Source organism: Telmatherina bonti (genome assembly GCF_933228915.1).
Source record: "Telmatherina bonti genome assembly, chromosome: 11".
Taxonomy (NCBI): Eukaryota; Metazoa; Chordata; class Actinopteri; order Atheriniformes; family Telmatherinidae; genus Telmatherina; species Telmatherina bonti.
Window position 1 is genome coordinate 17042482 of NC_136629.1, and position 144179 is coordinate 17186660.

General features: G+C 39.4%; 1 protein-coding gene across 1 annotated transcript; it reads left to right on the forward strand.

Moving 5' to 3' along the window:
* Positions 1 to 14621: 14621 nt before the first annotated feature.
* On the forward strand, positions 14622 to 94342 carry LOC306762177 (gamma-aminobutyric acid receptor subunit pi; the record flags this gene model as incomplete). Its single annotated transcript, XM_079248591.1, has 9 exons — positions 14622 to 14674; positions 68312 to 68424; positions 71837 to 71904; positions 74572 to 74789; positions 82648 to 82730; positions 88916 to 89053; positions 89183 to 89335; positions 93566 to 93756; positions 93977 to 94342. 9 exons carry the CDS (start codon positions 14622 to 14624, stop codon positions 94340 to 94342), a joined length of 1383 nt encoding a protein of 460 aa, XP_079104717.1.
* Positions 94343 to 144179: the final 49837 nt, after the last annotated feature.

Consider the following 144179-nt stretch of genomic DNA (forward strand, 5'->3'; position numbering starts at 1 on the left):
TCACCTTCCTCAATCTTTTTGGTATCTTTTCAGTTTCAAAATACTGGTGCACAGCTGTTGTTCTTGTCGCGCCTGATTTTCTTTGTGTCGCCTGTTGTCTTCTGTGCGCATCAGCGCATCTCTGGATGGAGCGTGCCGTCTAATAATATTCCGCGCAGACAAACTTTGATGTGCAGAGAGCTCTTATTTTCCTACATATCTTCTTCGGTGTTGCTTCACCAATTGTGTTGATTCTTTCTGTATATGTGTCTGTGCGCGTGCCTTTGTTGTGCGTGTGCGATTCACATCCCAAATTCTGGTGCTTCCATTTAATTCTGCCCGTGTAACCGAGTGCACCAGTGCGTGTAATTCTCCTCCTTGATGTGAATGAGGGTTAGGAGGTTAACAAGTTTTTTGCTTGACCAGCAAGCCCCTTAATCGTTGATTGATTTTTATGATCAGTTTATGTATTTTTCCTCCAAGAGATTTTTTTTTTTTTTTTTACATGATGCATTGCCTCTTTGTTTCAAATTTCTTACAGCTGTGATTGAGCTCATGAACAAAGCTGCCCTAAATGGGCTTAGGGCTGATTTTAAGTATGACACTTATTTCAGTGACTACAAGGTTGGGGTCAGGAATTAATTTAATACAGACCCTAAAGGAAATGTAGTATAAGAACATATGAAGTGGGTGTAACTGATAATATGGGCTACAGACATGAGAAATTTATCAAAGCATATCCTTTGGACACTCAAGAGCATCTAACCATGTCTGTTAGACAGTTTATATCAATGTAGATATATGTCTATGTCTTTGATATATGTGTAATTTAGTCAGTCTCTCTCCCAAGTGTTACATCACATATATAAAAAAAAAAAAAATGCTCGCAGCAATGCTTGGATCTTATTGCGATTAAAACTGTAATTAAAATTGTGCAAATGCCCCATGAAGCCTTATGCTGAGTTTCCCTAAGCCGTCCTCTAATTTCTATAATTATATTTAGTTATCACAATGATAATGCATGTAATCACCAGAACAAGCACAGATTGTGCGGCACATTTAACTAGTGGAGATGGGTTTTTTTTTCTTTTCTTTCCCTGTTCATTTATCGGGTATAGACGGCAAGCTTCCGTTCAGATTCAGCTCTTCACTTTAAGAACAGCCATCACGAGAATGAAGGGTGGGGAAAGAGATTTACATAAGTACAGTTGTGTGCAGACAATGGAAAGGCTCACAACCTGGGAGGGTTGTATTTTATTTCAATATAAATGCACAAAATATAAAATTTTCATTTCTTTCTTTCTTTCAAGAAGAAATACAGTTTCCTTCACAGAAAAAAGAAAGAAGAGAATACACAGTATCCTTTTTAAACTACAGGCTTGAGGTGTTTTAGTCTCTTTTATTGCCTGTCTTTTTTTCTTTTCTTTCTCCTTGATGATCTTATATTTCTCTGTCAGCTTACATGTTTTTCTGCTCATTGACAGTTAAATGGATTGCTGCCATGTGCCACTGGAAATCATCTCACATGTCTATGTCATATGTGCACGTCTTGTTAATAAATTCTGGATACATTTATATACGTACCTAATTGATTTTGGCATTGAATTTGAAGAAACACTTTAGGCTGCACAGGTTCATTTGGAGCACAGGTGCGTCATGGTAGCATCTGTGTCACGTTCTGGTTCCTATCCTCTGGGACCTTACTTTGACTCGGTGTCATATGTCATCATTAATGTAATCTGATGGCAGAAGTACTTCTGGTGCCGTCCATTCATGTGCTGTCACATTCTCCTCGTGTGTCTTCAGATCAACTCCTTTCCCTACAGCTACTCTTATTAAGCTTTACATTTGACAGAAATATGGCCAAAGACCAGAGGTGTGGTCTGGAGGGGCAAGAAGCTCTCAAGCGATCACATGCAGCACATTTTTGTAGTTTTTATTTGACAGTATTTTTTAAATTTACACCATCCTTGTCTCATCTGTTTAACATCAACTGAATCGTATGTGATAGCATCTGCTTCCTGTAATATTGGCTTATTCTCAGAACAATTTATCCTTGAAAAACATATCTATAGTGACTTTTAAGGGGGTTGAGGTGCAATGAAGTGTAATGGATGACATGGTAGCTGGCAACATATATTCCTCAAAACACAACTTTGTGCTTTTAGTATAGTTTTTAGGGTTCACTGCCAGAATGAAGACCAGAAGTATACATAATTCTGTGTATTTTAACATGTATAGTTGAAATTTTTAATGGCATATAATCTGGATAAAATAGATTATAAGCATAAAAGGAAAATAGGCGCATAATTATTTATGTTTGTGGATGTGATATTGTTATTTAGTAATTTACCCCATTTAAATTTAAGGAAAATGCTTATCCGTTACTGGTGGGAAGCTATCTTAAACCCTTTCAAACATACTATCCAGGGTGGTGGGTTCTTATAGATGCAAGAACAACTGCATTTGAAGGATAAAAATAGTGTCTGATAGTGCAAAGTAAAACAAATACAATTTAGTCTTCTTTTTTTTTAAATTCCAACATTGATGGAGGAACTGGGTTTTATCGTGTTTGTTGTTGAGGCATGGCAGACAATAAATAAGGCTTTAATGAAATTCACCCTTTTAGGAATAAGATTCATTTTTTAGTGAAAACCAAAACAGGTTTCCAACTTAACTGAAGTAAAATTTTCCACCAAATTAAACATATGATCTTGAAGTTGTTTCACCACTGATGTGCCTTTCAGCAGGCAAGCAAAGCAGATCTGTCTTGTCTGTAGTGAGACAGAGCCTGCATCACAGAACTCGCCCCTCCAACCAACAGTGCTGTAATTCATATGATTTCATGACTTCTTTTAAGGGCATAGTCATGTAATGCTGAATTGCCTCTGTTGTCATATGTAAAAGATGAGAACAATGATGGATTGAAGAGGATGACTTTTTTTGCATAGAAAAGGCACATGAAAGATGTGAAAATGCCTTTAAAATGCAGCCATTTGTAGATGAATGCAGTAAATAAATTGATACTCTCCTTTGGTCCGATTTGCTTTTACACTGCACTTCACTTAAGCAGACAAAACTGCCTGAACAAGTAGTAGTAACAATGTAGTTACAACAACTGCTTGCTCGAAGGGCTATAACCAAAATGGTCACTGACCAACACCTGGTCATCACGTCCACATATGTATCATGACTCCCAGCTTTATCTTACGTTCGGCATGTTGGCCATATGTGCATTGACTCAAGGTAGCGTGCCGCATGTGCGAGGTGCAGTATTGACTTGAAAGCTATAAGTGGTCATGCGAAGAAGAGTATGATCATGAGATCAGAGGTAAACAAAATGGCAGATAGTTTTGAAGAGCGCCTCTTGAACCCTGTTGGCAAATAACAGCATTGTTATAATTGTTCTCCGCCATAGCACATTGGCAAACACCTAATATTTAGCAGCAGACTGGTAGAATGTTGGCTACTGAAATGCCACAGAAAAACATTATCGGCAGATTGACCTTTTCGTAACTCAGAGTCCTAGGACTGTGTGTTTCCACCTAGTGATGACCTCCAGTACTGACTGGTTTGGCCACACCATGCTGGCATTGTTTTGCAACAAGTATCTACACACACACTACTGAACACTGCTGTGTACACGAGCATGCACAGCAAGTATGTCCCCGCCAGATGAAGGAAAAAAAAGCAGAATGATATTAAAAACCTGGCCCATCAACTGGCTAGGACTAACAATGAATATCCTTTCCTCTCCTCAGCCTCGTTCATAACAAATAAGCAAAAATAGTAACACCAACATCATGTAATCTTGAGATTTCTGCTTTTACTTGGCTGATAAAACTGGAAAAATACAGATTTCACAAGAATCTGTCCAGTTTTACCAGCAGGCGAGAGCTATCTAAGTTGTTGTGCAATGAATGTTTCATACTGTAAATGAACCACATTAGAGTACCCTTGGAAATAAACCAAGACTTTCAAGGTATTTTAGAGTTCACTTATTTGGTCCATATGAGTTTAAATGAGCCTTTCCATCACTCCAAATAAACTGTAGAAACAATGAAAGCAGACCAGGATTCATTTAAATCAACAGCATTTTGAATACACCCGCAGTCAAGGAAGGTACTCACACTTTGCACCAAGAGCTGCTTTAAACTGGTCGACCAGCATCCATCCATCCATCCATCGTCTGGTTTAAACTGGAGCTTGTCCTTATGGCTATCAAGAAGCAACGGTAGTCTGGACAGGACACAGAGACAAACAACCTTTCACACTTGGGGGCAAATTTACTAAGATCCTAATTTGTAACTAGCAATTTAAATGTAAAATCTAGTATTTTGTGTGTGGGGTTGAATTACACTTTGCGGGTGATTTATTAGGAGCGATTGCGTAAATTGGCGGCAGGTGCCAGTGTGTTTAAGACTTCATTTTTAAACGAGGGTTTTGTGTGTGACGTGGTTTGCAGCATGGCGAGTTTGGTGAGAAAACATAACCTACAGCAAAACATCCTGACTGTCATACAAAGAAAGGCTGCACAGGAGCAAATTTATGAAAAAGTTAATGCTGTCTGTAAAACGGAACAGCAAGGTTCTCATTTTTTGTGACTTTTTGTGATGTCATGATTTTGTTCTTGCATGCAGAAGGCGCTGCCTTGGTCTCATTCTATGGTAATCAAAGCATTTTCTGTTTTTATTAATATAACACATCGTTTTTCCACTTGTTTGCCATTCCTTTATGTTTTTCTTTTCACCATGACATGACTCATCCCCTCCTTTCAGTTTGTATAATTTCCTCTTCCTCCTTCATGCTGCCTCATCATCTTCACCAATGCCATTGCTGCTGTATTAGCAACCCCTAGATACATCCTCCGCTGTGGCGTATCCGTAAGTAGCAATGTTGCCGGCTCAGCCTAATAGTAATGCAAAGTGATGGACACTGGAGACCTGTCTGGTATGATGAGAAAGTTAAAGTCAGTCAGATTTGAATTCAAAGTTTCTAATCCTCACGATAAAACAGGGGAGGAGAGGTCTCCACCCAGATGAAGATCTCCGACCCCCTGGTGTCTCTCTGAGACACCGCCTTGGTGTATCTGAAGGAGAGAGACAGAACGAAAGTGTGAATCACAGCATGTCTGTTGGGAGGTGAGTTCACTTGTGCCTTTCATGCATGAGATGTTGCTTAGACTCTGGCAAGGGCCTTAAAGACCATACAGTGACACAATCACTGAGACAGCGATGACAGGGATGAAGCTATTCTACCAACAATATCAGCAATGTGCCCCATTATTTTGTTCTATCACTTCACATTAGTGATTCTTTTAGAGCTATTTTTGTTTCAGTTTACTTGTGGAATCTGAAGAAATCTTAAAGATCTGAAGAAACTGAGCGATGGACTGAAGTCTGAGAACCACTAAGGCTAGAATTCACAAAGAAACGGCACAAATCTTAACCTTACTTTTGCATTCTTTTTGCCGGGTTTATATACACATTTGACTCTGTATGTTTTGCTTTTAGCATTTTGCCTTACTGCACTTTACTGCCTAAAAAACAGCTTGCAATTCTGTTCGTATAAAAAAAAAAAAAACATGTTTATCTCAAAGTCAAGTTGTGGCCTAAAACTGATGACGGCAAGCTGGTTATATCTAAAAGTTTCAGATCTGTTGGTTTTTGTATCAATCTTTGTCATTTTGAGTTCTTGCTTTCTTGTTTTTAATATATTGGGTTTATTCCCTTTTATTCTGTTGGCTTTACTTGCATCCAGGTCGGTTTGCCACACCTACTTCTTGTTTTTATGTTTCCTCAGTGTTTAAGCTCCCAGTTGTCCTTTGCTCTCTATAAGTTCTTTGTCTGTAATTGTGGGTGTTAGTCTGCTCAGGTCCTTAGTTGTGTTAGTTATATGATCCTCTGCTATCTTTGCTTGGATGTTTGTTGAAGAAACCATCTTTAAATCATTCCAACTTCCAGTTGTGTCCACAAGTGTAGAATCAAGGTGCCATAAAATAAAAGTACTGCCATGTTTTGGGATCTACCTGTGCATTTAGAGCAGGTGTTTTCACTAATAGGCTAATATATATCTTGCCTGGTCAAGCAGCTCTCTGGATGCTCAGCACCCCTACACCTCTGAACCTAAAATTGTCCCTACTTCTGCTGCTGGAGCCCATCTGCAGCAAGGTTCAACGTGTTGTGCATTAAGAGATGGTTTCTACAAACCTCTGATATCAACAAGGTGATCTACACAGTTTCCAAAATATTCAGACAAAGAACCATGCCTCGTTCAAAGCCAAGTAACTCTAAATATTGTGTCAGGTCTAAATATGACCCATTTTGAAGTTAAGCCAAGTAAAACATGTTTTTGTTTTTGTTTTTGTTTTATTGCAAGATCAACAAGATATAAGATAGAAGAAGATATCCTCAGAAACACTTATTTTGATAATAAGTACAATAGTACAATAAATTATCACAATTTTAGCAAATTAGTATCCTTTACAAGTAGTATCCTTGTAAAATCAACCAAGTGTACACAACAATATTCTAGTGTAATTCATGCAGTTAATGAGACAGATCATACATTCAATTTTTAATTTATCATTTAATTTTCCATTTTCAGTTTTTCAATTTTTATGTCACTTTGGACAAAAAGTGTTTTGTAAATGACTGTAGAATAGAAAATAGAATAATAGAAAAAATTTGAATTAGTCATATTTAAACTCATTACACCACAGTTGTCAAAAATACAGTTTGAGAAAAATAAAGATTTTTCAGTTGTACTCCACTTATGGTCTATTGAACTTTGAAAATAATCTTACCTGTTGTCAACCCCCTAGCATATGAGCACATTTAATTTTCAATTTAAAGTGAGAAGTATATTATGAGATAAAATTGTCTTTGTGGCTAAAATACATGTTTAAAACTATCTGTAGATGCATAAATGCTGACTATGTTTGCTATGAGATGAAAAACAATATTCAAGTTCAAGTTCAAGTTTATTTATATAGCACATTTCTACAGCAGCAGCTGCCCTTATTGCATAAAAAGACATAAAATCAGAGACAGAATGAGCACCTCTGATGTGAAGGGGAAGGCTATTCCAAATTTTAGGAGCAGCAACAGAAAAGGCTCTATCACCCCTGGATTTTAATCTGGCCAATGGGACCTTAAGTAATAATTGAGAAGAGGACCTATAGTCCTGGCTGGATCATGTTGATGTAACAACTCTGACAAATACGGGGTGCCAAACCATTCAAGACTTTAAAAATAATCAATATTGTTATGATATATTGGATTATAGCTGTTGTTTTTAGTATTTTGGGTAAAGTTCAGTTATTGGCCAAATTTCACCCACAAGCACAAAAGATGTTGAAAGGGTTAAATCTCTTTTCAGCTTTATATCGATGCTCAGCTTGAGCATCAGCAGGTTGTGTTGACCATGTGTATATTCCTAAATGCACTGAATTGCTCCAGTTCATTGCCTGGGCAGCTATTTGTGTTGACAATAAACTAAGCCAGTGTACCTAACCAAGTTACTGATAAATGTTTAAGTTGGTTTAACAATTAACTATCACAGCAAGACTGTGATAGCTTATTAAGAATGGACTTCTATTCCCAATGGCTTAATTAATCACTTTGGTGATTTTCTAAACTGTCTTTGTCATGATGAGCTGAACACTACAAGAGCTGTCTTGTAAAAATAATCCCAATACCATTAAGGTATTGAGGTTTTAAATCTGACAGAAAGACAGCACCGGATTTGTGCTTTGCATCAAAGGCCGTGGGAGTTAGGTTATTGGGGTCAATGAGTATATATAAAAAAAAAAAAAATTTATGAGTGCCAAGAGAATGTAAAGCAGGACACAGAAGATGAAAAATAAAAAATATATACTATCACTAGTAATCTCTGATACAAATCATGCAATATTTTATGTACATATTTGGTGGATTGTTCAGACATTTCTTTTATAATTTTGTGCTTAATGTTATGCAGAAATATACTAAACATTTTAATTCAGAAAATTCACCTATAAAGCTTTTAATGCATTTTAGATGCATTTCAGGTACATTCTGACATCACATAAAACACCAAATGTCCCTTACTTTTTTCAAGTCATGTATATATTTGCACAGGAAAGCCTCCTCAAGGTAAACCCAATTTAGCTGCAGCACTATGAAAAAACAGTAACTAATGGAACGGGGGAGATGTGGACCAGCAGCTTGAAGGCCACATGCCATTGATGTGACTCATCCAGCATGCCCAGGATAAGAACAACAAAGGGGAGAAAAGCTAAAGAATTAAATGAAGTGACTCAGTAATGCCTGACATATCTTTTGATATTTGTTGGTGCCCTTTTCAAGTCAGCTTAAAATCAAATTGCCAACATTTGGAGTTGCAGCTGACTTTCGAGAACTGTTTCCCATCCTTGAGTATTAAGTCTGACCCTTCAACGGGGTGGCCTCTGGACTTAGATAAATACCAAGGAAAAAAATCTCAATTCCAGAAATGTTTGGAAATACTTCTACTATATGCCTTAATAAATAAATAAAAAAATCAAATAAAATAATGACAATTTGGTGAAACAAAGAGAGATTCTTGAAGATTCAGCCACTGGAATACCAAACCAACTATGATCTAATTACTTTTTCCCAATATAATTTTTGAGAATCTGTACATTTTATATGAAAACAAACCAAAAACATGCTATATTAACACTAAGACTTTCTTCACTGGTGAATCATCAAGAAGGCAGTGACTCACAATCAGTGTTGCAAAGACAAGATTTCTTTTTTTTTTTCTAGTTTCCCTGTAAAAATATAGTCTGAAGATTTTCAGTCTGGTAAACATTAATTTTAAAGTTTGATGCTCAAAATCTACTGAAAATCTGCAGCTTCCAAAATGCTTTGGTTTACAGTGCCTCATTCTCACGGCATCCAGTACTGCTGAAGTCTAAGTTACTAATGTATGCACGCAGAGGGCCTTGACATATGTGCCCCAATGCACCATAAGTGGAAACATCAACTTTAGATGTTTACTTATGAATACGCATTAAGATCTTGAAGAGGCGACAGGATGTGAGTTGGAAGGAAAAGCAAAAGATTTAAAAATGTGAAACCTAAGTGCAACGCTCAGCTTTTATTTTTCCTTCTGCCTTTTCCCCGCTTTTAGTTACTAATTCTCCTTATCATTATGTGGTTGGGTTTTGACCACAAAACCATTAGATTTAGAAGCCAGAAATGCAATGGCATAAAGGAAGAGGTTACAATCAGGTTTAAAATACACTATATTTGTGAATTAAGCTGAATCTGATGGTTTTTTTTTGAGTATTCAAAGACAAGTATTTCTCTGCATGCACTTTATGAACTGACATCTAAGGTTTCCTACTTTTGTTTTGTTACACCATGAAGTCTTGTGAAACTGGAAAGACATACTTATACATAATAGGTCCTGTGAGTTTCCACAGTGTACCAGAATTATAACAACTTCACATCTGTGTGTTTTGGTCTGAGTTCATATCGGGTTTGTGTAAGTGCAATGAGGTCAGAAAAGCTTTTTTGAGAGTTTTGTGTGATTTTATAATCATCTGCCAAAAGATCAAAGACAGATGAGACAGATGTATTCAATTCCAGCTGGTGGGAAACAAAAGATAAATTATTTGCTCTATTATCTATCACATTCATTCTCTGAGTTTTTATGATGAAAGTCAGAAACTTTGTCATGTTGGATACATTACTTTGACATGTTTTAGTCTTTTTGTCTTCTCTGCTTATGGAGGGATTACAGGAGCTTAAGCAATAGACAGATTACATGGGCACAAAAACACAAAGTGAAAATGGAAAGCCAAGATGAGTTTTTATGGAGAATTAATTTTAATTTTTTTTTTATTTGACAATTTTTTATTGTTACTGTTTTTGGCTTATACAGCCATATTATCTGCAATTTATCATTAACAAACAGCAGCTTTAATGCATTTTCAGTAACTTTTTATTGTCAAGTTGTTGTGCTGCAGGTAGTTGCAGCTATACATAATGACAATGTATAAATTAGGCTGCTCTAAATGAACTCTTCCTGTCAATTTGTAGACCCAGTTAATAAATTGATCTACTTTATTGTTATTTTTTAACATTTATTTTATTGGGACAAAGAAACTCAATCAACATCCATACAAAAAGCATGATGTAAACATGCTGGGTTATACAGTAGATAAAATGCTCATTTTCATCAGTAGTGATGGCACATACGAAGAAAACAGTTTTTTACTTGTTAATTTCTTTGTTTCATTAATAAGATTCAAATATTTCAGACTGGTGTTCCTGAAATTGTGAGTATCCCAATTTTACACTGACGCAGCTTTTTTTCTTTTTTGACTGAACTTGTAGGACACTAAAAAACACAATCCATTGTATCCACTTAGAATAAAGAAATGAGGGGAGAAATCAGATTGGTGTACATATGAGCAACATGAATGACTGATTTAGAGCTGAATAGAAAGTTGTCTAGTCTCCTACAAAGCAATGTATTATTGAGTTATTCAGCTTAGCTTTTTTTAACACGAGACTTTAGTGCAAAACAAAGCAGATTCACTGTAGATTTTTCAGTTTTGTGCCTTGTTTACCTTAATTGATCATGACTCTACATTTTGTATTCTATAAATCTTTCATGACACAAATAATACAAATGCATGAGTAATGCAGGATGTAAAAGGAGTCTATACCTGGTGGTATAGACTTATGCTTGAATATTACTGACCAAGTTTTACTTAAATTTAGGAGTGAAATCTAAACTGATTGCAATAACAAACAAATTTATTTTTTATATTTTCCACATAAATACCAATCTGTGTTGTATTATACATTTTTGGAAAGCCCCATTAGTCATTTTTACAAAGGAACATCCATTTGTGGAATGAACCACTCTGGTAAATGCATTGGTTTTACCCTCCCCTCAAAATGCTCCAAAATTCCCAGTATGATTCTCCTTATTCATTCTTGTTTTGAGATTTAAGGTCTGTCAGGTCTCTGTGCTAGCCACAGATGTACATCTGACTGATTGTCACTTACCTGATTGAAAATTCAGAATGAACTTCTGCAACCAGTGGTGTTCCCATATCTACAGAATCTGGTACCTAACTTCATCGCCCAAGATGACAATTCCCTCTCCTGCAAGGCCATAATCATCAGGCTACCACAGACATCAACACAAATGAACACTTGTGGGATCAGCTTGGGTGTGTTGTACTTGTCAGTGACCAACACAACCCCAATGGTTGAGCTTCAACCACTCCTGGTTTAGGTATTTGATGCTGTTCCACAGCAAAATGTGAATAGGCTGGTGACCAGCATGAGGAGGCGGTGCCATGATGTTGTGGCTGTGTATGACTATACCAGGGCTGCTCGATTATGGTAAAAATATTTTGACTGAAATTGAGATCTTGATTATTTAACACAATAATCCATTATCTTTAACAACATTAATGAATTTAACATTAAACAGTGGCTTTTAAACAATATCTTTAGGATTCTACAAACTTTAGAAAACAAACAAATAACATGAAGCTTTGTCTTGACAAAGTGCAAATACTGAAGAAATGAACTAGTAAAAAGTAAGTAAAGTAAACTGAATAGATAAACTATGTTGTAGTGAAGTTCCACAAGCTACTGCGATTATTCTACATTGCACCTGCAGCCGGAGCCAACAGGGAGACTGACCATCTGTGAGTGCTTTAGGAAGGGGGGGAGAGGCTCCCGCTGCCTGTTCGTGACAGTAACTGCAGAACAATATGTGCCTTCAAGTCAGTCTCCAAAACACCAGGAAAGTTTTTAATAACTCCAACTAGATTTGTCGCTAGTCGCTTTTAACAAAAAAGAGACTAGCTTGGTTTTGAAAGTGAGAAAAGAATGGACTATTTTTATGATAGCTGAAAACCCAGATTGTTATTTATTTAAAATTGCCCAGCCCCACTCTACACTACTAGGCTCCCTGACAGTGTAAAATGAATAAATTGAAAATTCACGCTGTTAATGAGGAATACCTGGAATTAGTAAAGGGGGAAATGATAAAACTATGTAAAATTTCTTTACTTGTAATTGTAAGTTAGGGATATCGACCTGTAACCTCCCTCAAGCCACAAAACACTGTAGCAATATTAAACAGTTTCCACCTGTGACACTCACAAAAAAATCAAACTTTTTGTAACTTTGGCACAGTTCATATCATTAACTATTTATTATGACATCATGTAATGTCCCTAGAAGCCATTAGGCTATAGGACATTACAGTAATACTGCTTACTATTGAACAGCGTATGAACACTAAAAAACTAAATCAGGCCAGTTGCTAATCGTTGTGTTACTACTTTGATATTTACATTACTGACCATAATTTTTAGGCTGCAATGTCTTCTTCAACAGCCACATTAACCACCTTTAACTTAAAGGTTGCATGATATGCATTTCTTTGTGTGTTTTCTATGGTGACTTGTTAGACATTAAAAATCCATACATACAAAAGTAACAGGTTACAGCCTGGAAATTACTATAACATTCTGTCGCCACTTCATATTCACATGCATCATTAGGAATACATTTATTGCATGTAAGCCAGTCCAACTTGCACAGAACATCATGTTAGCTTTGGTCTGTGGCCCTTTGACTTCAACCAGCTGCATTTAGATTCTACTGAACAGCAAAATAAAGACATGGATATATATAGCAACATTCTACAATTCATCAGGCACGTACTGCCATCGTCTTGATTAATTGCTGCCTGAAAGATGGGAAAAAGTACATCACATTTTGGTACATTTGCACAAAAAGCAACGGGCTAACTGGTAATCTAACTAATAATACGGAGGCAAACAAAGTGAGTTTTACATCCACAGTGTCCTCTCCTCCAATGAGAACATTTTTTGCCATAATTGGCTTTGTCTTTCCTTTAGAGTTTTCTATTTCCCAAGCTCTCTTTCTGGCCTCCTCAGACATAATTTTTTACCATCTTACTTTATATAGCCATGACAAACTTTCATTCGTAGAGGAGGAAAAGTAGCACAGTACAGATCCCTCTGTTTATAGAAGTGTCACCATAAAGCGAAGCACTGCAGGTCACATCTAAGAAAGCTGGATCTGCTCCTGCAAAGTCACAATGCCTGATTTCTGAAAAGGGCAGCCCCGTTGAAGTGCCAACATGTGTCAAACACCCAGAAATTATCTATTATTACTCAAATTAGGTAAATGTTTGTGTCAAAAGTTACATGGCGTTCATTTTAACAGTATTGAAATAATGCATGTCAAAATATTATTAAGGGGACAAAACACAGTTTTAGCTTAAATGCTATTTAAGGAAAGTCTACATCTCAAGGTAATGCTTAATGAACGTTCAGCTAACAGACAAACAGATAGACATGGGCAGATAAACATAACATCCATGGTGGAGGTAATATTCGATCTGCAAAGCCTTGTAGCATAGCTGTGTTGTCCTGGTGACACCTTTTAGTACTGGAATGCTTTCTTGAAGGCAAGCTTTTCCCAAGAGCAACGGTTGTCATGCCGAACATTAATGCTCCCAGAAAGAACAGACTCTTGGCAGCATTGCAGACTCATTTAATTTCCTCAGGCACCTGAGGTTATACAAGCCAATGGCCTTCCCCACAAGGGTGGAAATGTCTGTGGGCCATCATGGGTCTTTAGAGACTTTCAATCCAAGTAGCTTCTCCCTGTAAAACAGGTTCCTTAAACTTTTGAGTAGTGACTACTAGTAGTTTTTGTTACACCTTTTTTTCCAGGCCAGTTTGACTGTTTTATATGGTTGCTTTGCAAATGTCAATCATTTTGTCAGTGAAATTTACACATTTACCTGCTAGAGACTCATGCATTGTGTAAGTAAATCAACCAAACGCTTTATAATACAATATTTGAGTCTTACCAAATGCAAAGCCTACACCCCAATGAAAGTCAGTATAAGACCTTCGGACAAAAGTTTTCTTTCTACTTAACATTAAAAGTTTCCTTTAGCTAATCTTGCCATCCATGGCTGTTGGGTCACTGCTTAAGTCATCCTGGCCTCTAAGGGTTTCTGTCTGTTAGTGCTTTCATCTGTAGAGGTAGAGAGGTGCAGGGGGGGATAGAAGAAGTGAGCAGACTCTCAGAAGGAAACTGCTTTATTGCTTTTCACCCAAGTCTCAAGCTCAGCACCAGAGCTGGAGTCGGGGTGAAGTCATTAACGAGAGGTCATTATGCTGCTGAGAGAACATCCCTGAGGCAAATCAATGCTGTAACTTACTGCTGTGTGATTTTTACAGATGTCAGGATGAGTGTCCCACATTTTAGGAGTGTTTGAAAGACACACAGAGAGACACCTGTTACCTGGAAGATGGGGATACAAGTAGAAAATATTAATTCAACTATAAACCATTGAGATGTAAAAATAGGGCAATGGGACACAGACCATCTTTGATGCCTGCTAGCTAAAGGGGAAGATCTTGAAGAGACTAGTATGGGCCAATAATATCTAGCATCACTGTTGACATACATACAAATATTTGGGTTGTAAGGGAAAATGACCATTTCTTGATGTTAAATGGGCAACCCCCTCATTTACTTTCTTCCGTGCACTTTTATTGCAGATAAACTCTACCAGGCAATCTCTCTCCTTCAGCCATGGCTCACTCTGTCACTGGAGGAACCGTGTTCACCATCCTCCTCATTAGCAGGTAAGACATAGAACTTCTTAGATGTGCAACCACCACACTTTCCTAAGAGTCATGGAGCTTTATCATGCATTGTTTGATTTCAACTTGTAATGATGCCAGACTGGTTTGCAGTAGAAGAAATGAAGGGACTGAGTTGTATCATTTTCTTTTGAACCATCAATACTCCAATAACAACTCCTCATGCATCACGCAAGAAGCATTGAAATGTCATTGCCACATTTATGATGCTGCTGAGCAGAACTGATGAGGCAAGACCCAGCACTGCATGCATCTGTCATTGCATACAATTGGTGTTATCATCCCTGCTGAGGTCAATATGGAGAGAGTGATGGGGGGCTTTGGTGCACATTTGCCTGTATCTGTGAGAAGGCTCTCTTCTTACATTTTTTTCTTCAAAGTACAGAAAGCACTTTGCACATTATTGATAAGGCCAAGCATCTGGGCCTCAATGATTTCTGCTGTAAGATATTCTCTGTATAATGTAGTGCTTCGTTCCTCTCTCGTACCTCTTCGTACCTCTCTCACATCCATCTCCAGTTTCACAGATTTATGACATTTATGCCTCAATAGTCTAGATGTTATATATATATATATATATATATATATATATATATATATATATATATATATATATATATATATATATATATATATATATATACATATATACATAGACATATATATATACATATATATATAGACATATATATATATATATATATATATATATATATATATATATAGACATATATATATATATATATATATATATATATATATATATATATATATATATATACATATATATATACATATATATAGTATATATATATATATATATATATATATATATATATACTATATATATATATACTATATATATATATATATATATATATATATATATATATATATATATATATATATATATATATATATATATACTATATATATATATATATATATATATATATATATATATATATATATATATATATATATATAACATCTGGACTATTGAGGCATAAATGTCATAAATCTGTGAAACTGGAGATGGATGTGAGAGAGGTATGGGTCCATTTGGTTCCTGGTAATTGAGACTCGATCAAGTATTGTACAGCATGGACAAAATTGTTTGTAGTCTTCAGTCAATGAAAGTAAAAAACTCACAATGATCACAGAAATAAGTAAAATTTTACAAAAGTAATAATAAATAAAAATTCTGTAAAATTCATCCAATGAAAGTGAGATATTGCTTTTCAACCATGCTTCAACAGAATTATATATATAAAAAATATAAACTCATGAAACCGACCTGGACAAAAATGATGGTTCCCTTAACTTGATATTCTTTTGCACAACCTTTTGAGGCGATCACTGCAGTCAAACATTTCCTGTAACTGTCACTGAGACTTCTGCACATCTCAGCAGGTATTTTGACCCAGTCTTTATGAACATACTGCTCCAGTTGTCTAGGTTTGAGGGGTGCATTTTCCAAACACCATGTTTCAGCTCCTTCCAAAAGTGCTCAATAGGATTTAGGTCAGAGCTCATAGAAGGCCACTTTAGAATAGTCCAATGTTTTCCTCTGAGCCATTCTTGGGTATTTTGAGCTGTGTTTCGGATCATTGTCTTGTTCCAAGACCCATAATCTGCAACTGAGAACAAACTTTTTGACATTGCGAAGCACATTTCTCCCTACAATCTTTTGATAGTCTTGGGGTTTCATTGTACCTGCATAGATTCAAGACACCCTGTGTCAGATGCAGCAAAGCCGCCCCAAAACATAACAGAGCTTCATTCATGTTTCACAGTAGGGGCCGTGTTCTTTTCTTGATATGCTTCATTTCTCCTTCTGTGAACATAGAGCTGATGTGGCTTGGCAAAAAGTTCCATTTTTGTCTCATCTGTCCATAAGGCATTCACCAAGAAGCTTTGTGGCTTGTCAACATGTAGTTTGGCAAAATCCAATCTGGCTTTTTTATGATTTGTTTTCAACAAAAGTGTCCTCCTTGGTCATCTGCCATTAAGTCCACTTTGGCTCAAACAACGATGGATGGTGCAATCTGACACTGATGTTACTTGAGCTTAAAGTTTACCTTTAATCTCTTTAGAAGTCTTTCTGGGCTCTTTTGTTACAGTTCGTATTATCCGTCTCTTTGATTTGTCATCAATTTTCCTCATGCAGCCACCTCCAGGGAGGTTGGCAGCAGTCCCATGGATCTTAAATTTCAGAATAATATGTGCGTCTGTAGTCACAGGAACATCAAGCTGCTTGGAGATTGTCTTCTAGACTTTACCTTTAATATTCTTGTCTACAATTTACTTTCAATTCTCCTGAGACAACTCTTTCCTTTGCTTCCTCCATGTTGCATCCTCCATGGTCCATGCTGAGTGTGGTACACCCCATGTCAGCAAACAGCACAGTCCATACCTGAAGCCCTATATATAGACCCACTGACTGATCACAAGGTTGTATACACGTGTGATGCTAAATAGTGGACACACCTTGGATTAACCCTTTGGTAATATTATTTTCAATCTTTTCTTGGGGTACCATTATTTTTGTCCAGGCCTGTTTCATGAGTTTATTTTTATAAAGTTCTTTTAAAGCATTGTTCAAAAGCGACATCTGACTTTGCTTGGTTAAATTTCCTAGAATTTATATTTATTATTATATTTTTCAGATTTGAAGTAATTTCTGTGACGATTGTGAGTTCTTCTTTCATTGACCAAAGGGTCCTAACAATTTTGTCTGCGCCTGTAGATGTGGAAGAAAAATGTTTGACCTACAGGGCACTGATCCTTTTTAAACAGCAGCTGACTTGTGAGTTCTTAGATCTTTATACCTTCTTTCTCTACTTGACTATGGTGGCAGCTTTCTTTCGTTTAACCAGGGTTTCCAGCCACCTATCTAATTAGCCATGCTGGTAGCATAAAGAAGAGAGCTAAACTAACACTATGAATGTGGAACATCATTATGTAACGTAAATATCCCAGTGCCAGCTTTAGCTTGAAGCTTCACATTAGTGAAATATAACCTCACTGAACCCTGGATGGTGTTAGACTCTTACAGTAGCATTAACAAGAACAGCAAATGCAGAAAAGCGGTCAATTCAGATGAGCCTGTCTTGTGGAGTTTTTAAGATTAAAACATAACAAAATGGTTACAACGATCAGTTATCATCTACTTTTATTCAATACTGAACAAGAAAAGACATTAGTCATCACCTTTACAGCATTTTTTTTTTAACCCTGCAATGCCTTGTTTGCTTTAAATCATTGTCCTGGTGATACAATATACTGTAGATCCCTGATTTTCCATTACATCTGCAGTCATCATGTTAGTTATACTTTCAGATAACTTCTGATGTCAACAAACTGAAACAGAGTTGTATATAAGGGGAAACAGCCATGGGTACACTAACGCTAAATACAGAAAATATTTTCGTTGCCTTTAAGCATTATAATCATTAGTTTTAACCCCTACTGAGCCAAAATACTACCTTACTGAGGCTAACCTCTCTTAAGACGTGTACTGTAACATGGAATTGCAGTGAGAATTGCAAGCAGAAACAAGTTGCTGCAGAACAATCTTTCTTGGAGAGCTTTAAGTCAGTTGTCAGAAGCAAAGTGAAAAAGCACCATGTGACTTTGTCTTGTGCTTCTTTGACAACGTTTGGCTGTTTCTGATGTAAAAAAGAAAATCATAGATGCTTGTTTCTGTTCACATAAGTAGTGCCTTATTACACTTATAATGTTCACAGAGAAGATACATTTCTATCTCATACCTAGGTTTTAACACACAACTAGAGACATCACCTCACAACTCAACTGGGATTTCATTAATTGATAAATACAAGTAAGCATTACAATATCTTAACTCATAATCATCTTGCCTATCCCCATGTTCGGAGCAGCTGTCGACTTTTCTCAAACAATGAGGTGTTTGTCCAGAGGATCTCATCACTTTATATTGTCAGCTGCAAGGTCTTTATAGGATGCGGTGGTCATGCCTCTCTTGCCTCCCCATAGTGTTGCCATCAACAACCAATGATTCTTCTAAGAAATGAGCTTGACAAGCATCACCCTGTTGGCACCGTCTACGCTGTCTCAGCAAAGTAAATATCCAGGGGTGGTTGGTGCAAGATATGACAATAACATAAAGAAACAATGCAAGCAGACACAGATGAGGGTTAGGATATAAAGTTGTAACCATGGTAAGAGATGTTCAAGTTAACTAAATTTTAAAGGAAGCTCTTCCAGTTTAGGATCTTCTTTAGCATAAGATATGTATGCCATCCTTTATATAAGGGAGATATTTTCATTAATTTTCAAGTCAGTGCTCAATTATGTTTATTCAGCTGTCCTACCTGCAAAAGACACAAAATCCCTGAATACATTTAGCTGACCAAGTGTCAGTCAGGCAGAGTAGCACCCAGAAACTAGGAACTATTCATGCTGAGTATAACACTACTAACAAAAGCTGATGTAGTAAATTGTAAAAAACCACCTGTGTGGCAAAAACAGAAACCCATATGGCATGCCTACACACTCCCGTACAAATCAAACCATGCTCAGATTTAGCTTGTCATAAATAATCATAAATATTACTTTGTTTTCTCGGATTCATAGAATGTTAAATGCGTGTGTTTTCAAGTTGGTTACACACTTATTGCATTGCAGAAAGTTATTACAATATTAGTATTTAACGAAATCATTGTTGAAATTATTCAAAATAGACAGTGAAAGGTTGATGGAGGCTTCATGCTGTTAACCTAAACATATGACTCATTGTTTTTATTAATTTTATGTCTGTCAGTTGCTTATTAAGATAACAATGGTTAATTTGTAACTCAGGAGTAAACCTACATTTTATAACATCGTGATTAAATATCCTACGATGTTCCAGTGTTGTCTTTGCTGACTCTGGTACACTCTTAGAAAGAGATTCCCAAATCACAAGATGTGCTTCTCGCATTACAGCTTGATTGTTTAGAAGGATTTCAGCAGAAGTAATGCTTTAGATTTTGCTTTTGCACACTTAGCTATGCTAAAATTGTGAGTATAACATGTCATGGTGCATGTAAACATCCTAATGCAGTTGCCAAAACCTTCACTAGGATAAATACTACATTGCTTCAGGAACTTCATGTAATGAAGCACAAATACAAACAATAGTGAAACAAAATAGAAAACCATATGTCATGTTTTTGCCACCCTGATCCCCTGGCGCGCATCATTGATTACTCGGTCCACCTGCTGGCTTCCTAATTGCCTCTGCTACCTCATTCAGTTCACCTGGTTTCCTTTTCTCTCACTGCCTACTTAAGCTCCCTCCAATCCCTCCTTCTCTGCCAGATAATAATCAGACCTATGTCTAGTTTTGTTCCAGCGTTCTACGGATTGATCCTCAGTTGCCGACCTTCTGCTTTATGCCCCTGGATTACCCTCCTTGCCTTGCCCTCGACGGACACCGCAACTTTTCAGATCTTCTGGTTACCGACCCTGCCTGTCTTTGGATCTCTGAGCCTTGTCGTTGCCTGGATGAGTATTTTGCCATCCTGTTTACCTCCCAGGTGTTGCCTGGTTTCTTCTGCAGACCATTCCCCCGGACTGATCTTCTGTTCATACTCCTCCACCAATAAACTGGTCATTTGTCCAGAACTCCCTGTGTGTGGCTGTATTAAGGATCCTCAGGGTAACTCATTACAGTATTATTTGGCCAACATGGATCCATCGTCCACACAGGAGTGGCGCTCATGTGTTGAGAAGTCCATCACCAAACTGGAATCAAGCATGCAGGACATGATGACTATGTTATCTAACCTCTCCTCAGTTGCAGCTCCACTGGAAGGTGCCTCTGTCCAAGCTACTGGATCATCGTCTCTTTGCCAAGTCTCACCTCGCCATGAACCATGTCTGACTCCTCCAGAGGTATTTTCAGGTGAGCGGAGTCAGTGTCGGCCCTTCATAACCCAGTGTGAGATCCATTTTGAATTGCAGGCCTCTTCCTTCCTGTCAGAACGGGCTAGGATTGCCTATATGATTTCACTTTTTTCAGGGAAAGCCAAGCTGTGGGGAACGGCCGAATGGCAGAGAGACTCGCTCATCTGCTATGATTACAAGGACTTCACAAGGGAGCTCATCAGAGTCTTTGACCCAGTCCCACCTGAGAGAGAAGCTGCCCGGGGTCTGTTAGCTCTAAAGCAAGGCAAGAGACGGGTTACTGACTATATAATAGATTTTCATACTCTCTCAGCAGAAAGCCGCTGGAATGATGAGGCGTTATGTGACGCTTTCTATCAAGGACTTAATGAGGAGATTAAGGACGAACTGGCTACCCGGGAAGCTCCGAGATGTCTGAACCAGCTGGAGACTCTCTCCTCCAGGATCGATCAGAGGCTTCACGAACGCAGAGTGGAGAGGAGCCAAACCTCTAACAGCCTTCGCACTGAACCAAGGCCCGTGTCACAATGTAATCCCCTGGCACAATCTCCTGTATTCCCAGCTCCAGTAGGGGACCCTGTGGTTCCCATGCAGATTGGACGGACCCGCTTGACACCACAAGAGAGGGCACGACGTTCAAAGGAGGGATTGTGCTTCTATTGCGGAGAGAGCGGTCACCTGGTTCACCGGTGTCCATTAAAAGACCAGGCTCAGTAGGAGATAGGAGGTTCCTACTGAGTCAGAGGTTGGTGAAATCCTCTTTAGTCTCGTTACAGGCACAACTCCTCATAAATGGTCTTCCTAAGCAGGTTATGGCATGTATCGATTCTGGGGCTGATACGGAATTCATTGATGCAGGCTTGGCAAGATCTCTTAACATTCCATTACTACCCACCTCTAAAAAGCAGAAAGTATTTGCACTTGATGGTCATGTGTTGCACCAGATCACGGAAGAGACTGCGCCTCTCAAGTTCATTGTAGGAGGAAATCACCAGGAGATGGTATCCTTCCTTGTCATCCATTCCCCTGAGCTACCCATTATTCTTGGTGCTTCATGGCTGCTTCACCACAATCCGCACATTGATTGGAGGACAAGTGAGGTCCTGAGCTGGTCATCCTCTTGTTATTCCACATGTCTTCTAACGGCTAATTCACTCTCCGCTGAACCAGTTTGTCAAGAGACCTACCCAGATCTTTCTAAGGTTCCTCCTGAGTATCACGATCTCAAGCAGGTATTCAACAAGCACTTGGCAACTTCTCTTCCTCCACATCGTCCCTATGACTGCTCCATTGATCTTTTACCCGGTACCTTCCCTCCCAAGGGCCGTTTATACTCGTCAGGACCTGAGACTCATGCCATGAAGGAGTACATTGAAGGGGCACTTAAGACTGGAATAATACGCCCCTCTTCATCTCCTGCTGCTGCAGGGTTTTTTTTTTTGTAGGAAAGAAGGATGGAACTCTAAGACCATGCATTGACTACAGAGGACTAAATGACATAACTATAAAGAACCGTTATCCTCTTCCCCTTATGAACGCTGCTTTTGATCTCATTCAAGGTGCCACCATCTTCACCAAGCTGGATCTCAGGAATGCCTATCACCTCATCCGCATCAAAGAGGGAGATGAGTGGAAGACGGCATTCAATACACCCACAGGGCACTACGAGTACCTTGTCATGCCTTTTGGCCTAACCAATGCCCCTGCAGTTTTTCAGTCCCTAATTAATGATCTCAGAGATATGGTTGGACTATATGTTTTTGTTTATCTTGATGACATTTTGATTTTTTCCAAAGACCTCCCCACGCACCAGAGCCATGTCCGCACTGTCCTTCTCCGTCTCTTACAGAATAACCTTTTTGTAAAAGCAGAGAAGTGAGTTCCACCGAAGTTCTATATCGTTTCTGGGCTATGTCATCTCGCCCAACAGAATGTCCATGGATCTCAGCAAAGTTTCAGCGGTGAAGGAATGGCCGGTTCCCCAGTCTCGCAAGCAACTTCAGAGATTCCTCGGCTTTGCCAATTTCTATCGCAGGTTCATAAGAAATTACAGTTCCATCGCCTCACCTTTGCATGCTCTTACTTCATCTAAGAACAGGTTTATTTGGAATACAGCGGCGGACCGTGCCTTCTCTCGCTTAACGGACTTGTTCACCTCGGCACCTGTCCTCCACGCACTGGATTCTGATTGGCAGTTTATTGTTGAAGTGGATGCCTCTGACTCAGGAGTGGGGGCTATTCTAAGTCAAAGGTTTTCTGATGGCAAGACTCATCCATGTGCCTTCTTTTCAAGAGGTCTCTCCACAACCGAGAGGAATTATGATGTGGGAGATCGCGAGCTCCTGGCGGTTAAACTGGCACTCGAGGAGTGGAGGCACTGGCTGGAGGGGGCTAAGCACCCATTCATTGTGTGGACGGATCATAAGAACCTTGAGTACCTACGATCTGCTAAGAGACTCAATCCCAGACAGGCTAGATGGTCCCTGTTCTTCAGCAGATTTAACTTCTCCCTATCCTACAGACCAGGAACTAAGAACACCAAGCCAGATTCTCTCTCGGCTTCACGAGGTTCCGGAGGAGGGACAGTCCGATGGTCAGAATGACTACATCCTTCCCCATTCTGTCCGGCTGGGGGTCGTCAGACTCGGTTTGGAGAGAGAGATAAGGGAGGCCCAACAACAACACCAGATTCCTGAGAACTGTCCCCAGGGTCGCCTCTTTGTTCCAGTGCACCTTGTCCCAGAGGTACTGTCATTTTGTCATTGTTCTCGTTTATTTTGTCACCCAGGTGTGACCAAGACTCTGTCAGTGGTACAGAGTCGCTTCTGGTGGGAGACCTTGGTCCAGGACGTCAAGGAATTTATTGCTGCTTGCCGTGTCTGTTCCCAAGCTAAGTCTTCTCATCGACCGCCAGCTGGTTTTCTGCGGCCGCTCCCAATTCCACGTCGTCCTTGGTCTCATTTGTCAATGGATTTCATCACAGGTCTGCCCAATTCCAAGAATCATTCAGTACTACTTACCATAGTTGACCGTTTCTCCAAAATGACTCATTTGATTCCTCTTGCCAAGTTGCCGTCTTCTAAGGAATTAGGGGAGATCCTTGCCAGGGAGGTATTTCGTTTACATGGACTTCCGGATGACATCGTCTCTGACAGAGGTCCCCAATTTGTTTCTCGATTTTGGAAGGAGTTTTGTAACCTTCTTGGGATCCAAGTGAGCCTCTCCTCTGGGTATCATCCACAGACAGATGGACAGACGGAGCGGGTCAACCAGGAGGTGGAGACTAAGCTACGTATGTTGTGTGAACGGGATCCCTCCATGTGGTCACAGAACATTCCTTGGGTGGAATATTCCCTTAACTCGCTCCCCTCCAGCTCCACAGGGCTCTCTCCGTTCTACACTGTTTATGGATACCAGCCGCCAGTCTTTGATTTACAGGAGCTTGCCATCACAGTCCCCTCGGCTCACTCAGCAGCACTGAGATGTCAGCGTGTATGGCGGAGGGCTCGTTGTGCCCTGTTGAAGACGTCTGCAGTGTATTCACGGGCTGCTAATCGTCGGCGGATTGCTGCACCGGAGTATCAAGTGGGGCAGGAGGTGTGGTTGTCAACCAAGGACCTTCCCCTTCGGGTTGAGAATCGCAAGTTGGCCCCTCGCTTCATTGGCCCTTTCCCTATAACCAGGGTGGTTAACCCCATGGCTGTACGTCTTCGACTGCCTAGGACCCTGCGGGTTTGCCCCACTTTCCATGTCTCCCGTATCAAACCTGTGTTCTCTTCCCAGTTTGCACCCCCCTCCGGGCCCCCTCCTCCCGCCCGGTTCATTGATGGGGGGCCTGCCTACACTGTTCGTCGTCTACTCCGCTCCCGGCGGCGGGGCCGTGGGTTGCAGTACCTGGTTGACTGGGAGGGTTATGGGCCGGAGGAGCGCTCTTGGGTTCCTGCTCGTTTTATTTTGGATGGGTCCCTTGTTCGGGATTTTCATCTCCACCATCCTGACATGCCTGGTGGTCCGTCTGGTGCCGGACCTTGAGGGGGGGGGGGTACTGTCATGTTTTTGCCACCCTGATCCCCTGGCGCGCATCATTGATTACTCGGTCCACCTGCTGGCTTCCTAATTGCCTCTGCTACCTCATTCAGTTCACCTGGTTTCCTTTTCTCTCACTGCCTACTTAAGCTCCCTCCAATCCCTCCTTCTCTGCCAGATAATAATCAGACCTATGTCTAGTTTTGTTCCAGCGTTCTACGGATTGATCCTCAGTTGCCGACCTTCTGCTTTATGCCCCTGGATTACCCTCCTTGCCTTGCCCTCGACGGACACCGCAACTTTTCAGATCTTCTGGTTACCGACCCTGCCTGTCTTTGGATCTCTGAGCCTTGTCGTTGCCTGGATGAGTATTTTGCCATCCTGTTTACCTCCCAGGTGTTGCCTGGTTTCTTCTGCAGACCATTCCCCCGGACTGATCTTCTGTTCATACTCCTCCACCAATAAACTGGTCATTTGTCCAGAACTCCCTATGTGTGGCTGTATTAAGGATCCTCAGGGTAACTCATTACACCATAAACAAATTCATACTAAATGGAACCCAAACCACATTATAAAACTGACTGACCATGACTTAAGCCGCCAGCAAAAATTTTCATAAAAGTAATATACTTCTTCACATTCACTTTTTTTTTTTTTTTTTACACCACAGAAGTTTCTACTACTCTTCGAACAGACATAAACAGCCTTCCGGATTTCCTTGACATTGTAAAGAAAGTAGTCTGATTCCTATCTGTTCTACATACACATGCATAGAAATCCCATCTTAGCAATGGTGGAGGGTCTACTTCTAGTGTTTGCATCTATTTTACTAAAGGCTTCTAGTAGGAAAAAATAACCTCAGCTCTGAACAGGATAACCAAATGTTGCACATTATCGCAGATGATTGACACAACATGGTTAAATGATTTGTTAGATACATACAACCTATCAACACTGCACTAATGGTACAATAACAGTTTCTGCTATTCACCCAAATTAGTTTATGAACAGCGATAGGATATGTTCAGTTGTAGTGGAAATTGCTAATGGAGTATGGATGGAGGTATATTTTGTATGCCTGCATTTCACAGGGACAGCAGCACCAGTGTTTTGTTTCAAAGGTTGCAGCAGAATATATTTAAGCTGTGCTTAAAGTACCTAAATAATCATAATATAAATCTCTAAGTGGGATAATAAGCAGTGACTGATGGTGGGATTTATTACTGAACATGTTTATAGGACATGAACAAATTTATGGCTCAAGACCTGCTTTTAACAAAGAGTTATGAAGTGACAGCAGGCTGCAAAAAGAAAAGACATTTGGAAATGAATTCTAATCTTATGATTTACAATGTATTTAATTTTAGAGAATCATTGCTTGCAGTTGAAGTTTTACATCTTCATATCACACTTCTGAACTGACCACAGATTGGATTGAATGATTTGGCTCATGCAGGGGTTACCTCAATGTTTGACCTGGCGACCTGCCTGATTAGAACTTAAATAGCCTCCTCCTCCAGTGACTTCCCCTCTATCACTCAACTCTGTACAAGATGAATCAGGTACAGGAAATAGATTAATAGGACACTGAAACAAGTGCTTTAAAAATATATATCAGCAACTTGTTTGATGAGAATCTTTTTACAGTTCAGACGTACTGTTGCATATACAGAAATATAACTAATCAATTCTGTTAAAGTGTTTAACAGACATAATTTGATTTACGTATAAATATGAACTGATTGTACATGTAGTAATTTTTTTTCACACGTCATTTTACATCCTTGAAAGCTTATTCACCCTGATCCAAACCCACCTGAACACCATTTTAGTACTCGTCTCTTAAGCTCTGATAGTTGTAGTATGCTTAGACAAGCACAGCTTGCACTTTGAGCCAAATACAGATGCATCACAACCATTGATATCAACATGTATGCCCACGGCAGCTTTTTAACAACTGCTAAAGAATGCTGGAATATTTGGACCTTCATCTAAAAGCAAACAGGAAGCTCCTTAAACAGGTGACAAGCGATGTTACACTTAGAAATATTTTGGAGTCAGACATCTGCGTAGCAGAGAGGAGCTTTGGCAGTATGAAAGACCTGTTTTAGCTCTGTGGAAAGACTGAGTGACTTTATTTTTTTAGATGCAGTGTACCGCCACTGGAGCTCAACCATGAAAGGCATGTTTGCAGATACTTCAATCAGTCAAGCCTCAGATCCTTCATCTTATGTTCCTTTGCTCTCTCTGAAAACCCCAGCAGCACTTGTGCTTCACTTTTCTCTCTGAGTATAAAGAACAAAGGATGCAACTAAAGAGGACAGCACTGAGGATCACAGCTCTACGGAAAGTAATCAACTGTCATTGGTGATGGTCAGCCTTTGGGGGTGCACATAGAAAATAGTTACTGATTGCTTACTGCTAAATGTAACAATGATGGGGACCACACATGCTTGTAATTTATAAAAGCATATTACTGTAACTATCTTTTCCATTCATCATAAGGAAGCTGGGAAATGGCATGAAATATTTCAAACCACCCATGTCTATTCTTCTTATAAATAAAAAACACAATACTACAGTCATCATTTACTCATTGTAGAAGTTTTGTGTAAAAACATTTGACCGCATCAAATCAAAGCTTTCTGGATGCAGTCAGCTTACATCAGAATTGAGGAATTAGGATAAATGCTGTAGGTGGTTTTACCAACGGACAGTGGGGTCAGTAATAATTTTAAAATTTTTTCACATATTTTGATCATCCAACTGAGTTTCAACATCAGTTTGTTAAAATGGTACTTTACAAGTAACAACTGTAAAGTATTTTGTAGGACACTTATGTCAGCTCTCTCTTCTCACTCTCAAATGGCCTTAAGTTTGTACAAGATGGCCGAGTGCCTATTCAATCATACTGATCTTTTAGAGTCAGATATTTGGTGCTGTTTAGAAATGACAAAATGAATACCAAGCTGTATAAAAGATTTCACTGTTGGGACTGGGGACAAACTCAGAAAAAAAGGCAGCAAATCTATAGGCAAATCATGGCAAGTTAGGTTATGTAGCGCAATTCGATAACTGAGCGATTAAAAGTTCTTTAGAAAGATGCGCAAATGCATTCAAACAAAATGCATCAACAATACATGAAAGTGCAGCAAAAAACAAAGGCAAGTTATTAACCAAAGTCCTTCCATTTCATTTCATTCTAATACCGGTGCAAGTGCTCATTCTTTTTAATACCAGATTAATCCATTCCAGGGTCAAGGTAGGACTGGAACCTATCCAAGCACCATTAGGAGAGAGCTGGGGTACACCCCAAACAGGTCACTTGTCCATCACAGAGATCAACAGGCAAAACAAACTTACAGTATTGGTCACCCTGAAGGTCAAATTACATTTACCAGTTAACCCAACATGCAGGCTTTTGAACCACTGGAGGAAGCAGCAATAGCCAAACAAAACCATGGGTGTGTTTTAAACCAAAACCCTTCTTGCTGTGAGACTATAGTACAACTAAACACACCATCATGCAGCCCCAGACCAAACAAGCAAGCCAAATGACTCAATTTAAAACAATTTAAAGTTTTAAAGAATATGCACAACTGTTTGATGGAACTTGGTATATTTTTAGTTGTGGCTGTATTAACCACCTTACCAACCACATAAAAATAAGTAAACCCATGAACATCAAATGAATCAGCATACATAATACTTACTTACATCTGTAATAATACATATGTAATAACTTTTGCAACATGTTTAATTGTAAAGGTTAACTGCTAACCAACAACTTATGTTTTCAACAATTTTTCCAATAACTGTCAAAATCAAAATGGCCAGTAAGACACTTGCTAGTTTAAATGAATCACTTTCATGATAAGTAGCTGAAAGGGGCTCTAAAAAATTGTTGCAGTTGATAAAAGTTGGGAAATTAAAGCACCGAATAGTCATCAAGTAAGTTTGATGTAAATGTTTGTCATAACAACATAAGATCATTTTCCCTCTTTTTTTTTTTTTTTTTTTTTTAAATATATTATTCATGCAACTCACTTTTTTATGGGTAGTCAATTGATATTTAAGTTAATATATAATGTGTTTTTAAATCTCCTAAGAAATAAATGTAGGTTGAAGAAACTTTTGTCGGTGGTATGGTTAGGGTTTTGTAACCAGAAGTTATAACTTTGTGCTGCAAGTCATTTAGCAGCCTACATTCCAAGTGCAGGCTGCAGCATCAAAGCATCCATGCTCACTTAAGCTTTCTCAATAGAGGCTTAGCAATATGGAAAAATGGCATAATACTATATATGGGCACCAATGGTTTAGTAGAACTGTTAATAGAAAGCATGGATAGAATTTCAGTGAAGCCTATTACAGGCAGATTAAAGGCTTAAACGATGCTTTTCTTGCTTTCTTGCTTTTCTGAAGAGACACGACTTACTCCTGTTTAGAAACCCATTTTATGTCAGCTTTTTTTAAGATTAGCGTACAGCAGGCTTGGATAATTACATAACCTAATTGTCTCAAACATTTCAAAGGTACATGACATGTGGAAACATGCATTTTCTTTTTTATGAAATTTCTTTTGGAAACAATCATACTTAGTGCATGGAGAGTTAAATGTGAAGGTGTTGCTTTTCTGGAGATCTTAGAAAGCATTGTTTGAAAGAGAGGTCCGCAGTTGTACTGATTTGGACAGGCTGATGCTTGAGGCGTCTTCTTGTGTTTTCTTTGATGTTAAATGTTGCTGGATCTCATGCCAAGACCAATTTAAAGGCTGACTTAAAGAAAAACACAGGAGGCCAGTGTTTTGGAACAACAGTTGTTGGGTTAGTTCAAGCTTTGTTGACATACTCAAACCGAGCCACAACCTGCTGGGTCATCAGTCAGTGTGGGTGGCAGGTTCCATATGTGATGAATCTGAATTTCCAGTAAATTCAAGGAAAATAACCGAGATTCTGAAAGCAACTTAAATATTCATGTAGTTTTATGTATTATTTATCAAACATTAAATCAGACTTGCGTTGTGTTTTACTTGGTGCACTCACTTATTATTACACACTTTATCTCCTCATAGCCCGGCAGCATTCATGGAGTAGAAGTGAAAAGCGAATGGAGGGATGAAGTGCGAGTTTTGAAGAGAGCCAGTCGACTTCATTAATTATTTAGTTCTGAAGATGTGGTAGTCTTTTCTTTTCCAGTCCTCAGCTTCCTACAAGTTACTCAGGCAAATTGACATTTTTTTCTCATTTGAAAGTTGCATGTAATTGCTTTCAGTATTCCTAAAAACCTGACTGGTGAGTTTGTTTAATTGAAGGAAACAGAGGAAAAAATGTTTTGATGAACAAAAGGCTGAACTGAGTGTTTCTACTTTAGTTAAAAGATAATTATATGAAGTCCACAAAGAGTTGAATTCTTGCAAGTGAGGATGTAAAAGTTGGCATGTTTCCTTGAATTTTTGGACCTTCTATATCAAGTCAAACTTTTGAAACATAAAAAGTATTAGAACCTTATGCATTTCAAAAGCAGAGTTACAATTTTATTTTTTAATTTAAGGTTTGGCCATGAACTTATTCTGCATCTTAGTTACATTCCCTCCCTGTGACTGGTGTTCTGTCAAACCCTCGAGGGATTCTCTTCATAGTGGACAATTCAGGATTCTACATTTTAATGCAAAGCAAAGTGAGCTGTTTTTTTTTTTTGTTTTTTTTTTTGGCTTCACCAGAAATGCCTTTTGTTCCCGATCCTGGACTGTAGGTGTAAGTGGTGGACAGGAGGGTGTCTGGTTTGGGAGCCTGAAGGTTTTATCTCTGCTTTCTCTGCAGATGATGTGGTTCTCTTGACTTCTTCAAACCAGGCCTTTCAGTTTGCACTGAATCAGTTTGTAGCTGTGTGTGAAGCAACCAACTTGAGAATAAGCTCCTCTAAATCTTGTGCCATCGTTCTCAACCAGAAAAGTCCATGGTGCTCCCTCTGAATTGGGGAACTCTCTGCCTCAAATGAATTTTTGTTAAGTATCTGTGGATCTGGTTTATGAGTTATGGTAAAGGGGAGTAAGACATCTTCAGATAGGTACTTCATCTGCAGTTATGATTGTTGTGATCTGAAAACTGGAACTTTCAAGTAACTATTCCATCTTGGTTCCAACTCTCACCTACAATTGTGCGATTGGCCTTGAAGACTGGGAGTGGAGCCACTGCTTCTCCGCGTTGAAACGAGTCAGCTGAGGTGGTTTGGACATATGACTAGAAAGCTTTCTGTGACTGGGAAAGTTTTCCAGTACACCCAACTGGACCAAGATTCTGAGAAGGTCCAAGGACAAGCAGGTTATGCATTCATTGCAGCCTGGGTGTCAGTTGGCCGTCGGTCAAACGATTGATATGAAAATACGTAAGACTGCTTTATAGTCCAAAAACGAGTAGGCCTACCACGCTTTATTTCCATGCAGACACTGACCATCATCACATTCCACAAAGTAACAGGAGGCTTTTATACCTTCCTGCTGCCAAACCTTAAGAGATCAGCCTATTGAGGTGGGGCCACATTAACAAAACCACAAAATATTAACACACATTAACAACCATCAAACACAACAAAGCAGAAATATTTACATATACACACCCACATATAGGCCCTGCGATGGACTGGCGAGCTGTCCAGGGTGTACCCTGCCTTTCGCCCAAAGCCAGCTGGGATAGGCTCCAGTTTCCCTGCGACCCTGAATTGGATTAAGCGGTTTAGAAAATGAATGAATGAATGAACATCTACATATATCTACACATAAGCCAATCGCTATCTAACCTCATTCTATGCATAAAACTAATTTATCTCTGCTAGACATTCCCCTCCTCATTAACATGGTATGTTCCTGCAGCTCTTAAGCAGGTAGTTGGGCCTAGGGATGGCCAAAGCGAGTCCTCATGAAACATTGAGTAAAATCTGACACAACTGCCTGAAATTGATGCATTGTCGAAACATTTGACTCGGTCAAAGAGCTCCATCTGTTGGCTCGAGTGTGTAATGTTGAGGGAAAGCACTGACGCAGTTCCCCACGGCTAAGGGTTCAATAAATGATGTGTCATCGATTTTGTCTCCCTGTTGTCTATCACGTATCCATAGAAATTATAAAATGCGGCTGTTATACACATAGCTTTCTATGATATGTGTAGTTAATGTAAACAGATGGCATGGAGTGCTTGTGCAACGGTGAACATGTTACTATTCCTGAGCTGAATAAAAGTTATATCTGACACACACTTGTGCAACTTTACGTTGTTGTGGATTTATATATATATATATATTTTTTAAATTTTATCAATGATGTTGGGCCTTAATCTGCATCTACAGTCATTCTACCTTACACCTCTATTCAGTTCAATTCAACTTTATTTGTATAGCACCACTTCTCAACAGTGTTGTCACAGGGCACTTTACATACACGAATCAACATACACATAATTTCGAGTCAACTAACTACCTCCCCAGCTTTGGAGAAGACCCTCACAGATGTAGCTGGTAATTGCAAATGTCTCCTAGCAAGTTGGAAGAGGTTTGGGTACACAGTTTGTTTTTTTTATGTTGCCTTATATTTGAGCGGATCTTCAGCTCTGGGGAGGGTTCTACCAAATACCACTGGACCATCTCGTCTACTCACACACGCACCTAACGATATGATCAGACAGTCACCACACGATCTCTTTCAACCTCACAAACACTCTCTACACATATGCAATATCTTACTCTAACTATATGCTTCTTTGTGAATGTGTGTGTGTGTGCAGTGTGAATGGCTGTGAATGTACGTGTAATTCGTCCTGTATGTCTGTCAGTAAATGTCTGTCAACTAAATGCAATCTACTCTAAGCTAATACAAATGTGATGCTTTCCCTTAATCTGTTTTGAAAACTTTTTATGCAGAACCGTTACCAGAACCTCCTCTTCTCAAAAACCCACACTCTTCTGAGCATTTCTGACTCCACGATTTTGACAAGCCCAGCCCGTACAAATTCCTGCGAGGTGCTCGACATGCCCAGATGACTAAACAAGGCCTCAGTTGGTGTGCTCACGTGACTTTTGGCATGCTGAATCAACCTATCGGAACAATGCTCACAACATTTCCGTTTCATATGCCTGACGCTTGCTCGAGCAGACGTCTGCGAGTGTAACATCCATAGTTGGGTCTACTTCCCTCTTTTAGCTCCTGTGCCCAGCCAAGAGGACAAGAGGTAAGTATTACCCATAGCTACTGAGCATTTGAATTTACTAGTGATGGCAGAAATGGAACATTCACAAGATCAAATCATTTGGAACGATTGTTCCAATTAAAGAACTTTTCGAACGTTCGGAACACATTACCACAGTGACACCTAGTGGTCAAAAATATGATTTCAAATTATTGAACTGAAATGGATTGTTCTGCCGTGTCCTGATGTGTTTGGTCTGCTGTAACTTCTTTTGTTAGTTTCTAGATATGTTATTATGGAAGTATAATTTCTTTACAAAATTCCTGAAACCGTCAACGTCCACAATTAAAAAGGGTTGTGGGTCCAATTAGGTCAGATTGACCAGTGCCTCATTCAGTTCCTTACGTCTCCCTGTAAGGAAACAACCAAAGAAAGAAGTGAGGAAAAGGAATACTGCTAAAAACCATTGCATTTTATAGCTAATATTAAAATTAATCTTTATGTGTGAATGTAGATATAATAAATGTGCCTCTTTTAGCTCAGGTGCAAAATTCATCCATTCTAAACAGTAAGCTTCATTAAAGAGTAAACGCAAATGTGTAATAAATAAAATGAAAGAATAATTATTTCTTCAATTAAATTTCTGATGCTGAATATAGATACTGCACCATAAACAGAATGCTGGCTCGAATCAGCACTGGACTGGGTTTCCTAAGACTGATGGAGACATCAGGATGTTTGGTCCACAGATGTCTCCACATTGTTGTAGTATTACAACAAATGTTGCATGCAATGCATTTAACCTATTTCCCTTCAAGGACCTCTAAGTGATCCCAGACAACTTCCTTCCATTTTAATACGCTGAGAGAAGACTTCGCATATAAACAAGTGTTTAGAAGAGATTTTAAATGTTTCACACCCATCTCTGCCGCTTATCAGGAAAGACACAGAAAATAATTTTGAATATCAGTACTTTTATTTTCTGAAAATGTTGTATATTCGTAAATGTTGTAAACATTTTCACTTTCTTTTACTTAACTTAGCGGTTCCATTTTGGACACAAGGTTGAAAAGATTGCTGAGTTTTGTGTTTCAGTAAGTTCTGACCTATGGTTCTGACTAACGTGGGGCGGAACAACTATGGCATTTCAAAACGATTGGTGACGTAATGGAACGCGACATGGAACAGTCACGTGACATCCACGTCTCTAATCATATCATGGAATGTTGTTTCTCATCGCGCGTTCCACAGTGGATTCAGTACGAACTGGAACACCATTTTGATCTTGCCATATACCAGTGCTAAATAAAATTTTCTTCCCAGAGGAAGGATGGCCAGTCCCTGTTACAACCCCAGTGGAGTCTAGGGGAAAAAGGGGGTTGCAACACAAAAGAAGAGTGGCAACTAAAAGTTCCAATCAAAGGTGGGATTTTATTTACAATGATTCAAACCAAGGAAACTAAAGTGTTCTGTTTATGTTGTAATTGTTAGAAATATCTTTTGTGAAATTATACAAGTTTATTCGGTCGTTTGTCACCATCTAGTGGCCAAAGTTGGCATAGCACTTTTTACGTATGTCTCCTGTTGATGACATCATCAATCTGTGACATGTTTTGCTGTGAGCCCATGTGGAAGCCAGAAGCATGAGGCTCGACCTCTGATAAGTTTTTTCCAGTAAATATAAAACGTTGAATACCTTCCAGTGTTTCAAGGTAGTTTTGAAGGCACCGTCGGTGAGTTTTGTGTTACATTTATGGACTTTGGAACTCATTAATACTGTATTTGTACATGAAAATTATAAGTCATGTTGTATTTATTTTGAGCTAAGCTAGTAGCTTTCTTTAGCATACTTTTATTCCACATTCTGAATGTGCTGTATTTTATATTGCAGTTTTACCCTACTTCATTGGACCATAAAGATTTTAACCAAATCAAGCATCTACGTGGTTTATTGAAGAGGAGTTATCTAGCTGTTTACCTTGGCAAGGCGTTGAGGGAGGACAGTACAGTAAAACGACGTCTTCTGGCCGGCTAATCTTCACACCTGGAGGAGGACAACCTTTGTACCTTGCGCTGAGCAATATCACCACATCCTAATCATCTCAAGTAAGCACCAATGTAATCAAGTGAAGATGCAGGAAGAACAGGCATCTAACGCAGCATCACTAAAGACCAGATCTCGTGTCTCCAGTTCATCTAAGGGCTCTAAAAACACCCATACAAGCAGGTTAGTGGCTGCTAATGCACAGGCTGAGGCAGAGATAGCAAGGACAGAAGTAGCATTCGCTTCACAGGAGAATGAACTGAAACTAAAACAAGCAGAATTAGATTTGGAGAAAAAACGTGTGGAAATGTCACTGGATAAAGTTCGTCTTAAAAAACGTGCAGCTACAGCAGCCAAAGCAGACGTGTTGGAGGCAGCAGTACGACAGGAATTTGAACAGGAATTCAGTGACATTGATGTTCCAATTGATGATTCTAAAATACGCACTAATGACTATGTTGAAAAAATGTTTCAAGATAGTGCAGCAGAGAACACAGAGAACGTTCCTGAATTCAAGCCAGACGTCCAGACCCCTGAAGATGCCCACAGTGCTTCTTCGAATCATTCTGCTGACCGTGGTAAATTGCCTCTCCAACAGAACGGTGTACCTGTCGCCACACAGTACAACCAAACCCCAAATCTGCAAGTAAAGAAAGAACAGCATGTGCAACAACCACTTCACTTTAACAACGTGCCTTTGACCTCTCACTCGGAGAAGATGTTCAAACCAAAAGGCTACAGTGACGTTGCATATAACAAGCTAGTACCTAGTCCAAGTTTTGCCCCCAGTGCCCCTGCCACGTACCTGCAGCAAAGCCCTATGCACACTCAGAATAATGAAAACACAGCCATGTCAGACCTTGTCAGATTTATGGCCCGGCGCGAGCTCATCTCTTCTGGGCTTGTGCAATTCAATGATCGTCCCGAGTCCTTCAGAGCGTGGAGAGCCTCCTTCATGAACTCCATCAGAGACCTAAACCTATCCGCTAGTGAGCAGCTTGACCTTCTTGTGAAGTGGTTAGACAAAGACTCAGCTGAACATGCTAAGTGCATAAGGACAGTCCATGTGAACTACCCAGAACATGGATTAAGAGCTGTGTGGGATCGACTGTATGAGTGCTATGGTGCACCAGAGGTGATCGAAAGCTCTCTCTTTAAAAGACTAGAGAACTTCCCCAAGGTCCAAAACAAAGATGGCCGCAAACTGAGAGAGTTGGGGGACTTACTGATGGAAATACAGGCTGCAAAAGATGATGAAGATCTATCTGGACTAAACTACATGGACACACCCCGAGGGATCAGTCCCATTGTGCAGAAACTGCCATTTTACCTGCAAGAAAAGTGGCTCACTCAAGGTTTCAACTACAAGCTACAACATGGGGCTCCCTATCCCCCATTCAACTTCTTTGCGGAATTTGTGCGTCAGCAGGCAAGAATGCGTAATGATCCGTGATTCTTGCTGGCATCTCCCAACAATGAACAGCTTGGTCCACCCAAGCCTACATTCAAGTCTCAGGGCCAGAAGGCAGTAGCTGTTCTCAAGACTGGAGTGGCTTCTCATGCATCTCCTTCGCCATCCGAATCTCCATCTGCTGTCAAAGAGGACCCGTCCAAGCACTGTTTGTTACATAACAAACCCCACCCTCTCTACAAGTGCCGTGGTTTTAGAGACAAGCCAACAGAAGAAAGAAAGTCACTCTTAAAGAAACATGGAGTGTGCTACAAGTGTTGCAAAGCTTTACATTTAGCAAAGAACTGCACTGAAGAGATCAAATGTACAGAGTGTGGAAGTAATACGCACGTGGCAGCCCTGCACGCTGGTCCAGCAGTGAAACCCAGCAGCTCAGTGGACCCTGCGCCAGAGGATGGCGGGGAGATCGCGGTCTCGGCCTCCTGCACTGAGGTATGTGGGAAAGACGTCTCGGGGCGGTCCTGTTCAAAGATTTGCCTTGTGAAGGTATATCCAGCCACTAACTCTGATGCAGCAGTCCGTATGTACGCCATATTGGACGACCAAAGTAACCGATCTCTCGTGCGGTCTGAGTTCTTCAGTGTTTTCAACGTCTCAGATTGTTCCTCGCCCTACTATCTGAAAACATGTGCAGGCACAATAGAGACAGAAGGCAGGCAAGCTCGTGGCTTTGTGGTGGCCATCGATGGTACTGTTGCACTCAAGCTGCCACCATTGATCGAATGCAATGAAATCCCAAGCAATCGATCAGAAATCCCAACGCCTGAGGTTGCCTCCAGCCACGCCCATTTGAAACATCTGTCAAAGCACATTCCTGACCTTGATCCACAAGCTCCCATCTTACTCTTGCTAGGCCGAGACATCATCAGAGTCCACAAAGTATGGAAACAGGTTAACGGCCCACACAGCGCCCCTTACGCTCAGAAGCTTGACCTGGGCTGGGTAATCGTGGGTGAAGTTTGCCTTGGGAGTACACACAAGCCTCCAGTTGTTCATTCCTACTACACCAACGTACTCAAGAACGGACGCCCAACCCTTTTCCAGCCATGTCTGAACAGCTACATGGTGAAAGAAAAATACTGTGACACCGATCCAAACTCCCTCTCACGCAGACACAGTCATGCTAATACTTCAGAGAATGACGTGTTCCAAACAACTAAGAATGATGATGCAGAAGCTCCCTCTATAGAGGATCTGCAGTTTCTGAGCATCATGGACCAGGGAGTCTACAAGGACGAGGAAAACAGCTGGGTCGCACCCCTACCCTTCCGAGTTCACCGTCCCCAGCTGCCAGACAATCGAGCTCAAGCTCAAGAACGTCTCAATTCACTTCAACGCTCTTTCAAAAGAAAGCCGGAAATGAAAGATCAGTTTGTCGCATTCATGGAAAAGATATTCCTTAATGGACATGCAGAGTTAGCTCCACCACTCAAACCCGAGGAGGAGCACTGGTTCCTGCCGTCCTTTGGAGTTTACCACCCAAGGAAACCCTCTCAGATCAGGGTAGGTTTCGACTCCAGTGCACAACACAAAGGACTGTCGCTCAATCAAGTGCTATTGACGGGACCGGACCTCAACAACAGCCTCATTGGTGTTCTCCTGCGTTTCCGGAAAGACCAAATAGCCTTCTCAGTGGACATACAGCAGATGTTCCACTGCTTCAAAGTCAAGCCTGAAGACCGCAACTTTCTCCGATTCCTTTGGTTCAGAGACAATGACCCAGACAAAGAGGTTGTGGAATGTCACATGAATGTCCATGTGTTCGGGAATAGGCCATCTCCTGCCGTGGCTACTTACTGTCTGAGGCGTGCAGCTCAAGAAGGTCAAAGCGAGTTTGGAGAAGATGCAGAATGGTTTGTGAGCAGAGATTTTTACGTAGACGACGGACTGAAATCTCTCCCTTCAGCAGAACAAGCCATCAGCCTTCTGAAAAGAGCTCAAAAAATGCTCGCTTGCTCAAATCTTCGACTGCACAAGCTGGCCTCGAACAACAAAGAAGTCATGGAGGCCTTCCCTTGCGAGGATCGTGCTACAGAACTAAAAGACTTGGATCTGGCTTCTGATGAATTACCAGTCCAACGAAGTCTCGGCTTACATTGGGATTTGGAGTCAGACAGTTTCACTTACCGTGTGGAGGATGAGATAAAACCATACATTCGACGAGGAGTTCTCTCTACAGTGAATAGCTTGTACGATCCTCTCGGATTCGTCTCTCCAGTGACGGTCGAAGGAAAGGCACTCCTTCGCGAACTCACCACTGTCTCTCCTGACTGGGATGCTCCACTGCCTGCGGAAAAGGAGAAATCGTGGGAAAGCTGGAGAGATTCTCTTCAAGAACTCGAAAAACTGACAATTCCCAGAGCCTACACTTCCGTGTCCTTGTCTACAGCCAAGCGAGTGGAGCTATGTGTCTTTTCAGACGCATCAGAAAGAGCAGTTGCAGCAGTTGCCTATTTAAGAACTGCAGGACCAGATGGACAATATCACACAGGACTAGTGTCAAGTAAAGCTAGACTCGCACCTCGCCCAGAGCACACCATCCCTCGTTTGGAGCTATGCGGCGCGGTCATGGCAGTGAATTTGGCAGAATCTATCATCATGGAGATGGACATTAACTTTGATGTGGTTACATTCTACACTGACAGCAGGATTGTACTCGGGTACATCTTTAATGAGAAAAGAAGATTCCATGTTTACGTAAGCAATCGCGTTCTACGCATCAGACGAAGTACAACACCGCAACAATGGAGGTATGTACACACACAGCACAATCCAGCAGACATCGCCACAAGATCAGTCCCAGCGGATCGCCTGAAAGAAACTATGTGGTTTACTGGGCCAGAGTTCTTGCTCCAGCCTGACAACATGCAGCCTGCTGAGCAGACATTCGACCTCCTACATCCAGAGGAGGATCCTGAAATCCGGCCACAAGTCACCACTTTGTCCACAACAGTGCACAATCATCTCGGCTCACAACGCTTCAGCCGCTTCTCACGTTGGAGCTCACTCACAAGGGCTATCGGTACCCTCATCCACATCATTCAGTGTTTTAAAAGTCACAAGAGCAACGGACAGTGTCAGAAATGGCATGTTTGCAACTCGGTAACGGTGGATGTTCTAAATCAAAGTGCAATGGTCATCATAAAAACAGTCCAGTACGAAGCCTTTGAAAACAAACTTCAATGTCTCTCACTCAACTCTGAGATTCCTAAAAGCAGTCCACTTTGGTCTTTGGATCCGTTTCTGGACTCGACAAGCCTCCTGAGAGTAGGGGGACGTCTTGCAGCTGCTGACTTAGGGCCTGATGAAAAGAGACCACTGATCTTGCCTGGACGTCACCACGTAGCTACCCTCATTGTGCGCCACTTCCATGAACAGACACGACACCAAGGGCGCCACTTCACCGAGGGTGCTGTCAGATCTGCCGGATACTGGATATTGGGCGGCAAGAGATGTATCAACAAAATGATCTTCGACTGCATTGTCTGTCGTAAACAGAGGGGAAAAGTTGAAGTTCAGAAAATGGCTGACCTACCGCCAGATAGACTCAGCACGGAACCGCCCTTCACAAACGTTGGCATGGACGAGTTTGGCCCTTGGACGGTTGCTGCACGCCGTACAAGATGAGGCCACGCTGAAAACAAGAGGTGGGCAGTTCTCTTCACCTGGTTATCTGTCAGAGCTATCCACATCGAAGTAATCGAGTCCATGGATTCTTCAAGCCTGATCAACGCACTCCGCAGATTTCAAGCTCTCCGAGGACCTGTGAAACACCTACGTTCTGACAGAGGGACAAATTTCATTGGAGCTTTTAAAGAGCTGGGAATTCCCTCCAATGTTGATGATAAGGCAGTAGGAAGGGTTCTCTTGGACCAAGGCACCACCTGGACCTTTAATGCCCCGTATTCCACGCACATGGGAGGTGTCTGGGAGAGGATGATTGGTGTCACGCGCCGTATCCTGGATTCGATGTTCATGCAGATGGGCTCTTCTAAACTTACACATGAAGTGCTCATTACCTTATTAGCGGAGGTCACTGCTATTGTGAACAACCATCCTCTCGTGCCCGTGTCCACAGACCCATCCGACCCTTTCATCCTCACACCTGCATCACTGCTGACTCAGAAAGTAGGTCCTTGTCCACCCCCAGCTGGTGAATTTGACAACGAGGACTTGTACAAGCAACAATGGCGTAGAGTTCAGAGCCTGTCTAATACATTCTGGGACAGGTGGCACAAGCAGTATCTGGCTACACTTCAGCCACGCAGGAAATGGTTGTCCGACCAACCAAATCTCACAGTAGGCAGTCTGGTACTTCTCAAAGACAGTCAAAGCAAGAGAAATGACTGGCCTCTCGGCATCATCACTGATGTGTTCCCTAGCAAAGATGGAAGAGTACGCAAGGTCCAGCTGAGAGTTGCTGGAAAGGATGGAACTAGAGTACTCCTTAGACCTGTGAATGAACTGATCTTACTCATTCCTCATGATAAATAAGTGTTAAGCACTATAGTGATGTACATGTGTGTTGAAACGTTACCAATTGCTAAGGTTAAGTGATCATTGGAATTTTCTAGGTTGATTGCTATTCATTTGGTAATAAACAATAGTGATACCCCCCTGGGTATCAGACGGGGAGTGTTCTGTTTATGTTGTAATTGTTAGAAATATCTTTTGTGAAATTATACAAGTTTATTTGGTCGTTTGTCGCCATCTAGTGGCCAAAGTTGACATAGCACTTTTTACGTATGTCTCCTGTTGATGACATCATCAATCTGTGACATGTTTTGCTGTGAGCCCATGTGGAAGCCAGAATCATGAGGCTCGACCTCTGATAAGTTTTTCCAGTAAATATAAAACGTTGAATACCTTCCAGTGTTTCAAGGTAGCTTTGAAGGCACCGTCGGTGAGTTTTGTGTTACATTTATGGACTTTGGAACTCATTAATACTGTATTTGTACATGAAAATTATAAGTCATGTATTTATTTTGAGCTAAGCTAGTAGCTTTCTTTAGCATACTTTTATTCCACATTCTGAATGTGCTGTATTTTATGTTGCAGTTTTACCCTACTTCATTGGACCATAAAGATTTGAACCAAATCAAGCGTCTACGTGGTTTATTGAAGAGGAGTTATCTAGCTGTTTACCTTGGCAAGGCGTTGAGGGAGGACAGTACATAAAGGGTACAATTTAAAACATCCCGTGACGGGAGCAAAATCCACAATTTAACAAAACTCCAAAAGCTAAACCAAAATTCTGTAACCACAGACCAAACAAAACTCAAAGACAGCAAACAACAAAAGAAAAGCCCAGAACCAATCTAAGCAAATCTGCTATCCTATGGCCATCGACGCCAAACCGGAGGTGACAAACTGTGTCACCATCAAACACAGCTGCTCTGAATGACGGTGCTGATTGTCCTTAAATAGGCAGGTGTCATCATCTGGCCAATGTGGGAGGAGCCTGCACCAATGTCCACCAATTCCGAGCCATGGTGGTACAGGTGGAGCTGAGGGATGGCAGCCTATCAGCTGTGGACTCCGGAGTCTCTCCATTTCCAGGAAGCCCTGTAGACCAGATGACTCAGGGCCACAACAGTCCCCTTCCATAAACACTTGTCAACATTCAACTTTATACAATTCAAATAAAGAATTAATAGTGTGCTATTGCCATTATTCAACATCTGCATGAACTATAAAGCAATACTTAGTGATAAAGCCACGCATCTCTATCACTCTGGGCATACCTTAGGAACCCTCAGGAAGACTTGGGCAGCATTTCTGGATTGAGATGATGGGTTTCCTTCATGAACCTGTTATCTTTGATAAACCGACTCATCTTAATGCATGGATGGATTGGTGGCCCATTTGTGTCCTGTCATAATAACTTTGTGTCTTTTTAACTTGATCATAGATTATATGTAAGAGCCTCTGCGGTTATGAGGATATGACCCAAGTTGGGTGTGGATATTTCACTTGCACTGATACAGCTGCTGACTTGAAGGCCATATTGACTGCTTCAACATTCAAAAGCAAACTTAAAATCACTTACTCCCCCCGGCCAATGACTACTTATGCTGTACGTGTATCTGTGTGTGTGTGTGTGTGTTTGTGTGTAGCCTGTTTGCTTTTTCCTTATGTTGAGGATGTGTTTACATTTCTTCACCTTTTTGTTCTGGTAGTATGTTCATTAGATGTATACATTATTGACTGATTCTGCAGCTCTTTTTTCTAGTTGTTTATGCTCATGTTAAACAACTAGGGTTCTTTTTTCATTTCATTTTATGTATTTTATTTATTTTTTCTACACATGTTTTTGGACTTATAATGTTTATTGATTCAATTTAGGCATTTTCTTTTTTTTTTTTTTTTTTTTTTTGTGGATGGCTATTAAGCTCAGTCCTTTTATTGGATCAAAATGTCTTTGAATTGGTTATGTACTAAGCCAGTCTTTATTCTACTTTAAATTAAAAAAAAAAAAAAATTCACTGATTGGACGATGGTGAACCAGGAGTTGTTGTACCTTTGCACCTCGTTCAGCTTGAGCAGAGGAAAGGCTGAAGTAGTACTAATCTCGTTGTGTTAAATACTACAGAAGTGTTCGAAGTAGTTTTAGTGTGCTGATTGAGACACATTTTGTGTAAAGTGTGTAATAATTAAAATATTTTTGGATAGCAGCAGCTATGTTTGGGCTAAGAGTTATGGTCATGTTTTGAAAACTGCGCTACATACACAACAACATCCAGTTCAAAAGCCGTCTGGCACCATCGTCCAATCAGCAATTTCTCTTGTTGCCCGCTGGTACCTACCTCTTCCGGTATGTTAATGTAATTAGCTTTTTCCAAGTTTGTTGTCGTTTTTTATTTGTCATTGTGTTTTATCATTTTCTTCATGTTTTTTTTTATTTGTTGTGCTTTTCAGAATGTTTTGGTAGTGCTAATTTAATTGATTGTGTTTGTGTTGTGTGTTTTGTTTTGTAATTGTGGTTTGCACTTCAGGGCCACCGTACTGATCTAAACAGGAGAAACACAAGCTAAATCTTCCATAGGAAAAACTACAAAAGTAAATGTCTGATTAGCTGAAATGCTACATGCAGAATTATCTAAAATACATTGTAGTTAAGCCTGCTCAAAATGGTGCGATTAACAACATAATTAACTTTCTGAGGGTAACTTATAGCTCAAATAGCAAGTGTCAAGAGGAGTTAAGCTTGATTTATACAGTTGTGCCTCAGATCACAGTTCTGGCTTGAAGCGTTTTACAATCTGTATCATACCCTCCTTGTGATTTTAACTTGGACTTCATATCAGGCTTTAATTCATTACAACAAATGATTATATGTCTAAAAATAAAGGGATATTAGTACATGTCAGAGCAGATGGTGTCATTTCAGATGACATGTTTAATTCGACATGAATTTTGTTTGATCACTTTGTTGCTTCCTTCAAGAACTTCAACCGATAGAAAGATTTCTGATAATAGTATACAGCAAAATGAGGAGAGTGGGTTAGCTATACTGCAGAAATACTACATGTGGGTGTTTTTATTTCAGAAAACAGTAAGTTACTATATGATAGTTGTTTTTTTTTTTTTTTTAATGTGTCATGTTGCAAAGTTGTTTTTTTTTAAAGGCTGTGGAAGATGGCATTAAATATGTCATCTTCAGCAGCCTGAAATAACAGCCGAGGAGTTACTTGTTTCTTACTTTTCCATTCAATTTTTTTTGGTAAAATTTAGATAAGAGTTTAAATAATCAATTAGAAAATATCATGGACTAAGCCAGTACTGTACATACTGTATATAAGCAAAGCGCCACAGTTACATTACATGGCAACACAGCTGGCTCCACAGATAATGTCCTTATTGTCCTGATAATGCTTTGTAGTGTCATTTTTTTTTAAATGAATACTTGCCAGATATGGTATTTTGGCCTTCCTTTGAGCTCCTAAATCAGAGCTTACATAAAACAATATTTAATAAAGGAGCGCATGCTTGCCTTCAGAGGGATGTCATTGCAGCTAATGGCTTATCCGATCTGCTGAGACTCTCATGTCAAGATCAGAGTTTTGCTTTGTTTCTGCTTCACCAACAGAAATGGTTTCTCAGAGTTACAAGCCTCAGAATCTGATTACTTTGGTCGTCTCACACATTACAGTCTTACGGGATGCACCTCTTGATGCTCCCAGGATAACGTCCAAAACTGATCTGAACTTTGTGCTTCAAATGAGATTGGAAACAAAGACGGTTATTCTTTTCACAACCCTGAACGATCAAAGCTGTTATCTGCTCATCATTTCATTCGTAGAAAAGAATAAAAAGATTTTTTTAATCCCATTAGGTTTAGCTCAAATTAGCATCCTTCCTTTTTAGCCTGTGTACAACTCAAGTCTGAACTGTCAGTATAAATCTCAGTTCAGTTAATCTAAAATCAATCACTTTTGCTTCTATTTCATATTAACTGTCAGATATTTTTATTAAAAAGACTTGAAATAAGGGACATGGTAACATGCACGCTCCCTGTGCCGATGACTCACCTGCTAAATCTGCAGCTGAAGCTTTTTTTGGGTCTTCAGCTCCTAGTTTAGCTGTTGAGCTCACAGCTTTTCTTTATCTATTCACACTTCTCCCTCTCTCAGTGACATTTTGCCTGCCACAACTTGTTGCTGCTCTCAGAGAAGTCTTTCAAATCCTGCTGTACGTTTCTGGATGAGTACCGCCCAGGAGACAATTACATACTAATCGGTAAGCTCAGCGAAACTGAAGAGCCAAACATTTCACTCAGAAGATGGCAGTGACCCAAACGAAGTCAGAAGAGAGTGAGCGTGAAGCATACTCAAAAAGATCTTGTAATCAAAAATTCCAAAGAAATGTTATGCTTTAATTTGTGGTTTTGGAAATAAACATGTTGAATATAACCTACAAAATGTAAGACTTTTAATTACATCAGGTATTGTTAGCTTAAAGTAATCACTTCATGTAACATCAGTTGAAGTTTTACTGCAGTTAACTAGCAGCTTAAGTCACAAATAAACTGTTAGTTTAGAGTAAAATCTTTCTGCTAAATTGTCATTTATCTTTGGTCCAAATTTCTTGAATCATGCCATTATATTTAGTTTATATTGTTAATCTGAAATGAACTGTTCATTTAGTTTTCTAATTTGTAGCATTGGCATCACTACTGTGGTATCTTTAAGTTCGCAGCCATGAAAAAATGCCCGTGACTCACAATATAATGTTGGGCTTAGCATGCTTTGTTCTGCTTAAGAGATGTGTTAATGTCGCTCTAATTTGTTGTGATTTTAACAGTAATAGTCACTCCACAGAGTTTGAAACAAGTCTCCTTGTCCTTCACTGCACATCAAATCCGAAAGTGTCAACATCAGGTGTTTTTTTCTTTTTTCCAGGAATGGATACTTTGGAAAATAATTATGTAATTTTTAACAACCCTTGTTTGGGATGTCTTACAGCTTGCTCTTAACACAATATCTGGGCAGAAATGTTCTCTTGTGGTGATTAACAACTAATGTGTAATTGGTCAGAAGCTTGAGGTGGGCGTGTTTAAGGTGGCAAAGCACCTTAAGTTATTCCTGCTTTCTCCTGAAGCTTCTACAAGGTTGAATACTTGAAGGTTGTTACTACTGAGTAACACGTAAGTGAGATGTGAAGGAACTAAAGGAATCGATGCAACACATTGTTTAGGGCATCAGAAGGCATTAATAGTTGCATGTGGAAGGTGATAAATACATTTTGTTTTTTCAAGTTTGTGTCCTTGACACCTTAAAAAAAAGAAACACATCTTTAGGTTATTGTGATTCATTGTACAAGCCTTTAGTTTTTACATCGTACCATCTGTCCACATTAGCTGAGTAGCTCAAATGTGCACACCTTGCTTCTACCCATGTATCAGGGGTGTGCAGCTCTGGTCCCAGAGCACCACTGTCCTGCAGGTTTGAGACATTTTCCAGCTCCAACACACCTGATTCGTATGAACTGGCTGTCCTCTATATTTTGTCAAGTGCTACCCAAACATGTTGACCAGTTAGCCAGATTCAGGTATGCTTCAGCAAAAAACATCCAACTTCTGCAGGACAGGAGCCCTCAAGGTCTGACTATGCACACGCCTGCCATTGATATTAAGTCTAATTGTGTCTCATTCTGCTTTTCCAGCCACATAAATGATTTCTGGTTGGATCTTCTTGTTGTCTATTGTCATCTTTTTACTTGTCTGCATTTCATCCTAGTTTGCTTTTGCATATTTATGTGGTTATCAGTCTTGTTTTTGTTGGTAAAAATTGGATGTTGAGAACTGTGATGAAAACTGATTGTTAATTACTTTAACTTTTATTTTTGAACATGAGATGAAAAATGTTCAAAGAAAAATATAAAAGAACTCTCAATTCTGTTCGGAAAGGATTTCATCCACAAAGGGCTGCAGCTTCTGTACTATAAAAAGAACAAAAAGAAACACAAGTTGACTTTATTAAGATAAATTTAATACCTTTTTTTCTCTTGACACAATATTCTTCCTTTCCAAAGCTGGCTCTTGTTGCCCTCTCATTCTCATTTTTCCCTTTATACCACAGGGACTGTTGCCCACTAAATGTAGTCTTTTCTTTCTTTTTTTCTTAGGTCATCTTAGGTCTGTATGACACATCTGTTCCTAACTAAAAATAAATCTTTCTTTCTGTGTTGGCAGCTTTTTTTTTTTTTTTTTTTCGATAAATGAGCTGGTACGCTGGAATAGGCCTCTGTAAAGAAAACTGGACTTTAGGTCATGTGCTTGGACCTGTGTGCTCGGGCAGCTTTTGATGAATGCAGTTGCTCACGGACGGTCCGACCTGATCAAACTAATACTAAGGATTCACACTTCCAAGCTCAATTACTAACACGTTACAGTCACCCGTTGTGCTCTTTGGCTGCCTTTTTGGCAAACTATTTCATTTATCCTCGATGGCGTGTTTCAACTCTCAATTCAGGACTATTTCTCTAAAGTTTTTCCCACTGAACAAGTGATTCGACGGAGATGGCTTGTAGGACAGTATGTAGCTACAGTAAGCCCTGTGATAAACCAATGGAAATAAAGATCTATGGGAAATTCATTTTAAAAGCTTGACTTGAAAAACAGTTTGCATAGTAAGCAGACTAAATCTGTTAAAGTATGCTTCCTTTATTTTATACCTACAATAATAAAACCACCTTTTGAAAAGCCCACGAAGTGCTTCTTTAGTTGTTTACTCTGCAAATCTGATGAATAGAAGAAGAATGAATCTGAAATGATATCTACATGCGCTGAAGGTGATTTCTGGCATGGACACGTGTGAAGATATTCTATATGTATCTGGTCCAACTCAGCAATAAGAATTCCCTTTTTAAATATACTGAATATAGAAAAATAGTGATTTTGTTCTTTTATTTTTCTGGATAGATTCTGGTTTCTTCCTTAATTTTGGCACAACAGCAACAGCTCTCATTTGTGGTTTGTTTCCTTTTTATTCATTAATATCCAAGCACATTGGCCAAATTATGCTCATATCTTTAGTTTTCCATAAGTTGTGAGCTGTAAGAGAAAACATTCACATTCTTGGTTTTCATGTGGTAAACTTGCTTTAATCTTCTTTTATATGCAGACATGTTGTGTAGAGAGGCATGCAAAACGTGCCCGTTACTGTCTTCTGCTCTTACAAAGTAAACACTGTAATTATCCTGCTGATTAGTTTTTTTCTGGATGGTCACATTTCCATCATAGCTAATCACTCTTCCTTTTAAAACAAACAAGGAAAAAAACGAGAATATAATTTGAGATTTCCCAGAGAGGCATGAAATGTATGTTTGATATCATCCTTTGATGAAAAGTCACATTTTAAACTCCAGTATTTGCAGGATGGAGATTCTGCCAAATTAATTTAACATCTCAATGGATGACCAGCTATTTATTAAACTGGTTTCACCACAAAATCTGTAGTTTTAACAACTAAAAGTATACATGCAAGGACAGAAATATGCTTTCTTTTTTATAATATATTTTTATTAGAAACTTTGCATGTTCTTTTATACAAATCATGCTGTTTGTGTCCCATAACCTGAATCCCAGAACAACTTGGAGGGGTTCCCAACAGAACATAAACAGCACATCAGAAACTGATGTCAAGATGTTGTACCATTTCATGAAAAACATTAGCTTATTTTAAAACTGCTGGCAGCAACACATGTCTTAAAAGTTGCAACAGAATGACATTTAGTGTTGTGTAGCAACCCTTCTTATTCTAACAAGTGTGTGTAAGCACCTGGGAAGTGAGGACACCTGTCTAGAGTGTAAGGAGAAGAATGTTGTCTCATCCTGACCTGATGCATGATTGTAGCTGCTCAACAGTCCTGTAACTTGTTGTTGTTGGATTTTGTTCCAATTTTTTTCTGTTGGTGAAAGGTCTGGACTGCAGACAGACCAGTTCAGCACTCAGACTGAGATTAACTTTACTGTCCAAAAAAGGGAAATTTGACTGTGGCTTTTAGCCCAGCTGCAACCACAGAGTGGCGGTAAATAACAATAAAATCAAATGTACAAGTAAAACTCAATCGTATAACAACAGATAAAACAGTGTAGCCGATTCAATAACTTATAACATGTTTAATAAAATGATAAAACCAGCAATAAGAAAGAGCAAAACCTGATCAAGACCAATAAAAAAGAAAAAAAAAGAGCATGACAATCATTGCAAAGGAGATAAGTAAATACACAACAGAACCTAAAAGCTGGACGACTGATATGTTTGTGGCTTCATATGTTTGTATTTAAAAGATGAACTGATGCAGGGACAAATTAACCTGTTTCTCCCTCCTAAGGGCAGCAGCTTATTCTCTATGCACAACAAGGATCATGTCATTTCTCATTAGCTTGTCTGTGATCGGCTTGTTCACAGACAGTCATTATGCACACGTGCACTTCTTCCCCAGTCATTTCCACACAGCAGTTTATTTTTTCAGTAGCAAAGCGAGGTTACTAAACAACAACGTTCGGCTGTGTCTTATGAGGCTCTCTAGAACAGCTTGATAAAATAGTAACATGACCTTTTTGTGTACACTATGGGGTCTGTCAAGAAAACATAGCCACTCTGTTGCAATCTGTTTTGAGGTTGGCAATATGGCCACTGAGGGTTGTGATATATCCATAAAAACATCCAGATACACCCAGAAGGAACAAAACTGACCAATGTTGTGATTGTGGATGACCACGGGGGGGGGGGGGGGGGGGGGTTCATAATCCCCCTTTTTTTTTGTGCTCAGAATCTGAAGTTATCATCACACTTTTAAAAAAAAGCTTTAAAACAAAGCAAAACAAAAAAACAAAGAAAAAAAAAAGGTTTGACAGATTTTGGTTCCTTTGCAAGATCTGCAGCGACGCTAACGGAGAATTTAATCACACAGTTGCCTTGATAAAAGCCTCTGCATTCATTGCTGTACAAGGTGAACAAGATACCTGAGCTAACTGAGTCTCAGCACAGCCTTTAGTTTTTTAAAGTAGCTCAGTTTTTAATAATAGAAATGTAAAAGTGTACCAAATGTGTTATTGCGTAGTTATGGTTGTATGTTCACAAGGAATACCAAGATGTAGGAGGAGTAGATGTGAGGATTGTCACGTTAGCAGCCTTTGTCTTAGTCTGGTAGGTGTACCAAAAAGCATGCATGGTTGTCTTTGGATAATAACAATGAAACATGGTTACCGGGTTGCATTGCATCACAACAATAATGTAAAACCCCGATGATTCCTGTTTTGTTGCTGTTGCAATTTTTACATTTTGGAAATGCAGGGCAAACATTCTTATGACACATTTTCTTGTAAGAACAGGCAGTGTCATTTCTTTTGCTTAGTCACAGTCACGAGATGCAGCGAAAATATTAATCCCCCAATTTGACACAGTGACCATCTAAGTGACAAAGACATCCAACAAATATTCCGCAAGCAGTGCTGTACTGAGGCTATGCTGTAAAAGCTCATACAGACGGCTTCCCTCATGTTATCACAGACAGAAACAACCCAGATGGTTTTCAGGCAGAATTTTCCAACATCACTACGGAGCTGTGTCTCCTAGAAGGCAGGTTTCCTTGTCTTTGTTTAACTTTTTTTCTAAGAGGCATTTAAATCTGCATCGCTGTTTTGCAGTCAGTGGGAATTGCATTATCCCGCTGCACTGGGCAGGATTTTCTTCAGCATTAACAGAAGGAGTAGGAGACCCCTTGTCTGTGCGGCTACCAGCAACCCAGCAGGACTGAGAAGGTGCACAAATTCAGTCAATTACTCATGGGCGATTTTCAAACGGCTAGATGGCAAGAGGAAACATTAGGAGAAGGTGTTTCTGTGAGAAACAGACTGAGGGCTGGCCATCAGCGCTCCCCACGGCCGGGTGAATTCATTTCACAGCAGGAGCACACAATCTGTGTTTAATCAATCAGAAAAAAACTTGCTGAGGAATTATAGCTTTTTCTTTTACATCCACTGCATCAAATCATGCCCATCTTACTGCTTAGATAACCTTAAGTGTCTTTATTTTCACTTGTAAAGATGCAGTTAAGCATCACAGTGAGACGCTCTGACTTACACACACAAACACGCACACACACACCGAGCTTTTTCAGTATCAGCATCTTCTTTTGTAAAATATGGCTCCTGCCTTCTGCCTAAAAGCTCCAACTTGTACAGTTGTAACTAAGTTATCATGTGAACATGATGTAAAGCAAACCTGAAAAATTCAGTTCATTTACTGTAAAATTTAAAATATTGCCAATTTCAGATTGTTATGTTGCTATAATTGATGGAGTGCTGCGTCTGTAAAAGAGAGCGTGACAAGCTGATAGTAAAGTGAGCCATGCTTCGGTTTAATTGGCCGGGGGCGATGCTACATTGACAAATCTCGCTCAGCCCCTTCAATAATTAGCAGAGCGAGATCCGCATGTATTAAAAATGAAAACGTGCTCAGAATAACAAAGCTGAATAGAGTCTGCACCGTACATCGGCGTATGCGATAACATAATCTAACATACGGACCTATAAGGGTTGGAAAGCACATGAAGCCTTCTGACCCCATTAGAGTGAAAAATTCCCTCCTTCTCTACAAGCATTAATTAGAGGCAACATGCTTTTAGAGTTTTACTGTATGAGGCTTGTCTTTAAGGTTTGAGGTCTGACAGTGGAGAGAAGGCCACAAAAGTAGCAAATGTCTAAAAAAGAGCATCGCAGAGAGGATGTAAAGTAAAGATAGAGAAGGGTTCTATGCTCTGCGAAGGTTTGCTTAAAATAATTCAACCAAAAATGTAAGGGGTTTATTTTTTCTTTTTTTTTTTTTTTTTTCTAATCATCTACTGTATACAACACAAACAACTAAATAATCCAGAGAAATCTGTGTATGAAGGGATTGAGACTGCAGAATGACTTTCATCTGCAGATGGCATGACTTAAAAAAAAGGAAAATTTAATAAAAATGGGATTTTGAAGTGGAAATCGCTGCATGTGCTCATAAATATCAAAACCTATCATCAGTGACATCCCTGTATTTACAAAAAGAAATCCAAACAATCAAACAAAATGGTAAAAAAAACAAAACAAAGCAAAGCTTTACCATGTAAAGAAAGACAAACAAGATCCATAAACAATCATTTCTTTGCTGGGCCCAAGCTCTTTAAAGATGGAAAGGGAGAGATTGAAAATCTGATCTGTGTTCTGATGAAATAAAATGTTGTTTTTTTGTTTGTTTTTTTTCTCCAGGAATTATGGACACTGCCGTCCTCCAGATTAAATTGACAAAGTCACACAACATGATTTTAAGAACCATTGTTATGTGAGTGGCATCGTAGGTCTTCCATTTAAATGGAAGCTGTAGCTAAATTCAGCTGGACTGTTCCAGACTACATTCATCCCTTCCTACAAAAGCTCTGGTCTGCAGTTCAATGTAGAATTATTCAAAATAATAAAATGATTTAACACATTACACAGAGAGAAAGAAAAATGACCAGATATTCCTCACAAAGAAAAGCTCAAACATGTCCCACACAGCAGGTGGTCTTATCTATATAGTTATTGACTGTAACCCATTGAAGGTTTGTTGTGTGTTCATTTCTTGTTGTCAAACTTTTTCTTAGGAGTGTAACACGACTGTTGTGGTGATGTTGGAGGATTTTGCCTTGCCATGTGTTTGACTTCCATCACATTTGGTCATTGTGCAAAATCTTATTTTCTTCAGTTAATCACAGAACTTGCAGAATTTAGATGACCAATAAAACCAGTATGGGATAAACTTTGTACCACTGGGGAGTGAATTTGTGAATTTTTCATATTTGGATATTAATTGTTTAATTTGAATATGAACATGCCTGTTTGAATAATTGATTTAAAAACTTGAATTTGAATGAATGTATTTGAAATTGAATCTTTGTTTTTTTTTTTAATGTGTAAAATTGAAACTTTAGTATTTAAAATATTTTTTTCTCTCATTCATTTTCCAAGTTAAGTTTCAGTCCTCTCCATTCTAATTCAGATCAAAAATTCAAATTCAGATCTTGAATTCAAACTTTTGTGTTACGCTTTCGGGACCTGACATGAGACAAAACTAGTTGATCGCAGATGGCGTAGCCTAACCTCTGTTTGAGAAAATAAAAAGGCTTGTCATTGTCATTTTTTGGCTTTAGCATAATCTGCTCTGGGTGTTAATTGATTTATATTTGAATGATCAGCGAGAGATGGATTATTATTAATTGTGTTTAGCTATCAATGGTCCCACACAGTAAAAATTTTATCACAAACGTTTTTTTTTTTTCTTATTTACAAAATTAATAATTATGCTAAAGTATGGGAATTACTCTATGTTGACCTGTGTGCTTTTTTAAGCAGGAAAATGAATGAGAGAAACAGAGCGTTTCTCTCATTCACCTTTCAAAAACACCTTATTTGAATCAGCTAATTAACACGTTGCTATGGTGACGCCTGTAACGGAGAGATATTACAGTAATTTAACTTGCCAAAATACGTGTGCGTATATACAAAAATAATGCAGCCAGTCGACATTAGAATTATCACTGACCATGATATAAAAACTAATAATGACTGCATGTCATGTTATGATCGTGATTTTTATCATTTCCTACAATGTTACCCTCTCTCCTGGTATGTGAAGGTACCAGGTATCCATCCATCCATCCATCCATCCATCCATCCATCCATCCATCCATCACTGATCATTCATATGCAAATCTATTGACACCCAGAGCAGGCTATGTTAAAGCAAAAAATAATTAAAAAATGCAATGACAGGCATAATTACATGTCACCAATGCTACCGAAGCATAAAGGGCAGTTCGCCATTTGCCTCTTAAACTGTGATTACGCCTTCTGTGATCAACTAGTTTTGTTTCCTTTTTATTCATTAATATCCAAGCACATTGGCCAAATTATGCTCATATCTTTAGTTTTCCATAAGTTGTGAGCTGTAAGAGAAAACATTCACATTCTTGGTTTTCATGTGGTAAACTTGCTTTAATCTTCTTTTATATGCAGACATGTTGTGTAGAGAGGCATGCAAAACGTAAAGCATAAAGGGCAGTTCGCCATTTGCCTCTTAAACTGTGATTACGCCTTCTGTGATCAACTAGTTTTGTCTCATGTCAGGTCCCGGTGTGTGTGGCACAAAAGTTTGAATTTCAGATCTGAAATTGAATTTTAGGTATGAATCTGAAAGGAGAGAGCTGAAAGTGAATTTGGGAAATGAACTTGGGAAACAATGTTTAAAATAAAAAAGTTTCAATTTTACAAAACACATTTAAAAACAACAATTCAATTTTAAATACAGTAGTTCAATTCAACTTTTTAAAGAAATTATTCAAACAGGCATGTTTATATTCAAACTGAACAGTTCATATTAAAACATAAAGAGTTCAGATTCTCCACTCCCAAGTGGCGCAAAGTTTATCCCATAAACCAGTTTCCTTTTTTCTGTTTAACTGATTTTTTTAGTTACAGCCATCTGTAATAAGTTGAGGTGTAAACCGCTTTATAACAGTGATGAAACAGAGGTGTATATTTCTGTTTTTGCACTTTTACTTGCCACTCTATGCTGAGTTTTATGCATCTGGCCTGTAAACTGAAATGAAATCACAGGTTTCTTATGTCATACTTTTTTTCTGAGACTCCTGACTTCAGTCAGCTTATGAAGACGGCAAATGTTCTGTATTTTTTGGAGGGGGAGTTCTGCTTTTCTCCCATGTGGAGGGGCTTAGGGAGCTGCCTGGGATAGCATGAAAGAGAGAAACAGCTGCTTTTATCCACACAAGCCTGCAAGACGAACTCAGGAGGACTTCTTGTTGTGGAGCCTGGTTCTCTGCTTCTGCATCTCTGAGTATAGAATGGCTGAGGGGTCTGAGGAAGTCTTGAAAGTCCCTGATGAGCGAGAGAATAATCTCTGTATATGAGAGCCGCAGCGACTTCTCTCAAATCCCATTTCACAGATGCAGAAAAAAAAAGAATATTCTCTGGAATAGAAGAAAAGATATTTAATGCAACTTGACAGGCGAAGCATCGTGTATGAGTCTAACATTTCTAGCACACCTGGAGGATTGAGCTAATGCTGTATGTTTTACCTGTTACCCCCAGCAGTCTGTCAAAGAGACAATGGATGCCTCCTCTCACTCACGGCCTCCTGTCAAAGAAATCAGGAGAGCACTTGAGATCTGGAGGCAGTGCAACTTTAGCCCTGCATGGAAGAAAAAAAAAAAAAAAAAGAGCCAGTAACTCTGGTCTCCCAACAGATCTACATGGAATTAACATGGACATGTCATCAGTGTGAATAGGGATAAGTTTTAATCTTGGACCTTGAAGGTCAGCTTGCCTCATTTCAGGGTGCTGAATAAGTAATCTCCATACATATATAATAATGCTATAATCCACACAATTTGCAGCAATCCTCCAAAGGGCAGTTGTGCCGTTTAGCATAAAATATAAGTATAATTAAATGAGTTACAGTGATTCATTGTCATGGAAGGGCACTGGGAGAAGGAAGTTCTCTACAACAGTTCTCGACACAGTAACACAGTAATGTAAAAATCGAATCAAAAAATTGAAAATGTTTTTTTTTTTTTGCTTTTACAATTATAAAATCGATTTTTTTGTTAAACAAAATAGATTTTTATTAAATAAACAAAAATAATCCATTTGAAATTTTTGTTATTTTTATTGTTTTTGTTGAACTTTTTACTTGCCTTCTTGGGCATTATAGCAGCAGAATGATGATCTGACTACTGTGTTGTTTTTTCCTAATTGAAATCAAGAAAAATGACAAAGTTTTATTTATTTATTTTGTTTTTTAATCTACAAAAATCATCAATATCAAAGAATTGTGAGAATTGCAATTTAAATCAAATCGGCACCCAAAAAATCGCAATAACTAATTGGAGTAACTAACATGAACTCATTCCTTGAATATCAGTACAGAGAATTCGTCACCGTCTTAAAACAATAACTTAAGTTTGTTTGTTTGGTTTTTTTTTTTTTTTATATGACTAAATAGCTGAATCAGATAAGAAATTAGTCTTTTGTATTTAGAAAAAACTTAAAAAAAAAAAAAAAAAAGACTTAAGCCATTACATTACAAGGAGACGATCTAGCTCTAACACTGGTAGAACATAAAGCAAGCTAACCTCTGACCATGAACACAACACAAACTATTTAGTTGGCACGCAGTTGCGTGTCAACAGAATGACTGTTTTCTGTTTTTTTTGTAAGGTGGGGATTTATCAGAGTAAAAAGAATTCATGGCTACCAGTGTGATTTGCATTTACAATGTGTCGCAATGTTCTGGAAATTGTATTCTAATAGACCAGACGCCACTTGCCGGTAGAGCAGTAGACCTACTTTGGCTGATGGTTTCTTTGGCTTCTTAAAACTTGTGAAAATGAAAAAGATATCACGTTTCAATGCAGACACATTCGTACTAATATTTGTATGCAAGTCATCTTTTGCCCTTCCGCAATGACATTGGGGAACAAACTTGTGAACCCCTGGATCAGAATTACAATATTCATCTATGATTTAATCTTGCATCATGTTATTTAAACTCAATCAGAACTTATTTGGAGTCTAGATGCACCATTTCATCTTGCTCAGTGGTTGACTTGACACGCTAACATTTAGCCCTCATGTACCATGCAGACTAAAAGGAGTGTTACAAATGTTTTCTGGACAGATTAGCAAAAACATTTTGACGATAAACAGGCCATCCTAACGAGCCTGTCAAGGCTGTTCAGAAGATTTAACAGTAACAATATTTACTCAAAACATACTGTCACTGTTTTCCTACTGCCCAGACCTTGATACCAGCTGTCTTAATGAATTGAAGCAATCCATTTAGCTATTATCTATTCATCTTTTAGAAGGTGCCGTTGTCTTCTTGCTCAGCCTATTGTAGCCACCTAATGAACGTAACCTGACTGAAGTTACTTCTGATCACATTATGGGCATTTCCTTTACTGTAGTTTAAAGGCAGGTACCCTGGGAGGAAGGCCTGCAGAAGACACTGGATCACATATCAGCGTTTTGATTGGCTGAGGACTGAGGATGATCACTTTGCTTTTAGCAATGGATTACGTTGAATGTTCGGTGTATAAGTGTGTGTACCCACACTTAAAAACACCAAATAAACAAAACTGCTTTAACCAATTTTGGGTAATGTGAAATGAAAGACAGAAATAAGTGGGATAGAGATGCACCCCCTCATCAAATTCTAATTTAGCTGCTTTGTACATTTCCTCGAAGTGAATATTCAGTCAAATTCCTGTGTCAATATAAACTCAACAACATTTTGTGGGACTTGAGCCTTTAAGCGTGCAGCTGGCCGCAGGGATTTCTACAGTGGAAGGGGCCTGGGGAGTGAGGAATGACAGGAATCAAAGAAAGAGTAAGAAGCATGTAAGAGTCAAGTGCACTGCTGAGTGGGAGGGAGAATGGCAGAAGGAGGGCGAAAAGGGTCCACTGAGAGCGTTACTCAGCTCTCTGCAGGGGTTATGTGCAACTGAATTAATCTGTTGTGAAATGTGTGAGAGTTGCCTGGACCCATGCCTTGTGTGCATCGGCGATTGGGGGTAAGAGAAAGCGGATGGGTACGCTAATCTGTGGGGAGGCTAAGTCATGAAACAGAATCTGAAAAGGCAAATTCTGCCACAGGGTTCAAGTCCCTCTTTCCAAGCGACCCTTCCACCCTCTGTCTGAACCCACCACTCCACCCACACATTCACATAAATTAACAAAACATATTAGCGTAGCCTTTAGCCCAGACGATGTATATGAGCAAATTTGCCATGGTAGCAGAAGTCACTTATAGTGTACAACTGCAGAAATATTCCAAGTCCTTTGTTTGACACAGTTAAACCACTCAGAAATTACCAAAAATGCATGGAAATAACTGTTTGTATGTTAATAAAGTTAAATGAGTCTGAAAAGATTAATTTCATGTGCTGATGATGACAACTACCAGAGGAGGGGCAGCATCAGGCTCATTTGGATATAATTATACCCTCAAAGGCTGTGTTAGCCACGAATCCTTAATAGATTGGTGGTGGGCAGCATTGCAGTTTTAAAAAAAAGAAAATAATATGCAGCATGAAGCCAAAGTGCTCAAAGAATCAACAATAAAAAAGGTGCTTTATTGCTAGATGGTTGTATCATGCTTTTTTTTTTTTTTTTGCTAATTATCTGAATTATGAACATCTGAACATTATAAACATCAAAATATTTGCATGAGACAGAGGAAAAGAGAGAAACAGGAAAAGGCAGGAAAGAGGAGGTCGGAAATTCAAAAAAAGAAATCAAGAAATGTGAGTGAGGAGCTATGCAGAGCAGAAGTATCCAAAGGGCTCATTACTGAGTGGAAGATTTTGATCATGACAAACTAGGACAGAATGAACATTGCTTCCTGCTCTCGCTTCCTTTTCCAGCAAGTTCAGAGGGCCCAGAAACAACTGTTTGTGACAGGCTCATTAGCGCATCAGAAGGTGTTGTTTAGTTGTCATTTGTCTCTGGTGATGTTTCTTCTTCCAATGTCATGACAGGTTAAGGCCTTAAGAAATGAACTGGTGTCATGTAGCACTGATGCTCATGTCAGCACCCAGCTGTTCAGCCAGTATGTTCAGTACTTTGTGACTTGTCAAAAGGGCACAAGACCTTCCTCAAATGTATACTTCCCCCAGCGTACTTCCAAAGAACTGTATTTCAGCTAAATATCTGGTTTATTTGTATACTTTAACTAAAGGGGGTGGGACTTTGCTACCATAAAATGAATATTATATGATCCATTGCGCTCCAACATGCCTGACCTTAATGAACAAAAAGGTTTAGAAGAAGCTGCTGGATACAATTAATTAGAATCTGTCAAGGTTTTGGTGGAGGTTAGGACCCAAATACTGGACGGGCACCAGGTAAGCAAAGTGAAAATGAATTTATTCTCCAAAAAACTCAGAAGCAAACACACAAAGCCAACAAAAGCACAGTGAACCAGCAGCTGAGAACATAAACCAAGATATATAAATACATGGAGAGAGTAACTAGGAACAGGTGAAATGAATCAGAAAATCAAACCAGGTGAGCTAGTTAACAGGAAACTAGACATGAGGGAGCTAATTATGGAAAAATATATAAAACAGGAAACGGGAACTAAAAAGACACAAGATTCCCAGACCATGACAGAATCAGGTGTTTTGCTGCTGGGAAACAACAAAAACCTGGCAGATACTGGCCCTCAAGGACTGGGGTTTGACACCCGTGTTTTAATGCAAGCAGTTCTGTTCCTTTCCTTAACCTGAGTAACTAATGACAAACCTTAACCCAGTTACATTTCAGTAACCTTAAAGTCCCTACTTTTTTAGGTCAATTTCTCACTATGGTAACCCTACTGAAGGTTAATTCAACATATGTCTTGCATCCTATGTTGTCTCTGAGCTCTCTCCAGCTAGCAAAAGTCAGTCTAATGGTGACTCTGCCTGTTCCTATGTCTCTTTCTCTCTAAGCTGATAATGCCCCTTTATATTTGTAGCTGCCCTCGTGGACTGACTTTGGGCACCTCTGTTCTATTGCACAGGCTGTGTCCATATACATGTAATGTATATATATATATATATATACATTACATGCTTGGAGTAGACATCAGCTGATCTCCGTAGCAGGGTCCATGCTCACAGGTACAACAGGCATCTGACTGTCAGCGCCCAGAACACCAGGAGCTTAAAACTGTAGTCAACACCACAATTAGTTATTTGGCACATCTCACAAATGAAGTTTCCTGAAAAATATGGTACCATTTGAAAGGGTAGTAGAAGGGTTTTTCAGCGGAATGGGATTTACTGGTGAAAACCATCATTACCACAAAGAAATCTACTAAAGAAATTTTCTTATTCTTGTACCAAGCACAGTTACACAACACATCTCTGGAAATCAGCATTGCCAAAATGCATTTCTTTTGCAAATGCTGATTGCAAAAGAAAAAGATTTTTTGGTTATTGGAGCAGCAAATGGAAACAATTCCACATCTTCTGGTGTTACAGATGATCAGTGTTGAAGTTTGTTTTTTTCTTTCCTTGGGTCAGTTCTGATATTTTAAATGAGGCAATGAGGCTGACTGAAGATGAATGTCTTTGGTACAACTTAACCTTTTAATGCTGTGTAAACATGATGTTACGGCTTGTATGTTAAAGATATAAGATGAAACCATGTGTTCTTACATATTAATAAGCAAGTACATGCAAAACTTTGTTCTTGGTGCTGGTCCCAGAAGAACCTATGGACTTCAGATGTTCTGGCGTCTCGTTTATGTTGAGGTAAACCCTCCTATAAGTAAGTAACTTAGAGGAATTCTATGCCAATGTCATAAAATCTTTACACAGGTCTGGCTTCCCAATAAAACATTCTATATCACTGTATTTAGATGGAGGCCCAAAGAGATTGTCACATCTCTTTGCATGTTTGATATATATAAATATATATATATATATATATATATATATATGTATATATATATATATATATATATATATATATATATATATATATATATATATATATATATATACACTACTCACAAAAAGTTAGGGATATTTGGCTTTCAGGTGAAATTTATGGAAAATGCAATATGTTTATGCTACAGTGATATAATATCATAAAAGTAAGACATTTAAGTAGAAGGATGCACTACTGATTTCCTCATCTCAAAAAATTCATTCAACACAAAAGGTAACAACAATGGTAGTTACACCACAACAAAAAATTTGAACGTCATGTGCCCTTGAGCATCAATTACAGCTTGACAACGACGTCTCATGCTGTTCACAAGGCAACTTATTGCCTGCTGAGGCATGGCATCCCACTCTTCTTGAAGGGCAGCCCTCAGGTCATTGAGGTTCTGGGGTGCAGGGTCTCGAGCCTCTACAGGACGGCTCAGCTGATCCCACAGGTTTTCAATGGGATTCAGGTCTGGAGAGAGTGCAGGCCATTCCATTTGAGGTACACCAGTCTCCAACAGCCGTTCCCTGATGATGCGGCCTCGATGAGCAGGAGCATTGTCGTCCATGAAGATGAAATTAGGCCTGTGCTGTTCATGTAGGGGCACAATCACTGGATTAATGATGTTATTCAGGTAGTATGGGCTTGTCACTGTACCATTCACAAAGTGTAGGGCAGTTCTGTACCAAGTGGACACCCCTGCCCACACTGTAACACCGCCACCACCAAAAGCTCGCCTGGTGACAACAGTGGCTGATGCATAGCGCTCTCCCTGACGTCTCCAACATCGTTGCCGGCCATCATTTCTGCTCAGTGTGAATCGACTTTCATCAGAGAACAGCACTGAGGCCCACTGGTTCCTCGTCCAGCGTAAATGCTCCCTGGCCCATGCAAGACGATGATGCCTGTGCCTGGTGGTGTGGTCAGGTACCCGTGCAGGTCGTCTAGCACGCAGACCACGCTGATGGAAACGGTTTCGAATGGTCTGACGTGACACTTGGGTGCCTCTCACCTCTCTTAAACGTGCCTGGAGTTGAGTGGCATTCATCATCCGGTTTCTCAGGGCAGTGTTCACAATGTAGCGGTCATCAGCACGGGATGTGGCCAAAGGACGTCCACTTCTAGGCCTTTCTGTGACTCTTCCAGTCTCTCCATATCTCTGTTGCAACCTGCTGATGACACTCTGTGACACTCCAAGCTCAGTGGCCACTTCTGTCTGAGAACGTCCTGTTTGAAGCATCGCAATGGCAAGGGACTGTTGTTCCATTGTTAGGTGTCGTCTTGGTCTCATGATGTCAAAATGTGAACAGCATGATGAGGACAACTGTTTAAACACCAGCTCTAATTGAACCAGGACATTTATTGGTCAATCCAAGGATCACACACCTGCCGTGATTTTTGCTGTTAAGCTCCTTGTTAGAGAACAGCAACTTGTGCAAAATTTATTGAAACATTTAACAGTTGGACATGTGCATTTAAAAGCTTAGAGAAGATCACATTAAGTTCACCTGTACAGGTTTGAATGCATTTTAGGCTTGTTGTGAAATTTCACCCAAAAGCTGAATATATATATATATATACATATATATATATATATATATATATATATATATATATATATATATATATATATATATATATATATATATATATATATAGTTTTAAACTGTGTCAAAGCAGAACAGAACCTCTTGCGTAAAATGACTGAGGTCTCCTCCGTACAGTTGTGGGCATTGAGTGTGTCATCTTGTTATTCTTGATAGGTGGGTAGGTGTGTTGGTCTGTCAGCACGCGCTCAGAGTAAATGTGCTCTTCACACACCATGCTTTCATCTCAGGTGAGAGGGACCCCACAGGAAATAGATATGACTGATGTTTGTTTCTGCGTGCATTTATACATGTATGTGTGTCTCTGTGTGTGTGTATGAAGAGTGTGCTTCATGTGTTGTTAGTAGTGCATCACGTCGACGTCTGTCCTCATGACCATGTTGTCTTGTAAATCAGATTTGTTGGTAGTATTAATAAATGTCATTGCGATTGTTGGAGAATTTTAAAGATCTGCATTTCTGTTTCCTGTTTTTTCCACAGTGAGGGCTCAGTGGTTTGCAAGTCTTTGGCAGGCTGGAGAGCTCAGGTCCCATCCCTGCCTGCAGGTGAAGGTTTAGACAGCTAAAAGTTAGAGTCTGGGGATTTACAGAGATGGATAGGATGATAGGAGAGGGAGCTCTTTGTACATATTCTGCCGTAAAACCTGCATTACATCTTTAGACAGCCTAAAAGATGAATGGGCGTGTCTATATTATTGGAAATCTAGAGTTTGATAAATGACACATTCGCCTATTTTTTCCCTTATTTTCATTTCATTACAAATATCTACTTTTCCTGTTGAAGTTTCTCTTCACCTGCCTCCTCTGTTTTGATGTGGTTTTGCTATATGTTTTTGCTTTTATACAGTAATGTTAACCACACACACCTTCTCACACTAATGCAAAACCATTTGAATAGGTAATCAGGGGTCAAACAGGGTGACCCAGATTGATAATGCAGCATGCCGGAAGGAGAGAGGTGTCAGCACCATCACTAACATGGCTTTGCTATCTAAAGCTGTTGCCAACTGAAACAACAGGCAATAAGGCATGTGGGTGAGACTCTACGCAGCCTAGCAACAGTCTGCTGGGAGGGAGCGGCGCCCCACTGTCTAAGCTGATTTGCCACAGTCAGGTGAAACAAGCGGAGGTTCCTGGAAGAGTTTTTTTTTTTTTTTTACCTTTACTTTAGATGCTGGTCTGGATTAAAAGTGAGGTTCTGGGGTCTGGTGAATTCAAGTGGATTCTGTTCAGAGCAGCAGGCCCAGTAGGACATTGCTTACTAACTGAGCATAGTAAACATAATCATATTGATATTTAAGGTGTGAAATAAACATTCCTGCTTCAAAGGTGCTGGTGGGAGCATCATGAATTTGGTCTTTTTCTTTTCAATTCTCAGTTGCCGTGACTGTGTAACTGTGGAATTTAGGGAAGGATCCAGATGAAGGATAGAAAGACTAGCAAATTGAGGAAACGGCAGGAAACAGTTGCAAAATAAACCATTTTATTATCAAAGGAACTTGAGGTACAGCAAAAAAAAAAAAAAAAAAAAAAAAAAAAAAGGTTGAACAAACTGAGAGTCCTGACAGTTGGACTGGACTAAAATGAGTGACTATATTTATACACGCACACACACACACACACACACACACACACACACACACACACACACACACACACACACACACACACACACACGCACACCGGACAATAATACAGAATTAATTGGGTTAAAACAATCACAGTAGTGGGAAAAAAAGAATCACAATGTACTATGTACAAATACACAATGTGAGAAACAGAAACATATATATTTATATATATATATGGATATGGACGCGTTTGGACACATTTTCCCATTATATCCAATGGGAAACTGTCCTCTAAACCATTGACTGGGAGAATATATATATATATATATCTATATAAGCATTTGTTGTTGGTTCATGCAGGACCAGGGACCATATTAGAAGGTACAAAAAGTCACTTGCAGTCCTGGAGCTGCAGGCTGTAGACCCCAGACATATTCATATCATACAAATGCTTTGTTTGTATTGATTTTTGTGATTGCTGGTTGGTAATGGTTGCTTTACTTGGTTTACAGAGCATTTTGTTTAGCTTTCGCATCAAATGAGAAACGTGTCCACATGTCAGCTTTTCCTCCTCCCAGGTGTTGACATTTTGTTGCACCTGTTTACACTTTAGTTTTAGCTTGTTAAACATTAGTTTCAATTACAGAATCAGTGACTCATTACTTGATAACAAAGGAGAGAAAAGTACAGTTTTCACATATTCACTTCCTTCCTTCCTCCTGGTATATTCTCCGTTTCAGTCAGGATCAGTCATCCTGTTGCTCATTGGTTTTAACCTTTGTTGTTTTTTTTTTTCATAAATGATTACATTTTTTGTGGGCATGATAAATAGCTTATCAAGTAGTAGAGGATGCTCGGACCAAGCAATGCAATTATGCAGCAAAGAAGTAGTGCCAAGTTGGTCAAAGTTCCGACCCTTTTAACATTACAAAAAAGTCTTTTATAATAACTGCCTTACATACTGTATGTCATCTCCTTATGTTTTCCACAGCAGCACAGTTTACCTACGTGTTGAAAAGCACAACTGGGGCGGAGATTCTTCAAATCTGGCAACTTTGAACAGTCGAGAGCAGTTCTGTGTTTGTACATCTTGAGTTTGATTGATGGTGAAACATGTTTTAAATGAGAATAAAAAATCCTGTATTTTTATTAAATCATTCACTCGCTGTGAGTCTAAATTTGGGAAGCAATGAGATGCAATGCTTTAGGTTTTCATTGGCTTTTCAGCTGAGTTGGATTCAGCCAAGCAGCTTTTTTTCTGTTCTTGTTGTCGCAGGTTGCTCATCAAGCCAAAATGTACTCTTTTCTATATTATTAGATTTCTATTTTCATGCTATCTACCTCTGCAGTGCCTGAAGTTTATTTTGGAATATGGATATATTATTGTCCTTTACCTGATAGTCTGCACAGGGATCTTTTTCTATAACTCAGACATGACAGAAAGGGGGGGATTTAATGAAGAAACCCATAAAAATTTAAAATATTTAAAAGCATCTCTGTTTAAACTTGCAGCATGTTAAATGAAATCATCTCTAATATGAAAAATGCTTGTGGAGTCTGGAGATGGAAGCATTAACCATCCATCCAGGTTTAGAGTGAAATATTTACATAGATATTGGATGGATTGTGATGAACTTTGATACAAACATTTTAAAATTCTGTTACTTTTCCACCGTTTTTCTCCTGACATCATTTGTGGCTTTCTGTAAAATATTGCAACAAATACTAAATGGAATTAAATTTGATTTAATGTGGATAAAAAATCAATCTTGATCTCAGCTCCGGTAACTTTGCATGACTGTTGCTCCCAGGTGAAACTACGTAACTTGAGAGGTACAGTACTAGACTGATTACTTGGATTGTACATGCATTCACGTTTCTCACTATACAATTCAATATGGAATGAGATTTATTACAAAGGAGAGACCACATGCTTTCGAGCCTGATGAAATCAAGTTTTATCAAATTAAGCTTTATTAATAAAGCATTTTTTATGCAGTACAATGTAACACAAAGTGCTTTATACATTAAAAAAGGACAAAAAAGAAAAGTCCTTCAGTCCTGCCCTGCCCACACACTTTAACGTACACATACACACGTACACACACAGACACACACCCAACATCCATTTCCAACAGTCATCTTTATCATCATGCACACATCTAGTTTAATGTTGCTGAATACGGAGCAGCTCAGTAAGGAAACACTATCACAGGAGCTGTCTGCACCGGGAGTCGACCAGATAACAGCAGCAAGGTCACCAACATGGGCACTTGTCAAATGTTCAAAAATGTGAAAGGCACCGCAGCCATGGCTAACATGACACTCGGCACAGAGGGCTCCCTCTGAGGAACACTGGAAAATATGCTAAAACTTTAAAATAATTATAAATAATAAAACAGTAAATACTTAAATATTAATGTCAATTGTAATTTCGATGTATAAAGCTCATAGTAGAATAGAAGAAAATGTCCAAAAAATGAAAAAACAAAACATACACACTAAGACAATAACTACTAAGTAAAAGCCAAATTAAAAAGTTGAGTTTTTAGCCTGGTCTTAAAAACACGAATGTTCTCTGCAGCCCTGAAGTCCTCTGTCCTGACTTTAGGAACGATAAGAAGACCAGCGCCAGAGGATCTCAGGGTCCGTGAGGGTTTAAGTCAAAGCAAATTTGATAACAAGGCCCAAAACCATTAACACATTCATAAACTAGTAAATGAACCTTTAAAATTGATCCTGACAAACACAGGATGCCAATGCAATGACCTTAAAACAGGTGTAATGTGGGCCCGCCCCTTGGTCTTTGCAAAATTTTGTAATAAATGAAAAGCCAAAATACTCTTTTTGGGAAGACCAAGGAGCAGGGCATTATAATAATCCAAGCGACTAGTGATAAAAGCATGCGTTAGTGTCTCCGTGTTGCCCTGCGAAAGCGGGAGCATACAAAGATTGAAAAGAACAGGGCATAGAACTGATCCCTGAGGCACACCGCATACAATCCTATGTGTCTTTAAGACACAATTATCCAGACTAACCAAGAATTTGTCTGTTAGGTAGGACCTGAACCCTTTGTGAGCAACACCAGAGAAAGACCAAGTAGATGTTTAAGTCTTCTTAGAGGATCCAACAGCACCAAGACTATTAGTTTCTGTGAATCTGCGTTGCATCTAATATTGTTTAAGATCTTTACAAGGGTTGTCTCTATGCTGTGGTTTCACCCTCAATCCAGACTGAAACTTCTCGAGAACATTATGGCTATCTAAAAAGTTATGAAGTTGAATTTTTGTTTTGTTTTTTTTAAAATTTTGCTTATGAATGGCAGGTTGGATATTGGATACAGGTCTGTAATTGTTAAAATCATTAACATCCAGATTCCAGATTGAAGGCAGCAGGAAAGACTCCAGTCTGAAGAGAGCAATTCATCATGTTCAAGAGCTCCATACAAGGTTTAAGATCCATACAAGGTTTTAAAAAGTGCAGTTGGAATGGGATCTAAAATACATGTGGTGGGACTCACAGTGGAGAAAAGTTTGTTGAGCATCTCAGCATTAACCACGATAACACTTTCCTCAGGTGGTTGATTTTACCTGCATCAGATGGAGTTATTTAGAGTTTATCAGAATTGGGATTAAATAAATAGTCAATTGTGGAAAAGAGGATTTTTGGATTGTTCTTTGCAATTTTAAGTTGTTGGATTACTTCACAATTCATTGCTAAATGACAAAAACAAAAAATTGGGACATTTTGTCTTATTTTTACTTCCTTGACAGTCTCAAGTGTTTAATACAAACACTATTCATTTTCAATACCGCTTCATCCAATTAGGGGTCACTAGGGGACGGAGCCTATCCCAGCAATCATGAGACAAGAGGCATGGAGCACCCTGGACAGGTTGCCAGGCCATCCCAGATACAGATACTATGGCAGTGTTATTCAACACTATGTACTTTCACCAACATGCAACAACTGATTTGCAGACTACAGATGATTCAAAATATGCAGCCTTTTTCACTGTAATGGATGTTTTAATAATACTGGGTTTTAAAGAAAATTCCCATTTTTGCTTCACTATTCTTTGTTTCCTCATATGTTTGACTACTGCAGTGCACGAGTGACAAGCGAGACTGCTGCCAGTGTGTGGAGATGAATGTTCTTCTGCCTCTGCACATGGCCTGATCTGCCTTGCCTTAGCCTCTCTTACATCATGGCATGTGCCTCGGGGCTTCCATTCTACAGAGCAGCCTTTCTGTATTTAAAGCCTGATTTATACACAAACACATACAGCACAAGGAAAGGCACAATAAGTGCTCTTTCCCCCTCCTCAACTGCTACCAATATAATCATCTTCCCACACTTCAATGTGCCTTTAAGGATAGTATTCAGAAAACAGGGGATAAATCCTGAAAAAGAAAGCAGCAAGTATGCATGTGTGTAAATATATGTATATATAAATATATATATGTGTGTGTGTTTTTTTTGTTTTTTTTTAAAAGAAGTTTTCAGGACCAGGTCAATTCAGAGTTACATAATGGTGAAACAAAGCCTGCAAGCCTGTTTTTTGTCCTCCTCAGCTCATCTTTTAGTTCCTTGTTTCTGTTTTCATCTCATGCCTTTTCTTCCACTCAGCACACCCTGTAAGATTTGAAGTGAAAGTCAATCGACACCCTGCAGATTCTCTGACTAGTGAAGAGGAGTCAACGTGGTAACGGGAGGAGAAACGAAAAATAACTCTTATTTCAGCTCTTCTTTTCTCTGTCTTTGTTCTCAGGTTGTTAGAGAGCTCATTGCTCAATGCAGAAGTGAAGGAAGGAGAGATCCTGCCTCCTACCATCCAGCGACTGATGAAAGGCTACAACAAGTACCTTAGGCCTTTCTTTGACAGTAAGGAAACTGTAGAGACATGTAGACATGGAAATGACAGAGCACTCAGGGGCCACGTACATTTGACAGAAAAGGGAGGGTGTTCATATTGCAAATTGTCACTTGTATGTCTGAGTATTAACACAGTGACAAACTTCCATGTAACTGAATCACATACAAAATGTTTGTACTTTATTTCACCAAAAAGAAAGAGTGTCAGTAAAAAGTGTACATGCATAAATGACCTTAATAATATAAATCTGAAAATCTGTCATTTGTCTTAGACATTTCATAGTTTGTCCTCTTAATTTCCACCAGGTGGTTTATTTACTGGCTGTACAGACGTCTGTCTGGGCATAAACCTTTACAAAGAATATTATGTCATCCCAGGCAAATCCTTTGCTGTTGTTGTTCTAGGCTCTGTGAAACCATCACAATATGATTATGGTTTGTTTATCCTGTTTGAGCCACGGTAACACCTTGGACTTCATCAAGGCGAATGCTGTTTAGCATAATCACCAGAGCTCCTGCCTTTAAAGCTGAGGCAAACCATGATGGTGAAAGCACCTGCGTGCATAAATGTTTACTGTTGCAGAATTAGGTGATCATTTCTGCCACAAAACTAATCTGACAAGATTTATTCCCTCTACGTGCTCTGCATGGTGGAAGCAAACCAGAGTAGGTCCAGTCATACTCTTGTTGGTTTTTAGATTCATAAGATTTTTCTATTTTCCAATACAACCACCCAACAAGTGTTTTTTTTCTTTTTTATGGTCGTTTGAAGTCTTTGGTGTTTGAATGATTTCTCTGCGTACTTTGGATTGTTTAAAAACCTGTTATGGTGACTTTCCATGGCAACGGAACAGTTGTTTGCCAGCGGGATCAACTAATTAACTATCCAACACCAAGATAATCAGTGAAATAGCATGCCAACTGCCAAAGCAGTTGAAGAGAAACAGAAGAGGATGCCAGCAGGAAGAACGCAGATCATTCCTTCCAATCGTTCTGATGGGTAATATTAGATTGCTCATTAACAGCATGGATGAGCTTGAGGTTCTAGCAAAGTCCCAAAAGAAAGAGACTGCCGTATTGCGCCGAGACATGGCTGGAGGAACACATCATAGACTGTGTGTTTGTACACCGCTTTAAGACTTTACAAGCAGACTGCAGTCAAGTCTGCAAAAAGCTAAAGGCGGTGGGATTGCAATGCTTTTTAATGTTTGTGCCATCTGGACATGCTACCTAATAGGAGAAGATCTGCAGGAGGGGCATCAAACTGTTAGCCATGTTTTTGTCCATGTTATTCATCCAGAGAGTTTGCCTGCGTTATTCTGGTATGTCACACCTGGTACCTGTGCAGACACAGCCAGTGACATCATCAGCTCAGTTGTTGCTTGGCTACAAACACAGCATCCTAATGCATCCATTGCAATCTCTAGAGACTTCAGCAATGTCTCTCGGAAACATTTCCGACATTCCACCCATTTGTTAGCTGCTCCACCAGAGAAAAGAAAACATTGGACTTAATGTATGCAAATGCTAAAGAGCCCTGCCGAAAGATCACTGGCTTCAAGGTAAAGGAAGGTCAGACTGATGGAAGTCTGGGCAGAGCTAATGAGCAGAACATGTTCTTCAGTAGGTTCTTCATTCCCAGTCCAACAGACTACAAACCTTCCACAAACCTTCCCCAGCTGTCCTTACACACCTTCACCTTGTCACCCTGGAGCTCAGTCGTGGACCTTAACACGGCCTCATCTCCCTCCACATCAGAACAAACTGAGACCTCCTCTGCCTCCACCTCTAGCCTGTGGGTCTCCGATGTCCAGATGGTGTCACCCCCAGAGTTCTAAAAACCTCCTCAGAACAACTATGTCAGACTCTTCAGCACCTTGTTAACACCAGCCTGAGTTAGTTTCTGGGTTTTGTTTCTGTGCTGTGGAAAACGTCATGCCTGGTTCCAGTACCTCATAAAACTCCAACCATCTGAAGCAAATGACTACAGAGCTCCTTCCTTAACTTTTCACTTCATGACAGACATTGAGACTGTTTGCTCACCTCAATCAGCAAATGAACACCTTTTAGGACCCATTACAGTCCTAAAGGTCTCTAACTTGTCTACATGACGAGGTGGGGGTGGTGGAGACCTCAGAGTTCAGCGAGGGAACAGACTACACTAGAATAACAATGCAGAAGCATCTTAAAGTCAGGGCAGATGAGACTCTTGCTACTTAGGGAAGCTAAGGTCATCACTGTCTGCACTAAGATCTGCATATCTTCTGTAAGTGTGTTGTGGAAAGTGCAGTCATGCAATCAGCTTTGCAGCATCTGCTGGGACAGCAGCGTCAAAGCCAGAGACTTAGAGACTGAACAAACTGGTGTGCTGAGAATAACTATGGATCCTGGAGCTGACTGTCCGGACAAGAATGCAACACAGTGAAGAAATAACGTGTTCAGTGTGAGCTTTTCTCAAATCCAGTGTCATACAGAATGTTACTGAAATCATTTCTGCCTGCAGCAATGCCTGCCGTTTTCCAGAGCAAGGCAATGTTTTCCTTGGATTAACTATTGTCTCTTCTTCAAAAAAAAAAAAAAAAAAAAGACCACAGCACTGCAATTTCCCTCTGGGATTAATAAAGTATTTAATTTCATAATCCAGCAGTTTAAGGTGGTGCCTATGGTGTGACAAAAACAATAAAAAAAAACTAAACTATAAAACTAAACTCCAGTAATTTAATGCAAAACACTTACTTAAACCACAGTGGACACACGTCTGCATGACAATAAAAAAGCTCATTAATCTCTGACAATGTAATAAAAGATGGTAAAACAGCAAGGAGATGCATCATAGAAAAGCAGAAAAGTTTTACCCCCTTTTTGTAGGTGATTCAGGGAGAACTAATCCTCTCGAGGAGGTTCATGCTTCACATGCTGCAGCTGTCGAGGCATGTGGGCTGGCTTTGGCATTTTTAACCATGCTGTCCTACAAAAACTTTACAAAATACAACATGATTCATTGTTACACATTGTTACAGTGTATTCTCAATATCTATTCTATTCTATTCTAGTCTAGTCTAGTCTAGTCTGGTCTGGTCTGGTCTTGTCTATTCTATTCTATTCTATTCTACAGTAAACATACCTGTCAGTCAGACCAGAGTTCTGTCTGCAAAGGCAATGTCATGCAGGGTTTTTGTTTCCCAGATTTGTTACACATGATTTGAAATAAAGGCTTACAAGTTACTGAATGGCTTTGAATCAGGTGTGTTGGAGCAGGGAAACATCTAAAACCTGTAGGATCGTAACCTTGAAGGACTGGAATGGGATATCCCTGAGTTACTGATGTCAGAATCAGACGGACATGAAATGCATATTTAAATCGTTCCAATCAGAGTGTGATCGTACGAGGGGCTTGTGGTGACTTGTTTCTTGTCTGCAGACGATCCTGTAACAGTTGGCATGAGCCTGGACATCGCCAGCATCGACACCATCTCAGAGATCAACATGGTAAGATTTATTTCATGGATTTGTGAGACGACTTTTTCTTTGCTTCTGTTTGAGCACAAAACTTATCAGGAGCAACAATTGACCTCTGAGTTAAACTCAGTCTAATCCTGACCCCTTTCAGACTGTCTGCGGCTATCACATCTTGTGTGAAAAACTGCAAAGTTCTGAAATGGTTAAAGACGCTGTGTTCTTACATTTGCATTTTCTGCAGAAAAGTTACATTATAATACTTTCTTGCACCATCTGCAATGTTTTTAATGTTTTATGTAAAGCACTCTGAATTGTCTTGCATATGAAATGTGTCATACAAATAGCCTTGCCTAAGAAAGGGAGGCATTGTGTACACAGATGTAGGGATATGTTTTCCTTGTTTTTCCCAAGCATTGTGTTGGTGGTGACTGACCTGATTTGACAATTCTTCAATTATATGAAACTTTCAGAACTTCTTTGTTTATGTGCCACAGCATAGATTCTCAACATTTGTCTTAAAATGTTTTGAAGGACAAATAAGAATTATCTCAACAAAAGCATAAAATTAAGCAACTAAATAAATATCATCTGCATTTAAAAGAAGATAAAAATGGAAACAAGCAAATAGTCATTGATAAGTATAAACTCTATCAGCCTTCAACTAAATAACAATGTCTAATTTGGAAAGAGGAAAAAAACTGAAAAGCTGTTTCACTTGCTTAGTTTTAACACAAGCAAGAGTTGCTGTTCTTTATTTAGTGTCTGTATGGAGGACAAGCTGCAGCTGTTTGAGTCCCTTAAAGACGCCATCCCAACAGTCACACATGTATGACGCTCCCACAATAAACTTTATCTAGCTTGGAATGAAATCATTTCATTCTCACTATTTATTATGTATTTTTGGGTTGTTTATGCAATGCGAGGTCTGAGTTCCTATCTGATCTGCTAATGTCTGTTGACTATATTAACATGGACTAAAGTGGGCACTGAGTATTATATTTTATTTGGAGAAAATGATGATGTTCAGTAGGTTTGATAAGTTTTGTCACACCTTTTGAACATCTACTGTGGCACTAAAGTCATGCTGTGATGCTGTTGTGGAAAGTTGTGTGTCATCTCCATCAGTTGGTGTTACATGAACCATTACAGTGTGTGTGTGTGTGTGTGTTTTCTCACTCAATTTAGAATTAAGACTTAACTTTATTTACCTTGCCAATTTCTTTTTTTTTATGGATTCCATCTGAGCATTTCTGTAAATCATAATCTATGATCAAATTTAGGCATTTGTAGCTGATTTGCCCTGTTTTGTTTTGTTTTGGGTTTTTTTGGGTTTTTTTCATTGTTTACATTTAGATATCTTAACATGGTAAAATATTGTCATGAAAATGAGGAGCAACACCTCGCATTAGCTTAAAAAAAAAGAACTTGGAGAAATTTTCACCACTTTGCTGTCACATGGAAGAAACTTGAATGCCTCCTCACCTCCAAATCCTTTGGATGAAGAGATCAGCAATATTTCTAAATTGCCTCTGTTTTAAATTAGGTAAAACTAAGTTAAAACGTGTCTTGGGGTGGTGCTTTTGGTGTGGTTTACTCGTGCATAACCTTTAAATAATTGGAGCTTTCCTAAATGTAACCTGACAGAGATACTGCTCTGACAGCTGTATCAACATCTATCAGTTGGTAATTTAGCTTGTTTAGCTAAGGCAGATTTTATAATGTATGCTAAATACACTCTAAGACAGGCAGGACAACAGGTTGGACTGGATGAACATTTGTGTGAATGTCTGCGTTTACCTGAAGCTATGTTGCAAATCCTGTGTCGTCTGTATACGAGAGAAAAAAGATTTTGTACTGGTTGAACTAATCAACCACTGAAGCTCTCACCATTTAGAAGTTCCATCTTCTCCAAATACCAGTCTTTGAATTGATTTGACATCTTGTTACAGTAACACTTATTTCTTTTTTCTTGTAATAAAAATGTTTTTTTTTTTTTTTTTTTTTGGCGTCTTCGCCGTCCTGCCAGTTTTGTTTTCTACCAGAGCTCATCATAGCTTCCGAGATTAAAACTACAGAACGCATATGAAGCAGCACATTGTTGCTTTTTTTCCCCCCCCATTTATGACACACCATATACATAGGGCTGGATTACTAAAGGTTTGTGTGCACTGAAATGTGTACAAACTCAAAGATATCCATCCTTTCTGACAAAAACATCTGAATATTAAAGACATTTACTAACACAGCATAATAACAGGAAGTAAGAAAAACAACAGCAAAAGGAACGACACAAACCAGAAAGCTCCAGTGTGATCGTGATATACTAGGTAGGAAGTTCTGCTCACATTTTGTTGTCGCACAATAAGCTCTTTAACACTCCTACATCATGCAACAACAGAAGTGTAAAATGAATGTGCTGCAGGAAAAAATGTTTTGTGCTCCATAAATCCTGACCAGACCTGTTGACTTGAAGCGATGCTGTAGATAGTTGCTGCCCTGAGCATAGAGAGGATTGTTGGATCAGATGCCATCAATGAACTAATTATTAAAATTAATTAATAAAGCCCCAAGCTGACGAATGAAATCAAATGAAAGTATCCAGATTTTGCTTCGTCACAACCTGGCTTGTCTGTCATGTACATTATCAACCTGTCTGCTCTAAAAGTCTATCTGATGTCTGGACCTCTAATCTTGCAGGACTACACCGCCACCATATTTCTTCGCCAGCGCTGGACGGATGAGCGTTTGGTGTTTGAGGGCAACAAGAGCCTGAGCCTTGACGGGCGGTTGGTGGAGCTCCTCTGGGTCCCAGATACTTTCATTGTGGACTCCAAGAAATCCTTCCTCCATGATATCACCGTGGAGAACAGGCTAATCCGCATCTTCCCCAATGGGACTGTGCTGTATGCTCTGAGGTGGGACAATAAATAAACTTCACTGGTTGCACTTTTTAAAATCTTTTCTATTTCTTATGGTTTGGCTAAAAAAGTAGTGTTGATTTCATTGCAATGCTGGGTTTTGTCACATGGTTACTTCAGTGTTGTATTGTACAAGTGCAGGAGAATGTGCACTGTCAATACAGAGCTGTGAACATTGTGTCATTAGGAGTCAGGAAACCGAGATGCTGTGCATGAGAAAGGTTTTTGCAAACTTCCCAGGCATTGCATTTTCTTGCCACATATGGTTCTAGTCTGACTTCACCCACCCAAGCTAAACTTGTATCCAGCATTGTAGCAGTCATTCACACAAGAAGATGACAGCAACACTTGATGATGACTTAGTGGGAATGTGCTTTTGTGCTTCCTCATCTTCATGGACCATTGCCTTTACACAGAGAGCTGAATAGTTTGGTTATTGTTGTGACAGAGGAAATATGGAGGAGAGTAGGTCTCAACAGTGAGAGAGTAAGAATAGTGAGAATAAAATGAGACAAAAGACAGTCAGGGGAGGCATGGCCACCTTGGGGAATTGGAGCTGTGAAAAAGGGCAGAGTGCAGTGAGAAAGATGAGGTGATAGAGGAAAAGGACAGCTGTGGTAAATGTTTCAATGCTGTTCCAGAGGGGAATAAATGACAAAGCGCTCATGTTATTGTATCCAAAGGCTGGGTGGTAGGAGGAAACTGTGTGATACTTTTAGAAATCAGGAGTGTCTGTTTTATGTTTTTTCTCAAAAATATTGTTTTGTTGGAAATCTGAAATTCTGAGTTTCAAGTTCCAGGATGATTCAAGTGGCCGGCTGATCAATGGCTTGTAGTCAATTGATGGAGTAAAACGGACGTTAGGCTGCCTGCAGTGATTTTCTGTTCGTCACTTGAATATTCCATTTTGTAAGTCGTTGTGTCACAGTTCATGACAGGCAGATAAGTAGAAGCCTGATTTATTTACTCATTAATTCATTCATTTTCTTTACTGCTCAGTCCAAGGCTGGAGCCTAGACTAGCGGGTGAGAGGCAGGGTACACCCTGGACAGGTAACCAGTCCATCACAGGTCCAACACAGAGACAAACCATCAATTAGGCTCACACACATTCCTACAAAGAATTTAGAATGACTAATTAACCAAACATGCATGTTTTTGGATGGTAGGAGGAAGCCAGAGTACTCACAAAGCACCCACAAACACATAGGGAGAACATGCAAACTCCTCACAGAAAGGCCACTGCAAAAAAACCCTTTCCCAGCACAAAGCTCAAACCAGCAACCTTCATGCTGAGAGGCCACAGTTCCAACAACCACACCAATGTGCAGCTAATTGTTTGTTTTTTGTAGCACAAAATGCTTTTTTTTTCATTTCAAATGACAACAACTGATGTTATTAGTACAACAGATACAAAGCAGGTCACAAATACACATTTGTCATTCTATTAGTTTAACTTGTTTAAGAAAAAAGTTAACCAGCCAATCATGTGGCTGCAACTCAAAGCATTTACACATGTGGACATGATTATGACAACTTGCTAAAGTTCAAACTGAGCATCAGAATGAGTTGGAAAAGGGATTTGAGGGACTTTGAACGTAGTGTGCTTGTTGGTCTGAGTATTTCAGGAACTGCTGAGCTACTGGAATTTTCTCACACAACCATCTCTAGAGTTTACAGAGAATGGTCTGTCAAAGAGAAAATACCCAGTGAGCAGCAGTTGTCTGGGTAACAATGTCTTGTTGATGTTAGAAAAGAATGGTCTGACTGGAGATAATAGAAAGACATCAAGAAGTCAAATAAGCACTGGTTCCACACAAGATATGCAGGATACCATCTATGAACAGTCAATGGGCAGCAGAAGACGTCATTGATTGGTGCTTCTGTCTGCTAAGAACATGAAATTCAGGCTACATTTTACACAGACTCACCAACACTGGACAGTAGAAGATGTAAAAATGTTACCTGATTGGATGAGCTGATTTCAGCTGCAACATCCAGATGGAAGGGTCAGGATTTGGTAGAAACAACATGAAAGCATGGATCTATCCTGCCTTTTATAAACAGTTCTGTTGTGAGGAATGGGCAATAGCAAGATCCAAGCGTGAGCACAGAGCTGAGTACAAGTGGAAAGGGGAAATAGGCTGGAGCTGAGCAGAGGAATGGAGTGGCTGTGATTGGCAGCCATTTGATGGTACACGAGTCTGGCTTCCTGAGAACAACAGAAAAGCAATTAACAAAAGCTCCGGGAAATAACTGGATAGAGCGAAACTGATTTCAGATTGACTTGGGGCAGTTACCACTGGCTAAACCAACAACCTGGTGATGACTGCAAGGATAAACAGGAATAAGTGCCACCACTGACTGGCAGATGAGCTGCAGATATAGATCTTGGTCCTCATGGAAATGAATAAATGCCCAGCAAAGGTACACACACCAGGGCAGGGGCATAGAGTACAACACATTCTGGTGTTATGTATGGAAAATATTCTCTTGGCACACTTTGGGTTGGTTACTACTAACATGCCATGATTTAACCCTTTCAAACAGAACATGGGTCTTTAGAGACCAGAATGTGTTTTTCTCTTCAAAATCTTTGAAGTAAATAAAATTCATCATTAAGAATTAAAGTTATTTTTCAATTGACTTTTTTTTTTTTTTTTTTTTTTAACCAAAAACCTTATTTTTTACTTTTGCAGTTTTATAATTAAAAAAATAAATAAATAACTGTTCCAAAGCACAACATGGGTGAAAAATGACCCATATCCATTTTCTATCTTTGAAATACATTTATTTTATCATTTGCTACTCTAGTTCTGCAGTACATATCTTGTTTTGGTATAACACAAATGACTTTATTTCCCCCTACTATTTACTTTATGAACAAATACAGCTTTGCTCTTTATCGGTGTGAGACAGGGCCATTATCAGTACATATGTATATCGCTGCTAAACAAATGGTCAGGATGCTTGGCCAAAAAATATGGAAGTTCCCAACAGGTTTACAAGATATCCAAGAAAGACCTGATACCGGCAAAATTCTGGATCCTACCGTTGAGACCAGCAAAATAAAAAGGAATCTTTGGCATTTTCATCATGGCGAGAGAAGAAATTAAGATATAGAAATGCAACAAACACCAAAATATAGTCAAGACCATAGACTGTATATAAAGAGATGGACAGAGCCTCTTTGACATCACCCGTAGGTTTCTGAAGAGCTGAATTGAAGCTCGGGGGGCAATTCCTATCGTCGCCATCTTGGCAGCGTCATGCGCGTCGTCTCACCCGGAAAATACAAATATGGGCAAAGAGGTGGAGCTGAGAGGGGGGCCGTGAGCGTCATGGTGGATGATTGACATTGAGCGAACTCCGAGCTTTCTGTAGCTAAGAGCTAACCGAGCTAAGCCCTAGATAATGAGAGCTAGCCAGCTAACGGAGGTAAGTGGGCTAAAGCTAAGTCACATTGTTAACGGTTAAAAAAAACGCGGTTGTTCTACGTTCTTCTGACTAGAAGTCGGAGATTGGTACCTGTCAATAAAAAGGACACGCCCCTAAATATGCCAAACTTCGAGATTAAATTACTTTTAAATGGGCAAGTTAGAAAAACATTCACTCCCCCCACAGTTGTCATGAAGGTAAACCTGACCTATTAAACCAAAAATTGACTTTTTAACCAGGCTGTAAACATGTTTATTTCTGCTGTGAAGTTGGCCTTTTTAACATGGGAGTCTATGGGGATTTGCTCTGTTTTGCAGCCAGCCCCTAGCGGATGAAGGAGGAACTGCAGTTTTATGCACTTCTGCATAGGCTTCACTTTTGACCGCCGGAGATTGCCGCTTTCTTCAAGACACTGTAGCTTCATTATCAGTGAATGTAGGAAGCTAATACTGTATCCATATACATAAACGTACCACCAGAACGTAGACTGGATATCACAATCTAGGTGCAAATGAGCTGCTTATTTAGAAATCAGTTGAGTATTGTGAAAGACAACTATACATCATATTTGATTAGATTTAGGTTACCTTAAGCATGGGAACCATACATTCTTGTCAGAAGTATACATGTTATTGCTGGCTGTTGATATATTCTGTTGTAGTTAGCTTACTGTTGCAGTTGGCACAGTCTCTTGCAATGGGCCTGAGTTTCCTTATCAGATGAATCTTCTCTATCATTAGAAGAGTCTCTCATGTTGGAAGAAGCTAATTAGCCTCACACAATGTACTATTTTAAAACAAATGAGATGGTGCTTCAGGTATATGTTGAGGTGAATCTTATTTTATTTGGCCAAAGTTCATAAATGTAGAATTGTATATACTATAGACTTCAGTTCAAGAGCTGCATTTTCTGTTTTTTTCTTTTTGCTTGACAAACTGACAAACACGTTACAGATATTACATTTTAAAACATTTGGTTCCAATCATAATGGCTTGAAACAAGTTATGATCATAGTATTAGCTTGTTTTATTTAAAATCACACTTCCATGAAAGGGTCATTTTGACCCATGTGTGAAAATTTGGCAAAGTAATATAAAGGCTATTTTCATAAAGTAGGAACAGAAACTTGGAAGTAATGGTCCGTGGTATTCAAAAATAAAATATTTCAAGAATACTTGGAATATTCAATCATAAAATAAACTAATTTCAAATGAAAGAACAAAGAAAAACTCAGCCAGCATGAAGTAAGATGAGAAATTAAGGTCTTTTTGACTCATGTTGTGCTTTAGAAGGGGTGTGCAAATGTTGTGCATCAAAGGGTTAAACACCATAACCTGAGTATCATTGCTGACCATGCCCATTCCTTTATGAGCACAGTGTAGTATCTTCTGATGGATACTTCCAGCAGGATAATGCACCATGTCACAAAGCTCACATCAACTCCAACTACTTTCTTCAACATAACAATAAATTCAATTTCCTCCAATGACTCCACAGTCACCAGGTCTCAGTCCAACAGAGCAGCATTGGGATGTAGTGGAAGGGAAGATTCGTGGATGTGCAGCCGACAAATCTGAAATAACTGTGTAACGTGCTATCATATCAATACAGAGTGAAATTCTGCCTTATTAAATCTATGCCACCAAGAATTAAGGCATTTTTGAATGGAAAATGGGAACCAACCTGTCACAAATACCTTGAATATAATAATGTGGCATATGAGGAATATGCCATGTTTTAGAAAAATTCTAAAAAAGAAAGTTTTTGAGCAATCAAATTTACTTCTTGCAAATTAAGAGTATATCTAAAATCTGACTGCAGTCATTTCTACATTATAAATGTGGACAAGTCCTTGAATGTCCTTAGTGAGCATTAAACCAGCCACCCCAGCTTCATGCATTCCGAATTTTGCTTAAAAATTAAATGTTAGGCTGCACTGCACTTTCACAGCATCAGACTGATATGAACAGGAAAAACACATATGGAGTTAACAATTTCATTCCTTTACAATTTTTGCCTGTTTTTCTTCAACAGACAAAAACTTGGATTGATCATAGAAATTTAAATATACCGTAGTCATATGTAAAATAAAGCAAACCCGTTTTAAATTCGATTCCGATTTTATGTTTCATGACATAACATAGTAAAGTTGTTGTCTGTACCAGGTTTTAAACTGGGTAAGGATGAACAACACTGTTTAGAAGGATAAGAACTCCCAGGGTGAGAACCTCTGTACAAGCAAGTTTAGATAGTTTGCCATCCTGGTGTATACAGGTAGGTATTAACATAATATCACAGAGGAAAGACATCAGCAATGATCTTAGAAAAGCAATTGTTTCCCCTCAGTTTGGTGAAAGGTTAAAAGATAATCTCCAAACCATGTTGAGTCCATCCCTCCACAGTGAAAGATTATTCAAAACTGGAAAAATATTCAAGCCAATCTGGCTTGAATATCTGGAAAAGATACTCAATCTGCCAATTTGGAATGGATTTCCCAGCAAGTTCAACCAGTAATGTCAGGCTGTGCAACACTAACACTGTAATAAAACAAAACAAGACACACCTCAGATGCTACAGGCACCTGTTAGAGTATTAAATGTTAGTGACAGTCCAGTTAGAAAAAAAATCTTAAACTTTTTGTTTGGGACGGTTGCCAGGGAAAAGCTTTTTCTCTATAAAAAGAGCAAGGTAGCTCTGTAAGACTTCCTAAAGACATGCTTTTCATCAGATGAGATTTGAAGAGATCAGGACAGAGAAGTGAGAGCATTTGGACTTAGAGATGTGCCATAGGTGTGACAGGAGATCAAGGTTGAGGTGGGACTGCATGAAGGGTTCATGTTCATAATGGACAAGCTGATAGATGAGGTTCAAAAGGAATCTTCATGACTTATCTATGCAGATAACATTGGGATCATTGTGGAAACAGGGAATAGATGGAAGAAAATCCAGTACATGTATGTGAAAGAGAGATCCAAGAGGTGCAGTAGGGTCACAGGAAGTAGAGGTGGGGGATTTTAAATACTTGGGGTCCACAGTCCAGAGCAACAGTGTATGTAAAATAGAAGAATCATCATGTTGTAAAAACGTATTGAAATGTGACTGGAGTGGTGAGTGCATGTAGAGCTACATGAATGCGTGCCAACCACACTGAGCAGAAGCACAGCTGAAAAGTTTTAACCAAATTTCAACAGTTTTAACAATAATGGCCACATTTACATGAGATTTTTAATTCCTCTTTAATTCGGAATAAAAGTTAATTCTGCTTTAAACTGACAAAAAAAAAATGAGGATGTCAACACCTAATTCCGACAGCAAAAGTCAGTTTGGAATTAAACTTAATTCTGATGTCAGTGGCTGATTTATTCACATTTTAAATCTGAACTGATTAATTTTTCTGTCATCTAAACCTTAAATCCACTCTAAGTTCATTTCTGTCGTTCTATGCATGCTCGTTACATTGTCCCGTCCCGATGACGCTCATATTCCGCACGTTTTTTTCCTCCCATCTTACGTAGTCTTTCTTCCTTCTCCTTCTCAGTTGCTGAAAAAAAGTGTTGTACGCTCGTGTCGAGCTGGTGTTTCAAAATTATGATGAAATAGCAGCGAAACTGGTACTTATCATGTGGTGTTCCATGTTCCGACCCGAAAAACAAGAAGCAGGAAGCGAACTTTGTTAATATCCGGTAGACATCGCTATGTTACATCCTCCCCCTGTCCAATCAGAATCCTTCCCAACCCGTCAATCTAAAGCAAAATTAAGGACCATGTTTCCATGTAAACCTCCAGTAGGAATTATTACTTCCATGTAAACTCGTAGGAGAATACTCTTAATTCAGAATTTTTAATTTTGAATTTAAAAACATTATGTAACTATACAATGTCGTGAGAGACTGATAACGTCATACAAGACAATGATTTTTTTAAATTTATTTCCTGTGGTAGTTATAAGCCTATGAATCATGTAGTGTAGTACTTACTACTTATCTACATCTTGACTGTTTTTGTACAATATCCTGCTGTTTGACTAGGCAGTTACTTATCTGGAGGCCTGAAAAGGACCAGCTGATCTGTTGAAATTATGTCTGTAGATGTAAAATATGGAACTGAAAAGAAGGTGTATATTTTTCGTTCATATGACTGCAACTTTCACTGTTAAGTACCAGTCTTACAGTTATTTTATTTTGCATAGTAAGTGTGAGGACAAACAGTTTTTGTTTTCGTTAAATTATGAATTACATCTCCAAAAGAGATTAGATTTGAAACCCATTCCTGACTGGATTCACTGGTGAGAAAAGAGTTTCACTCCTGAGATTCACTCCTGATCTCAAATAAAATGAGAATAAATTCAACTTTGAGACCAACTCTGTGAATGCTTTTCTATGAAGTTCTACCATAATGACACTGGTTTCATTCTTCAGGATTACCACCACCGTGGCTTGCAACATGGACCTGACCAAGTATCCGATGGACAAGCAGACATGCACGCTACAACTGGAGAGCTGTAAGGGTCATTCTTTTTATAGTGAATAAAATGTGCGCTGCTAAAGCAGCAGCAGGGTAGCTGGATGGGTGTGATTTCAAATGAATCTGATCAGACTGAAGGATCAAACACATTGCTTCCTCTCATCTTTTGCATTAGTAGTGTGTGTGTGTGTGTGTGTGTGTGTGTGTGTGTGTGTGTGTGTGTGTACTCGACTGCTGATGTCACTCAGTAGACATAAGCTGGTACATTTTGGGTCATGATGTAACAGCCTGTGTAGGGTTGTCAGTCATGAAGGACTGAACTACTGTCATAGAAATGAACTGGAAGCCGATGACGTTTAAACCAAAAAGTCCAACTCTTCCAGTTTATTTGAGGTAAACAGATGTATGTTGTAAATTTAAAATTGATCATGTTTTATTATTTCAATTAATGTTTTCACAACACCCTTAGTTTTGTAATTTGGTGACTGAAGTTTAGACTGAAAGCAATCTGTTTTCAGTCCTCTTGGGAAAATCTTCTCACATTTAAGCTGTTAATCTCAGTCTCCCTGGCAGATCTTCTCTCCATCAGAGTGGGTGGGAAGCATCTCTGAGCTCCCATGTTTCAGAGCTTTCTACAGATGTATTATTGGGTTTAAGTCATTTCTGTATGTTGGAGCTGTGCCTTGGACTTTTTTATATAATGCTCCCAAAGGATTTCTGACCATTGCCACCTACTCCTGTGGCGCAGGTTGTGTAGATCAAAACCACTTTAACTTGTAGAACAGCATACAGGAAGACCATTGACATTTTCATTTTGTCACTTTTACATTGTACAAACACATTTACAAAGCAACTATAGCTAAGGTAGGTGACTGTCTCACAGGGAGAGCAACAAATAGGAGTAAGTACAATGTAAACTGGCAGTGACACACTGAATAAGCTTAACTTCATGACTTCACATTAGAATGAGGAAAACCTCCAAGAAACTGGAAAGTGTTTTGCCACTTGCTGCTGACAAAGAAGAAAAATGCACCATGCATGGGTGAATAGCTCCTAAATTTTTGTTATAACTTACGATTAGTGCTAAAATGTTTGCTTAAACTTTCTTCTGGGTACAGAGCTAGCTACCAAGCTGATGTCATGGCAAGCATTTTGTGCAAGATGAGCATACCAGATCTCAACCCCAGACCAGTGCAGGGCTTTTTTTTTTCTCTGTGATGCTGAAAGTTTAAACTGTTGCGCCAGAATTACAAGGAATTGGACTAAATAGATTAGAATAAATCTTATTGGATTACAATAAATTGGAATCAAATGGTATCTTTAAAAGTATATTGATGAATTATCTATAAGTTGGTACTATGCAAATGAAACTGAATTGAATAACATTGTTTCTATAAATGAAGCAAAACTCAGTCTCAGTCAACTTGGCATGCAAACAATCTGGATTCAGAGGAATTTATGCATTTTCTGAATCTGTCACTCTGTGTTTAACAGCCACAGTAAATACAACACTTCACTGTTTTCTGAAAATATCTCATTTTGAGTTCAATAGGAGATCAAATGAAAAGCTGCAACCAAATGTATTCATCAGCAACATTTAAATTGGAACCAATATCATGAGGCTATTAGATGCTGATGCTTCATTGTGGTAGAGCAGTGACATGTGGGATGGCATCCACCTCTTGGATTCTAGGTGCCTGGGTGGATGAGCAGAGAGAGGGGTTAATGCTATTAATAGAAGGCTCCTCTGGTATAAGGAAGATATGGATCTCACATTTGATGGCAGTCACTAGTGCAGCCGTTTGTTGGAGCAGAGTTGTGATGACAGAAATGTGGTGTGGGAAAGTGCCAGACAGTAACCGGATGAAAAAGTCCAAACACCAGATGAATACAGATGTGAGGGAACAACATCTTCCTCACTGAACGTTGCATAAGATATTTAAGAATAGATTTAAGAATAAGATTTAAGAACAAATAATATGATACAGAGCAAAGACCATAGCATTTAGCTGTTGGCCCGGTTTGGTCACAGTGTCCTCGTTTCAAGCATCACCAGCTTGGATCAGATACAGCGAATTTCATCAGAGTGTTATCGATCAGAACAGCAGGGTTACCTTATTTACCAGGACATTAATAACAATGACAAAGCAATGACATTTTCCTCCACTAACCTCTTTAGTTCCCTGTTTGTGCATTATTTTCTATTCCTCCAAGACTCCAAATATGAAGGCAAGTGATGTTTGAAAACTCTTCTAAGTTCATCCTCACAGGAAGACTGTAGGGATTTATTGGGTTGACTGAGGCACATTGTCTGCATATGCATGAGCAGGTCCTGTTGGGTTAATATAGTTTTGTCTGTGCATAAATAATACACTTTGTGCTCTTTTACATTTTAATACAAACACTTTTTGTTTATATCAAACCCAGAGCTGACAACCTGCAGGTCATTGGAGGATGTTAAATGAGTTTATGTGTGATGCAAACCCTGAACTCATTCAGCTGTTGTTCAGACGTTGGGTTTAGTAAATTCACAGACCTTTTCTATGCAAAGAAAGAAAGAAAAAACACATTACATAACAAACTAAAAGTGAGGGAAGAACCCCAAAAGCAGAAGCTGACCTCTGTCTTATCATTACAATGCAAACCTGCAACACCAGACTCATGAAATTCAAACTTGTTTGGAATTAGAAAATGTCTTGACATTTTCCTGATATAAGCAGAGGGAGGGGATATCTGGGGGGTGGGGGTGTTATTTGCATGTTGTAAACATATTTCCTTTGGTTTTTAAGATGAGGTGCAATAGCAGTGTTTTTATTTACAGAAAATGATTGAGGTGAATTCACAGGATTTCTTTTTTTTTTTTTCTGCAGTGGAAGTGATGGAAGGAGGAAAAGCTGATCCCCCCCCCCCCCCCACACACACACACACACACACACCCCACACCCCACACCCCTTCATCTCCTTTCACTCTCAGCTTGCTTTCTCCATCCCTTTAAATGACAGCCAGGCAGGCTGAGCTGTCTGAACCCTGCCAGAAGCCCACCAGGACCTCAGCACCAAATAAATAAATAAATAAATAAATATTTAGCTGGAGCTTCAGTGCCACTTAGAAGACAAAATGACATCTGGGATTTAAACTTGGATAACAGAGAGGAAGATAGATGTTTCAGTAATTCCAGGCTAAATATCTTCATTTTATGCTCTCTCCCCGTTTGTCTCATCTCCAGCCTCCTTCACAATCTTCCTCATCCTATTTCTGCTTGCTTGTCTGTCTCCATCCATTCCTGTCCTCCTCTCCTTCAATCTCCATCTCCCTCCTGCTATGACCCTTAGTCTCTTTATGAAGATGTATATTCAAGGATTTATTTCTTTTAATGGTGCGCCAAAAGTGAATCCTCTGCACAGGGAGATGCTTTAAAGAAAGCTTCGCTGTGGGAGTGTGTGGGCTGTTTAAATTGGGATTGAAGTTAAATATTGAGGAAATTCTGACAGTAAAAAGAGTGAAATGGTGGTGTTATTGCTTTGTGAGCCTTGCTTTTATGTAAATGTAGGTGTTTCCCCCTTTACTTAGACAAAGATATGAGCTTTCAGAGGGTCATGTGGCACAGGATGCTTAACATACCCCTAATTTCATGCCAACCTGTCATATCCCATCTATATCACCATGTTAGATTGATGCTAGAGGAAGGAAAAAAAAACAAACAGTAAAAATAATCCATAAAATGTCTCAACATCAAAGTCATCAGAGTATATCGTTTGGAAACTTTGCCCCAGGTATCATTGCTTTGGTCATTAGTCCATGACTTCATGTGGGTTTAAACAGGGACTGCAAAAGCAAATCAATGTGCAGGATGACAGAGATTACAGGGATGTATTCCAGTTTAACACAGCAGCTCATCTTTGGAATTGTTTTGTTCTCTTACTCCTTCTGCAGATAAATTAGGAAAATGCACATCAGCTGTGTAACACAGTTAATCCCATGTTTTAACTTTGGATAAAATGTCAAATGAAAACAAAGTTATTACCATATATTACATACTATCAAAGGCACTAACACACTTAACTGGGGTATTTTGGATGATGTGAATTTTTCATTACTTCTTACAGTATTCCAAGATTTATTTGGGTTATCTGGCATCTCCAGGGCCTGGTGCAATATGCACGATTAGTTTATGGCACACAGCGAGAGCTGCACTTCAGCAGGACCTTATCATTTTAATGAATGCCAGAAATGTTTTCAATAGTTCCTGCTGGATCTCTGTCATACTGTCTCAATGTGAATAAGGAAATATCCACACTATATAAATGCAAAGTTGACATTATATTTTAAAGTGAAGTTGTTGTGGTAGTTTACCATGTCAGATTCATTTGTTGGCATAAATGCGTCTGCAGACCGTACGCAGCTGATTCTCTGGGTAAAATAAGGTCTTATGTTGTGTTTACAATCCTTTTGATTCTTGCCAAATGTCTCACTTTTGTATTTCCTGTCTCTCAGACACGAAACATACAACTTAGTTTGCATCACAAAGCCTCCAGCAAACTACTCCAAAAAACAAAAAAAAAAAAAAGAGAAAAAGAGAGCAAGACCACATCTTCTTTGAACTGTTTAATACTGATATATTATTAGTAAATTTCATTCAGATTTCCTTTTGTCATTTTTGTGTCAAAAACATTTGTCCTCAGTTATATTTCCATTAGCTTTCATACTTGGTTTGCCACATTTTTCAAAAATTAAACCTCAGAGAAAGAACTAAGAGGGAGAATTTCAATAGCATCGGCAAAGCTTTGACAGCAAAACACTTTACCAGCCAAAGCCAAGTACAGTCTAAAAAGTTGGCACAATCGTTTAAACCAACAGAAAAGCTAACGGCATGTAAAAAGTTTCTTGTTTTATGTGCTGCTCAAAAACATGAGCTCATGTATGTCTGGGTAAAACTTTGTTCTAACCATAGACTCTATATAAGATGGGCGGCGCCTCTGTGACATCATCCGTAAGTTTCTGAAAGGCTGAAGGGAAGTGTCGTTGCTCATATAAAATACAATAATGGGCAAAGACATAGAGCTGAGAGGGGGGTTGTTAGCATGGGGGTGGATGATTGACACCTATCAATCTTTGTCCTGCCTGTAGCTAATAGATAACTATAAAGACCGCAGTTGTGCTATGCTCTGTTCTTCTTCTAGCCAGATATCTGCCACCTGTCAATCAAATTGACACACCCCCAGTTACGTCTAATTTTTAAATTTAATTTACTTCCAAATGAATGCATTATGAAATCAGTCACTCCCTCCACAGTTGTCATGAAGGTAATCCTGACCTATTAAACCTAAAATGTTTTTTTGTACCAGGTTGTAAACATGGTCCTTGCTGCTGTGAAGTTGGTCTTTTTAAAATGGGAGTCTCGGGGGACATGGTGTTCATCCACCATTAGTGGATGAACGGCATTTTTTTCGCCCTTCCACATAGGCTTCACTTTTGACTGCCAGAGGTGACTGCGTGGTTTCATCCAAAGTACACACTTAAACTACTTTCAAGTAAAAAAAAAAAAAAAGTTGCTTCAGATTGTGAGTGTCTGTTTCCACTGAAATGAAATTACCCTTGACATGTTTAATGGCCCTCCCTGAATCTGCTGGATATTTACAAAAGATCTGCCTCTGGACCTGAGCTGTTTTGTCTGATGAAATATCTTCCTACTGTTTTCTCTCTCCACCTACATCTACATCTTTAACCTCACTTCCAACCCGTCCTGAAAATGTTACCACCTGATAGTGGTCTGATGGTAAAAAAAACTACAAAAAAAACTTCCACCCAAACTAAATAAAACAAATTATGTCTGCAGAGAATGGATAATTAATTAATAAGGGATGGATCACTTAAAGGTAAAAGTGCATCAAACAAACACGCAAGCGTCTGACACAAAGCACGATTTCATTTTGGTCCAACTTGTTTATGGTCACCTGCTGAATTATAATATTCATACCCATGTCAGAGACCAAACCAGTGAATCTGCAGAGCATAAAAAAAGAGCGAGGCAGAATCAGGCAGAGAAAGATGAAAAAACTGCTGCACGTGGAGCTGAAGTGAACTAAAGGAAGAAGAATTCTCTCTAGCTTCATTTCACATTAAACACATCATTATTTAATCCACTGTTAATATAGAGACCCTGATTAGTGCAGCTTGAACCTTTTCATCTTTCTTTTTTTTTTTTTTTTTTTTTTTTCCAGGGGGCTACAACATAAATGATGTCATGTTTTACTGGACCAGAGGAAATGAGTCTGTCAGCGGTTTAGACACGCTCCAGCTGGCTCAGTACACAGTAGAGGACCACTACACATCCATCTCTGAGGCCATATATGAAACTGGTAATAACAATAGTCCAAACATTAGTTTATGTTGCTTCATTGGTTACATAGATGTCTGAAAAGCAGTGATTGACTATTAAAAACCTTTTCATATTTGTCTAACACAGACTTTTGTTCCTCCCCTCAAAGGTCGATACCCAAGGCTGGTTTTCCACTTTGAGTTGAAGAGGAGTATTCTCTATTTCATCCTGGAAACTTACGTTCCCTCAAGCTTACTGGTGGTCCTGTCATGGGTGTCTTTCTGGATTTCCCTGTCCTCTGTTCCTGCACGTATATGTATAGGTATGTTTCTGCTCATTTAGGAAAACATATTCGGTCATGTTTAATTATACTGAGTTATCACTTTTTAATTTCACTCAGCTATTACACGTTTGATTCTATTTGAAAGATGTCAGAACAACAAGAAGTGTTATAGTGTTTTTTAAACATATTTACTTAATAAAAAAGAGCAATAATTTGACTGAATAAGAATAAATAATCCTTTCTTCCTTCACTCGATAATGCAATACACATGCAACGTGGGATTTCAAATAAACATAATTTTTTTCTTTGCTTTTTTTTTTCTCCTATTATGGCCAAAACCTTTCAGGCTCATGTCCTCATTATCTCCGAGCCATCTGCAAAGTGTTGCAGAATGCATTCAGGCAAGGACTTAAACAGTAAAGAGATAGTTTTATTGGATTAGTTTAGTAATTATTCTCTGTCTGTTCAGTTTTTTTTAACTACATAATATCAGTTTTGCCTATTATTATTTTAAGTAAATCCCTTTTATTGGAGGACACTAAGTGAATGAGGATAACATTTTCCAAGGTGTCTGCTCACTAATTCCTGACTTTTAGGTATTGTAGCCACTATCTATTGGTGTCATGAGAATGGAGCCTAAATTTATATTTCTTCAGTATTTGTTTACTGTTTTTGATGCAAGAAGCTTTTGCTCCCCTGCAGAGAGCTCATGCGTTGGATTAAGTTTGATTTTTAAAGAGTGAGCTTCTCTGATATCAGTATTATGTGGTGCGAACATCCAACTGGTTTAGATCCGTCACTCCTCCAAGGAGCTTCACACTAAGTTTTCAAAACAAAACAGTTTATTCCTTTTCATGGCACATCAAGCATTTTAATGAGGTCAATGTGTGAACTTAGTTCCTTTTGCTTGTTTTTCATCTTATCTAACAGTTCACACTACATAGTGATTATGCTAAGTTTGAAAGCCACATGAGACGATGTAAACAAAGCAGCATCATTTTTTTTGGAGTTGTTCAGTGCACAAGGTAACAAGCAGGACTGCAGGATGGAAGATCAACATGGGTTATGAATATAGAGTGCTACAGTACAGCAATTATCCAGTAACAACACCGCATGATGAGCTGCCAGCTAAGCTACGGGATCATGACTTGCACCGTATTCTTTCGGTTTTTCGTATCATCTTCTGCCCATAAACAGTTTTATTGTAAATTGTGAGTTTAAATTTCAACCTGGCTGCCTGGATACACATCTCCAAACTATCCTGCTTGTTTTTCGGCTTGGGTTTTCCCAATCTGTGTTCCAAATTTCAGAGATAAATAATCCTGTCCTTCAACATTAGTAACAAAGCTTGGGTTGGCAGAATGTAGAAAAGAACATCTTTATCAACTGAGGACTGAATTTTAGTTTAGTGTCCCATCATGCAGTGCACATATGTAATATAAAGCTAAACATCTGCAGTAAATGGTTAGGATGCTAGCTTTAGTAGATATGCTTTAACTTTTGTCGCCCAGTGGATCACTTAGTGTTTTTAAAGTCACAGACAACGAACAAATTGCCCCCTTTAAAAAGTAGAAGACAATCCTACAGTCCATCTGTCATCTACACCACTTCTACCTGTTCAGTATTGCAGTCATTGATTTCAATTGCAGAGGATTTAACTCAACTACTCGAAGAACATTCACTATAAGCTTAGTTAATGTTTAGGTTTTACATTTACTGTCACAATAAATTTTCCACCGCTGTACCATTACTGCTTGCATTACTCCCCTCCCGGTTTCATGGAAAATGGGAATTGTAAAAATTCTGCCAGAAATACATTAATTGGAAAAATTGCCAGTAGGTACCTTAAAACATCAATCACTAAAGGATTCTACCATTAGTATTTAAACCATTTTAAATAGTTTAATTAGGATAAATTGGTGAGGTGATTAAGACGTCATTAGAAAGGTAAAATGAGACATTGTTGACTGTCAAAGCTCAACTTTGTGGATTCACCTACAGTAATGGATTTTTTACTCTGTCATAAATCAAACTAAATGGGACTGGAACTGGAAAGATGAAAGTCAAACCTGCAACACGACACATGGCAGCATGCAACTAGCTTAAGCATTTAAATGGCAAATGCCCAACGTTTCGCTTCACAGAATCAGGAAGTCTTCAGTTTGAAAAGGTTTGGAAAAGATTTGGAATTTTCCAAAAGGAAAACTTATCGGATGAAGAACCTGCAAAGCAACATTTTATGTCAACCTTAACAAACTGGACAACACAAGCCGAAGCACCTTCACTGATTGTCATTAGGACTGGGCGATGCTGAAAATGGCGCTATTGATCCCATACCAAGTAAGTCATGGGCAGTTATTGCCAATATCAATATTATAGCAATACAATATAAATTTGATACCAATACCCTTTGCTTGAAATGATTTTGCTTTCAGTTATTTATAATGATTATGAAAATAAAACACAGTACAAAACTTTGTCAAATAAAACATTTTTTAATAACAAAAATTTTCATTTAAACTTTTGTTTGTAAAACATAAAATAACATCAACAATGTAAAAAATAAAATATTTCTACTGCCTTTTATCACAAATGTTTGAGAAAAATAAAGTCTGCAGAGGAAAAAATGGCTTGACAAAAATAAAACCGACTATTATCTGGTCGCATTCTCATTATTTGACCTCAAAGCCCTCTGAAAGGATCAGCATCATCACGCTGACATCAAACATACCAATACTAGCCTTGTTTTGATCCATTTAGTCTTAATTGTCATCAGAACAAATACCCAGCGCTACCAGTGTAGCTTGTATCAGTGTTCTAGCATGGTGCGTCGTGAAAACATAAAAGTTGAAGTTCAAATAAATAAAACCTCAACGTCATGAAAAATGAGACACAATACACCCAAAATCTGCAAACCTCCTCAGAATACATATTCACATAATAATTTGTCCTCTACTATGAGGAAAAGAAAAGTGATCAGTACAAACGTTTAGCTTGATTGACCAATTATTACATATAAAGGCAAGATGACTTTATTGAATAAAGTGGATTTCATATATCAATGCAAATCACTGTGCTTTACATAATAAAACAAAAAATTTTAAAATAAATTGAAACAGCAAAAATAATTAAAATATGTTACGCTTTAGTTAAAAGTGTTCAAAAGTCATAAAAATATAAAATCATATAAGATAACCAAATTTAAGATGATTAAAACAACAATCTAGTTCAGTTAAGAGTGTGCAGGTTTCACACATGGTGCATCAGAAAAATATTCTTTATTGGAAGTAAAAATGTCTACATGTGATGAAAGTTTAATCTCCACTGGCAGTTTGCTCCAATTGTTTGCAGCATGACAGCTAAATGCTACAAACACTTTAAGTGTAATACAAAGTCCTTCATGAAGACTATGTGAGTCTGCTTTGATTGGTTCACTGGAACATGTAAAAACCACATTTAGTTTAAAGGGGTGCTATTATGGTATTTGTAGTTGTCTGAGCTTTTTACAGTGTTACAGTGTTGAATCCTCATCAGACATGTGAACGGCACCGTTTTTTATCACTTAAACGCACGTTTGAGTTTGAGTTCCAGCACGCTCTCCGCTCAGTTTCCATGGCAACGAAAAACGCGTCGTTTTAGAGAGTTTTTCTACTTGGAAATCCTTGTGACGTCCCGGGGGATAAGGTTAGGTGATTGGTTACCTTCTACTGGTTAACAAGGACAAACACAATGTACAAAATGTACAAATACATCAGGCGGGTGGAAAACGTCGGATAAAGTTATTTCCAACGATGGCTGGTGGGTTTACCAAAGAGACATCCTGCTGCATTCGTTGCTGTGGGTTGCTGTTTTCCACTTCGTTTTCAGGGTCTGATTCAGGTTCCAACATGTAGGGCTGTATGCTATGTGTTGACATTGTATTTTGGTTTTTTTTTTTATTGAGTTCATACTAGCCTAATCCTTCTGTTTATGAGATGTTACAATGACAGCGAAAGCAGTTGCGGCGCGCGCTCCCGATGTAGTGCAGTGGCGGGAGGCGGGGCTTAATGCGGAAGAGTCTCAATCCACTCGTTTTGCCCGCAGGCTGATCTGACAGCCTACGGAGAGGGTCGGTCTGAAGTAAATGAAGCGATTTGTGACAATAACTTGATCAATCCCAGCCCTTCTGGTCTCAGAAATAAAAACAAACTAGCCTGAAATGCGCATAATAGTTCCACTTTAAGAGTTGATCAGTATCTGTATGTGTGTGTGTATGTATCTCTGCGACAGGGGTGACCACAGTTCTGACCATGACCACTCTGATGATGGGAGCGCGGACCTCACTGCCCAATGCGAACTGTTTCATCAAAGCCATTGATGTCTACTTGGGAATCTGTTTTAGCTTCATCTTTGGAGCGCTCATTGAGTATGCTGTGGCCCACTTTTGCATCCTCTCCCACAGTGACACTCACATGCTCATGGTGAGACCCTTCCACTTACACACTGCTCTCCATTTGTTGTCATCATCACTGTTGTTGTGTTCATCGTACTTGTCGTGGTCGGTGTTGTCATCACAATCATCATCATTCTGTCATCCAGCGCTTTTGGGTAAGTTCGACAGATTTTTAAAAACGTCATCGCTAAAATGTTTAATGTTTTTTGCTTTCAATCAAATATTCTTCCTACCCCACCACCTTACAGTACGGGCACCCGATGCACGACATGGACGACGACATCAACGGCATCGTCACCACCATTTCCACCCGTTGCAACAGAGCAAAGAGACGCAAGGAGCCTGCGGTCACTCCTTCCCCAGCTCCTGCATCGACAGAACTCGCTGTCAGCCCCTCCAGCCCCTCGGGCAGTGAGCCCAAGCCTGAGGCTCCACCTCCAGAACCCACCAACTGGTGCCTCACCATTTTGACCACCCTGCGTAAAATTCTCCGTTCCATAAACTGTTGTCATGTGGAGAACCCCCACCACATAGACAACTACTCCAGAGTCACCTTCCCCCTGTCTTTCGTTATGGTGAACCTACTTTACTGGATATATTATCTGTACTTCTAGTGTTTGCTTGAGAGCAGCATGTTTCCTGGCGAGCGTGAGACTGAGAGTATTTACACAAGATGTGTATTTTACTGTATGTATGTACAGGAAGTGTTAATTAGGTGTGTTCTGAGATGGATTTGTACAATTTCTACCTTGGGTTCGTGAGCAAAGCAACATACTAATTTGAGGTTGTTGATTCTTGTGTTTTTATGTTCTTTCACTTCTGTTTCAACTTCACACAGTTGGTGTCATAAAAACATTGCCTGACTTACCCGAACAAGGCAGGATTCTCTGGTACATTTTGTGATAAGACTAAAAATATGAAGCAGAACTCATTAGGTCTCAAAATAAGGTAAATACAACCTCAAAAGAAGACTAACCCATTAATTATTACTGTGCCATCACATATTTAACAAAGACTGAGTCAAACTGAATAAGCCCTCCACGTTTCCGTAGCTCACTGAGACACTTGAGTGTCACTAACTTAAAGGAAGCTCCTGTATAGTACTCTATCATGTCATCATCTTAGAAATCTTGTTTTCTTTATTTAAGAGTGATGTTTCTGTATGCACAGCTCTACAAAGGATTTTCAAATATGTGTTAGGATTTTGGATCATCCTTATGATTCTTGATGATCATCCATATGTTGCTGTTTTAAGTCATTGAAGCTCTGGTTGTCTGAAAGATGAGATGACCAGAAACGGTACATTACCTTGGTATGCAGAGGAACTCACGGTTTGTGCATTTCCATGACACTTTCACAAAATTTCACAAAATTTTGAAGTTTTGACAAACAACAATTGTAATCTGCAGGACAGTGTTGTACAGTGTTTAGCCCATTAGCCTCGGTTCAGGGCACAATTCCCATAAAATCTCGTCAGCAGAATGAGATTTTACAAGAATTGTGGCATATGCAAGGCATTCATGTGGCGTTATTTGGGGGTTTTCTGTTTGCTGTGGAGAATTTTCTTTGGCTTTTTGAAGTAAAACTCTAAATTTCGCTGTTGTTTGTTCTGCACCACGTCATATTTACCTGATAATAACACGTGAATGCTAAAATTTGGTGATACATTTCTCCGTTGAAATGTCTGAAAAAAACACCTCATGAGAACGTAAAAACGTTATAGCAATATTTGAGTATGTAGGTGTTTCCATTAGTGTTTTTTTTTTTTTTTTTTTTTTTTTATTGCAGTGTTTAGTTTTTGCACAATTCTAGATATAATGGAAACACACCTAATGACTGCAAGGTGTCCACGACCTGTGGTTGCAAAACAAGCCCAGATGATCAACTGTACTGCTGTGTTTGACAGTTGGGATGAGGTATGTATGAAGAATGCTGTAGTTGGTTTTCACCTAATTTAAATGTACATCACAACCAAATATCTCCACTTTGCTCTCATTTGAGTAAAAGACATTGCTCCAGAAGTGTTATGATTTGCAACTTTGCAGACCCAAACGAGTGAAAACTTGTTTTCCCGATGCAGAACGCAACTTTGAATGTTTTCCACAAAGAATTATAGACCAAATTGTTTGGAAATGACCTCATAACCTTCTTTTGATTGACAGGAACATCTGCTTCTCTAAGGTCTTTGCTAAGTTCCTCCCTGCTTGGCATTGTGTTTACACACCTGAGACAGACAACGTCTGTTTATATGGAGGTGTATCTGCTGATGTCAGTTCATCAAACACATATAATTAACAGCAGCTGGTTGCTGCTTATTAAGGTAGTGAGGATGTATTCAGCATTTTTAAACAATGCTTTTGCACATTAGTTTCATTTTTCAATGGAGTAAATAATGAGATATGTCATTTGTTTTACCAACTGAAAGTTTATTTACTTAGCTTTCAGACCTAAAGACCAGATTACGCATGTCCTAGTGGCTGTAACTTTAGAAGTGAAAGAGACGGTGCTTTTGCTTCTACATGACTGTATGTTCAGTGGAACTGTAATTTAAGGCTTTATGACAGATTTGCGTGCACAGTTAAGTAAGAGGAAATTGTCATTTCACTTTAATTTGCAGTTGTTTGATCATTGCTATCCTAAAATATTATCTTCCATTGGTGCCAGCTGGAGCAACCTTCAGAGGACAGACAGGAACAGCAGATGGCAGTGAAGGAGATAGATAGCTAAAGTCCGTCTAGAAGATACCAAAAGATATTTATATACCCATAACTATACCTGCAAAAGAAATGGCTCCTTGCCAGCTGTAGCGATGGCTTTATTTATGTGTTCACCTGGGGATTTCCTTTTGACTTAGCAGTCTTCTTTTTTTTTTAATTCTATTTATTTATTTATTTTTTAAGTATCTTTGTTTCAAGAATATAAATGAATTTCAATTTAATATAGTGGCCTTTCTTCCCATGTCCTCTAGACGTCTGGCCACAGTGTACAATACACATTTATTTCACATGCATAAGTCAGTTTCATGGCACTCAACATGATATCCAGATGTTCAAAGGGGACATATTAAGAAATAAAGCTTATGGAATTAATACATTAATGCACACATTTTTAAAATAAAAATAAACTAATTAAATAACATCTGATTCATAAAAATATTTTTAAAAAATCTTCCAGTTTTGAGCATTTACAGAGATGGAGTGGCATCAAAAGTAAAAGGGACTTTACAACCCCCACCCTCTCAGTCCTCTTTAAAGATTGTAGGTAGAAAATAAAGGGGCCCACCCACCTCAGGCAATAGCAGGCAGCTCCATGCTGTTCAGAAACAGTTGCTCATCATGTTAAATGACAAAAAAGGCAACTGAAAAAAAATGCATATCTCTAAATGTTGCACACATGAATTTTATCAGATTATTGCAGCTAAAAATTATTATAATTCTAATGGTTTAACTTTCGATCTAAATCCTCTGTGCATCTGTTTAGCTGGATCATCATTATATCATATTTTATGTAGATCACTTGTGTGTTCATGCTGACAGGGCACTCATATTGCAGGACTGCAACACCTGGACAGATTATCATCACATTTTAGTGACATAGAGATAAAATTTGCAGTATATGTAAGTTCATTGGCTGCAGGTTGTGTTTCTCGCTGTGCTTTTTTGCATTACATAAAGCAGTCGCCGGCGCTTGGTGTGTTAGAGAGTGATCTGAACATAAATGAAATTACCAAAATATTTCAAGGTAGTGTCGTCATCTGTGCGTTATTCAGATGAAAAAAATGTCTCACAATGCTAATTCTTGGGGTATAACTTTTGTCCTCAGTTTTTTTTTTTCTTCTTTTTATCATGTTGCTAACCTTCTGCTTTTGCAGTGTTGGGTGTCTCGGTCACTTCCACTGATTAGAACCAAAGAATTGAATTTAACTTTTCCTTCTGGTTTTTATTGAGCTCCTAGGAGATATTAAGTGCATTTTTTTTTAACATCTAGCACATGTTTATTACTGTATTCATAGGAGAAATCTGAAATAGCATGCAGCCAGTGAGCAGATGAACATGACACTATATTTCAGAGTGAAAGCAGGATTCAGATGATCAACAGAGATGCATGTTTATTTATTGCTGTATTCAGTATTGCTGTGACATAATCTTATTTAAGTGAAAGCAGCATTTACAAGTTTCATAATCTCCGTTCTTGATAAATGGCCTACAATATAGGTGTGCTTCACTGACTTACTTTAGCTTCATGCTTTCTCATGTTCGGGTCTGTTTTCCAATCAGGCATCTACTTGGAAACATTTATTAGCTCTCTTTGCTTGTCGCTAAAGTAAAAGTGGGACTTTATTTAGTTCAAGTTCTTCCTGCATGAATAGTGTAACTTTTGTTGTTTCTGCTTTCTTTAAGTTGGTTTTGGTTTTACACGATGGAGAATGATCATGATGGCATGTTCACATGAGGCCAATGAAATAATTAGATGCATATTTTGTTTCATTTGGGCTGCCGCTTTCATCCAGAAGTGCGGGATCCTCGTCCCTCTTTTCTCATTTTGAGTTTTCTGAACTTAAGAAGACTGAGCGATCAGTGACGATGTCCATTTGCCCTCTGAGTATTACCTGTGGGTGTGTGTGACAACTGACCTATTGAAAAGATTAACATGGCAAAAACAAAACACACTGGAATTCTTTCTTTTTTTTTTTCTATTAAAATAATACAACACAACTGTTTATATTCACTTCCCAGTGTACAGTAGAAGCAGTGAAGGCCAATATGGAGCCAAAGAACCAAAATGCAACGACTACAGCTTCCTGTGAGACTGGACTTGTGTAGAAAGACACATTAAAGAGTCTTATTGTCCTACAATATAACTCAACAACTGCGACCACATTATTTTTGTGATTGCTGTGAATGGACGGCGTTTTGGATGCTAACAAATACCCAAGAAAGTTGTGGATGTGATGTTGCCAGGACTTGTTTAAAGTAACTTTCAGCTACTTTTGGCATAAGAAAGTAGAAGAACCGGGGAAAATTGTGCATTATTGGACTTTTTCTCCCCCTGTTATAGGATGTGTCAGTTAAAGCTTCAATGCTTCCTAGCTGGCGTCATGTGAAATGCATTTATACGCTGTAGTCATGTTAATATACACATCACTTTGCTCAACTTGCTGTAAATAAATAACACTATGCATGATTATTTCGTGTATGAATATGAATGACAGCAATAAATCAAGGTTTAATGTTGACGCTCTGCACATTTTCTTCATTCGCTGTTAAGATTTTCAAAACATGTTGAATAGTTTTATGAAAACTTAAAGGCACTAAAACATGTTCCTGTTTCTTTGTATGGTCATATTCTGCTGGTGGTGGATGATGTGTCCCAGCAAACATTGTCCAGTACCAGCGTTTTACAAACAGAAGTTGATGCACCACAGGTAATGACGTCTAACAGTCGCTGGGTGGGACTACACCATGGTGGGAGAAATCCTCTTTTATACGGACATGTCCTCTGTTTAACATCTGAAAACTGCAATCTGCAGAAATTTCTAAACCATCTGGGATGTTTCTCTAAGCCTTAAATAAGTTTACATCGGACTTGTGTTACATTTCACTCCCCACCCTGCTTATTCCCTGCTATCAGACGACGAGGAACAGTACGAGGGAGGAAGAGGAGGCAGCTGCTGCACAGAGAGAATAGAGAAAATTTATGCTTTCACAGAACTGTTAAAGTGTACGTGACTCTCCTTCCTTATAGTCTTGGATGGATTTAACACCTATGGGATGCAAGGCCATGCAAGGTGAGGGTTCAGCCCGCTCACTTTTTTACGCAGTTTTGCAGAAACACCTTAACAAGTCGAACTGACGACACGCTTCCTTATTTAGACTGATGAATATGAAGCTGTTTAGGAGTTCTAAATCTGGGGGTCCAGTATCTGTTTAAAGCTTCAAAATACAGAAACTTAAATGTAAATTCACAGCTACTGTAGGAGCCATAAATGTAGTTCATGTTGGGAATTATCACTGGTGGATGGTTGACGTTATATTGTTGTCATGGTGATATGAATTGGGTCACGTGGGCTGAGGAGTTAAAAGGGCACTGTCAGCCAGTCACTCGGGGTGTTGCTAGAGAGGAGGGCTGGGAAGCTGTAATTTTTGTTGACCGCTCTAGATACACATTTGACGTTGCACACTGTGAAAATTATGCTGGTGAAATAACATCGTACCCGATCATCAGGCAGTATTTGTAACAGTTTCAATAAATAAATCCACGATATCTGCGACCTATGTGCGTCATTTATGGGAACCACCAACAGCGCGTCAAACAAAAAGACCGGACCCAGTCGTCGCCTCAGTAGCAACTGTGGAAGTCGCTACAGCTACAGAAGAAGAAAATCTTAGTGGTGATGCAAGGGAAGCTCGGTGCACGACACGCGAAGCACTGTCCTGGAAGCTCACATCAGTTCTGCATGAAGACAGAGGTTTCTGTGTGTCTTTTTTTGCACACACACCTACACACACACACACACACACACACACACACACATCTTTTTCATAAACTTAAATGTAGCCATCCTCAGCTATCTATTGATCATGTGTTGTGAACAGTTTATGAAATAAGTTGACAAGCTGTGAACAGGGTCTAGCCGAGGCTCCCCAGGTGGAATGAGCAGGTGCCTGCTGCATATTTGGGTATGTTGGGTGGAAAGCTAATATACTGTAGCGATAACCAGGACACAGAATCCCATGAATGGTAATGGTCACATCATGTCCACTTTTTTTTTTAGCACGGTTTAAAACTACTCAAATGATTTCAAAGTAGAGAAGTGTAGCCAATATTCAGCTGTGATGGTTTGTGCGTTACTGATCTTTGGCCAGGAATGTCCCAGCGGTGGTCTTAATACCCTGCAGCCCTGACTCAGCAGCATATAGCATTAGAAAATGCAGTCGACACAACCACTGAAATGCACACTAATAAACCCCACATTTCTGTCAATCTGTGATTTGCTTTAATTTAAGGATGCATTAGGCCATTTTGTTCTGCCAAGTGGAAGAGCAAAGGTTTTAATGATTTTATTACTCCGAGGTAGAGAGCTAAATTAAGCAAACAAATAATTTCACATTAAATTGATGAAAACATTTCTTTCTTCATCTGACTAGTTCTGTGCAAACATTGTGCAGCTGCTTATGTGCTGAGTCTGATTTACCTCATAAATAATGTGAATTCTCCTGCATCCATCACTGCACACCTTATGCACAGAACAAAACAAGAAGAATTTGCCATACATATATGTTTGCAACAAATGTAGGCAATTGTTGTTTTTTAAAATGAAGACATCCTATGCACGATATGTTAAATACAGAAGCAAGTTTATGTCCACAAAGTAGACAAAATGTACCTTCCTTAAGTCCTGCCATGGCATTAGAATGACTGGCTGGGTATATTTATTTCAACATCCTTGCAGAAACACAAGTCATGTGCAATAAACCATGATAATATTTTGCATATTTGACTGAGGATCATAAGCCAGATGGTGTAACCCCGAGTCAATACCTTTGTGCCACCAGCTTAAGACAAGCCGCCTCAGTTGAATCAGCCTCTGAATCCAGAAATCCTTTTAAAAAAGACATCATGAGTGGGTTGAGACACATATCAAAGGTGCAAATTCTAACCCTCTCAAGGACCCTCCTTTCCAAATACTTTATGCTCTGTTGCTTTGATGAAAAATGGGCTTATCAGTGGCGAGACAGATTTGAAGGTTTTTGATCATAGCCACCCAACAGATGCAGAAGTGTAACTGTAGTTCTGGTAACAAGCAGCCTCATCTCTGAGATGAGTTCTGCGTTTTAATTGTTATATTTTGTACAAATAAGATGTTTGTAACTTTGAATATCCTGAGTCATTTTAGGCTGAGAACAATAAGACTTGCCACAAAGTCACGTGTAGAGTGACAGGAACTCGTCATATTTTAGACTAACTCTGGGAAAAATAAAACGTATGGGCCGGGTTCCAAACAGGATATTCATCAGATTCATTCATTTTGCTATTTGGTTGTTTTTAAACAGAAGAAGAAAAAGATGTTAGGTTTTAAATAAGAAAACATATTTTTTCAGAATAATTTTTTCCATTAAAAAAACAATTAAGATCTGTTGGGATTTCACAAAGGCATATTTAAATAATTAACCAATAACAGCAAACATCACTTAGTTGTCATTACAATGCATTCATATGTAGCATATTGATGATGCATTCACCAAATAAATAATGAATCTGGTCTCTTCCATAAGTTAAGATGAAAGTACATACACAGCTTTTATAATAACAAAGTTTTGATATCAATGTCAACATCAGTGATATAAAGTTTTACTGTATTACGAACACAAACACATGTGGTATGCCTGACATAATTATATACATACATATGAATTTAATACAGAAACCAGTTAAACATCCGTCCATCTATTTTCCTAACCGCTTCATCCAGTGATGGGTTGCAGGAAGCTGAAGCCTATCCCGGTGATCAAGAGGCAGACAACCGAAACAACTGTGATGAGCAAAAAATAGCACTAAAAGGACTAAAAGTTTTTAGCAAATCTAAACAACAAATGGACCTGTTGTTTTAGACTACAAACTCTAATTTGACTATCCAGAGCCAGTGCGGGGCATCATTCACTCTCCAGTCCTATCAATAAATATTTATATCATGTTGCAGCTTTCCAGCGGAAGCCATGTTTACTTATAAAGAGATGGTACTGAGAGAAATCTTATCTACAAGCCATTTCAGTTTGAAGGAAGATCAAACTGATTTCACTGATGTTCCCAGTTTCCACACAAGTGTGCAAAATCAGATCGACTCTAAAACATCACCAGCCGTGAGCGTTGAATGTACTTTGATGTCTGACAGTAAAACCAAAAATGAAACGGCTTCTTGCAGCTGATGCTGAACAAATACTGGATTTTCCATCTGCTTCTGATATTCATTGAGCTCTTATCTAAAAAGTCATTTTGAGCTCCATTTCAGTTTATTCTATACTGACACAATGTTTGTGAAGCAAATTAATTTATTATGCAAAAGGCAGGTTACTGTAGATTTGCTGAAGAACAAAGTTACATCCAGTAAACTTTTACACTGTTACTTTTACTGGACACTTGATTCGGCACAAGTCTGCAATTATTGGTGGGCAACTGCGGTCCTGGAGAGCTGCAGTCCTGCAACGGTTGGGAGTTTCCCTGCTACAACACACCTTTCTGCTATCCCTGCAGGGCATCAGTACCTTATGAATCTGGTTTGAAGCAGCACGAATGTGCCAGCTTGAATAAAAACAAAACACAATGTGGCATGGCAGAAAAGTCTACAGGAAATATGTTCCTGGTCCATGGACTATAGAGGTCCAGTGGAAAGAAGTTTTTGATAACTATGAAGAAGCTGAGCAGGACAGAAGCCTGATACTTTCAGCTTCGTTTCACTTGTTTTATTTGTTTTAATCAAATATAATCTTGTTTAAGATAAAAATTTAGGGGTTATATGTAAGACTTTAGCATTATTGTGTGAAAAGTGTGATGTAAACACAACCATAAGACTGTACCTATTCACACTTTTATCAAACCTATGAAGCCATAAAAGCTTCCTGGGACACCGCTGGCCTGTGATGCACTGGGCCGCCACAAGATGGCAGTGTGGACTCAGCTTTCACCACTGAAACCACTACAGTGCAACAGAGCAAGAAATGAAGCCCGAGAAGTGCTCAGAAATCAGTTGTTATCAGCACACACTGATGGTCCCCGTTTATTATACAAAAGTCAAACTGTTTCTAGTTGATTTCTGGATTCAGTTTATTCAGGTAACACCTGCTTATAGATGGAGAAAAAAAAAACAATGCTGAAACAATGGCAAAAATAAATTAACAAGATTGGCAGACTGGTTATATTTGCTGTCATTTTTATTTGCTGAAATTAGACTGTATAAAGTGAAAAGTCAACTCAGGGCAAGCTTAATAAAAGTCCCAACAAGGCAGCCATTGATAAATATGTAGATGTATCCAGATCTTTACTGCAGACTATAAAATTACATGCTAATAATGCAGGCTGGTGATCGGTAAAATCATAAGTCTAATTATAAGTGGTGAAATGGATGATTGCATCAGTAATGTTTAACTGGTCTGTATTTCTGTAACTCAGCGTGCATCAATTCCAAGGATATCCCTAAATAAAAAAAAAAATAAAAAAACAGCTTTTCTAAGATGGATTTTTTTTATGCAAGCATCTGTAGATTTCTGTCATTCATTTTCTTATAAAGTTTTGTGATCCCTGATTATGCTGTATATAAGCCCATGGAAATTCAATACATATTTTCAGCATTTAAATTTTATCATCCAAAGCTCAGCTTGTTTATTTGTCATGTTTCCTTTATAAGTTATGTGATGCATTCAAGTCTTCAGAGGCTCATTCACTCTTATTACAGATTTATAACAAGTCATCAGGAAACATTACATAGTCCATTTAATTTTAAAATTGCTCTGTGATAATGGCAATACCCAACATGTGTAGGTAATTACACATAAAATGCACTTAGGTCTCTAAAGGTCTGTTCACCATGGTTGGTCTGGTGCTGCACTGCTGTGCTGTAAAGACAGTCAGTTTGCTCTGATCTGAACAGTTATACACTGTAACATAAACAGACAGACTTAAAAGATCTTGTAATTTTAGACAGTCAAAGTGAATTTTCTTAAACATAAAGAAAGATAATAATTCACAAATGGATAAAAGTGAAATGTATTTCTGTAAAAATACATGCAGCTCAAAGCAGCTGAAAACTGCTCTGTGCCACAGCACCTGGACAAAAATGTAATTTAACTCACCTCTTAAGAGCTACTCCACGTCAATCCTTGTAATTTGCAAATTTGGAGCAATGGGGGCTATTATTCTGCAAATTGAATTTCCAACCAAGCTGTCAAAGCTCAGTCATTTCGCTGGCTATATTTAGATCCTATTTTTTTTCATAAAGCAGCAGACTAAACTGCTGCTGTCCAACCCCGGTTTTAGCTACGCTGAAGAATCCTCATCTTTGCTCTGTCATAACAAGGTATTCTGTATTTTCCACTGCATGCAGTTTTACTTGTCAGTATATGAAGCTTATGTTCTTATTAATATTGGCAATACCTGTAAACTGATTAGTATGACAGCATGACAACACAAAGGTGCTGAATCTGCAGCTATGTCTGCTGTGTCATTTTTTGCATTTATACCTGTGCTTTTCCCAGTATGATGAAATGGTAAAATTTCCTCTGTGGGAAAAACATTTTGCTGCACCTTCACTGTGTGACAGGTGTGCGGTCGCTCAGTCTGGTCATTGCAGATAAAATCTGTTGCTCCAAAACGAGAGCTGACACAAAATGTTGGATGAGTGTCGCTTGTTTGTCTATGAGTCAGCAAAATGACCCCAAAATTCACAGCAAATCTAATGAAACTTAGCAAAGAGATCGATAATGGGCAACAGAACTTTGGATTTTGGTGCAGGTCTGGCTAGCTTTCAATAAAACTGCAAAATGGAATATTGATCTTGGAAAGAGGTCGCACCCCACGCGTGTCCTTGCAGTTGTGAATGCTCAATGCCAACAAGAAACAAGGAAGCAGACAAATTCAAAGGAAACATGCAGCACAAGCACACTGACTATGTGCATGTGTGGGTGCAGATGCACAAACTCATTGAGCCGTTTTCCCCTGACTTATGAATAAAACTAAAACATATCCTCCATTAAATACTGGGTGCAAATCTCTCTTTCATACAGCAGACAAAAAACTTTTTTTTACATCATTTGCATGGGTCAAATCAGAGATTTTAATCTTCAGGCATTAGTAACATTGTCATTGACAGCCGTTATCTGCAACTCCTGTACGTTTTCTGAGCTGATGTGAAAAGCTTTTATATTTGAACCAATCAGTTTTTGATAAAGTCCAATAGAAAAACATTAAAAAAGTATGCGAATATGGTAATCATAAAAACTGTAGAGGTTATCATTGAATGAAATATTTTAGATACATTATATATATATATATATATATATATATATATATATATATATATATATATATATATATATATATATATATATATATATACATATATATATATATATATATATATATATATATATATATATATATATATATATATATATATATATATACATATATATATACATATATATATACATATATATATATATATATATATATATACATATATATGTATATATATATATATATATATATATATATATATATATATATATATATATACATATATATGTATATATATATATATATATATATATATATATATATATATATATATATATATATATATATACACATATATATATATACACACATATATATATATATACACACATATATATATATATACACACACATATATATATATATATATATATATATATATATATATATATGTATGTATATATCAATTTAAAATAATTTTAATTTAATTTCGAGTCTTAAACCTACGAACAAGCTATAAAATGCAAAATTCTGAAAGTACTTAAAGCAACATTAGAGAAGTTTCTGAAACATTAAAACTTTGTGCTTCTGACTCATTCTGAAATGCACCAATATCAGTTCTGCACATTTCTGGGCCTGGACGTGTTCTGCATCACCTGGGGGCTGATATCCTGCATTATGTTTGTTTCCCGCTGTTTGGGTTTACAGACCACTGAAACTAGTAGCAAACAGATGAAAACAAGTTTTTTGCCATTATAATAGCATAAAAAAGTAAAGAAAAGTACCAGATTCAGCAGATGAGCAAACACAGGGCAGAAATACCATAATCATCATTTTTTGCTCTGCGTAGGAGGTATTACAGAGAGGACTGATGCTCTGGTTGACTGTTTCATGAAAACTACTGTAAGATGTTTATATGATTCAGCCATTTACTTTAGCGCTTTCTGTCACAGCTAATGAGGAATAAGACAACATTACAACGGCAGCATGTCGATTCCTATGTCATTCAGCTGAAACATAAAATAAAACATTATCATTTCTGACGCCTCGGCCTGGCACTTCAGTCCCATTTCACTAACATGCACACTAACAAATGAGTTCATAAGAGGAACATGCCCAAACAGGTCAGTTTGTGCAAAATTAATGTCATTTTTGTTGTACAACACACTGTACAAGTTTTTTTTAAAATTTTTTTTATTTACATTGTATATCCTATTTGAAATGAAAAGAGTAAAGAAATAAATATTCCTATTTATTTACAATCTGGTTTCCTCCACAGCTCAGCTACAGAACAAGATACGGTTTGCTTTTGATTAATTGTTGCAAATTATTAATTTATTTTTAAATTGTTGTATTGTATTAACAACATATTTTTCATTTATTTAATTTTATTTTAGCTAATTCACTCTTCTCTTTTTGCTTTTAGCAAGTCAACCAAATCCTTACCTGGTAGGCTGGCTACCAGCCTGATAGCGACAGTTGTCGCTGCCACATAACAGCATGATATTATAGACGGATGATGCATTTCTTAATATTGAATATGACAAGCATGACAGAAACAAAATAAAGAGAATGATGCACACCCAGCAGTGTGTGTTCTTTTTTACTGGCATGTGAGTTCTTACCAAAAAAAAAAGTATGAGTTTAAATGTGCTGTTGTTTCTGTTTTGTTGCTGGAAGTGACAATTTATTCGACCAATCAGTGGATTGCAGTGTGTTTCAACCTGCATTTGTTCCGGTCAAATTGGTAAAACTGGGATCCTGATAAAAAGTTCCCAAAAAGAGATAGGTCAGAAGAGATATTCCCTTTCCAAATGTTGCCCGTGGAAACGCAAAGACATGAGAACCATGATATCCTGATCCGGACCCCTTGATAGAAACGGGTCTAAATGTACAATCCTTTAAGGTCTTGTGCTATTCCTGTGTTTCAATGGCTGTTGTTTGTGCTTTCACTGCCAACTTCACCATGGAAACACAAAATAACATGCGTGGCTGTCAATGGGTAAGCACTCACATACCAACCTACAACTGTAGGGGGCGTCATAGAGAAAACACCTCACCAAACTCAATCCTTGCGTTAATGTGGCTCTTATTCATGACCTGAAAACGGAAAGAAACAAGTATGTACATGAGTACATGCAACATGTGACCACAGACAGCTGCATGCAGAAGACAAATCAGGCATAAATTCCTGTTCACCTTATACTCCTCTGACTTCCAGTATAATTCTGAGTCATGTCATCTTCAGAAATGTTCTGATGACTCTGCTGTTGTTGGGTGCATAAGTGGTGGACAGGAGGAGGAGTACAGGAGGGTGGTGGATGTATTTGTGGAGTGGGTGGGTGTGAATCAATAGCTGCTTAACGTGAACAAGACTAAAAAGTTGGTGATAGACTTCAGGAAGCAGAGATCAGCCCCTAAACCTCTCTGTATCCGGATGTGGATGAGGTAGAGGAATAGGAATATCTGGGTGTGATGATTGACAGCGGACTGAGATGGAAGACCAACAGCACAGCTGTATACAAGAAGGCCTGCAGCAGACTCTACTTCCTGAGGAAGCTGAGGTCCTTCAACGCATGTGCAGCAAGACACTGGAAAACTTTTACCAGTCTGTTGTGGCCAGTGCCCTGTTCGACTCTATGTGGTCTGTTGGGACAGGGGGGGCTGCAGACAGGACACTTTTGAAGCCGTAGTGGAGAGGAGGACTCTCACCAAGCTCTTGTCTATCCTGGATAACCCTGACCACCCTCTCCACCCTGTACTGGTCACACAGCGGAGTGCCTTTTCCAAAAGGCTCAAACAGTTTTGGTGTCACAAGGACCGACACAGGAAATCATTCATGCCCACCTCAATAAGACTGTTCAATGCTTCTTCCTTGTGTCTTAGATAACATCACAAATGTCACAATATCTTAATATATATGACAGCAGCACATTCCAGACTATTACTCTTACATCATACGACATTATTTATCTCCTCTTAACTGTTCTGCAGATATGTTTGATTTCATACTGTTCTGTTAGTTTGTGTTATAAACACAATTGTACATGGAGGCTGCAAAAACTACATTTCCCAGGTTGGGATTAATAAAGTACTTCAATTCTATTCTATTCTATTCTATTCTATTCTATTGGGCTGAAACTAAACGTAGTACATGTTTGATATGATTACAACTCACAGCAATACTTAGAGACTTAAACTATATTCCATTCAAGTGTTAAGATATCTTGGGAAGAGATGTGAATAACTGAGAAAAAAGATGTGAGGAGGTTTTAGCATAGTTGTTAGAAAAGAAATGTAGTGGAAGCATTACCATGGTGATACACACACAGATACTAAGATGCAAGGTTAAAAAAAAAAAAAGAAAGAAAGACTAAAGTGATGTAAAAAAATAAATAAATAAATAAATATATATATATATATTATATATATATATATATATATATATATATATATATATATATATATATATAATAATTACACCTATGCTTACTCCCCAATATAGATTCATTTTTTTAAAAGAAAAAAATGTACTAAGTGGTATGAATTATGTGGCTACAATTAAAATATTCACACTATCAATGTCACAGAAATGCAGAGAGTATTTGGGCTTTTCTACCCCCATAAGTAGGAATTAATTATTTGTGTTGTGAGTTTGTACTTTGTTCACAGTCATATTAAATTTAAATTATTTTCATCCCTAAACAGTATTTGGCTTATATCTGCTGTTAAAAGGAGGAATAAACTAATAAATCAGTTGTTTTATTATAGATATTCTTAATATTTTAGAATAAAGATGTATTTTTTCTATATATTTCTGTATAGCTAATTAATGAAATGAAATATGTTAGAATATCTTTAGGTATTTAGCATAATGCATGATGGAATAGGTTCGTTAAGTTGTTCACAATCCAGTCAACACTTATTATGTTCATCATGGTGTAATACATATGGAGTCTCCAAAAGCCTACTATACAGTGGGACATCGATGCAAAATCACTGACTCACTGTGTACTCCACTGTATTGTGTAGTAATGTGTTATTTCTGTTATCACACACGCTGACTCACTGAAACTGCTTCCTGCAAACCCGTGACTCATCACATACTTACTGTGCTTACTCTGTAAAGCAATGGGATACACAGGTCATTCCATTTGGCTCTGCTGCATGATGGCTTGATGTGACTGAAGTTCCAGTCTGTTCACCTCTTCATCTTCTCCAACGCAGATGCATGAACTTGGATCCACATTTGTATAAATAAACATTGCAAAAGGTTCAGCCCAAAATCCTCCCATTGGTGTATGTACCCTAAGGAGGGGTTCATCAAAGGAGACAAACTGTAAGTTTGGATGGAGAGTCTGGTTTCTGAAGGGCCTCCACCAGGACTCCTGGGTTCATGGTAGAAGAAAAGTTCCTGACAGTGTGCTACCAGGAATAAGCATATCAGGCCATAAGGTTCATGGAGTAAAATCATTTTATATTGAAATATGGAATGTTTCCTACAAAAATGCTTGAAATATTTCTTATAAAAAAGGTTTATGGCTTCAAAATGCAATGCAAAGCCAGACCAAAATGACACGAGAAGCTAAAACAATAGCTGATCCTTCTCTCTCTCTTGTTAGGTGTCACAATGAGATGTTGTGACTGTACTATGGGTTATGGATTAATGACAGCAAACATTTGGGTAATTGGTTAAATTGGTTTAATATGTTTAATCTGGTAAGACGAGTGGTAAAATGAGTACACAGAGTTTATTATATTATTTTACTGGTTCATGATGTGTGTGTGTGGAGGAAACTGGAGTCATCCATATAAGGCTTACCTGTAAAGAAAACGTAGGAGTAATGGGTTAACTGGGCTGCTGAAGGATGTTGAAAGAAATTGATGTTTTACTTGCCTCTGATTGTCTCTGTTTTCCAGGAGAAAGGAATGAAGAAAAGACACCACAGGTGTTCAGGCGCCTTTTAATGGTTCTGAGGGGAGGGAACCGAAGCAGTGGATTGAATGAAGGGGGGTTTTGTGGAGAATGGATTCTTAGAGTGGGGTTAATCAGTGGCGGGATAATTTAAGTATTATTATTGGGGTAGTTAGAAATATGTAAATATATGTACAGTTTCTGTTAAAATGTTAATGTAAATATCTCTGTGATTTTTGTGTATATCGCTGTTTTGGGAACCTGGGGGGAGATGGTATGGTCCAGTGAAACTTGTTTATATAAGCAGGCAGTTTTCATCATTTGGGTTGGTTCTTTGAATATGGAAAATAAAAGTTGACAACTATATGTCCAGTTGTTTGCCTCTTCTGTGTGCTTCCCATAATGGTTGGCTCTGAAACTGCTGACTGAAGTTCACATTAGGTTTAGGAGACATTCAACCTGGTTTTGGAATGATGACTTCTGGGTTTTTTGGTTTTTTTTCCCCACTTAAAATGAGCCTTCTTCAACAAGCTAAATTGTTGGTGGGTTATGGATTAAATGTGTTACACTGCACTTACTTGGTTCACCCAATGTTTACTGACATTCTCCATGAACAACAGCCCACTTTGCCATTTCCACAGGCTGATCATGGAGACAACTGTCGCAAATATTTTTCACTAAACAGACTACTTAAATATTTCTACATGCCTGTTTTGTGGATTTGGTTGTTTGTTCTGAGCATGAATGTCACAAACCACATGTAACATAATAAGCAACAAGTTTCAGCCGTATTGGGGCCATGAGTGTTCACGAAGTCTAACCAATCTTTTGATACACTTGAAACATGCTATTGAGAAACCACAGGAATCTAACTTTTGTAACCAACAGAATACAGCCCGTATCCAGATCCACTGCATGCAGACTGAGGAAGAGGTTTCACAGTAACTGCTGTGGTTGTCATGGCGCCTTCACTTATTCAGTTCTAGACAATCAGCCATAACAGATGGAGCTGTATAGCACAAAATCTTATCAATTGTCCTTTTCTACTGCTTGTCATGAGCAGCTGCAACTCGTGAAAAAAACCCCTCAAATTTAATGCCTCTGTCACCACCACACACACATGCACACCTCTGTCTGTCTCCCACTTTGCCCGCCTGTGAGATCATTGCAGAATGGCTGCATTTAGCCTCTACTGAGAGCCCCCCATGCAGGAGTGATCGCTAATCTGCCCTCAGATCAGTGTTTCTCTCCTCGGCCAGTAAGCACCATGTAATTGGGCTCCGATTGGAAGAAGGATCTGATCTTGTTTACGTAACAAGCATTTTGTGTGATAACACCACCATGCTGTCTGTTAGCTGTGGCTCTTTTTTAACTCTGACTTGCATCCAAAGCCTTTGGGAGGCAGCAGTCACTGTGGCTTTTTAGGTGCTGCAGTATCCACGGTAACAAGCACAAACTGAAAGTAAGATACAGGGTCAGCTTAAAACCTTGACTATGCTTTTGATTGATTTAAAATGTTATATTCTAATACTTTCCTTGTTATTTCTGACCCTGGAATTTACTTTCTCAGAGGTTCCTCATATGGATTAGCTAGAATCTTCCATCCATTTGTTTCCTTCTTTCATTCATCCCCGTGTGTGTCTATCCAGTGGTGTCTGTGTGTTATCTTTTGTATGTGACCTCAGAGATCTCACTGAGAGCCCATGATGAGTCATAGCTCAGTCTGGAGCCTCTGCATCACAGAGGGGAGCTGAGAATACAGAGCAGCTCCAGCGTTCCACCAGTACACGCCTATACACACTCTTGTCACACACATGAAGGGGGATGCACAGACAGGAGAGCGAGCAGACTTACAGGAAGCACGGTCATGCACATGTTGCATGACCATGCATGACCACGCTTTGAGAGTGTGTGAAACAGACCAACAGCAGGAAGGAAGCTTTGGAAAGGTGAATGCTTTTGATGAGGTTTAAAAGTTATACCTTCCAATTAACAAATAATACTCAAGGGCACACGTGCACATAATCCCACTTCTGGACTCTTCTATTTATAATGAAGCCTCATCCGCAGCAGCAGATTGTCGTATCGTCTGAACCTGATCCGGTCGTATGCAGAGCTATGACGTTCCTGTGATCACATTCACTTTTGTTGGAATCGTCAAGTGCTCTCTACATCCCTGATTAATTTAGATGAAAATTCACACCACACTACAGAGCACCCCGCAACACAAATGCGGTTTCTGCTGTTACATCCTGAACATTTCTTGCATTTGAGTTTCATCCCTCTGTTACTAAAGAGCATGTTTTCCATTATCCCACCCCTGCAGCCCCCGAGACTGCAGTGGAATCTCAAAAGAGCAGCGTTCTGTGATGTATATTTCAACAACTTCCTTGTGCAAACCCCATCTTAAAGCCGATCCTTTTTTTTTTTCTCTTCCTCCCACTCTTTCTACGTTTCATGCCATGTGTTGCAGTGGTGGTTATGCAGTCGTGACATGGACCCTGAAAAAATCCGCAGGGGAGCTTCTGCGTCAGCAATGATAGTTTTTCATTCTTTTTTTTTTTTTTTTTTGTCTTAACTCTTATCACTCCCGTGATCAAGGGCTTGGGTTTAAGCTACGTGATACCACATAGAGGTAAAAGAAAAAAAGGGAAGAGCAAAAAGGGAACTGTCTCCAGTTCAACAAGGTGAACCTCACTGTGAGTTCAAATGTATTTGGCATTTAAATGAAGTTGTAGGGATGAGTCATGGGGGAGACATATCCTGGCTCTTCCATGTCCTGCAGAAATACAATGCAGCAGATGAGTAATGTCATGTGTCTGCTCTCATTTACTAAACAGATAAGGTGTATTTGGACATTCAGAACCTGTGTTGGTGCTATAAAAGTGACACTGCCTTGTGAACTCACTTTAACACTACAATGACTGTACTGGAGAGTAAAACAAGCAACTCGGTTAAAACTCTTCAGATTGAAAAAAAAAAAACATCAACATGCTAAATTTAGATTTAAAGATTAACTGCAGCAGCTTTTTTTTTTATTGTACTTTGATGATTTCCATTCCATGGGACTTTGTCATAGCAGATGCTTTGTGAGAAATGTGGAAAATCCCAGTTATGTTGTTTAGTGCTGAATGCAACTATCCAGGTTATGCTCTTTGCTCTTATAGTTATGGGTAGTCTAGCCAACCATTACTTATGTAGCAATGGGAATGTTACCTGATGCACTGAGAAGTACCTCGCTCTATTTCTCCAATATATTAATGTATAAATATATGACAATATTGCCGTCTCTAATTTATTTCTCCTTTTCCTGAATAAGTGCAGTTGTACATGTTGATCTGTCCTTCCTGTCGTCTCCACCCCAACCAGTCGAGGCAGATGGCTGCCCTCCCTGAGCCGGGTTCTGCCAGAGGCTTTTTTCCAGTTAAGGGGGAGTTTTTTCCTTCCCACTGTCACCGCATGCATGTTCAGGATGGGGGATTGGATCAAAGTCATGACTCGATGCAATCAGTTGGTTTCTATTATAGGCTATGTATGAATTGGCTCAAAATGATGTGTATGTTGATTCATGTATGTAAAGTGCCCTGTTTACCGTGCCACCTCTTGTTGTGAAGTGGCACTATACAAATAAAGCTGAATTGAATTGAATTGAATCAGAGTAAAAGTTCAAATCAGCACCAGTGGTTAAACTGGACAATCTTAATTGTTTAAAGGCTTATGGAGAATTCACATCAGGATAGTTAGCTAGACTCGGTCTGATTGGGGACTCGGCTCAGTTGTAGGGGGGTGTATCCGTTCAGACTGAGATCGCATTCACGCTCCACTTTGGTCAAATGTGCCAAACCTTTACAATATTGTATCCCCATTCCCACCAAAGGTGGCACTGCTTGCTGAACAAGACCCACATGAAGAAGAAACTCCATTGTGAATTAAACAGAGTGGGAAACTATCGCTGTTTTGGGTTTTTTTGTTTTGTCTTATGCAAGTACACTGCAGAAATACACTGCAACAATGACCGCAGTATGAACAACAGACAAGGCAGAGGACTCTTAATGCGATTGCTATGTATTTACCCACAATGCAATGCTATGTCAAATGCAGGAAGGGACTTTTTTTTTTCATAGATTGGTTCCTGTATTTGGTCCACTTGAAACAGACAGAGACCTGCGTTTGTAGGCAGTTACAGTAGTTTATTATGTGGTCCGAATAGGAATTCATTTGGCGCATTCACATTTCCCCAATCGAAGTGGACTGTCCAAGCAGACGGACTTTGATTCAAATCAAAAAAGCTGACGTCAATGTGCCCTTAGTTCCAATCTCAAATCCTCTACTGAGACATTTACGGTTTTGAGGAAGTGTCCCTTTTCTGTTGATTATCAAGGCGCACTAGACAAAACTTAAACATCCAAACATGTTAAATCCCTCTTTGCCTGTCAGAAATAAACCACCCTGCTGATGAAGGCAGGCGGGTGTTCTGGTGTATCTGGGGCTGACAACTCCTGATCACTGTCATTTTCCTGTCAGGAGAAAAAAATAAACTACTGTAACTGACATGTCTGCTCTCCTCAGATAGAGCGCTGCCAGTGTTCAGAAGTTCTTAACTGGAAATGTAGTGCAAGACGTGCCGTGCTGAAAATAGATAAGCAAATAAAAGATTGTTTATGCATTAAGAGTCTTCTTGAATCCAGTCCCAACTGGAACTTTTCTAAGTAGTTTATATGTTTTCCGACCTGCACGGCTTTCTTCTTCCATGCAAAGGGAAGCATGTTTGGGTTACTGTTTATTAAATAGTAATGGGTATCTGTGTGTTTGTGTAACCCTTCTTACTATGTAATAATGGAGTAACATGCGAATAATCTCAGATAACAATTGGACCAGCAACAGAAGATACCAAATCGGTGAGAGCCAGTGGTTTGACCACAATAATGACAGACAACAATGATTGGTTTTGCTGTAGCCACTTGTATTAACAACAACAACATAGACAAGAAAACACTTTGATTTGGACAGTGTGAACATGTGAAAAATAAATAAATAAATAAATAAATAAAGCCGGCAAATGTCTTTTAGGAAAAAAAAAACTAAAAGTAAAGGATCCAAAAACCAGTTCCAGATAGTCTTATTGCTCATTGGGGCCCTTCTTGTTCAAATCAGTACCTTATTGATGCCAACACTGGTTCCAGTGTCAGTATAGTGCAAGTCAGTCCTACCACACAATCCGTGATGATGGGGAAGTCAGATCGTGCATATGCGCTTGTTGTGCTCGTGAATCAGTTGGCTCGCCACCCAGCTCAAGCTGGGAATCCTTGTGGAACTTCGGACGGTGATATCTGGTGCAAATCCAGTCAGAAGCACCTCAGTTCCAGGTCGAGTGCAACTCCCAATCCACAAAAGTCACTGCTGTACACGCTACACCTGTGGATGGTAATGAATTCCGAATCAGGTAAGTTAAGATCCAGCCATGCACATTTTCAATATCAGGAAGTGGCAAACAGGAAGTGAAGGCGGAGCTTGATCACCTGAGAGCTCACTAATTGGCAAGCGCCTCACAGAGGAGCATGGGAAATGTAGTGCAAATGGTTCTTTAAGGTAAAAATCATTTTATGCATTTTATTACTCTACTGCAGAAATATTTATTGAAAGGTTTCTTTTAACCTTAGAAAATAAATTATTCTAAAGCCTGGTTACACTTGCATGGTTATATGACTCTATGAGTCTAGGTAACTCCAACCTAGACTGAGTCAAGTCAGCATGACCAAACATCCACCAGAAGAGTGACAATGGAAATGGTCATTAGCCACCGCCTGCAGGACCATGCCTTTACAGGGGTTGTCTTGCTAAGTGCCTCCCATTTCCACCTGTTGTCTCTTCCATTTGTACAACAGCAGGAGACATTAATACTTCCTAACTGTACAGACTGATACTACATCTAAGAAGTACGACTGACTTTTAGTCACGCAGTAATGATTGTTTGCTCTCTTTATTTACTTATTTATTTGTTCATTAGCAATATGACTATTTCGATGCAGCAGTGTTTCTGTGTCGAATTTGCACGTTCTCCCATTGTGTGTGTGGATTCTCTCCCTGCATTTCAGCTTCCTCCCACCACCCAAAGTCTTGCATGTTAGGTTAATTAGTCACATTAATTCTGCCTAGAAGTGAGTGTGAGTGGGTTTCTTTTGTTTCCATGTTGGAACTGCAGTAGACTGTCAACCTGTTCAGGGTGTAATGGGGTGCGGACAGGCTCCAGCTTCTCCATCTCCTTGAACTGGAAAAAGTGGTGTAAAAAAATGATGTATTTGACTACTTAAAATTCCTCCAATTTGACGTCTTGTGACAGACACATTCCGGGTGTGAAACATTACAAACTTGAGAAATAAACAATACACATTTAAAAAAAATCTCCACCTGTTAATATCCTGCTTTTGTTGTTTTAAGTTGTGGCTTTCCTTCTCATTCAAGTGCAAAATACAAAGACAAAGACGAGCAGTGATGGAATAAATGAAAATGTATGTTTTTGATCATTTTCACATCACATTTCCTCAGCAGTAGCTGTTTCATATGCTGAAAGTGGAAGGGCTGGTTTAAGGCAAACCGTGGAAGAGTTATTAGAAGTGTCGGCTAAGCAGAGGTGACAGCCGCGGTTTAGGATTAGGGTCAGTAGCAGCACACAGCTTACTGCTGAGAGAGATGGATAGAAAGTAAAAGGGGAGGAGGTGTGTGTTCATGAGCAGGAGTCCAGCTGGTACAGGGACAGCCCTGAGCCCTGGCTGAAACCAGAAAGTTTCATTCCTGTACCTATCAGGAATAACACATCTGTAGCTAAGGCTGATTAACCACCCACTCGGCCGGAAAGGGACGCGGTGCAACTCTGACTCATGTGCAGGGCTACGTTAATTAGCAGGTGTCAGAGGACTTCTTATTAAAGGGGAGATTACAACAGGACCCTATTTCATTCTGCACTCTGCATGACCTTGTGCTCATTACGGATGTGCTGCAATCAAATGTTAGTGCTCCTCTGAGGTTTGGGAAAATGTTGTGTCTGTAATCGGGGTGCTGATGTAATGCAGTAATAACTGCTAATATTGGGCTCACAGTGACACTTTTCATGGCTTTAAATCCTTTCGTAAGCGGTTTATTTTTTACTTAAAAAGGCACAAGTTTGAGCAAATGACCACAGCGAGCCGGAATAAGATGTTTTCTCGTCCATCCAAACATTAGTTTTAATTTTTTTATTTCTGTTTTTTTTTTTTTTCAATGAAAGACAACATTGGAGAAACAAAGGGAAGAGAAAAATGTGCACACAAAATGAAGTACCCCAAGAAAAAGAATACCACTAAAGTGTACACATGCAATATCATCAAATAGTTTAAATTCAGTGTGACCAGTTTGTACCATGCAGGGCAGCTTTTTAGTGAGAAAATAAATACTTTGTCAAATCAGAAATAACATCCCTGTATGCATTCTGGGTGATGAAACAGTGAAAGAGAGAGAGAGATCCATTTTGAACAGTAAGATCATCACATTATAATGTTGAAATAAACTGAAGTCAAAGAACATTTTGACATGTTGGATCAGCATTATAAATCTATATTTCTGCATAACTCCAATGAAGTAAAGTATGATTAAAAGCTGATTCAGTGCATTCATATATATTTAAAACAAGACATGGTTCTTGGATATTCTATTCATAAACAGTGATTAAACTCGATTCATCATAATTCAATACAGTATGATATAATCTAAAACTGTTCTCAATAACTTTTAAATTTTAATTTCCCTTTGAAAATGCTGAGTGTTTTTATGTATGTGGCAAATAAGCATAATGGAACTATAAATATCTAATAAAAGACTAGATGATCATATAATTTACTAGTGATATAATTTATCACTTTACCTGATAGATATATTGCATGTCTGATAGAAAAGTAGCATCTAACTGTTTTCATGTAGTATAGCTCTACTAAATATTTTGATATGGATTTTTACCCATAGTACAAGTTCATAATTATTCATTAGAACATTGTTGTTACTTCCCTGATAATTAATACTTTAAAGGATTTTATCCAAAGTTTGTCATAAAATCCAAGTAATTTTGAGATATCAGCGACCATGTTAGTCACATCCAGCTCCTGTTGTTGAGTTTTGTTTTCTTTTCATTGTGTATGGCAGCTTTTTTTCTTGCTTTATTTGCTTCATTACTTTATTTGTGTCACTTTAAGCATCTTCATGCTGTTGCTCAGCGCCTGCTTCACCTTACCTGTCACTGTCTCTCCCGTTTGTGCATATATACTTATTGTTCCCCTTACATTCCCCACCAATTCATCTGAGTCCACTATTTTTGACTTTCATGGCACTGTTTTCCTCACCCGTTTTATCTTTCACCTTACTGCACCAGCTAGTGGGTGCATCACTTCTGTGGAAGGCTAAACCGACTACATGCAGCTGTAGAGTATTCTTGGATGTTGCAAAGTGATGTTAATGGGATTCTGTGCATGGAAAATTGACACAAGGGCTTTTGACCAAGTGTTAGTGGGAGTTGCAGTGGGTTTGAGAATGTGTCACATGTGCAGTGCCCTCAGCACCAGGTTGAAGAATCCTCTGATTCTTACACCAGTGCTTCTTAAAGCCAATAGTTTTATCAGTTGTGGGAGCATTCCCTGCACCATCATCGTTCCCTGTGCCACCACATTCAGATCAGTTTCAGCTGAGCATTTCTCTTTATTATGGTCATTTACTGCTACATTTGTAGCTGTAGGTTTAACTATTTAAAGAAGCCTTGGTAACTGTAAGTTGTAGCATGCAGAGCTGAAGCAGGGATAAGTGCAATGAGTCCAGTTGTTTGTGGTTGGCTGTAGAAACCTTAGCTGTTTTCTCTCCGGCATAAATCACTCTGCGTCGCTGCGTGCTGCACACAGGTTTTTACGTTGTTTTTTATAATTTAGCAAGTGGTGCTTTCTCCAAATCTGTCACACATTTTTTGGAATATGTGGTGCAGAATTTTAATGTGATAGTTCGGTGCTCCATCAGAAAACTGCTGTGAGACATGTCAAAGCGAGCGCTTAGATCCCCCCACTGATCAGAACAGCGTGGGAATATATGGATGCTGAGTCCCACATTAAAGCTCCCACAGGTTGTGCTGGAGCACAGGAATTTCACAGGCATGCTGGCAGACTGTGAAGTGCTGTGACTGGTCTTGTTGCTTTTTCTGTCACACAGCTGGGTGCGTGGATTACATAAAATATTTCTCATACTTAAAATTCAGCATGACTAGCTGCTTATTTTTTCCTTTTTTTTTTGTTTTTTCATTGCAACGGAAGGGGATTTTAAAAGAATGACTTAAAAAAATCCCAAAAGTAGCAAAGGCATGGGGACTTTATTTGCAGATGTTAAATCTGGAATTTGCTGGAGTTCCTCGTTACAATCTGCTTGCAACACTTGTCAATATAATCTTTCAGGTGATTCAAACCTTTGTTTAACTAGTATGTTTTTGAGAAGCAAATGGTTAGTTAATCAGGAAATTACTGTGTATATTGGCAATATTATTTAGATGGGATAAGAAATGTTTGTTAGATCAGTGGTGCGGCATTCATGCTATCAGGCTAATGATGTGAAAGTTGTTAGTCGACAAAACCAAACAATTTTCTTTAGAAACTTTCTCTTTAATTTTTTTCCACCCTAATTCCAAAACAGAAAGAAGGCCGTGCATATAAATTAATTCATTAATGAATTAAGATCTAAATAAACTAATAACAATAAAAGATCTTAAGTTGAGACTGCCAGTCGCACAAAACACCCACACTGTCATGCTGCCACCACTGGCTCTACTGTGGAAATGGAGTTGATGGAGCGAGTGCAGGCACAGCATCTGCATCACATGTCACACTTTCTTTGATGCTCAAAGAGTTCCGTATGTGTCTCATCCTGACTTTCAGCTTTTGTGTGTCAGTTTTCCTCTTGTTTAAAGAATTTCTTCTTTCTCCTCACTTTTTGATGAAGACCCACCTTGTGGAGTGGAGTTCTAGTCTTTCCATCTCTAAATAAAAAAAGTTTAGAGTTGTAGATTTTGTTAAATTTGTACTTCTAAAGAACTTTGTTTCAGACTTGTTTTGGCAGATCTTTGGTCTTTAAGTTGCTATTTCCTTTCCTGGCTCTCCACAATTTATGCTGTTGCAGATTTTGGGGCCTTTAACATGTTTATATAAAGCAGACTAAAATGAAGAAATGCTTCTGATGGTATGCTTAGCACATACTTCATGATTGAAGCCCTGAACTTTGGCCGATATCTACTCTACGGTACTTCATAAGTTGACATCTATGTTGAATCCTATTTCTTCACTGAGCTCTTTTCAGCCAGTAAAAGTCTTTCCAATTTTAAGCCATACTCTTTCACTTTCCTCGTTTCCCTCCCTTGTTATTGTTCCCTTTTGTTTCTTTGCTGAATCAGCCATGTACAAGGATCTCCAAATCCAGTCCTTAAAAGCCGGTAACCTGTAAGTACTTGATGTGTCACTGCAGCAACACACCTGATTCAAATTAATGGAACATTAACTCATTGGCTGCCAGGCGTTGTTGTAGCAGAGTGCTCTGTGCATTTTGGAGCAATTTGGGGGGCACATTTTTTAGGTGTTTTTAAGCACGCCCAGCCAAATTGACCTTCCATGTATAGAAACCTCAACAGTGCAAAAGGCGTCCAAAGACACCTTTGGTAGCCAATCAGTTCCCTGTCTTGTGCAGAACTTGACAACGAACTGTGGGGATCCATTTCATTTGAATCAGGTGTGTTGCAGCATGAAAGCATCCAATACCTGCAGGACACTGACCCTGGAGGACTGGCTTTGGAGATCCCTGAGCTATATGCATTCAAAATGGCCAGGGTGTTGATACTAGGTTTCTGGCATGCACATGTTATCATCAATAAAATGAATCTGCCACATAATGCCCTGGGCAGAAAAACTGAGCTGTGAAGTGCAGATTCTCAGGCTCGGGCTACTCTGTGCAATGATGGCTCCAGGAATGTGCCTGATGAATGTCAGTGCATCAAAGTGGGTCAGAAATGAAAAATTTTAAGGGTGAAAACTCAGTATTGATTTAAGTTAATTAGCAGACTTACAAGTCAAGAGCCACTTTCAAGATTCCATTCACTAAAAAGCCCTGGTAGGGTCATGTGCTATTACATCGATTTAAAGGACAAAGTGTATGTAGAGCAACCAAAGAAGCCCCAAGTGTGCAAGTTAGTGATGTTAGTGGAGTTAGAGGTTTTGGGAGAGGTAAAAAGTAGGGTCTGAAATAAATCCTTTAAGGTTGAGAGGGGCAGTGCTGCTCAGTCTAGAGACAGGTGGCAGTGATGTGCATCAGACTGGCAGGATCAAATGTTTTTCATGAGAGGAGGACAAAGGTTTAGATGCAGTGTAAGCCTGTACATATTAGTTAAAACAGCTACATTCAGACCTTAAAGTCACTCTGTGGAGAGAGTTATTAATTGGAATTTTATTCTTGCAGCGACCCCTGGAACGTGGTCAGTATGGGTGCAGTGGAGTGCCTTTTTAGCTTGGATACATTCTGGCAAGAGTAACACCGACAGACAATATATCTACTGACTCTAAGATGAGAAGACCCAAATTATGGGAGATGACATCACCCAAAAATGATAAAATAAATTATGCAAGATCCAAACAAACCTACTTAGCCTGCATAAAGGAGGTCTGTTTAAGTTTCAAAACTAGACAGCTGAGCTAGAGTCTAACTATAATGAGATACTTTTCTGCCTCACCTGTTTGACATTGTGTGGTTTTATACTGTTGAGAAAAGGATAAAAGTCCAGTAAGCAGCTGCATGTACACAAGAAGAAATTTAATTTGCTTTCTTCAAATCTTGACAGCCATCTTCCATCACTGCCTTATGATACAATTATAGATGTTGCTAATTGACATATTTGCTTTGTGAGAATTTGATTTTATGAAATGACAGTAATTTACTACTAGCACTACATGCAGTAATTCACCAGAGGAATGGTCAGTGACAGAGACTGAAGTTTCAGATGTTAAGACTTTGGCGTCTCATCGTCACTGGGGATTTCAGTGGCCATCGTATACTTGGTTTCTATAGTTAGGCACTTGCCAGTTTGCTAAATAAGCAGCTAACCCATTCATACCTGCTCTGGATAGTAAGTACCATGATTAGATTTCTAAGTACTCATGTCAGCACATCTCACAAAAGCAGAATGAAATCAGGGAATTAAGGCAAATACAGATGACTTTTTAGTGTGAATAACTGTCAGCATATTTTACTCGTTAATCTTAAAAATCAAATCAAATCAAATCAAATGGAACTATTATGTGCATTTCAGGCTAATATATTTTTATTTCTGAGACCAGAAGGGCTGAGATTGATCGAGTTATTGTCACAAATCGCTTTATTTACTTCAGACCGACCCTCTCCGTAGGCTGTCAGAACAGCCTGCGGGCAAAACGAGTGGATTGAGACTCTTCCGCATTAAGCCCCGCCTCCCGCCACTGCACTACATCGGGAGTGCGCACCGCAACTGCTTTCTCCGTCATTGTAACATCTCATAAACAGAAGGATTAGGCTAATATGAACTCATTAATAAAACAAAATACAATGTCAGCAAATAGCATACAGCCCTACATGTTGGAACCTGAACCTCGAAATACCATAATAGCACCCCTTTAAAGATACTTTATTCATCCTCGAGGGCAAATTCAAGGTTGAAGCCAACTCCTCCAAGGTTTGACATACAAACGTGTAACATTAATGACAAAAGAAGAATAGAGAACCAAGCTAAAGCTTAGGTAATGCAGCCAGTTTTATCAGCGCAGCCTTATTACAGATAAGAACAGAGATACATTAGGATCATAGGGGGTCGAGGGAAAAAAGGTCATGTAACTCCGGGCCGCGCCACTGGATGACGCAGTCCAAAGAGACAGACTTGTTTTGGTAGATTTTTTTAAAACTGATGAATAAAAAAATATTGAACTGATTGTTTAGCCTTTTTAAATCATTCAAGTTATTTTTCAGATATTTTCATTTGTACTTATATTTAATAGAGCTTCAGTGAACTAAAGCTCACCTGAAGTTTGATGGTGTTTACTTGTATGTCACTGATTTACCTGTATTTAGAGAAATAAGTGAGTAGCGGTGCACAAAATAAAGACTCAGCTTTGCCAGGTGCCTAACTTAATTACAAATCAATCAGAGAGGAAGAATGCATGTCTGAACCTTTCCTGTGTAACGTTCATGAACATATTGGTGTGTTTAGCTGTCTAAATTATACCACAGCTTCTTGACTACTACAGAAATGCATTTTCATGTAAAGTTTTGTCATTTTAGAACTAAAAAATAAGACGAGTTCTGCCTGAGCTACTCACTGGTGTAAACCTGTTGAGTCTTCTTTCTGCTCTGAAACATCCCAGTGAGTCAAATTGTAAAAAATAAAAGAGGCGATGCTTGGAAAATATTATTAATGTCATTATATTTAGATAATAATTTTGTTCTGAGGTAATTTGGGTTAATTATTTTTAAAACTATTGAAAAAAAATTGTCAGAGTTCAGGGAAACCAATAAAAGGCAGTTATATATAAGAAAAAAACCCATGCATTCTTCGAGTTACGGTCAAGTATTTTGACTATTTGTTACAATTTCTGATGAAATTCGATTCTAATGTATTTGAACTCAATTAATCATCCAATGATTAAAAAAAGCTGATCATCTTGTGATAAAAGGTGTAGTCAGTGGTTCTCATGAGTTAGCAAAAAGGCAGTCAATCACCTGAAAAAAAGCGCTGAGATCTCAGAATAACACCAGCTTGTAATCTCAATGCATGTAATGTAATTAAAATGGCCATTTCTGTCTGAATATTTTACAGCAAATACAACAGTCCTATTAGAAAACATTGCGACAAAAGAGATGGAGGACAAAGGAGAATTCAATCATTATATTAATACACAGTGAGTGTACATGTTCTGTTCAAACATGGACTGGTCTTCCTTGGCAGTGTGCTTTCTTTAACATATCAGAGCTCAAGCAGCAACAGAGAAACAAGAACCTATTATTATGCCGGGACAAACAAAAGACAATTTGCTTGAATAAAAAACAGAAACATAAAGAAATGACAGTATAATCTTCACTGTGTCTGAAATGACAGTAATGAATTTACTTATTGTTATAAAGCTAACACATTTCCAGTGCTAATCTCTTTCTTGTATGATTGTCAGATTTTTATACTACATACATTAGAGCAGAACATGTACAAAGCTCTTGTAGAAAAAAAACAAAAAAACATGGCTGATAATGAACAGTTCATCCATTGTGGTCGTGGTTGCCTGGCAGCCAGCAGGTTAGCTATTTCTCTGCTTGCACTGACATCTATGGTCCTGCAGATATTATAGGATTTATTTCCAAACAAAAGCTTCCATTACTGTTCATGAAAAACCAAGCAGGTTCTCTGTAGCTTTACGATAAAATGGTTTTATTGCCAATTCCAACAAGCTTTTCAATGCGAGTGAAAAAAGAACTGAACAGCTGAAAGAAAAATCTGTTTGCAGGCATTTTTCTGGTTGGCAAACATGTTTTTTGGGCTGACACAGTTTAATTATTTGTTATGGTCAGAGGTGTACAATCCAGGTGCCATAAAGTAGAAGTCCTGTCCGACAGCTGTTCCAACCAGTCACTAAACCAGCTGAGATTAATTACCTCAACTCCACTGATAGGTAGACCAGCCTGTTAGTGAAAACACTGACTGTTCAAAACGCACAGGTAGATCTAACAACATAGCAGGACTTTTTCTTTACTTTTCCTTCTGCTTTATGGGCTACGTCTCTCACTTTGGTTGTCATCCTAACAGTCAGCACAGAACTGTTAACTTCATCTGGCCCATAAAACACGGTAACCTGCAGCCTATTTGTACTTTTTTATAGCTGACATCAGCTCGAACGTATTAGATACTTTAAAGGTACAATGTGTAACCAAATCAAGTATTGCTTTCATAATTACAAATGTTACTAAAGTCTAATCACAATCACATCCAAATGAAAGCGTTCTTTAAAACCGAGGCAAAAGGTTGCAGCTTTCTACTGAACAGTTAAGTTCATTCAATCTAACAGTGAAGTTTATTTTGGCATTATGTTAGAGACGGTGCAGGTGGTCCAGCACCTACTTTACCCTCCAATTTGGGTTGAATAATTTACTTGCTATATAAAACAGCAGAGGCGGCTTCTTGGAAAAGCTCTCTCAGAAGTCATACCACTAGGTTGCCACATGCCTCTTTTTCCTCATGTTTTTATAATGTTTTTCAGCAGATTTGTCAAGGGGGGCGGGAGTTTATGCCCTGCCTGTAGTCACATGATTTCACACGATGACATTATAGCAGTAATTTAATATGAAATACATGGAGAGAATCTAACTTGTGACTTATTTGCATTCAAGTTTATGGTAGGTAATGTTGGTTAGCTTGCAAGATTTGAAAGTGGCAACCTGTCTTGGTGGTCCTTGCATGATGCAAGGCTTTTTTTTTTTTTGCAGCTTTTTCCACCAACGATTTTCTCTTTCTCAGCTGTTTAGCGGGAGGAGGCAAATAAACCGAGCCGGGTCGGGGAAATCCTTCCTGCATTTTCTCAGCCATGTTTGCCAGATGCAAACACCTGCATACAGATGAATCTGATTGGCTCTTTACCAAAGAATCCAATAATTCCAGACCTGACTGAATCATCATCATCATATGTGTATATAAAAGAACTGTTTAATCTTTTTTTGAACCTGGTAGAGAGAAGATTTCCAGAAGCAGGCAGCAGACACAGACACTGTTTCTGTATTTGGTCTATAAACAGTTTTCATCTGATTTGTTCTGTTCTAATTTCTTTCTCCATCAAACAGCTTTAATGTTCATCACTGTGTTGGAGAATAGATTATTTTAATTTGTAAAAATTACAATTGGAAGTATTTAACATGTCAGCACTGTCTGATTCCTGCTTACTCCTTCATGGTTTTACCTGCATGGTTGATATCCACATTTAAACAACTACAATTTAAATATATATATCTCGTCTGGGTCCAAATTCCAGGACCAATTTCTTTGTTTCAGTCTGGCCCTGGATACAACACATTAGCCCAAAGAAAGTGTTTGCAGTCCTATTAGCAAAGTGTGACTACTTGATGACAATAGTGAGCTGTGATGTCATTGATAAAAATAGCTATTGAATGTTTTGCTGCTGCTGTGAAGACAGATAATACCTAAATGTTATCCACAGCCGTGGGTTCTGATCCAGAGGAACAAATCAATCATCATTTGTTCTCTGACTCTGTCACTCTTGACTGTTGCTATCTACACTACAGTCTAAGAGAGATGTGGCAGCCGCAGGGCTGCGCTCGCCTCACCTCGCTGAATCATGATGTATGATGTTTATATAGCTGTAAAATCCCCTCCAGAGGTGAAATGCTCACTGCTTCCTCTAATTAAGAGCAAGTAGACATAAACATAGGCACAACACCACATGGCACAGGCACACACACACACACACACACACACACACACACACACACACACACGGAAAACAGAAACACGCAGGAAGAAGCTGTGCTTAATGCACTGTTGCAGAAAATGTACAAAAATCTTTGTTAAGATATTTCATTACTCCTTTTTTTTATCCTTTAGGCAAAGGAAAGGTAGATGTCAGACTAACTGAACATGAGATTTAGCATCCATAAGCATCACCAAGATAATCAGATGAGACAGATATTTCCCCTGATGCTCTTTACACTCAAACATATAATATAAAGTTGATGATCAATAAAAAAAAAAAAAAAGGGGGGGGGGGGGGAAACCTAAAATTTCTCAGGTAGCTGTTTCTCCACTTTATCACAGCAAAATGAAGAAGTCAGTATGAGAGCAGGGCTGATCTGTAATATAAGCGCAGATAGCAAGGTGTTGAAGGAGCTATGATTTTATTATCAATGCTTGCAATGTAAAATGCATCCAGCGCAACTATGTGCTGCAGACCCGTCTTGACATAAATACTAAAATATGTCCAGATGGAAAACAGCCCACTGTAGATGAAGTTGTCACTGAAGCCGAGAGGACCACAGTCCTCAGGGGTTGTGTTATCCCTGAGCACATTGACCTGCTAGCTGCTCCTTGTTATTTAGTTAGCTCTTATCTGCTTCTCTGAGATGAGGGAAGTCAAACATGAATGGGCACAAGTGGCTGCTGTCGCCATCAGCCTGCAGAAAAAGATATACCTTAGGCAGCATTTGATCTGATAGCCTTAATTGAAAGGTGGGACTTGTACAAAGAAGCTTGAAAACCTATAAGAATTTAAGAAATCAGATGTACAAGACTTCCATATTGCAAAGGAATATGACAAAAAAAGGACTACATCACCTGCTAAGTGCAAAGTGCCTCGAGCTACAAATTAGAACCACAAAGTGACATATAGAGGTGAACCCCCCCCCCCCCCCCCCCCCACACACACACACACACACACATCTCTAAGGAACAAAAACTAAAATACAAGTATAACCACAGTGCTGGAAAACGGTTGAATAGAAACTCAACTGAAACTGAGGTGTGTTACTATGCGCTTGTCTGAGGTTTAGTAGGGTAATGATATTTCAGTTGACAATCTGTAACCTAAATAAAAGTCAAGCTTTATTTTTGGCTGAATCTGAAGAGGAGTATTTTAACTGATGCCAAAGGGGGTTAAAGTAATTTAACACACAGTTGAAGAGTATCCTTTAATACCTTATTGCAGAAGCAACGTGTAAAATGACAAAGAAAAAAAAACAAAAACACATGAACAGAAAGAACACTTTAATTGAATTATTTAAAAATTATATTACATTATAATAATGACTACAGCAAATGAAATGGCAACCTTTTTTTTTTTTTTTTGTCTTGTCCAGCATTTAGGCAAGCAGAATGATGGTCTGGATGCTGTGTTCTGCTGAGCAAATTTTCTCTGCCAAGGGAAGCTTTATAGATATAATGATCCCCTTGACTTTCTGAATTTTTATTTTATTTCTATGTTTATTTTGTATTGTTGTTTGAATTGTAGAGTTTGTACTGCTGGACCAGAGAGGACAGACGAAAGACAGAAAGAGAAAGGAGAAGAAACACCTCATAAGAAAAGGGAAAGAGATAAAGGGAGAGAAAAGGGAGAGAAAAAAACAACAACTAAAAAATAACCCAAAAACAAAAAGAAAGAAAACAACCTACAGATGTATACATACACACATACAGGCACACACATACATATACACACATATACACACACGTACATACACATACATATACACACACGTATACACACATAATATATATATATACACATATATATACATATATACATATGTACACATATACATATACACATACATACATATACACACACACCTCTATGCACACACATACACACACATACATACGTACAAACATATACGCACTTGCCAGTATTAACACATATACATACACATACAAGCCAACTTTAGATCATAGTAACTAAACTATGAATCTAAAAAGTTAAATATAAATGAGAAACAAACAGAAATGAGAAAACTAGCTGCTGTTAGTGAATAAAATTGCGTGACGACTCGGTGACTGTGTCACATGCAGAACATGCAGAGTGGAACGTGTTCTGGAGAAGGTGATCATGCCAGTGTGACCCCTCCCACACAAAGGCAAGAGGCACGCCAGGAGTACCCCCGAGACCCGGGCCATCGGCAGCCACCCCCAGGCGCAGACCCCAACCGCCCCACCCCGGAGCCAGCCATGCACCGACCCAGGAGGCGGCAGAGGGGGGTCCCAGCCAGAGTCCCCCGCAGTCAGGGGGAACAGGCCCCAGCAGGCCCGGACCAGCGAGGACCGGCCCCGCCGGGCACTGGCCACCCAGGGCAGACAGAGCGCGGGCCCCCACGGCCCCAAGAGCCCAGAAGCGACCCCCCACCCCCGCAGGCAGAGGGCCCAGCCCACACCGACGGAGGGCCAGGATCCCCAGACCGCCACCGAGCGGCAGCCAGGCCGCACCCCAGTGGACCAGCAGCGCTCCCCGAGCACCAAGACCCTCCACGCACCCACGCACACAAACACACACACACACACATACGCACACACGCACACACATGTGCACACACACACACACACACGCACACACACACACACACACACACATGCACCCACCCACCTACCCCCACCCACACCCACACGCATCCACACTTCCTCCTTAAACACACCCTATACACCCATTCTCTTACACACGCTCAAACTCACACTCTCCTACCCCCGTTCTTTATACACACACACCCCCTCACACACACATCCCTGCTCCCTCTATAATCACCCATTCTTCCATACACGCATACCCCACTCTACACACACACACACACACCTCCCTACACCCCTCTATCCACATTCACAGTCCTCATTGTACACCCACCCCATCACTTCCCTGTACCACCAACATAACCCCACATACACACCCCCACCCATCTGCATACACCCCCCTTCCTCCTATCCCAGCGGCCATCCACTTTCCTAAATTCTTTCACCCTGACCCCCCCACCCCCCCTCTACCCTAACATTCAGTCACCACTTCATCCATTGGCTCATGCACGCCCTCACCTTTCTTTCCCAACGTGTCCCCTGTGAGATACCCCCGGGGGAGCAGGGGATAGGAGGGCCCCGATCAGGGCCCCACAACTACCCCCCACCCCTGTCAATGCCCCCCCACCACTCCACACATGCAGCCGATCCAGCACCACCCAGGGCCAGCAGCAGTCCCACCCCCGCCAGGCCAGCCCAGACCCAGGCCCCCTGAACAGCACCACTCCCCCGCCCAAACTCCTCCGGCACAGCCCCAGAAATAGGGGCGTGGCAGGACCCCATTGTCACCCCCTCCCTACCAGCTTATGAATGATTGTGAAGTGTGTGTTGTTTGCAATTAAAATTGGGAAGAAGTAACCACATCATGTTGGGAGCGGGACCACCAAAGCAGCCCCGCCCACCGCACACTGCATGGCCCGCCCCCCAAAATATGTCCATGTGTTGTCAGTGTGTGTTTTTTGTGTTATGTTGACTAAGTGTAATTAAAACTGGGAGGTGAACCGATGCTGGGTGCAGCGATCGAAACCACCTTGATGGCCTCTCTCACCATCCAGATCAACGTGTCCACCTCCCAACGCCCTGCCTGTGTGTGGTGGAAGAAGGGAAGGAGGGGGGGGATTTAGGTCCCGAGGGAAGCGCGCCTCCCTCAAGAAGATGAGCCACCTGCGGCACGAGGCACGTCCCCCATTCCCGGGGCCCCCGAAGGCCAGGACAGGCCAAGGGCAGCTGCCCCAACAACCAGGGCCCTCAGCAACCCCAATAAAGGAGCCGCCACCGGCCCCAGAAGGCACCAAAGAACCACATGCAAAAGTGTGGGGGGGGGGGGGGGGGGGCAAAGAAGAGGAGGGGCGGGAGAAGGAGAGACAGACCAAGGGCCCACCGCCCCCACACCCCTAGGAGACGCCCTCACCCAGAGACACATTGCATTCCCTCCTCCTTTACACACCAACACATTCACACCCCCTCACCATCAGCCTGGTATACACACACATCTACACACACACACACACCTACAGACCCACACATACATCTATACACATACACACCCATTCTAACAGATACACGGCCAAAAGTTTAGTCCACCTCCAAAACCCTACATCCCACTCACCTCCCTGCCCATCACAAAACACCCCTTCTCATTCTACCTACCCTAGAACAAACCACCACAACTCCCCACTTCTCTCACTTCTCCCCTTCATAATCATGACACTTCACCCCCCTATACACCTACATACACATGCACCCCCCTACTCCCCCCTACACACGGGCCACTACCCCCCATACACATGCATCTCAATACTCCTCTATATACACACCCCTATCTCCCATGCATTTAACACCAGATTATCCACACACAAGCCCTTACCCCTTCCCATACACACACACACACACACACACACACACACACACACACACACACACACACACACACCCACTCCCTCATTCACAACCCCAACCCCCCACACAATCATGTACTATCACACGCCCCAAAACCTCCACCCCCACACCTACATGCCCTAACACACTCCCCCTCACACACAACCCTACCCCCCACAAACTCATGCTCCACTACACTCCCCATAAACCCCCCACATATAAACCACCACACACTTCCTATACCCCACACACTCATGTACTATCACAGTCCCCTAAACCTCCACCCCAACACCCCTCACACACTCCCGCATACACACACCCCTCACCCCCTATACCTTCATGTACCGCTACAATCCTCTATACACACCCCGCATATACACCACCGCACTCCCTCATACATACACCCCCACACATACATGCCTCAACACACTCCCACATACACGCACCCCTACCCCCCATACATTCATGTACCACTACACTCCTCCATACACACCCCATATATACACAGGCACCCCCCCATCCTCAACTATCTTGGGCCCGGGTCCCTCTGCCGGGCACCAGGGCACAGACCCGCCCCCACTGCAGCGGCAGGTCCAGGTCAGCCCAACCCCCCCACGGCAGGGCCGACCCCCCATCCCCGAGAAGCAGGGGACAGCCCCGGGCACCGGAGCCCAGGACCCGCACCCCGCCCACCCCGCAGCGGCACGGCCACCCGTCACGGAGCCAATACCCGCCGATCCAGCCCCCGCCAGCGACCTCGCCCCACCGCCAAAAGGCAACTCCAATCATTGATCAACCCAAGGCCTCCCGCCAGGTCTGGAAACCTAGCCCCCCCAGTAATGAAGCAGCCAAGATCCCCGTCCAGGGGTCCACCCCAGACCCATAGCCACCTGAGCCACCCAGCCACTCCCTAGCCCCGAGCAGGATGAGGTCACACTCTCCCCCCTACACTAAGTGATGGAGCTGATCACAGGAGACCAGAGAGAGTGAAATTCAACTGACTGATCCTTTGAGGAGGCAGACATCATTTCCATGCTGATGTAATCTAATAACAGATTTCTAAACTGCTGGATACACAGATTCTGTTTGCTTTTCCAGTTCACAACGATCGTTTTCTTTGCAATGCACAGGCTGCTGAGGATTGGTTTTGCTAAATTAAACCCTATGTTATTTTCACCTAAGTGACTCAATAGGCACAATTTGGGGTTTGCAGGGATATTACATTTAAACCAGTCTGACAGATCTTTACATACCTGGAGCCAGAATCTCTGGACAGGTGGACAAGACCATAAGGCATGGTAGTAGCTGTCAATCATGTTGTCAGTACAGTGTGAACAGATATGTGAGTGTAACAGACCCATCTTGAACATCCTGTGTCCCGTATAATGAGTTCTGTGTAGAATTTTGAATTGTATTAATTGCATGCTTGAATTCTTAGTAATTTTGAATGTGTTTAAGCAGATTTGTGACCATTCATTTTGATTGAAGTTACTGGATAAGTCTGCTTCCCATTTAGAAGTTGGGAGAGAGATGGAATCTTCTAGCTTCAATAGTAATCTGTATATTTTGGATAGTAGCTTCGGGGCCTTAAGATTTAGGAATTCTGCAACCCTTATAGGTAACTGTAAGTTTAGTTGATCAGTGGTGTATTTCTTACTTATGATAGATTTAAGTTGGTGGTATTCTAAGAATTTGGTGCTGCTGAATTCATACCGTGAAGAAATTGCATCAAATGGTAGAAAGTTTCCATTTTCTACTATATGTTCTAACTGCTTTACTCCTTTATTCTTCCACCGAGGGAAGTTTATCATCTTTTTGTTTTGCAGGAAGTCAGGATTGTTCCAGATGGGTGTGAGCTTACATGGAATAAGCGCAGACTTGGTTACTTTCAGGAATTCCCACCAAGCCGTTAAACTGGAGCTGATGTTAATGCTTTTAAAACACTTATATGACTTGACAGTTGAGCTGATGAATGGTAAATCAGAGATGACTAAATCCTCACACAATGCTTGCTCAACATCCAGCCATGCAACCTTTTTTTTTAAATTATGATGAAAGTCATTAGACTACACATTGAGATAAGGTCCAAGTCAAAAATTTGGATACACTTTCCCATTAATTCCAGTGGGGAAATGCGTCCAAACTTTTGACAGGTATGTACATTTATTTTAAAATCTCAAAGTAAAAAAAAAAAAAAAAAGAAAAAAAAAAACAGTATGTAAAATAAACAAAATGAATGAATATAATAAAACATCATCACCAACACAAGCAGCATCATCAAGACGTCTGATGGGTTACATTTAACATGTGACATGGCGGTCCTGGAGGGAATACACCGTGGCTGTCATGGTTCTTATGTCCATGCCTTTATATGGTTTTGCTCGTGCACTTCCTCCACTCGCTGCTCATGGCCATCAGTTCCTCTTTACCTTGATCTGTTTCACCTGTTCTGTCCTTATAAGCAGGAGCTTCACGCCAGGCTGTCTGAAACCTGCCTGTCAGCTTGCAGCTTTCCAGCGTTCTGTTTCCTGCATGAGCTGACCGGTTTTGGACCTGACCCTGTTTCTACCTCTGCTCCTTGTGAGTTTTTCATTTCTGGTTCCTGCCTGTTTGGACTGGGATTCTGGACTATGGACTCGAATTTCCTGCTCTGGTTTGACAGTGGACTTGTTCTGTGAGTGCCCCTTCTCCTGGATTTTGGATTTCTGTTTCATGCCTGCTTTAACTGGATACTACCTTGGGATTCTGGAATTGGATTGGACCAAGGCGATCAGTTTCTGCTCATTGTGGATTCAGTTTAACCCCTGGCTTCACTCCACAGCCGTTCATTACCTCCACTGTATTCCACAGTCGATGTTCTTCACTTGGACCAGCCGCCTCTTAGCTCTTAGCTGTTTTTTGTCCCAGATTCTGATTCTAGTCCATCTCTGCTCACTGGCTTAGCAGCTTTATTGGACTTCCCTGGTTTTGCTTTACACACCTTGTCATTCGAGCCGCCACTCGTATTCACCTAAATACTTATATACTTCACTAAAACATCACAGTGGCTGGGTTTTACATATACTTTCATTTCCAAAAGAAATAAAAAAAAAAAATTAAAAAAAAAATCAGAAGAGGCAACAAATTCCATGTTGTATTTTTAGGGATTTATATTTAATGTATCAGATCTGAAATTTATGTCATTGCTCTGAAATGTTGATACGCTGATCCATACTGCCCATTATCTCCTGTGCACTTTTCTGTGTTGGTATTGTTGTTGGAAAATACATCCACTACAGGGCATTAAAGGGGAAATGTTCAATGCCCTGTAGTGGACGATGTCCAGCAGCAGTATCAGACAACAGCAGATGTAACAACAATGGTATAAGGGGCAGCACAGTCCAGCAGTGGTCTCTGATGCCAATGACCTTTCTTAAATAAACACTACTGAACTTGAGCAGATCTTTATTAGTGAGTCTCAACATTAGCTAATTCAGCATCCATCTTGCATCCTTCCTGTACTCTGAGCTCTCTACAGTCAGTAAAAGTCACTGACACTTGTCTGGTCTCTTGCTTACATCAATTTCCTCTTGTTTGATTATTCAGACACAGTGAGTTTTCAAAGTCACCAGCGTTTTAATGTCCAGGCATAAGGGAAACTCCGCATCTTGCAAGCACAAGTTGTCAAACGCAGTTTTTCAGCCTTGGGATATCACTGGACAATGGCAGCTCAAAGAATATACATGATGAAAGCCGCTGCCATCAAAATAAGTTAGCTTATGTTTTTAAGTTTAGTGGGAGCAACTCTCAAATAATGTGTCTTAAGTGAACAGGGGCTTTTGTTTCTTTGGTCCCTTCACAGGTTACATGTCAGCTTCTTTGCACAACACTGCCCCAACAGTTTCTGGTGGTACTGCTCAGTTTTTTTTCCATCAAGCTCTCTGAACACAGACCTAAACATGAACGTAAAGGATACAGAGTTAAGGCCCCAACTGCATGCATATTTAACATTAAGAAAAGTTTTTTGTTTTTTTGTTTTTTTTTTATTTTCAGTGCAAAATTAGTGTGGTTTACACATTCCCAATGCATACACCCTGGTAGCTCCGAGGAGCATCCAAAGATGGCTGGGTGAAGCTGAAAGTCTTGAACATATGCATGTATTTGTATAAAGTTGCAAACTACAAGTCTCATAACATGCAACAAAACCAAAATAGATGTGCTTCTGAATTGTTAGCCATGTGGCATTAAACTCACTTACTGCACACAAATCAAATGTAAAATGTAAAACCTTGTCCTGAATCAGCCTGAGGTGGGAACTAATGGGGCAGTGAAGGATTTGAAGCAACACCTCCTTCCTTAGATTCTCAAGTACTTTGCCTCACAAATTCCTGGAACAAGTTTCCCTGATGTCATCAGAGGAAACGGTGACAGAAAAGCAGTTCACAAATTTAACCAAAAGATTTTTACAAAAATACACATAACGAGTGGGGTGAAGATGTGGGCACCATTTTGTAATGCAGTGTCTGATGTGAAGATTACTTAACTGAGTAAATAATATAATAGGATTTATTAAATACCTGATGCTTGTATTTCTCCAGACCATTAATACTGCTTCCAGCTGCTGCAAATGAATAGTTGGCAGATAATTGGCAGATTTTGGGAGAATTATTAAATTCAGATCAGGGATGATTTATTTAAAATTTGTGTTTTATTTTAACCATTGACTCAGTAAAATAGAATGCCGAGCAAGGGTGAGATAATACTGGTGATATAAAGGATGTGTATCTCTCTTGTACATTGCAGTCTGATGAAGGATTTGGTTCAGTACAACATAAATTGAAGCTGTTATTTATTTCATTTGTGATCCAAATGTTTCTGTAAATAAAATGCAATCAAATGACTGAATTTAGTGAGTAAAGAGAGGATGATGGTGGTTGCTTCTTTGTAGAATTCTGCAAGTTGGACACAAATCCGACACAATATTTAACAAAATCCTCCTTTTCTCCCACCTAAATAAGATTATGGTCATGACATAAGAACATCTGGGTGGGTGTTAAACATTTTCGTCTTTACAGGTCTCAAATATTCTTGGGTTTGAAGTAGATTTTGTGCCATATGATGCTGCAGGTTGTGAGGTGATCTGAGGACTGAATGAAAAGGGAACATGCTGAGACTGACAGCCAGACACAGTGACTGGTGATGAAATAATAGCAATGGCAGAGGACACAGAGGACACATAAATTACAGAACTGATAGACACAGAAGATAAAATCCAAACTCCTAGACTTTTTGGTTTCAGGCGGGAAACAACAATCTGATGATGAAGTGAAGTAAAAAATAGAGTGAAGACCGGAGAAAATATACTGTTTGGGAATAAGCTGATGGATTGCAGCTGTGTAAGATAATAGCCAAGGAGGCAAGTAGTGGTTCCCACAGGAGGTCAGACACAAAGTGCGAGACAGGGAGGGGGGGGGGGGGGGGGGGGGGGGGGAGCCAGACAGCCACACAGCCACACATGAAGGGTGGTGAGGGGCAGATTTTACAGCTGGTGCATGAAAATCATGAAAATAGCCATTTTCCTGATCCCCTTGTGGATATGGACGCTTCCCTGCAAAGAAAAAGAGGGACTGAACGTGATGTGGTTGCTGGTGCCAGACAGGCTGCTCTGGATATTTCAGAAACTGTTGATATACTGGTATATACATGCAGAACCATGTCTGGGGCTTACAGAGAATGATCTGGAAAAGAGGAAAGAGCCCAGGGAGTGGCAGATGTCAGAGGAGAATGGGCAGACTGGTTGGAGCTGATAGAGTGGCAGCAATATTCACTGGATACAACCAAGATATGCCGAACACCACCTCTGCAGGTTATTGTGTCGTGTTGTTACTAACTGTGTACCGTTGTGGCATATCGTGGAGTCTTTGTATTGCTGTGATACTTCTGGGCCACCGTACCTGAGGACTATTGTGAAATGTTATCATGTCAATATAGGCTAAAATATCTGAGAAATGTTTGTTTACAGAACTGTTGAAATCCATGTGTAGCATCTCCTAAGGAATGTTTCTGTTTGGTGCATCTGCTTCATTTAGGCTCACTCAAAGCAGTCCTCAATCATGCAGTTTGCTATTGTCACCCCTAGGAGGCAGAGTAAGCAGTTTGTGGCTGTGTACTGCCATAAAAAAAGAGAAAAATAAAGCTATGAATCAAAGTTGTTGAAGCATGCGCTTGGTTTTGTTGTACAAGAAGGTTTTCACACTCTGCCCGTCTTCGTTGGTGAAAATAAAAGAAGTTTTCTACATCCAGAGCTTGGAGTCTGACTGAACAAAGGCAGTTCTGGACTAGCAAGGTGTACCCAATGATGTGGCTGGTAAGTGTATTTATGCATGGAAATTGGAAGCTGAAGGACAGAGTTTTTAAAAAAAAGAGATACCCTTTGGAAAAGAGAGGTGAAAAGCAAATAAGTGGCTCCTGCCTTCCCCCCAAAATCAGATGCTGTAAATGAAATTTTTGGAAGGGAAGTATTGGACTGTATTTATACAGAATATGAACCAATGCATCGCACAGCCATTTAATTTATACCTCTGGAAATTGTGTCAACTTGTGAAAAGTGAGGATAACATGCCCCCTTTAGGTTGAGAATTAATACAGAGCATAGAAACCGATTCATTTTTCTATTCTACTGTAAAAAAAAAAGCAATCAAAATAAAACTCGAGGGGAAGTAATAAAACATGAGTAGAGAGCTGCAGCTAAAAGCCTCACTAGCCATGCTTTTCTTTTATCATAGCCCCCTTCCCCCCCACATCCAGATGTGGATAATCAAGCAATTTAAGACAGGGACCGTTGAGCTTCATCTGTAGCAACTAGAAATACTGATGGATGTAAGATATCTAAAAAATGTTTAACGGATATCTTAACTCTGAGGAAACTTTATTCCCTGCTCCCCCCCCCCCCCTTTTTTTTTTTTTTCTTATTTTTCTCAAGCTGACATGCCTACAATCAAATTTAAGGAAAATCCTGGAAAACGTTTGGAGCATCATAAAACAATAAGAAATGGAAACTTGTGCCCAGAAATATGTGCTTGTTTATAACGTTACCTAAATGTTGCTAACGATGAAACGGAAAAGGTTTCAGCTCTCCAGCTGATGGTGCAGCGAATAATCGCAGGCAGTTAGATAATGTCACCATTGCTGTGGTGGAGATGTGGACCCAAATGCAGGAGACAGGAAGCCAGGATGCAGGACGTAATTTTAATCCATGAACGAAGTGAGGGCAAAACTAACAAAATGAACCAGCAACTGACAACACAAACCAAGGGGTCTAAATATACAGAAGAAGAAGCTAGACACAGGTGAAACAAATCGGAAAATCAAACCAGGTGAACGAATGAACAGGAACCTAAACATGAGAGAACTAAACAAGGAAAACTACAAACCAAAACAGGAAACCAGAACAAAGGAGAAACGCTAAATACCATATCATGACAAGATACCAGATATCACTGTAAATGACGTAACTTTCTCGGGGAATCCGAACATCACAGTTGGCTTTAATCTGGGTATTTAATTTCACAGTGACTTCAGACACCCAAATATCTACAGCACAGATAAAAGTCATTTTTATAAAATATGTCAAAATGTCAAAGTCACACTTTTTTGAAAATGACAACAGTATTTCCACTGAGCTGTACTGATTCCGTGTTAAAGGGTCTGATAGCGGGACTTTGAGCTGGGAAAGATGCCCTGAGGCCTCGAACTCTTTTGCATAAAATCAGGTAGGAATCTGCACCACTGTGAAACACGAAGAGCATAGGAACAGGTCAGAAGATACATGTTCCCTTTTGCCTGTAGACATCATCAGAAAAAAAAAACTGTAAATCCCTCAGCTTTATTTTGGGTTAATTAACTCACTTTATAAATCTGCCAGAGAGCAGACCAAGTGTATATTCACATTTATTATTATTATTTTAACCTTTTTTTTTGTTTGTTTGTTTTGTTTACAAGGAGATTTCAGTACAAATATTTGACTCTGACCTAAGATTAAACTTTTTCTTTCATAATCTATAGGAGAAAAATGCATTTTAGAGTTTACAACTCGATACTGAAGTACCTGGCAGTTGTTTATCTTATATGAATCATATGTCTGGGCTCGCGTCTGCGTTTCTTCTTCCTCTGATTGTAAGCTCTGTTTGCTTTGTTGAACCGAGGGCGATAAAAAGACTTGATTGAGATGTTACTGGCCTGCCCTCTCATCTGCTTAGCTGTGCGTTCCCAACACAATGACAGGATGTGATGTCACCCAGCGCCAGCCGTGAGGCTGCAGGCTGCCTGGCTGGAGGCCTGCTGGCATCCAGGGTGCAGAAGTGACCGGTGATCCACAAACGAAGACCTTAAATTTCAGTCTCATAAAAAAAAAAAAAAAAACCTATAAGATGTATTTAGAGCATGTGAACATGCTCGGACAAACTGAGTTGATTTATATTTAAACATCCTGTATTATGTCTTTTGACGTGAATGTTTTCTGGTCGAAAGGAGACTGAATGAGGATCATTTGTCTTCAATGTTGAATTAGTTTTCATTTCTTCTGGAGGTTCTGAGAAGAACTTGACCGCTTGGTGACTGACGAGCCGACCCTTTAGACATGTGACGTAGCTTTTTTGAAAATAAATTCTGTTTATTTTCTCAGACATGCAAAAGTTATTTCAAACCAGCTCTGCTTATACTCTCAAGCTGCAAATTCTGGAAAACTGTAGGAAGAAACTTTCTAAGGTATGCCAGCTATCGGCTCCGTGCTGCCACTGGTCAGGGTTTGGACCCTGCAGAATCAGCTTTGTGAGTGACGCTGGGGGAATCGGCATCAACATTTTGCTTGGCCCGCTTCCAGTGTCATGAACTGTGGGGAGTGCAAGGGAAGGGGAATGGAATGAGGAGGGAAAAAAAGACCAGGAAAGAAAGCAAATATTTTTAACTTCTGCAGTGCGTCACAGAGATGTATGGGTCCATTTGCTGAGGTTAAAGGCATCCAGAAAGAGAGGCATCCTCTGCCAGGATCAGCTTATTATGTCATTTACATCATAGATTGTCCCTCACATTGTGATTTCATGTCGTCCATAAAATGTAGTAAATATGTCCTTGTCTGTTTTTGTAGTCATTTTTTTTTCACATTTCTCTTTCATACCCAAAAACAAGAGGCTGACATGTGTGTGTTTAAATGAGTTGTTCTCCATCGAGACTGTTGATTCAGCTGGAGTCTTCTGAATGCCCGACAGCTAACTGACATCCTCTGTCAGTGGACGCCTCTGTGCAATTATGACTCAATGAGCCCGGGAAATCAGAGGGGGGAGCAAGAGAGTATCTGAAAAGAAAAAAAGAAAGAGAGAAAGTGAACGCCACATGCATCAGGGAAGAACAGGGCGAAGAGCAGCTGAGCAGAGGTTAACCTGCTTCAGGGGTTTATTGGCTTCAGCCTACATCCAAGACCTCCCTGGAGAGTTTTGTAAGATCATAAGAAACCTTCTGGGGTGAATGTTTTTTAATCGGGGTTAATCTGCTCCGTAGGAACATTCTGCTGCACAAGGTCAAAACATAAAACAGTATTTGGTCAAGAATAACTCTGGACTCAAATCAAGCAACTTGTTTTACATGTAAAATGTCAGTCTGCCTCAGAAATATATTGATTTTACACGTATGTTGGATTTATATTGTTGTTAAAGGAAAATCATGACAAGACTTTGCATAAGGGATTTGTAGTACATGATTCCCAGTTTGTTATATATAGCTGCAGCATGTCTGACCTGTTTACAGTGATACAGTTTAAGGTTCAAATTGTGCAAGATTAGCTTCAGATTTACTGATTGAGTCTTGCTATTGAGGTTGTAAATCTCTTTCTTTTTTATTCCACATAACATGCACAGGAGCTGGATGTTGTCATAAAAGAGCAGGTTCACTGATATCCTACTAAAACTATGAAAATCCATTGGTTTAAAAGGGGAAGTAACTGATAACTTACAACTCTAGAAGCTTTGCACGTTGTCCACACATAGCTTTTTAAAAACCAAAAGAGTCCACAAAACCTTGTTTTTCAAATAAAAATCCATCCAGAAATATCCACAAAACTGTGTTGTTAAGCACAACCATAAGCATATGCAACCTTTAGGCAGCGGTAGCACCCCTAGTCCTATCCAATCAGCATAACCTTCCATCGCATGACGTCACTTCCACAAAACATCCAACATGATCTGGTGGAAAATAATTGTCCTTAATGTCATCCTTTGCCGTTGGTAGTTTATGTGGAGCTGTATTTGAGTTTGAAAAACCAAACAAACGCAAGCGCATGGACAACAGATGACGCCATCACAGTTTTGAGGATGTCCATGCTGGTGTAAATGGAAAAGAGTTAATGAGTTCAGTAAGCGGTGTGCTGATATTTTAGGCTGTAGTAAAGCTAAGCTTAATTTTCCTTTGCTATCTGTCTGTATTGCTGTTAGGTAACATAGGCAGCATAACCATGTTGTAAGTCTAACCTACTGCTATATGCTAGGTGCATGCTCACAGCAGCTCAGGCCAGAGGAGGACCAGAGAGTAGAGGGTGACAACGGAGTGGGTCTTCACTCCCGTCTCATCCCACTCCCACAGGAAGAATCTTGTCCCATTTCAATCCTGGGCAAAATAAAAAGACCTGTACCATCCCAATCCTGATAAAAATTACTCCCAATCCCATCGCACTCCCACTCAGAATGATTCCTGCTTCTATTCTTTTATTTAGTCTTCATGCAATGTGTTGAATTTGATTAAATGATTAACTTCTGCGCCCTGCGATGGACTGGCGAGCTGTCCAGGGTGTACCCTGCCTGTCGCCCAAAGCCGGCTGGGATAAGCTCCAGCTTCCCCGCGACCCTGAATTGGAATAAGCGGTTCGGAAAATGAATGAATGAATGAATGAATGAATGATTAACTTCTGCTAACCTGATTGTCCTTACTTATAACGCTGCGTTGTAAATAAATTTTTGCCAAATTGGTTTCTCTGTGGGTGTTTGCTAATTCCATTACTTTTCTTATTTTATTTCCAACGGGAAGCAGTGGCCAGAGACTTTTTTACTTTGGTTTCAGTGTAGGATTATTCAGCAAAACCTACTAAATGACGGCGTCCGTCTCTTTTTTTTTTCCATTTTCTTTTATCAGTTGTTGATTGGTTGGTTCCCGTTCCCGACTGCTCTTGTTAACTTGTTATCCTGTACCATCCCAATCATGTGATTAATTGTAAAATGAACACCCATCCAATGGGAATCCCACATCTTGACCCATTTCAGCCTCTGATAGAGAGCCACAGGTTTTATTTATTTATTTTTTTTCTTTCCTGTCCTAAACAGGTGCTACTGAACAGTGCAGGGTTTAAAATCATGTTGCATGACCCAGACCTCAACCATTAAAAGCAACAGCTATTTGGAATAAATCTAGCTTAAATGTCATGCAGTTGCTCTGATGCCCTCTGTTGCCCCAGGAAAAAGGTTGGTACTGAGCTCTTTCATTTCATAATGGCAGTTATGTAGTAAAGGCAATAAATTCCTTGGTTACTCCTGTGTCACATTGATGTTTGTAATCTAACAGTAGATCTAATTTGTATTTTCTATACCTTCTGTAGAATATGTTACTGAAATCCTATTGATATTTTAAAGAGTGCAAGAAACTGTCTGACAGGGATGATAAAAAGAAGTTGGCTTTATTGCTTGCTGTTATCCAGCCAGTACAACATCCCAGTAATGCATTAAGTGCAAACATAAGACATGAGCCAATAAAATTCTATAGAGAGAGATGTGAGTGAAGAGCAAACGATACTTGCATGAAATCAGTGGTATGCAGATAACAGTAGTAAAATAAAGTCCTAAAGAATTACCACCTCAGGTGAACAACAGACAGTACAAATATTTTTGTTTAACAAAAACAAAGACTTAAAAGCAGAAGCCGTGAGTGAAAACTAGTTACACCCTTATTGCTTTATTAAGCACAGACATAGCATACAGTGCCGATTAAGCATTTATCATCATCAGTATGCACACTTCTGTAAGAGCAGATGTTTGGCAGTTTGCTCATCTGGAGCATTTAGGTATGTCTTAACAGAATGGCAAGGAGGAAAGACATCTACACGAGTCTTACTTGCTGCTGCCTGTCAATCTCTGAAGAGTTATCACACTATCTCCAAACCATTTTAAGTCCATCACTCCAGTTTAATTACCAAATAGAAACTTTTGAGACAGCTGCCAACAGAAGTGTATGCTATGGCAAACTAATTCCAAGGTGTAATGTTGGAAATAGTGGAAGTAACCTAATAGACTCTCCAGCAGGGATGGGGAACTCAGATCCTCGAGGGCCACAGTCCTGCGAGTCTTGAAAGTTTCCCTGCTGCAACACACCTGACTCAGATCAATGGATAATTAACAAACTTGCACAGAATTTGACTTCAAGCTCTGCTGCTTAAGTCTGATAGGTGTCTTGTATTGCGAGAGGAAAAATCCTAACACTTGCAGGATTGCAGCCTTCAAGGACCAGTCATCCACTCCTGCTC